This window comes from Pyrus communis, chromosome 7 (genome assembly GCF_963583255.1).
Source record: "Pyrus communis chromosome 7, drPyrComm1.1, whole genome shotgun sequence".
Classification (NCBI taxonomy): domain Eukaryota; kingdom Viridiplantae; phylum Streptophyta; class Magnoliopsida; order Rosales; family Rosaceae; genus Pyrus; species Pyrus communis.
In genome coordinates this window covers 4,219,893-4,358,494 of record NC_084809.1, presented here as the reverse complement: position 1 = coordinate 4,358,494, position 138,602 = coordinate 4,219,893, and the positions used below count along the sequence as shown (strand labels likewise).

The 138,602-nt window shown below is 37.3% G+C and overlaps 17 protein-coding genes, 1 non-coding gene and 1 pseudogene across 28 annotated transcripts; 5 read left to right on the top strand and 14 right to left on the bottom strand.

Annotated features, from left to right (window-relative positions):
• Positions 1–1,790: 1,790 nt before the first annotated feature.
• Positions 1,791–4,991, bottom strand: LOC137740077 (nuclear-pore anchor-like). Of its 5 annotated transcripts, XM_068479876.1 has the most exons (5): positions 2,982–3,474; positions 2,770–2,874; positions 2,503–2,651; positions 2,227–2,406; positions 1,791–2,101 (listed from the first exon to the last, which is right to left on the bottom strand). In XM_068479876.1, exons 1-5 carry the CDS (start codon positions 3,024–3,026, stop codon positions 1,945–1,947), a joined length of 636 nt encoding a protein of 211 aa, XP_068335977.1. In that variant the 5' UTR covers positions 3,027–3,474; the 3' UTR covers positions 1,791–1,944. The 5 variants fall into 5 exon arrangements, 2 of the variants coding, with proteins under 2 accessions (XP_068335977.1, XP_068335976.1); XM_068479875.1 differs by having other exon boundaries at positions 2,227–2,651; positions 2,982–3,449; XR_011069134.1 differs by lacking the exon at positions 2,982–3,474 and adding an exon at positions 4,385–4,991 and having other exon boundaries at positions 1,791–2,651; positions 2,748–2,874.
• A 30,928-nt stretch (positions 4,992–35,919) lies between these two features.
• Positions 35,920–37,678, top strand: LOC137738751 (transcription factor DICHOTOMA-like). Its single transcript, XM_068478227.1, has 2 exons — positions 35,920–37,359; positions 37,452–37,678. Exon 1 carries the CDS (start codon positions 36,130–36,132, stop codon positions 37,315–37,317), a length of 1,188 nt encoding a protein of 395 aa, XP_068334328.1. The 5' UTR covers positions 35,920–36,129; the 3' UTR covers positions 37,318–37,359; positions 37,452–37,678.
• Positions 37,679–44,797: 7,119 nt separating this feature from the next.
• LOC137739676 (cyclin-B1-2-like) lies at positions 44,798–47,098 on the top strand. Its single transcript, XM_068479337.1, has 4 exons — positions 44,798–44,990; positions 45,113–45,213; positions 46,084–46,181; positions 46,810–47,098. The coding sequence occupies exons 1-4, from the start codon at positions 44,865–44,867 to the stop codon at positions 46,908–46,910; spliced, it is 426 nt and encodes a 141-aa protein (XP_068335438.1). The 5' UTR covers positions 44,798–44,864; the 3' UTR covers positions 46,911–47,098.
• A 1,940-nt stretch (positions 47,099–49,038) lies between these two features.
• Positions 49,039–51,878, top strand: LOC137739098 (uncharacterized). 3 transcript variants are annotated; one of them, XM_068478587.1, is made up of 7 exons: positions 49,039–49,615; positions 49,724–49,858; positions 49,978–50,348; positions 50,472–51,216; positions 51,318–51,414; positions 51,514–51,568; positions 51,740–51,878. In XM_068478587.1, exons 1-7 carry the CDS (start codon positions 49,111–49,113, stop codon positions 51,800–51,802), a joined length of 1,971 nt encoding a protein of 656 aa, XP_068334688.1. In that variant the 5' UTR covers positions 49,039–49,110; the 3' UTR covers positions 51,803–51,878. The 3 variants fall into 3 exon arrangements, 2 of the variants coding, with proteins under 2 accessions (XP_068334688.1, XP_068334689.1); XR_011069082.1 differs by lacking the exon at positions 51,740–51,878 and having other exon boundaries at positions 51,296–51,414; positions 51,514–51,524; XM_068478588.1 differs by lacking the exons at positions 49,039–49,615; positions 49,724–49,858 and having other exon boundaries at positions 50,045–50,348; positions 50,453–51,216.
• Positions 51,879–52,170: 292 nt separating this feature from the next.
• LOC137740174 (transmembrane ascorbate ferrireductase 2-like) lies at positions 52,171–54,328 on the bottom strand. The gene is made up of 4 exons (XM_068479992.1): positions 54,020–54,328; positions 53,437–53,485; positions 52,749–52,948; positions 52,171–52,667 (listed from the first exon to the last, which is right to left on the bottom strand). The coding sequence occupies exons 1-4, from the start codon at positions 54,164–54,166 to the stop codon at positions 52,359–52,361; spliced, it is 705 nt and encodes a 234-aa protein (XP_068336093.1). The 5' UTR covers positions 54,167–54,328; the 3' UTR covers positions 52,171–52,358.
• Positions 54,329–58,932: 4,604 nt separating this feature from the next.
• Positions 58,933–64,709, top strand: LOC137740212 (protein CROWDED NUCLEI 1). Its single transcript, XM_068480048.1, has 8 exons — positions 58,933–59,613; positions 59,832–60,041; positions 60,416–60,669; positions 60,830–61,100; positions 61,181–61,264; positions 61,428–63,502; positions 63,722–63,890; positions 64,067–64,709. The coding sequence occupies exons 1-8, from the start codon at positions 59,353–59,355 to the stop codon at positions 64,316–64,318; spliced, it is 3,576 nt and encodes a 1,191-aa protein (XP_068336149.1). The 5' UTR covers positions 58,933–59,352; the 3' UTR covers positions 64,319–64,709.
• A 141-nt stretch (positions 64,710–64,850) lies between these two features.
• On the bottom strand, positions 64,851–68,426 carry LOC137739405 (histone acetyltransferase HAC1-like). The gene is made up of 6 exons (XM_068478972.1): positions 68,196–68,426; positions 67,546–67,685; positions 67,035–67,113; positions 66,275–66,640; positions 65,767–65,993; positions 64,851–65,634 (listed from the first exon to the last, which is right to left on the bottom strand). The coding sequence occupies exons 1-6, from the start codon at positions 68,424–68,426 to the stop codon at positions 65,592–65,594; spliced, it is 1,086 nt and encodes a 361-aa protein (XP_068335073.1). The 3' UTR covers positions 64,851–65,591.
• Positions 68,426–72,895, bottom strand: LOC137739404 (histone acetyltransferase HAC12-like). The gene is made up of 7 exons (XM_068478971.1): positions 72,089–72,895; positions 71,884–71,983; positions 71,386–71,578; positions 71,064–71,294; positions 69,041–70,509; positions 68,671–68,952; positions 68,426–68,587 (listed from the first exon to the last, which is right to left on the bottom strand). The coding sequence occupies exons 1-7, from the start codon at positions 72,298–72,300 to the stop codon at positions 68,426–68,428; spliced, it is 2,649 nt and encodes an 882-aa protein (XP_068335072.1). The 5' UTR covers positions 72,301–72,895.
• A 1,684-nt stretch (positions 72,896–74,579) lies between these two features.
• LOC137739707 (uncharacterized) lies at positions 74,580–79,467 on the bottom strand. The gene is made up of 9 exons (XM_068479384.1): positions 79,268–79,467; positions 78,262–78,765; positions 77,996–78,077; positions 77,785–77,860; positions 77,257–77,337; positions 76,739–76,875; positions 76,048–76,300; positions 75,785–75,848; positions 74,580–75,387 (listed from the first exon to the last, which is right to left on the bottom strand). The coding sequence occupies exons 2-9, from the start codon at positions 78,734–78,736 to the stop codon at positions 74,756–74,758; spliced, it is 1,800 nt and encodes a 599-aa protein (XP_068335485.1). The 5' UTR covers positions 78,737–78,765; positions 79,268–79,467; the 3' UTR covers positions 74,580–74,755.
• A 547-nt stretch (positions 79,468–80,014) lies between these two features.
• On the bottom strand, positions 80,015–83,158 carry LOC137739399 (protein GAMETE EXPRESSED 3). The gene is made up of 9 exons (XM_068478968.1): positions 83,080–83,158; positions 82,769–82,962; positions 82,204–82,533; positions 81,858–82,104; positions 81,468–81,752; positions 81,270–81,356; positions 80,846–80,905; positions 80,610–80,755; positions 80,015–80,527 (listed from the first exon to the last, which is right to left on the bottom strand). Exons 1-9 carry the CDS (start codon positions 83,156–83,158, stop codon positions 80,015–80,017), a joined length of 1,941 nt encoding a protein of 646 aa, XP_068335069.1.
• Positions 83,159–85,551: 2,393 nt separating this feature from the next.
• LOC137739735 (probable isoprenylcysteine alpha-carbonyl methylesterase ICMEL2) lies at positions 85,552–90,085 on the bottom strand. Its single transcript, XM_068479421.1, has 11 exons — positions 89,524–90,085; positions 89,207–89,283; positions 88,670–88,739; positions 88,502–88,582; positions 88,221–88,295; positions 87,803–87,904; positions 87,536–87,676; positions 87,067–87,132; positions 86,804–86,947; positions 86,295–86,385; positions 85,552–86,115 (listed from the first exon to the last, which is right to left on the bottom strand). The coding sequence occupies exons 1-11, from the start codon at positions 89,808–89,810 to the stop codon at positions 85,954–85,956; spliced, it is 1,296 nt and encodes a 431-aa protein (XP_068335522.1). The 5' UTR covers positions 89,811–90,085; the 3' UTR covers positions 85,552–85,953.
• Positions 90,086–90,498: 413 nt separating this feature from the next.
• Positions 90,499–94,258, bottom strand: LOC137739341 (uncharacterized). 2 transcript variants are annotated; one of them, XM_068478900.1, is made up of 10 exons: positions 93,933–94,258; positions 93,142–93,250; positions 92,888–92,982; positions 92,313–92,438; positions 92,091–92,211; positions 91,894–91,978; positions 91,486–91,599; positions 91,327–91,366; positions 90,801–90,955; positions 90,499–90,728 (listed from the first exon to the last, which is right to left on the bottom strand). In XM_068478900.1, exons 1-9 carry the CDS (start codon positions 94,107–94,109, stop codon positions 90,803–90,805), a joined length of 1,020 nt encoding a protein of 339 aa, XP_068335001.1. In that variant the 5' UTR covers positions 94,110–94,258; the 3' UTR covers positions 90,499–90,728; positions 90,801–90,802. The 2 variants fall into 2 exon arrangements, with proteins under 2 accessions (XP_068335001.1, XP_068335002.1); XM_068478901.1 differs by having other exon boundaries at positions 90,499–90,955; positions 93,933–94,257.
• A 546-nt stretch (positions 94,259–94,804) lies between these two features.
• On the bottom strand, positions 94,805–96,652 carry LOC137741002 (cinnamoyl-CoA reductase-like SNL6). Its single transcript, XM_068480811.1, has 5 exons — positions 96,415–96,652; positions 96,145–96,317; positions 95,834–96,025; positions 95,567–95,720; positions 94,805–95,386 (listed from the first exon to the last, which is right to left on the bottom strand). The coding sequence occupies exons 1-5, from the start codon at positions 96,626–96,628 to the stop codon at positions 95,079–95,081; spliced, it is 1,041 nt and encodes a 346-aa protein (XP_068336912.1). The 5' UTR covers positions 96,629–96,652; the 3' UTR covers positions 94,805–95,078.
• Positions 96,653–97,754: 1,102 nt separating this feature from the next.
• Positions 97,755–102,987, bottom strand: LOC137739568 (proline-rich receptor-like protein kinase PERK8). 2 transcript variants are annotated; one of them, XM_068479187.1, is made up of 8 exons: positions 101,447–102,987; positions 100,712–101,119; positions 100,328–100,420; positions 99,745–99,815; positions 99,404–99,480; positions 99,146–99,293; positions 98,412–98,573; positions 97,755–98,331 (listed from the first exon to the last, which is right to left on the bottom strand). In XM_068479187.1, the coding sequence occupies exons 1-8, from the start codon at positions 102,303–102,305 to the stop codon at positions 97,981–97,983; spliced, it is 2,169 nt and encodes a 722-aa protein (XP_068335288.1). In that variant the 5' UTR covers positions 102,306–102,987; the 3' UTR covers positions 97,755–97,980. The 2 variants fall into 2 exon arrangements, with proteins under 2 accessions (XP_068335288.1, XP_068335289.1); XM_068479188.1 differs by having other exon boundaries at positions 100,328–100,414.
• LOC137741192 (5S ribosomal RNA) lies at positions 98,712–98,830 on the bottom strand. Its single transcript, XR_011069226.1, has one exon. It is a non-coding gene; the product is annotated as a 5S ribosomal RNA (ribosomal RNA).
• A 10,712-nt stretch (positions 102,988–113,699) lies between the features above and the next one.
• Positions 113,700–117,869, bottom strand: LOC137739398 (glucan endo-1,3-beta-D-glucosidase-like). The gene is made up of 2 exons (XM_068478967.1): positions 117,610–117,869; positions 113,700–116,308 (listed from the first exon to the last, which is right to left on the bottom strand). The coding sequence occupies exons 1-2, from the start codon at positions 117,867–117,869 to the stop codon at positions 113,869–113,871; spliced, it is 2,700 nt and encodes an 899-aa protein (XP_068335068.1). The 3' UTR covers positions 113,700–113,868.
• Positions 117,870–118,187: 318 nt separating this feature from the next.
• Positions 118,188–120,734, bottom strand: LOC137739397 (glucan endo-1,3-beta-D-glucosidase-like; annotated as a pseudogene).
• A 19-nt stretch (positions 120,735–120,753) lies between these two features.
• LOC137740105 (glucan endo-1,3-beta-D-glucosidase-like) lies at positions 120,754–123,191 on the bottom strand. Its single transcript, XM_068479914.1, has one exon. It carries the CDS (start codon positions 123,128–123,130, stop codon positions 120,932–120,934), a length of 2,199 nt encoding a protein of 732 aa, XP_068336015.1. The 5' UTR covers positions 123,131–123,191; the 3' UTR covers positions 120,754–120,931.
• A 1,891-nt stretch (positions 123,192–125,082) lies between these two features.
• Positions 125,083–132,385, top strand: LOC137739488 (uncharacterized). 3 transcript variants are annotated; one of them, XM_068479075.1, is made up of 15 exons: positions 125,083–125,586; positions 125,695–125,821; positions 125,962–126,002; positions 126,234–126,327; positions 126,969–128,101; positions 128,379–128,510; positions 128,841–128,913; positions 129,242–129,281; positions 129,361–129,436; positions 129,606–129,671; positions 129,795–129,872; positions 129,980–130,146; positions 130,911–130,957; positions 131,146–131,365; positions 131,491–132,385. In XM_068479075.1, exons 1-15 carry the CDS (start codon positions 125,174–125,176, stop codon positions 131,925–131,927), a joined length of 3,144 nt encoding a protein of 1,047 aa, XP_068335176.1. In that variant the 5' UTR covers positions 125,083–125,173; the 3' UTR covers positions 131,928–132,385. The 3 variants fall into 3 exon arrangements, with proteins under 3 accessions (XP_068335176.1, XP_068335174.1, XP_068335175.1); XM_068479073.1 differs by having other exon boundaries at positions 131,467–132,383; XM_068479074.1 differs by having other exon boundaries at positions 125,084–125,586; positions 129,364–129,436; positions 131,467–132,383.
• Positions 132,386–138,602: the final 6,217 nt, after the last annotated feature.

The following is a 138,602-nucleotide window of genomic DNA, read 5'->3' as shown; positions in this document are numbered from 1 at the left end:
ACAAGAGTTCTCAATTTTGCCTTCTCTGATATTGATAGAATCGACCAATGTGTTTTTTTCTTCATGAAATATGAGAAGAGCGTGTGATTTTTTATATATAATATATGTAAGTTAGGATTTGAAGACACGTTTTTGACACAAGTTTTGATACACGCTTTTTTGGCCCATTCTGTAATGTATTTCAACAACCCAACTGCCTATCATTCATTTCTTACCTCAAAGATCATGTCTATTAAAAATCATCTAAATCCGAAACCATATGACCTTTGGATCAAATTTAGTGTTTTTTCATAGAACCGTATTCGTCTATTTTCTTCATTACAAATGAATGTCTTGGTGGTTTGGATTTGTCTAAGTTTTTGCAAAAATAATTTATGAATGATGTACTAAAATATAGACATTTCGAACCATGAAATACATTATGAAATAGGTACAATAAATAGGTGTCAAAATATGTATAAAAAACGTGCATTTCCAGGTTCTAAAGATAGATATGCATATCATATATTGTCGAGTGACAGTGGATATTGTCAATGGATATATATATATATATATATTCATATCATATACGTATGCAAAATCAATAGATGGATATGACAAGAGAACACTTTTTCTTAATTTTTTTTACCACAAGGTATATCTTTCGACTGCCCTATTACTACATGGAGTTATAATCTAATTAAGTTTATATCTAATATATACATTGAGAGTGGATATAGCAATACCTCTTCCGAAGTGATAAATACTTTAACCAATTGAGTTCTAATTCCTAATTGTTTATAGACCATTTGTATATGGGAGTTTTAACAAAACATTCCTGATACTGTTCACTTTTAACGAAAAACCACATTTTTACCTTTCCTGGTACTATTCACTTACACATTTATTTGTCCTTATTCATTAAAACTAAAGTTTTTGAGAACTTTTCGTTAATTTTCTTTTTATATTGATTGGGGTTCATGCATTCATGAACCTTGTTTTGGATATTGGACTTCTATCCAAACAGTCGTTCTTATATCTCCGATCTCTCATGTGAAAGATGTACCAAGTTTTATCTAAGAATCCAACCCCAAAGGTTGAACTATCAAAGTCTAAAGGATCACAAAATTGACCACCCTTGTCTTGTGTGATGTTTGCTACATACACCCATCAACTAGAAAGCACATAAGATGGGTACAAAATTGCTCATTACTGTATCCAGATTGGCAGATTCTGAGCAGAATGGTCCATCTTGTTTGGGTTTGTGGAGTGTTCTGAATAGATATTAAACATTCGAGATTCTTTACAATGTGAGTTTCTTTATTTGTCTTATAGTTATTTCACAATTATCGGTTATATATCATTCTCCTTGGTGGAGAACCAATCAATTACCATTTTTTATCATCAAACTATCCACACTCTTTATGTTTCGGAAGTGCTCTTTCGCATGGTTATTATTATTATTTTTCACAATTCTATTTGTTTCTGATTTTGTAAATTAAGTAAATAAAAAGGGAATCAAACAAAAAGAATCACTAAAAAAAATATGAGCGTTGCACACAATAAATTATATGTGCCCCTTGAGGCCAAAAAGCATCAACAATTGTGCCCATAGACCAATAACAACAGTGCAACAACTATTTCTATTTGTGCCCTCCATAGGCGTTGCCTTTGATGATAACACACAATAGGATGTTTTGTGCCCAAAGGCTAAGCACAAATAGGGGTTCTTTTGTGTCTCACTTCTGACAACACTGACTTTTTCAAGCCATGTTAGCACAGTTTTGTTTTTGTGCCCAATAGGTAAAATATTAAAATACAAAAAGAACAAATTCAAATATTACAAACAAGCTTATACAATTTAGTTCTACAAACAATCAATTCATACAAATAATAAAAACAACAATTCCTAATACATGTTTTCTTCTATGAAAGTAAAGCCAATTCCTAGTACTTAATGTTAATTCATGTTTTCTTCTTGAATAAGCAACTAAATACATGAGGTTGACAGAGCTTATAACAAACTAACCAAAAAGGAGAGCAAAACTGCCTCTGTTCTGGTCCGCTCGACGATTGTAACATGTCACAATAATAGTAGGCGCCAAGATTATGACAATAATAACTATTCAAAAAATTGACAAGAGTTTAAAAATTTGGACAAATACCAAGAGACGTGCACGTATGAAAAGCATAATTAAGGATACAACAAAAGATCTCTGAGGAAGGACAGTTAACAGCTTTGTTTACCTGGTCTTTGCCAGATCTTCCTCTAAACATTTCACTCGTTCTGCAGCCTGGTCTTGAGCCTTTCTTGTAGCTTCCCACATTAGTTCATATTTTCTATCATATTTTATAGCAGTACAAATTACCAAGTAACAACAATACCAAACATGCACTTCCTTGGACAATATCCCATGATCACAATACCTGAGAACTCTCAAGGAGAAGCTTGACGTCAGTTCTTTCTTCTGCAAAAAATAATTAAGTTGTACCACAATAATTTTTTGCATTGAAGAAAAATACTTTAATGCTACTCCATCTACTCGCGAAGAGTTTACAAAGGTGTGAAGGGATTCAATCATGCACCCTCGTTCTTCAGCTCTTTGTAACACTGCCGCAACTCTAGATGCAGCTTCATCAGTGTGTTTCTTGATCTCCATTTCAAAATTCTCCTGTAGTTCAAGATTCACAAAAACTCATCAAATAGTTTTCACAAGCAAAGCTGGTAGCACTAACTACTAAGCTAAACAAACAAGCTCCATACTTACAAACATTGAAACTCACACCAACCTTGAACTCCATTTCTCTATTTTCAAGCTGGTCAGAAAGATTCTGAACAAGGCTCCTGAGCTGCGCATTCTGATCAACTAGTCCATTTATGTCCTTGAAGGTCAACTATTTGCATTGTTATACCCAAAAGAAATTAGATACAATCAGCCACACACAAAAGAGACAAAGCATATGTTTGAAGTGATATTAAAGAAAACGAGCATCAAGCTCACGAGATGTTCAGACATGGCTCTCTCAGCATCAGATTCAGTGTTCATCTCAACAACGGCAACATTGCCATAGTTATTGTATATCACGGCATTTCAAGCTCCAAATATTTAGTGGGGAAAAAAAATCATTCACTAGGTTCACCGGGGAGACGTTGAGTTTCCTATGGGGTTCTTTAGATATAAACCCTTGAAACTCCTATTTTCCAAATAAAAACCCATCTAAATTTAAACATTCAAATAAAACCCAAATTTCAAATAGCCTACCATGTAGACAAATATATGACCAACTATTACAATACAATTACAACTTATGCCATAGAATCCTAATTTGGTCAATAAATGTTATTACTCATCCTAATTATGATGAGCAATTAATTCCATATGGATATTTTACCTTTCTTGTATCATAAATATTAGCAACATATATAAATTAATTTACCAAATTTAAAAGAGAAAGAAAATCTTGTACAGAAAAAATAATATTGTTTGAATTATGTAATTACTTACATACAAATTAATTTACCTACTTATAAAATATTATACTAATAAACCTGCATTTTGAATCATGTAATTACCTACATATAAATAATATACTAATTTACCAACATTTAAATTAATTTACCTACTTATAAAATATTATACTAATTTACCTACATTTAAATTAATTTACATACTTATTAATATTATACTAATTTACCTACATTTAAATTAATTTACCTATTCCAAAAAAATAATAATAATAATTAGTGATATTAGATAATGTTCGAATGTTGTGGGTTTGTGCTTGTAGGCAATTAAATAAACTTTTAATCTAATGCACATAAATCATGTAGGTAAATTAGACCATTTTGAAAGTAAACTAGACCCTTTAAATTTTGGTTTGATGTAATAGGTAAATTAGACTATTTTGCAGGTAAGAATTGTGCGGAACATATAGCTTTTGTTTTGTGTATTAGGGATTGGAATATTAGCCGAAGCTGTTTTAGGTTTATTGTTGTGTTAGTAGGTAAATTAACTTATATATGTAATGCACAAAATTATGAAATTAGTATTATTATTTTTCAATTAGCACGTTATAACAATTTGAAAGTTAATACATTGAATATATAATGAATGGCATGAATTATTTTGTAAAATATATAAAACTAATTAAATGGATATAACAAGTAATTGATCCAAAAACCCCATCCAAGTATTAATAGGGGTAGTTTAGGCATTCGAAAAATACATAATTTGAAAAGTCAAACTTAATTAAAGAATTTGTTTAATTGAAGGTTAGTCAATAGGCTTTATTCAAGAAAACAAAAGAAGATGAGTTTTAGTAGAGGAAAATATAGTTTCAGGGTAATATCAAATTTTCAGAAAAAAAAATTACACAAAAAAGCTAAAAAGAAAAAGACAATTACCCAGCTGGAAAAAAGATGAGGACCACGAAATCAATGAGGACAGCAGCGACGAAATCGATGAGGACGACGACGACTACTCCTCCCTCCCTCTCCTGAGTCGCACCCGCCCTTCCCTCACCACCGCCTCCCTACCCTACCCACCTCCTTCCCCTGATCCCTCCCTACCAAACCCGGATCCCAACCTGAATCCCGATTCGGACTCTCCATGCACCGATCTTCCCAACCCTTCCTTCACCAGGTTCGAGTATTGTGACGAAGGTGAGTCCAAACGCCTCCTCCGTAAACCGCCCCTCGATGACCCCGTAATTACCGAAACTGCCACTCCTTCCTCCGATTACGAGATCCTTTCTTGTGGAGATGACGTGCAGAAGGTTCCTGCCAAGGGCTTCTGGCAATGATGGAGCACAAGAGCCAGAGGTGAGATAGAATATGAGGGAGGACAAGTGGAAGAGGAAAGTAAGGGAGATAGAGAGAATGAAAAGACTGAGTGGGGTGTGGGTGAGCCTGCTTTTGAAATTGAGTGGGGCCGCGTATGGGTGTGGTAGGAAGACACGAACATCGTGTCTTCAAAACCCAATGAATTTTTTTTTTTTTGTTTTGAAAGGAAGACGATATCATTAGCTTGGGAAACTTACAAAATGTCTTGGATGAGGGGATTCTAAATAACAGTCAACCCAAACTACTCTTGTCTCAATGAAGAACGCTACCTTTGCCAAACAATGAGCAATACTGTTATTACCCCTAGACACGGAAATAAACTTAGAAGCAGTAAACAAATTTGCAATATGAAGGACATCCCCCACTAGCAAATCCATGACCGAAGCACGATCCACACAAGTATTAATGATAAAAAGGCACGAAAATATTTTTAGTGTGTTTGTAAATTAATAAAAAAATTATGATTATTGATATCCATACACAGTGACACAATTTTGTGTGCTCAAATTTTAATAGGCACAAACACGCTTTCTTGAAGACACCAATTGTGACATTCCACATCGCCCAGGGAAGTGATCCTTATATGTATATTCTCATCCCTACCTAGCCCGAGGCCTTTTGGAAGCTCACTGGCTTCGGGTTCCGTGGGAACTCCGAAGTTAAGCGAGTAGCACGCGAGAGCATTCCCAGGATGGGTGACCCATCGGGAAGTTCTCGTCTGAGTTCCCAAAAACAAAACCGTGAGGGCGTGGTCGGGGCCCAAAGCGGACAATATCGTGCTACGGTGGTGGAGCGGGCCCGAGAAGTGGTCCCCCCAGGCCGGGATGTGACACCAATTAATGTGCCCTTTTATTTAGGAGACACATTTGAGATAGTTTTTGTGTTCTATGACATTTAAAAGCACAAATACACATATGTGCTCAATGAAATTGAAAAGGGCACAAATCAACTGTGCTCTTAGACCTTTTTTTGTAGTGAATGTAAATCTGCAGAAGAAGATAATAGATGTGCAGAAATCATTCTCATTATGTTTTCTCGTTTTTGTTGTATACATCTCGTGATAGGAAGCAACGAATGCAGTAAATTGCTTCGGAAACATCAGCTTTAGGTTCTATTGCATGAAGTTCAATTTCATAGTATATATGTTTCTCCATATATTTAAATGCAGGGTTTTGTTCAACACAACACAACACAAAATAAAAAACTTGTCATTTCTAGTTTTTAAGCAATATATGAAAAATACCAAAACTTGTCACTTCTAGTTTTTGCTAACTAAGCTAACTAAGATACCGATCGAATTGCTTGCACTCCACTTTGCTCCGCGGTCTTAGAGGCATTTTATCGCACAACTTAGCCAGTTGACCGCCATGCTCGAGGCGTACATCAATGAAATGTCTGGCAACTTCAAAGATAGTAAAAATGGTGGGTAAGGAGTAAGGACGATAGCTAGCCTTCACTTGTGTGAATATAGATGTGACATTGCGTGCCCTCCCAACTTAAACCTAAACTTATGGTAAATGTTAGTAAACAAGTTGGAGTACTTTGTACAACACAAACCCTAAAGAATAATTAAACAAAAAACCGCAAATCCTTGTTGAGATTTGCACAATCTTATCCAAAACGAAATTAGGCGACTTAATACAATGAACAAAATAGTTTAGGAGAAACATAATCTTTGATTTAACCAAGAACAAACTTTGTTTATTCTTCACTCTTGCTTTTATGCCCGCATTTAAAAGAACCCTAACGAATTAGAAAATATTGAATGGACAACTCACACGGGCCGGAAGGCCTTCTCTAATGATGAAAAGTCAGAAAAATGAGGGAGCAGAATATTTTAGGTTTTATTTATTTTCGTCTTGAAAATAATTATTAACACTTATGCTTTCTTTAATTATTTATTTTTGGTCAATAACAATTATGCTTGATTTCCTTTATTGAGCATGCAGTTGACGACATGACAAGGATGATTCAGGGCCTTGGGAACACTGGCAGTTTGGCATGCCAAATTGCTCAAATATCTACGAATGTAACTCATTTCTCAGATGATTTTATTTTTTCGTTTTTGTTTTTGGTTTTTTTTTTGATGAATGGCCGACCAATTTTCTTGGTGGTTGATGCCCACATAAATGTTGGGTGAGAGGATGACGTGTCAGGCGGGCTATGGGGTGATTTGGAAAATTCAAAAAAATTGTAAATTTAAGTGCATGAAATTTTGAATCCTGCACAGAAAATTAGGTAGGGTTTTGGGTGGGGGCCGACTGCATATGTGCATTTTCTTTTGGAACGTTGGACCACACCACTCTCCTTATTTATATGAAGCCCTTCCAAGTTTCCTTTCAAAACATAACAAAGAAGTTATAAATCTCTGTGTTTCTCCAACTCTTTCCTTGTTGTGTATTAACAATATATACGTCTATATATATAGATATGAAACTTAGCAGTTCAGGCATGGAAGCTGATCAGTCTAGCAAGAAAAATAGTGTTTCATGCAAAAGGCTTGGGGGGTATCTTAGACAACAGAAAGGAAGGCTCTACATCATTAGGAGATGTGTAATCATGCTTCTCTGCTGGCACGACTAATTTCCCACCCACCAAGTCTTCAACATTCGTAGTTTGTTCAGAGTGTGAAACTCACGTCGGGAAAGTAAGAGATGATATCTGTTCTTAATCCAACTTGAAGCAAATTTGCAACCATTGCTCGCAGCTGCAGTGAAGTTTTCAGCAAACAGTTAATGATCTCCAGATCTCTTTCTGATGATTTGTGCCACCCTTCTCCTTTATGACGATGATGTGTAAATAGCAAAGAGAAATGTTAGTGATGATGAAAGTTGTTTTTTCTTTCCCGCAGAAGAAGCCTTTCTTTTGGGCATTTGTACTATAGAAATTATTTGAATTAACTAATTAGATATGCCGAACCAATTTTAGAGTATTTTGTCTCCTTTACTACTGTGTGTGCGCGTATATACTAGTTTTGGTTGTTTAATTAAATCCTGGATAATCACTTTAGTCAATTAATAAGTACTTTATTTGGTAATATAAGGGTGAGAAACGGTTATAGTAACCCAGAAATTTGGAAATTATTATATATAGTAGCTTGGTTACAAATGGAAAGGTTCTTCAGCGTCTTGTTACATATTTTCTCAAAGTAGAGAAGTGATGTTTTATTCTTTAGTCAGAAAAATATTGCAGGGTCAAAGAGGCAGCTATTCCCGGAAGAAAAGAAAAAAAAGCACCCTGTGAATCCGTGATGCAGTATCATGGCTGCTGCTACCACATTGGTGATGAGTGTTGGTTGTATTTCTGTCCTTGTGAGAGTTTGTGTCTCTCCACTTGTGCGTTTATCTCTTTCGTCAAATAAAACACATAATTATATACCACCGATAATACATCATATTTTCCCGAGTTTGTAAGGTGTGTTTTTGATTTTATGGTGTTGTCAACTCAACTTTCAAATTCATATTGAAAAAGTGTGGGTGATCACATGCGAGTCGTACCCTATGATTGGAGTAGATATTAATTCTACTTTGGATTCATCTTCATTCCAAACAAATCTACTACTGTTCCTTTTTACCACCTTCACATATAGAGTAACTGCTAAAGTGACTTTATAAGTGAGTACCAATGTATGTGCTTATTTAACACTTACCCTTATTGTTTAAGAGTACACAGTCCATCAAATGCCCCTACTTTGATGAGAAAAAAAGAAGCTATATATACGAGTTATTTTCATGCACTTTCTTCGTTATTTCAGTTTATTAATTTGTTTTACTTTGTTCAATCTAGAGACGACAACCAAAAAGAAATATGCACGTGGAGAAAAGGACAATGCAAAAATCACTTGATGTATGTATATATATCTATCTACATGGAACTAGGAGCAGTAGGACAACATGAACATGGAAAATGGAGGTTGCCAATTAATAAGAACCTTATCTTCTGATTTCAAGGTTTGCCTGGCATCAAACATGCTTAAGTTCTATAACTAAGGCAGTGGCGCATACCAAATGAAAGCAAAGGCAGGATGAAATTAGGTACGCGTAATGTACACATATATCCACCTTACCTAACTACCTAATGAAGGCTGTAGGCAAACTAGACCTAAGCCGATATAATGGGTACTGTTGAAGTTTTTAGCTAAGTGTAGCTCTGAGACTGGCAAAAACTTAGTTGCATTCAAATACGCACATGAGTGAGAGATGACACAATCGGTGTATATATGTATAGAGTTTATACTAGTTGATGTGGAGCTAAGTCAAGTAGAACAATGTGGTTTATATTATTAGAAAAGAAAAAAAACCATTATGATATTGGAAATAAATATTCTACTAAAAACTTGAAAAACTAATTTGTTTTGAAAATTTTGAGTTGTAGTTCACCAAATGTATCGTTATGAATTATATCAAAGTTGTGCCCCAGTCGAAATTGATCCAAAATTAAGGAGGAGGTGCTATATCTCAATTCTCATCTTGATCCGACAAATTTTTACATATGTTAGTTCTCCAAACATGTTGGAATGAAGAGAGTTGATTTTCTAATGAATATACATGAATGAGTTGCTTCTTTAAGGAAATCAAACCTCGTGCAGCTATATTAACTTAACTTAGTAAACGTGTTTGGCATATATCATGTATATATCATGTATCCATGCCAACTAAAGTGGAAACAAAACTGTTTTATTAAACAAGAAAAAAGTTTGGACCGCTTTTAATCTTGAGACTCATATGATATGAGTATATCAAAATTATAACGTTCCGTATCATTAATAATACAATATTATGAATATAAAAAAAAAATTCCCACGGCTACGATGGCGTTGACAGCATTAAACGTCTTCTACTCAATCTCACTGGCTTGAAGATATGAAACTGAAAACGTGGGTCTCGCTAAATTTATGAATCCTGTGACAGTATAAGCCACTTGTACGGGCAGAATGTGTGATCAACCCAGATAAGTCAGGATCCTTTATTTTCTTACCGTTTGCTGTTGGTCCCAAAACAAAGGGACAAGGAGAAAAATAAAAATAAAAAGCAACAAAATTTTTAATTAAATTTCGGAAATCAAATAATGTAATTTTTAATAATTAAATTATTAATTAACGTAGTTATTTTTTATTTGTAATACATAATTTAATTTAAAATTTTAATCTATGATCCAAAGTAGAGTTATGCGCATGCGAAATCAAGTGAGAACATGACTACAAGACTACAAGTCAAGAGCAGCACGGTAACCACTCGTTTCTAAATTCTTTTGCGGCCAATCGCAATCTGCCACCGCACGATCAGGGAAGCGATAAAGTGTTGGCTGTTCAAAGTGGCAGCCTTATCTTGCCCACGTGCACCTCCTAATCCTCAAGCCCCACGTCTGCATCCACCACAACTTCTGTCTTTCAATCCCGAACAAATGACTTGTTCAGTTGTTTTATGTTCACACATCAAAGTTTTTACTTCCGGTTTTCTTTTAACAGTTTCTGGTTATATTTGTTTAGATCAGGTGGTAAATCTCAGAGTGATCAACGTCAATATGCATGCAAAAAGTACTCAACTTAATCTAAATTATACATCAAATAGAGTGTATAATGACATGCACTAAGGCTTATAAAAACAATATTATATAGTTTTACCGAAAAACGGAATCCTGTTAACATACACTTTACAAAGCATGATCTTGCTCGTTGAACGCAACATTTGCATAATTTGTATGCTTACTACTTTACATTGTATAAAGGGGCAATTTGAATGCGGTCCTTAACAATTAATATTCTTTAATTGAAATTTTATTTGTTTTTAGTTTTTTATCAAACTTCATGACATTAATGTAATAATGTAAGTTACTATAGTTTTTAAATTAAAAATTAAAATTTGTATTTGTTTATATTAATGAGATTTTAAATAAAACCCATAATTTGTGGGATTAAAAATAATAAAATATAAATTATACTCTCTATTATATTGTGTGTATGTATATATATTTTTATATATATAGGTACATTCATCAAAATTAACAAAAAAAAATTATTGTACCAAAATATGGATACATTCTTCAAAACCACAGGAAAAAAAATATATTAGACTTAATAACATTAGTAAATTTCTTCGATTAAACTTGACATTGATACATTCTCAAATCAACGAAAAAAACTGTACCCATATAAGTTTAAAAATGGATTAGAAAATTTTGAATGGATTTTATATTGAAAAATTGGGTACATTTTATATATAAAAAAAAAGGGTACATTTTACATATAACAAATTGATATATTAAGAATGGGTACATTTAAAATTAAAAAAATTGAAAATTATATGAATGGGTACATTTAAGATTAAAAAATTGAGAATCTTTTTATAATAAAACTAATGGGTACAAACTTAGAATTTAAGATTAAAAAATTTAGAATCTTTTTATAAAAAACTAATGGTACAAACTTATTCTAATATATATATATATATATATATATATATATATATATATATATATATTTGAAATGTTTGAATTGAAAATTAATTAGGAGTTTAATAGAGGTGTGAGTATTAAAACCCTAAATCAATTACTAATTTTTATTTAAAAAAATTATGTAATAAACATGTAAAACTAGGGACCGGATACGTACTAATTATTCCTTGTATAAATTTTGCATTTTTAAGTATATTGGTGTGTAGCGGCATATTGATCGAGCTAGGGAATGTTTATTCTCGCGTGTTTGCCAAGTGTACAACTCATACCAATTACCAATTGATGCAGAGAGAGAATGAAAATACCATAATAAAAGGAACGTGAATTTGAATATCCACTATTTTTAAGCGCAATAAGGGACTAGAAAACCTTAAAGTCTCGTTTCTAATATCACTACGCAATTGTAGAGAACTTCAAAATCTGCACTAAAATATAAAGAGAAACACCGATTTATTTTATTAATCGAAACATCCAAATCTGCACTATTTCCATCAAGAAGTTGGATATATAACATAACTATTTTAAGTTTAGAAAAAAAATTGAAAAAAAAAAAACACATAAAAGTAATCAGATAATGTTAGAGATCGGATGAGCCTTGGTGTTTAAAGAATCTCTCTGTCCAGTTCACTAGAGAATTCCTAGTGCTCCTGCGTACGTATTGGGATATTGTGACCAGGGCCCAATGGCATAATCTATCATGAATGTGGCTAGAGATTTTAGATTGCAAGCCTGGAGAACATATGGATATATATGCGACCAAATATAGCTGGGTAGAGACAAGAAAGTTAAGATCCCTTATGTGTGGAATTTGTAGTTATATTTTTCAGCACATATACACACACTTACTATCAGTAGAATTAATCTTCCCACTCTACTAGTTAAAAGGTTAGAAGAAAGCACATTGATGCATAAAACATTTATCCTGCCTGCAGTAGTCTACTTACATATTCCCTACCGAAGGATCGCATTATTTTGATCACTTGGCAGAATTCAGAAATTAAGCCAATGCCTGCACAAATACTATAAAATAGATCGATGAGAAAACTATAAGAATCATTTTCTAACTAACAAGTACATGTTACTTTGATTCGAAAGCTTTTCACACATGCAATTTTTCCGTCATCCAAGCATATCCACCCTTATAGCAGAACTGTCAAGTAAGCTCAGTTTAATAAAGTTCAAGTTACAACAAATGCAGTATTTACTATATAGACTATCTGATATTGTTAGGATACTGCTAGATGGCATATTAGGATGATGACATCTGTACAAGGTTGTTAGTAGTTAGTTACTTGTTAACAGATAAATAGCAGATTGTAAAGATAGAAAGGCAATTAATGAAATATTGATTGTTTGTATGTTTTTTTTTTATTAACATCCCATATTTTGTTGACTACACCCCCACATAATGATTTAATATTAAATTGCTCATAAAATGACTATTAAAGCCCTAAAATGTTCTAAAAATTAAAAAGAAGATTCTAAATACACCCCAAGTTCTTTCTTTGAGTCATGCCTAAAATTTACTTCTACGCTCTCACATAAGCAATATGACTATTTTTCCAGAAATGAATGAATAGATTTTCCGTAAAAGTTTGAAACTCATTGTGAAACTCCATCACTTCAATATATGTACATACAACTGCAAGACTTAAACCCTTTTGCCCTCAAGTCAGTTTGGGTGAGGCTTGTATCCTTTTGTCTTTGCTTTAATGAAAACCCATTTCGACTAAAAGAAAGATTGAAGTTTGTGAAGACGAATAAGCGGGTTTGATGTGGGGTGTATGTGAGGAGTTTAGGGTTTGAGGGTAGCTTGGGAAAGAATGTGAGGTGTATTAAGATATTTTTTTAATTTAAAAAGTGGATGTGGGGTGTTTTAAGTACGTGGGGTATAATCAACAAAATATGGGGTGCCAGTAAAACAACGGGAGACTTTGGATGCGGTCCTTAGTTATGAATATTCTTTGATTGAGATCTTGTTGGTTTTTAATTTTTTATCGAGGTCCCTGAAATTAATGTGATAATTTATTTCTATGTATGTTACTATATTTTTTAAATTAAAAATTAGAAATTTTAGTTGTTTATATAAATGAGATTTTAAATAATAAAAAACCATAATTTGTGGGTTTAAAAATATTAAAATATAAATATACTATTGTGTGTGTGTGTATATATATAAACATGGATACTTTCATAAAAATTAACCAAAAAATTTATTGTATCAAAACATGGGTACATTCTTCAAAATCACAAAAAAAAAAAAAGAAGAAGAAGATATTAGGCTTAATAACATTAGTAAATTTCTTCGATTAAACTTGACATAGATACATTTTAAAATCAAAGAAAAAAGAATGTACCCATATAAGTTTAAAAATGGATTAGAAAAAAATTGAATAGATTATATATATATATATATATATATATAATATATAATATATGAAGAAAATTGGTACAAGTTAAAGAAGAATTACAAACTAAAAATGGGTACAAACTAAAACTAAAAATATATGATACAAAATTTAATCATAAATATAAATATAATAATTGTAACATTTTTAACATTAAATGAATATATTTAGAAATAAAAAAATATTTTATTATTGAAATAATTAATGATGTTATTAATACCTAAGGACCTTGATCAAAAATTGAAAAGGAATAGAATTTTAATCAATGGAGTTGCAAAAGGAAGGATGAGAACCTAATTTCTCCATAAAACAACTCTTGTTTGTACTGTTGTTCTGTTATCCCACCTCTGTGCAATTGTGGAAGATGTAAAATAGGATTCTAACAGATATATGTCCATCTGCTTAAAATATTAAACACACACACACAAAAATAAGCTGCTCCAAATTAAAGGAACGAAGTAAACATTTATCTCTATAAGCGTAGGACGAGCCTAAAAAATATGTTTGAGTGGTTCTTTGTGCTTGAAAGGGTTCCTATTTAAGCCACCTCGATCATCGTCTAGCCAGCAAAGCAGTTAATTTTCAACTTAAAAAGTATTAATCTTAATGACTAAATGCTTGGCTGAACAAGCATTTCGATGCTTCAATTAAGACCCAGAAATCGCGCACTGCCCAGCTGTTAAAATGACTGGAGATTAGTGTTTTACGGGTTCAAATTTGACCAGTATGATTTTGTTCTTGACCTTGATCTTCTCTCATTGTGCCCTCCCAACAATCTTAAGCAGTGATCACTTGATAACCAATACGTATTACCTTAAACAGAATTCGTTTCCATCCCCCTAATGTTCAAAGCAACTGACCAGCCAAAATGTTAATTCTACACAAGCACATCCAACACATTAATTTGTACCAAAAATGGCTTGAAATGTTGGAAGGGACGAATCACAACCAATTGTGAATTTCGAATTTCCAGAACTCGAGGAATTGTCAGGTTATAGGTATTAAGAGTTCCACACCATTAGTTAGATGATTAGTTAAATGATTGTACAAGTCAGCAATTAGTTAGTAAGTTTGTTAATATTGTTAGGCTTTCTTTTATAAAAATAGAGTTGTATAATCTTTATTTTTCAGCTAATACAAGTATCACTTCTCTCTCTAAACTCTCTCTAGTTCTTCATATTTCTCACCGTTATTCTTCTTCATTTTCTCTTCAGTTTTGAAATACTTCAATGTAGTTAACAATAGAATGGGGACAATAATCATGATTAATCACGATGTGAAAAGGAAAGCCTTTTATAACATGATACACTGACCAATCCAGAACATTCCACTCGCCCTAAAAAGTCACAGGCCTGAAATACAGCACCATCCATGTCTCACCCTAGATATCTCAATTTCATGTTGATAACGACTGACAACAATAAACTCTATATATATTGGAAAGAGATCATCTATGGTTATTTTTCATTAAGGTTATCAGATTAAATAATTCGAACCTTTTAAATTTCATTCAATAGTAAAAAATTATCATAGTTTTTAAGAGATCAAAACAAATGAACCGTTAAATAAAATTTGAAAAATCTGAATCACTTGATTTGGTGATTTTAGTGGAAGAGATCCAAAAAGATCTCTTTCCATATATATCATTCTGCAGTGCTCCACCAACCAAATTAATATGTAATTTAAGTTGTTCGCATTAAGTAGCGTCATAATTATCATGCTATGTAATATATATATACACACATATAGAGAGAGAGAGAGAGAGAGAGAGAGAGAGAGATGATCAATTCCCATTACAATTACCTGATCATCAGAAAGTTATTCACATTAAGTAGTGTAATAATGCATGCTGTATAGGAAATCTGCAGGCAGATTTAACAGTGAAACTTGTGGAATGATCAAAACTTCATCTTTGTGAGGACGTGAAGATAAAAAACTCTCACATTGATAAAATAAAAAATAAAAAATAAAAACTCTTGTAATGACTTATAAGAAGTTGAGCTACTCCTCATATTTGTTATTATTGGTTTTATGGTGAACCCCCAATTTATTTTTTTCATGGTATCAGAGCAGGTTGACGCACGTGTGAAGGTCAACGGCCACATGTGCTCTACATCACCTAGTTCGTGTTGTCTATGTGTTTGGGTAAAAATTTGCGCATGTGGATACCTCGCATCAGTGAAAGAAAAAAACTTTGCAAGAACTCATTAGGTTTATTAGAAACGTTTCCGTTGTACAGTACGTTATGGTAAACAATAATATGTGCGCGTGTGAGAGAAAAAAAAAGAGGGTTCAGGTTTTGTGTGGCTTATGAGTTATGCGTCCGGGAGAGGTATTCTGATTTTGTGCAGGAAAATGTTAACACTGCCGTTCTATTGCTGATGTTATTTACCCTTTTTGTTTTTTTTAATCAAATGGTGTTATTTACTTTTAACCATTATGAAAAGTTTTAGATAGCCTCTGTTTATTTAATAGGTGATTTTATATAAAATCAATAAAATGTTATAAATATTAACAATATATCAACAATATTTATACTAATAATAAATAGGTCAATCATGTATCATGATACTTAAATGCATTTAAAATAAACAAATATTCCATAATTTGCCACTACAGTTGGCATCCACTTCAACTGACACCTCATTTCTCATTGTCTTATAGTTTGGAATAAGTCAATATGGATCAGACATTGCAACGTAGTCTGTTGAAGAAAAATTTTATGCCTCAAACCAGTTCATCAATATCATCACGCAATCAGGTTCTTCCAAAACAAAGGTTTTTATCTCGATATTTTTGCAGACCTGATAGCATGAACATTCACCATAATGCATTACCCAACTTTACGTTTTTTGAATTTTAGATTCTACATAAATTGTGTATGCATTATATTCATAATTGTTGAACTATGTGAATTTGATATTGCCATGAATTGCATCAAATATATATCCATGCATTGAACTATATATTTATATACATGCAATTGAATTTAATTACAAAAAAAAAAAAAAAAGGATTCGTTTGAACCTAAACCCAAGAGCAAAGATGAGACCATGGAGCCCCACAAGTCTCCAAACCCAGAACCTGATGCAATCACCGGTGTCACAATCGATTTCTGACACAAGCACGGCCTGCAGCCATGCCCAGCCACCACGGCTGCTTTCCTGACGACTTGAAGTCGACCCCATCAAAATCGTGGATGAGATTTTTGAAATCTCGTCGGAGTTCGAAACCCTAACTTGAACCCGAGGGTTTCTTGGTTCGTAGACCTCGAGTTTTGACTCTTCATCACCTGGGAAGAGGTTTTATGGTGAACTATAGCCCCATACCACCGCTAAAAGCGACGAGTTCAACGTTCTTCTTTAGCGAACACACCCAACACATAGCTGGGTTGTTCTTCTGATCCAAAAACCAAGCCTTCTAGGCTTTAGCTCTTCTTGACCCAAATCAAAACCCAGATTTGGCTTTTGGGTTTGTTGTCGCATGCCCTATCTTTCGGCCCACTTGCGACGCCAGCCTAATTGGGCTTTTGTGTCCCTATGTCCTGCGACACACTGGATTGCATCATCTCCTGGGTTCACCTGTCTGCGCCACACACGATCCCAGCTTATGCTGGAGGATGTTACACTGTTTTGCACGACACCGAATCTGTACCCTTTTCATGGGCTCTTCCTTAGATCTGGCCCATTTTTTCCCTCTCTTACCTTGGGCCTGCAGCCCACCCAAGACAATTTCAGCCTAATCTGGGCTTGGACCTCAGTGCAGAGATTTGCTTAGCCCACCTGTGGGCTTTGCCTATGTTTTTTTAGCCTCGAGCTTAAATTTACCCTGACATATCGTATCTGCGTGTTTTTGGTTGTGCGGTCTATGTGCTAATTTCGCCGCCTTTATGTACAAAAATGGGGCCTTAGTGAATGATGAAAATCTATGTTGGATATGATTATTCTTCGATCATTCATTACTTAAAACCATTGATAGGCAATATGTTTTCCACTCGTTTCACAAATTGTCACTTCTAGGAGACAGTCTTCCCGTGGTTAGGGGAAGATAAGAACGTCAACGTTCCTAAAAAACAACACGAATAATCATGGACGACTCCCACTTTATGTCATTTAGATCACTGCACTGCTCAGTCTGAAACTAAAGTGCAACACATATTAGATATTCAAAGCATAGCTCAGAGCATGCCATATCTTTTCACCGATCTAGCATAAGTGACAAGATCACATATTTCAGCTGCAAATACGCCTGCAAAGATGGATATACCAAATATACAACGAACTTCCCTCATGGAGGCTCGTGACGCGAACTTTGGTGATCCACATACATTAGCGGCTAACCAATCTTCTACCCCTACACATAAGCGTGGCAGACCTCCTAGTTCAAAGGATTCGCACCCTTGAAAGAGGAAACCCAGGACACAAGCCCCTGAAGAGCCTACCGTGAATCCAACTGCTGCTTACTTATTCTATCCAACTTATGAGAAAATTCTAGATTATGAAAGTGTCCTTGAAGAGACGAATCCACCTCCCAAGAAATGTGATATTTCGGTCTATTATGCTAGCTCCTTGAAGAGACGAATCTACCTCCCGAGAAATGTGATATTTCGGTCTATTATGCTAGCTTAGATGATGTATGGTGTAGAAATGAGATGATCATCAACGATGCATTAACACATGCAGTAGCTACTGAGATTATGTTAAGCGATGACATTGAACACTATTTTGTTGATGAATGTCAATGTAGAACCGATTGGTCAAATTGGAAACAAGCAATCCAAGTCGAACTCGATTCACTTGCGAAACTTAAGGTGTTTGGACTCTCCCACTTGCACTAAAGTCAATCACTAGTGTATCTCATACATGCTAGTTGAGTGAGCTTATGCTCGTAGGTTAACTTGGTTATGTATTAATCCTTTTATTTAAAAAGGATTTACTTATAAAATGTTTCCAAAACATTTGATGATGTCTCTTTCTTGTGTTCGAATACTTTGATGAGACCTTGATTCCATGGCTTGAGCTATCGCCCCATTACGTCGTAGTATGCTACTAACGACCTTATGGTTTGGATTCAATCATTGGTTCTAAAAGAACACTTTCCATTCAAAACACCTTTTGAAGCAGTTTCTAAAACAATATATCATTATATATTTCGTTTGTATACTTTATACAAACTTTGCTCCAACCTTGAGACCATTGTAGTACGATACTAACAATACATTCATATGATCAGTACTTCATCCATTATGAAGTTCCATTTGTTAAAATGGGTTATTTTCACTTTGGTTCGTAACCTAAGTGAATGCACGCTTCCAGAGTCCCACTCTGATGTTCCTTTCTTAAAGGCAATAATACTCTATCAGTTGCTTTGGTTCTGATCCTGGGATATAGTAATATCTTAAAGCGATAACCCATGGTTTTTCACTTTTGGATATCTACTCACAAGTCCATACATGTGTCCCTTTTGTGATTTTATAACACTTTCATTATAAGGGATATGAAAATGATTTTCTTTCATATAGGAAAATGCTTTCTTAAATCTTCAACATTTTTGAGATTTAATTCCCATATAATATCCTTGAGATAGCCTTGCTATATCCTTGAGGTTATAACTTGTTGCTCAAAATATAACCTCACTCCCACTGGGCTTGTTGTAACTTTGCATTCATTTCAAAAACTTAACAATTAAATTTTATGATTTGAACCATGAGGTGACGAATTTGGATTGTCTTGTTGTTAAACTATATGTTGTGACTCATTTTGAAACTATTCCCTTTTGTTTCATCAACTTGTCCATATGCTTTGTTATTAGTTTGTTCTCATAAAAGAAAATGATGGACAACTCCCAACATATAACCATTTTATGCTAGGTTGACGAAACCAACATTCAAAGACTATTCTTTAGAATGTTACACAACATAGAATTTAACGTTTTGAAGAGCTTGAGTCTTTTAACAATTAAAATTACAAACTCTTAATAATAGTCAAATACTATTATTATTTAGACAACTATAAACCAATCATATTCAAGTTTATATCCATTTTTACACCTCCCACTATTTCTCATGACTTTAATGAGAAATGATTTCATACATTCATAAATGTATAAACGTGGAATATACGGGTAGAGGACATTGTGTAGTAGCTTTAAAACCTTTCAAGCTCTTTTGTTTCAACCTTCATTAAGTTGATGCCTTGTTATTAAGTGATTAAAAATCTTTAAACTTTTTTATAGATTTAGACACTTCTTTCTTGGTTTTAATCACTAACACACTTAACATTTTAAAACAATTTTAAGAATGCCCAATTAGTTGTTCAAAACTACTAATTGAATCAAGAGTGACCTTGATTATTGTGGTTTAAGTGATAACCATATAAGAAACGTTTTTCTTATTACTTATATCATTATAATGTGATATAAATCTTGTATCTCAACTAGGATACAACAAGACAATATTCAATTCATAACACTACTTTAAGGAAATAATATATTAGAAGGCATTCTTCACATTACATTAATATGATAAAACATTCATAATGTTTAATACAAAAGACATTAGCTCTATACATTTAGAGACTAATTAAAATACCTTCATACATTTAGGCAATATTAGTGATCATCCATCATATGGAGCCACATAATAAGTTCTTAACAAAATAAGAGAGTTTAAAGACAATCTTTAAATGCCTAACAAACTTCCGAAGTAGTAAGCAAAAACATGGTGATCGAACCCTTCTCCACTTTTCCTTTGCTTGTTCCTCTTCTACTTGGCTTCTCCACCTATATACAATTATACAAGTGATTAGCCTTTTATATCAAATATAAATATTTTAGAAGATCTAACATTTAGAATTGAAGATAAGAACATAAACCATACCTTTTGGTTTGTCCTTAAGAGTTGCAAGATAAAACCTGCAATTCCTCTTCCAATGCCCCTCCTTTCCACAGTGGTGGCAAGTCCCCTTGGGCTCCATTGCCTTTTTCTTTTTCTTCACTCCTCCTTTCGGCTTAGGAGTGGGAGACTTTATCTCCTTTCCCTTTCCTTTGCCATACGGCTTAGGATTGGAAGAGGATGGCTTGTTGTAGGCTACTGCAACAGTCCCTACAACGTTCTCTTTCATAGTCTTCTCAGCAGTTACTAACATATTTAGTAACTCAGAGAGAGTATGATCCATCTTATTCATGTTGTAGTTCATTACGAACTGCGAAAATGAATCAGGAAGAGAAGCCAATATAAAGTCCTGGGCCAATTCCCCGTCAAGTGGAGTACCTAGGTTCTCCAGTTGTTCTATGAATCCTATCATCTTCAGTACATGTTGATGCACTGGAGCCCCTTTGACCATCTTGGTCTTCACAAGTTCACAAACAGTGTTAAAGCGACGGTTGCGCGTCCCTTCACCATATAACTCCGTAAGATGGAGTATTATGGAAAATGCACTGTCCATGCCCTCGTGCTGTCTCTGTAGCTCCTCATTCATGGAAGCCAACAGATAGCACTTGGCTTGTGTGTCATCCTCAATGTGCTTGTCAAACTTAGCACGTTCATCCTCAGTGGCCGAAGGGCCAAGAGGTATGTGAGGTGGAGCTTTGTCTAGTACGTAAACAATCTTCTCCAATGTTAGGAGAATCTTGACATTACGATACCATGTTGGGAAATTATGCCCCTCTAGGCAATGTTTGTCGAGTATTTTCGCGAATGTGCTTCCAACCATATCTAAATACATAAACAATAAAATAAATTAGTTTGATTGTTGATTAAGTCACACGATTCGGGTCTTTGAACCGAATGACACCACCCACCATTTTTGGCAAATTCCATATCCCTCAAGATGGAATCCGGGAGATTTCAAAGAAAGCTCCTAGCAGGTTATAGGAGGCTCACTATTACCAAGCCCACCTCACGATGATACGATGTCGGCTAGCAAAAATAATAATGAGAGGGTACACTTACCCATTCACAACAACCTCTTGTGATTACCTATCTTATTGGCCTCTAGAGAATAATGCCTCACGATGATACGATGTTGGCACCATTTCTTCTTAGTTAAGTTCTTACCCACCATGCCGGTTTAGATAGGGGTCCAAGTATAACCTCACGATGATACGATGTTGGTTACACTCGTTGCCTATTTTCACCACATCAAATGTCTTTAAATAGATTCCTCCTGAGTATAAGCATGCACTTTGCACTCCCCCATGATAGGGTGAAGGCGGTGTACAAGTCATAAACGATTGGAGCCTACCATGGTGGAAGGCCACGAAAAAAGTGTTCAAAGCACTCTTACGCTTTCAACTTAATATTGTATTTGATTGAGGGATTTTAAGGTCTCATCAATTTTATTTATTTAAACATATTCAAATAAATTGTCCTATTACAACTACTAGTCCAAAGTTAATGAAATTAGTAGCATATGATATCCCCACTATTCGTTTTCATAAAACAAATCAATATCAAAACATTTTTCAAAATATTGGAGATATATATAACTACTAATTGAAATCATTATAGTTTAGTAGCGTATGATACTCCCACTATTTGTTTTGAGAAAAACAAATCAATATCAAAAACGAATTTTTCAAATATTGGAAGTAACTACTACTACTACGGTTTTTGCAATCCTTTGAAATTGGACTTTATAGTTATCTTAGGCTCTTGGATGACCATGGACTTATTGGGTTATTGCAACAACGAGCCAACATTGTTGAATAATATCTCGGGGAGGTTGTGTCATTTTAATTACATGCTTTTCAATCCAATTAAAACATTTTCATTGAGCCATTAGAAATGAAAGACAATCATTCATTGCTTATTAGGGCGTTGGACCCATTTAATCTTGAATCTCATGTCAAAACCCTCTTTTAGTTATGTCTCCTTACCAATAGTTAAAGAAACTCTAGTCTAGCACTAGAGGGAATCAACTAACTAAAAGAGATTAAGAAGTAATAAGAATTACAAACCGATTTGTACAAATTCCTACAAATTACACATACTAAGAGGGAGAGATAGATTAATGTCGAAACGTGACAAGGTCCAATTGAAACAGTAATTAAAACACATTCCCAAGGTTCAAACAATTTGATTTTAGCGCCTTATCTCATAGCTCAATTATCGTTTAAGGCATAAGTCCATAGTCACCCATTTTCTAACTACTTAATCATATTAAATAATCAAATGGAATGCAACATATTAACAATTAGATTTAGTGCATATGGGCATAATTAAATGATGAGTTTAAACATTAAACAAAATTAAAATCAAACATTTCAATTTTTAAATAGTAGGGGTCTAAATGCAAATATGAAAAAGTTAGGGGTCAAACCATAAATACTAAAAGCAATACCAAACTTTTCATGATTACAAAAGGACCCTCAAGTGGGAAAACCACTTGAGTTGGCCGGCCAAATGAAGGGGGAAATGGGTAGGTCTCACCCACCTTGCATTATTTCAACATAAAGAAGAAAAAGAATTCAAATTATGCTTGCACTTGATTTTGCTTTAAGAAAATTAGGGAAAAAGTTTTAAAATATCCTAAAGAAGTCTAGGATTGAAAAAACCTTTTGTAATAAATATTGATGATAAGAATATCATCCAAATCCATAAAACAATTTATGAACTTAAATAAAACTATTTTCAAAAAAAAAACAAAACCATGAACACCAAGAACATAATCAAGAACTTCAAGAACACATTTTTCTAGCTTCAAAGTGTGTGTGTGAGGTTCAAAACAAAACACAAACACATAGCCAAAAAATCCCCTTTTTGCCGTGCCCTCCCTATGATTCAAAACCCCAAAATTTGTTCTAAACTCACTCTTCATTCATGCATCCAAAACACCTTTTGCATACATATCTTTCTCAACTATTGATACACCTTTTTCAACATTTGAAAAGACAAAAGATAAACATATTTTGAATGAAAAACAATTTAAACTCAAACTTCATTCATGCATCAAAAACACTTTTCTTGCATATCCTTTTCAACTTTTGATTTACAATTTTTCAACACTTTGAAAAAACAAAAGATAAACATATTTTGAATGAAGCAATAATATGACATACATAAAATTAAAACCCATATGCATAAAATCTAAAAGGACACATCATACATAAACCTTTGGCTCTGATACCACTTGAAGGGAAATCTATGAGATTCATGTGGGATTTCTAGTGACTAGCATGCATATACAATTCAAAATTTATATACGAAAGCAACGGAAGCATGTCATACATTTTATCAAAGCTATAGTCATGCAAATCCCCTTCAAGATGCATAGGTTTATATAAGATGCATCAAAACAAAATTTATAAGAAGAACAAACTAGAGGTTTAGTTTTATACCTCTTGATCTAGTTCTTAGACCAAGGATGGACCACCTCCAAGATCTTTGCTCCTCAAACTCCTTGAGCCTAGCCTCCCTCCTTGCTTCCTCCACTTTGTATAGTAAGTGCTCCTAGGTTCTCTTCAAGTTTCCAAAGATATGAAAACCTCTAAAGATCCTCACCCACTTTGTAATGAGAAAAATGAAGGAATAACCAAAAGGGTGTATAGATGATTAGTTAAATCACCCCCTTGGTGGCCGGCCCTTTGTGTTCAAGAGAGAGAGCTTTTCTTTTTCTCTTTTGTTGTTTTAGAACACATCAAAACCCTAATGAACTTTGTGTTATAAAGTTCCTTTTATAGACAAAAGAAACAAGTCAACATTTTAACCTTTCTTTACCTTGGTGGCCGGCCCTTTGTGTTTGGTTTGGGCTTTGGGCTTTTAATTATTTCAAGTCATCCAATGCTTGAATAAAAGCCCAATGGGTTTTGGCCCAATGGGCCTAATTAAACCCGAACGTTTCTTTAAGCCCAAAACGATCTTTATCGCTTTTATGATTTCTTTAGACTTTCTAAATTAATCAAAACACTTAATTAATCCAATTAATTATTTCCTTCATCCATTAGTTACTCACTACAAGAGTGTATTAGTGAACAATCTTTTAGGTTCTAATTAGCAAGGCAGTGAGGTGATTGGCACCAATCCAATTGATTATCCAATCACTTAGTGAATTAAAACTTACTTTTAATTCACCTTCCTTTTGATGACTACATTTAATCATCTAGAAGAACTCACAAGCCATGAGTGACATCTAACCATATGTCATGGCTACCCAAGCTAATGTAGAAGTTATTCGGAGAACCTATTCAGTTGGAATTACAATGTAATTCGATCCTTCTCTAAAACAATACTCTCAATCACATTACTAGGGTATGGATTTATAATGTCAAACCCCTAATGTGATTAGTCCTTCTTATATGATTCATTTGAGACGTATAGGAACGCTTTCTTTTATTACGCTCGATACTTCGGCCGAAGATTCCCGAATCATATCTTAGAGTATTCATCATTTCTTATCGAGGATTAGAGATTCCTTGTTGCGCATTCACTTGCCTTCATGGCTAAGTGGCTTAACCCCAACGATGCCTTGGACACTCGCGAACGGAATGACTTTAACATAATCAAAGATTAAGTACTTAACCATAAGACAACGACGATGCCTCAGGTCAAAGGATTACTTACATTATTCCAACCATTAGAGTTACTTGCTTGACATGTGAGTAGACCTCCATGCAAGTACTCTCGTTCGATTGTGTTCAGTGAACTCATTCCCTTAATGAGCACCTACATGCTTGTCTTAGTGTCGTTACACGAATGGGATGAGACTTTCCATCCTTCCAATTGAAGCGGACATAGTATGTACCGGTCTATGGATTGTCAGTATCCCTCCGACAATCCTTATGACCAGGAACCTTTTTGGACATGATGGTTATGAGAAGAAGGTCTCTGTAATCTAACATCATTAGGTTACTTCTTCCATCGATCCTTTGTCCATGGATTCACTATTTAGGACATATTTTGTTCATTGAGATAGTCCTAATTAGTATCTTTGCCTTCCGATGTATAAGAGTCATATATACATCAATTCATTGTCCTGAAAGGTTTCTTCCAAAGATTGACTTTCAGGGCATATTTCCAACATGGACATGTAGCTCCTACTCTTCCATAAGTGAAGCCCATTGGTTACAAGTAGGTTTTCATTCAGAATCGTAATGAGAATAACGAAATTATGTGTTACAAAGCTCATCTTGTTGCGCCAGGCTTCTCACAACGCATCGGGATTGACTATGACGAAACTTATTCACCCGTTATGGATGTGATTACTTTTTGCTACCTTATCAATTTGGTAGTATTCGAAAAACTGAGTATGCAGCTGATGGACGTAGTAACTGCCTATCTCTATGAGGATCTTGATATGAAAATTTATATGAAAGTTCCTGAATGACTTATTGATTGGATCAAATGTTTCCAAATCCATGAACGCTATCAATTCGGCGGAGGCGTTCACTCTACAGTTTGAAGCAATGCGGAAAAATGTGGTATAACCGTCTGAGTGAGTATTTGACTAGTTAAAGATATGTGAACAATGAACTATGCCTTTGTGTGTTCATTAAGAAGTCACATTCCAGTTTTGCGATAATTCCAGTATATATCAATAACATGAACCTCATTGAAACTCCTGAAGAGCTCACGAGAACTGTTATGCACCCGAAGTCAGAATTTAAGATGAAAGATTTAGGAAAGACTCGATACTGTCTCAATCTCGAGATAAAGCATTATTCGAATGGAATCTTAGTACATTAATTAAACTACACCTAAAAGGTGTTGTGCCGCTTTAACAAGGATAAAAATAAACCTTCGAGTACTCCTATGGTTGTTCGATCGCTAGATGCAAAACGAGATCCCTTCCATCCGAAGGAGGATGATAAAGGGATTTTGGAGCCTGAAGTTCCTTATCTAAGTGTAACAGGCGCAGTACTTAGCTCAATGCACTAGACCTGACATCTCATTCAATGTTAATCTTTTGGCAAGATACAATAATGCATCAACACGCAGACACTGGACTGATGTTAAAGACATTTTTGGCTACCTTAAGGGCACTACGGATTTGGGCCTGTTCTATCTCTATGAATCCTCGAGTGATGCTGCAACTCCCGCTTCTCGAGTCGATTATCGCCTTGTTGGTTATGCTGACGCATGATACTTATCTAATCTGCATAAGAAGCGTTCTCAAACGGGTTATGTCTTTACCGTTGGAGGCACCACAATCTCTTAGAGGTCAACTAAACATACCTTAGTTGCCACTTCGTCTAACCATGCTAAAATTCTTGCCTTACATGAAGCAACTCGGGAATGCTTTTGGTTGAGAGTAGTTGTGGGCCATATTCGAAGCTCCTGTGATCTTTACCTCATCGTGGATGTCCCGACAACGATCTATGAAGACAACGCAGCATGCATCGAACAACTCAAGAAAGGTTACATCTAAGGAGACAACACCAAACACATTTCTCCGAAGTTATTCTTCTCACATCAACAACAAGAGCATCAAAAGATCAAATCCATTCACAAGACAATCCGGCCAACCTCTTCACCAAATCATTACTGAAGGTGACGTTTCAGAAGCTTGTTTAAGGAACTGGTATGCGTAAACTTTCTGAGTTGTAATATTGCTAGTTCTCTTTGGAATTGTGTCAAACTTAGCGGATATCCTGAATTATACTTGCTTGATCTTAATGTACTTTTTTTCCCTACGATTAGGAGCATTTTTCCCACTAGGTTTTTGTTACCTAACTAAGTTTTAACGAGGCACCCACCTTGGGTTGATCATATCCCTGATGATGTCCGTAGACGTTTCTTTTGACTTTGAATTACTCACGCATTTTCCCTTAGATTATGGATTTTGTCCCTACTCTGGTTTTTGCCATAGCCTTAGGGTTTTTTAGCGAGACTTACTTCTTTATGCAAGTTCCTACCTTATTGAGAATAGCGTTATTCCCAAAATCAGTGTCAACGAGTCGACTTCCTCAACTTCTACATGATGTCGAATCTACCTTAAGTATTTACACACTTAAGGGAGAGTGTTGTAAACTTTCCTAGTTTAAGTGTGATTGTATAAATACTAGATTTGATTTGATTCTAGTTATTCTTTCCTATATGAACTTGTATTCCTTGAGGATGAAGATTTCTTCTTCCTCTTATTACTATAAATAAAGGGAATTTTAACGAAAAGCTTCTAGTACTGTTCACTTTAACGAAAAACCACATTTTTACACTAAAAAGTCAATCATGCTACTATTCACTTTACCCTTTATTTTGTCCTTATCGTTAAAACTCAAAGTTTTCAAACATTTTTCATTAGTTTTCCTATAAATAAAAGTACTATGTATGGGATAACACATCCTCTACACACATCCCTCTACACATTCTACAAACACATCTCTACAATCCCTCCTTGTCGCCAGCCCCTTCCCCTTATCAGATAAAATAGGATACAACAATCTACACATACTTCTACCACTTTATTTTAAGTTTTGACTATATAGCTACAAGCTAAGCTATATATCCAATGGGCCCATTCCCATTTTCAACTTCTCTTCCAGGATTTGAATTCCAATTTTAATTTCTAGAACATGAGCAATTATATTTTTGGTTATAAAGAGTCAAGTTATAGATTATTTTAGCTAGAAAATAAACCAACAATTTATATCAAACAAATTATCGAAAGATTAACATATGTTAACCTATGAATCTATGAAAGATTGAAGAAAGAAACAATGACAAAAAGATGAACAAGGAAAGAAGATGAAGGAAATGCTCTCTGTATTTATCACAATAGTCGAATACAACTTAATAGAAAATGATCTCTACAACTTCCTTTTTATAGTCGTTAGGCCTATTGCAAAAGACCCAAATACCCTTACTAACAACCTCTAACTAACTCAATCGTATGGTTATTACTCATCCCTCAAACTAAACTTGGAGTATCCAAGTGGAGTTTGAACTAGCCAGGTATTTGAAACTGATCTGGAACTGTGAGAGCAGGATGTCTGCCATGCTTCAAGAATTAACTTGCTGCAAACAAGAAAGCACCTATTGACACCTTTGTAACTGCTGACCAAAACCTTTGCTTACCCCATTATCATCACACAAAATTACAACTTTAGTCGTTGGTGAAGCCATGATGAAAGCCACAAATACAATCCAGCTTTATCGTTAACATACCCAATAGATTTTTGACTTTGAACTAAGAAGCCATATTAACACACTCACTGTGTATGCAAATTACCCCTCCTAAATCTTTACAGAGACTGGCACCAAATCAACCAAGGAGAATGACACTCCAAGAAACCAAAGCAACCAAGGAGATTAACACTTCTTATAGCTTCCTAAATCTTCCCATATACTAACACCAAAATTAACCAAGGAGAATGACACTCCAAGAAATCAAATCAACCAAGATTCACAGAAAATACCCAAATAAGGAGACTAACACTCTAGATCGCATCACATACCTCATACTTCTATTTAGGAGAATGACACTCCAAGATTCACATAAAGAATGACACTTTCTTCTTTAAACCCGCAAACTTTTACTCCCAACATATTCTCAAATCCCATAGAATGATACTCCAAGGAAAGACAAACCCCAAATCAACGCATCAAGATTCTAACCAACACACCCCAAAGCTTTACTTCAATCAAATCACGAAATTAAGGCAAAACAAACACCACAGCTTCAAAGAATAGGCATCATACAAAATCAATAAACAAAATCACCTGATTCATGAAACTCACACTAACAGATCTCCGAATAACACTGTTTCAAATCGCCAAACGCCCAATCTTCGAGCAACACCCCAACCAACGGAAGACTTCACCAAAATCGAACAAATTAACACAAAATTTTCCACTGAGACAATCAAACAAACAGTTGGAGTGCAGAAAGAAATATGAAACCTGAATCTTCAGTTCTTTAGTGAAAAAGCCTAGAAATCATACCGAAAATCAGCAACCATTCAAGATAGCACATCAGAAGTAGCAATGACCAATATTCTTGAATCCAAATATCACAAATCAGAACTCCAATTTGGGAAAAAAATAAGGCATGGCCATGGATGGCAGCAACATGGAGGATTTGGCCATCAGGTGCTTCGTCTCCATCAAGACCACGCTCAGTGACCGCCTCTCCAACACTGTCATCATTTAAGAGAGTTCGAAAAAAAAAAAAAAAAACAGAAGTTGTCATACTTGGGTCAGGCGGAAGACCCGCTCGATATCAAAAAGTGTTATCTTGATGTCAATAGTCTCCGGGCCAGGGAGGAACTGGCGATTAGGCAAGTAGAGGCGGAGTCGAAGAGGATTGCCAAGAAGTTACAGGACGATCACGGAAGCACCGAAGAAAATCTAATGAAAAACGGAACCACCAGAATCTATGGCATGAGCCTAGTGGCTCTGATATCATGTTAACCTATGAATCTATGAAAGATTGAAGAAAGAAACAATGACAGAAAGATGAACAAGGAAAGAAGATGAAGGAAATGCTCTCTGTATTTATCACAATAGTCGAATACAACTCAACAGAAAATGATCTCCACAACTTCCCTTTTATAGTCATTAGGCCTATTGCAAAAGACCCAAATACCCTCACTAACAACCTCTAACTAACTCAATCATATGGTTATAAACATAAGCATGGAAAACTTATATGATTGGAATAAGTTGACTAAGTAAGGGTTCGGAACATTGGACCGATCTCTATAGCTTGAAAGGGAAGTTGACCGCTGAGGATGTGCCAATAGTGCAATTAAGCAGCAAACATCTATTGTTGGTCATGGAGGAAATAGCACCCAAGCCTGGGTTGATATGATCACAAAAACCTTTGTGTCTTTAATTGTAAGAGAAAAGGACATCAAAGCGCATGATGGACATCTGGGCATGTATGTAGGGGTGGTTCGGTATGGGATACCATACCGAAACTAGTATCCCGAATCCCAAACCAAAATTTTTTGGGACGGGAATTTGAAGACCAATCCCAAACCAAATTTTCGGGAATCTCAAATTTCGGGAATCCCGAAATATTTTCGGGATTTTGGGACAAATCGGGAATCCCAAATTGAAATATGAAATTATGAATTGTTCTTCAAATATATAATTCAAGAACACATTCATGAACTAGGAATTTCATTTCATTCACACTACCATTTAATTGAACACTGGCATGCCTGACTGTTTTTATCATAGTCAAAATTCAAATTAATTAAACCCTTTTTGCAATCTGTTGAGAGACAAAAGAATCAAGTCTTTTGAAATCATCAGCCATGGCAGCAACAATAATAAAATCCACATGAATATCAAACAGAACATGAAAAATATGCAAGGTGTAGGGCATTCCAGGTTGCAGAGCATGAATTAGAAACTACTAGCATCAATTATAAAAGAATAATATATATATGTATAAATATATATATATATATATAATAATTAACATTATATATTTTCGGTTCGGTATGGGATTCCCGAAATATTGAGAAGCCAATCCCGAATCCCATACCGAAATTTTGGGATCGGTTCGGGATAGCATCCCGAAAATTTCGGGAATTTCGGTTTGGGAAATTTTTGGTTTGGGATCGAGATTTTTTCGGTTCGGTTCGGGATTTTTGGGAATTTTTTCCACCCCTACATGTATGTACCGTTGTTGGATATATATGTGAACTCCTATTGGAATTGAAGAGGAAATGACCACATTACTATTTGACGTGAAGCCGAAGCAAATGAAGTGACCCTACTTTCATTTCATTATTAATGGATTGTGAAGAAAGTTGATATTTCTCGTGGAACTAATTGATAAAAGAAAAGTTATTTAATTACTTATAAGGATTTATAAGGATATATAAGGTTCTTTTCTTCTTTTTTTAATGGGTGAGTGATATACTACCAACACGTTTTTTTCGTGTAGTGAATTTCTAAATCTAGTACGTGGATAACACAAATTGAATGATGTAGAGCACGTATAGCTGTTTAGGTTTACACATAAGATAACTTATTCTTATCTTAATATAGCTCAATTATTTATAAATGAATAGAAAGTTTCGCATTTTTTTCGATATGAGATTCATGCTCTTATTGTACACATGAGACACTAGCTATAGCTAGCTTTCACCATCGGCACCAATCTCACCCACCCATTGTGTGAGCAGATCCTTATCTTCAATTCGTGCGAAGATAGCTAATCGTTGTCCTTGAAACAACTATATAAAAAGACCTACCCTCCCTATCACGGCTTAAATAAAGTTTTCATGCCTTTTGGCCATCTTATATGGTCGTCATGCCCGTAACGTCTTTCTAATCTAGCTGTTATTACTGGTCTGTGGGTGCCTGGGAGGGGGCAGGGTGTATAGTAGATATATACATAAGATTTTTTTTTTTTTTTTTTTTTTTGGGAAAATAAGTTGTACGATAACATGCAAGTTGATGTTTTCTACGGGTATGGGATACACTGATGTTTCAAGGCTAGATTGTGATCGTTTAAAACAACATGACTAAGTGATTGATAATTTTATACTTCTACTCGTAGAGGAAAATCATGGTAGAAGTCTCCAACATTCATCAGGAAATGACATAAAAAACAACATGACTAGAATGATCGATAACCTAGCTTTTTCTCATTATACGCGTCCGGGAAAAGTTTATGATCCTCAATCGCTATCTAATTTGAAGAAAGTGGAAATAAGTTAATACTTGGAAATTTGGAATTCTTAGTTACGTCATGTTCAACCTACTGAATTAAGATCTTAAAATTGGGTTAACACAAAAGCAAGAATTGAGAATTATAACATATCAATCTGATCAAATTAATTAATGGGGCTGGACTTTTTGATGCGTTGGAATATGCAATGGAAGGATCAACAAACGTTTAGATCAAAAAACAGAAATTGATTGGTCACTTAGTACTATGGTCTAGTAGTATTCCTCTTCACTTCTAAGTTAGAGATCATAAGTTTGATTTTCATCAAAAGCGAGTTTAAATCATATTATTGCTAACCCATTATGAGACTAAACCCATCCCTCCCCTTAGTATAGATAAAAAGGAAAACTCTAGCTAGCTTTATAAATTAATTTACATAAGTTGTACAAGTGTCAAAACTTGGATAGAGGCTGGATTGGATACAACACGTATTTGCTCCGAGTGTTTCTTTGGGTCTCAGTTTCACAGAATAGCTCGAGAGAAAGAGAGATTATCCTCTTTACACATTATCCTCACTAGGTGATCGAAGCAACCAACACTTAACACTTTTTGTTGTTCCAATGTCCATTCGATTTCGTGCATCAACAACTTTGTTCATTATTTTCTACATCACTTTGATAAGTTATTGCCACACCAACTTTTTTTTTTTTTTTTTTTTAACTGAAATATTCAATTCATTGATAAGAGAAAGAGGGAAAGTACACGGCGGCATCAACGTCTACGACCTACAATCCTTAGAGTAAGATTCAAATTTTAGATTCTAAATCTATCCCAACTTGCTCAAACCCTTGAACGAAATATAAGTTTTAACCCAAAACTCATTTTGGGGTAAATTTAGGCCAAAATTCCTCCCATGTTAGTGGGTTGGCCCACTATATATGTGTATTTTTTTAGTTTGATATTTATAAATTTATTGAATCCAACGGTTAAGATCTAATATGATTAAATTTAACGGTAAAGAAAAAGATATAATGGTCCAAATTTAAATCCAACGGCTAAAATAATTAAAAAAAAATTATTTCATGTGTTTCATATTCTTTTATAGTATTCCACGATTTTTATAGTGTAGGTTTAGTGATTTTCCAATATCTATAGGAATCTAAATATTTTGAGGTTAAAATGTTCATAAAATTAATTATGATAGTCTAAATAATTTTTTTTTTAAAGTTACTTTAAGAATTCTAAATTTATTATTTAATAACCTCGGACTAAAAATTAACCCAGAATTGGAGTAGAAAACATATTTCTAGGTTAAAACTTTTAAGTTTTAACTCAAAGATTGAAGATGGTCTCAAGTCTAAACACAATTACAGTCTTCAACTATATAGTAAATTTTTATGAAACATGCCAAAGGTTGAAACATGCCAATGTCGCTTTTAATTTAAATGAAATCCATGCCTGAGAGCATTTTCACCCATCTGATGGATTTGAGTTTAGAAATAGGCGTGGTAGTTACTATTCACTTATATAGTAAAAAAATTTTGGCTTCTCTTTATCACTTTCTACCTATTATAAACAGTGACTGTTATGACAGTTACTATTTACTAATTATTCAACGAATGAGATTAATTTTGACTAAGTTGTTGAGATTATGTTAATCTCCATTAATTGTAAATAGTAACTACCACGAACTCGGGGCTAGATTTGTCATGGCTGCTGCAAAGGCTGGCTGGCTTGGAGGAGTGGGTGGAATGGGTTTTGAAGTGGATTTTGGATTTGGCCATGGCAAAATTTCATGGGTGGAAATGCTCCGATGGTTTAGTTAGGCTAACACATTCCACTAGCCAGGGAAACACCCCAAATGAACCCTACTTGTTTTCCACCGATCCTCCTTTACTTTCCACCTTATATGATACCTAAAAAGAGGGTGAAAGCGACCCTAGATGGGATATTCAAAAAGCATACCTTCCTCGACAACACTGCTTGCTACCTCTATAGCTGGGTAAAAGACAAAAGCATGTGCAAGCTTTAGCAATTTCCATATACGAAGCCACCACATCCAGCAGCTTGGAAAACCTAAAAATTCATTAGTTTTTTCTTTTCCAAGCAAATAGAAAGCTTTGATCGTTTGCATGCTTAATATTTGTATGACAAATACAGAATATATGTTTATACAGGCTATTTATGCAAAGGGATTTTTATTTTTTTTTCAAAAAGTAGGGATTAGGTGTGGGGTCTACTCCACATAGAACTTCAACAATCTGAGCCGTGTAGTTTGTAAGTCTCGATTCATAAATCATCCTTACAAAAATTAAATTCAATCCAAAATTATTTGTCTATTTAATTATAAAGATAAAATTTCATTGTTTCTTATATAACAAAGTATTCGTTAATTTTTTTGAACCCAATTAGATGTCTTAAATATTTCTAATTTGACTAATATTTTGCAAAGATGATCTATGAGGTGCAACTTGAAAAATAAATAGTTCAGATTGTTAAAATTCGATGTCGTGTGGACCCTACAACTAATTTCCATTTTTATAATAAAAAAAATAAGAATCCTTTCCCGCTTCATCTGTTTGTAATAATCATAATGAATTAGGCTCCCTTTTAAGAAGTACGGACCTAAGAGTATATGTTAGATTAATTTATCTGTCAACAATGGAGAAACTTTTGTGTATACTCGATTTTTATGATACGTAATGAATTAGAGAGACTACGTGTTATATTAACACCAATAAAAGTTAACATATTAAAATTAAAACACCATTTCATAAAAAGCTTACGCCAAAATTGAAGTTTACTTTTTAATTTTCAAATTCTACAAGAGGCATTATCTAGTTGGGGAATGATTTATATAGTCTTTTTTTTTTCTCTTAATTTTTTTTTTTCTCTTAATTTTTTTTTATAAGAATTTTTTGTTCCTCTTACACATTCCTTTATTTTGACCTTTAAATTGAATAAATAAATAAAAATTAAGTCACAAAAATTATCTGAACCATGTAGAAAGAGAAAAAATGTGCTTGGAAATTATTATCTAGGCTGGGGTATTGCCTAACCTAACCCTAGTTAATTAAACATGGTCTTGCTCTTTTCTGGAAATTTTAACGGGTCTAAAAGTTGGGTTGTCAAATTTCCCATCAGTTTTGGCTCGGCATGGTGTTTCCACATTAAGTGGCACAAACCCACATATTTTGCGCCTTACATCTCCGGTGACACATCACCCTCAATGAAACCCAAAATTTGGAATTCGGATTCTTTTTGTGAAGATTCTGAAAATTTATAAATTGTGTTTGTTCATCGTATATTATGCAATTAATTTTTCTCATGTACTGTTTGTATTCAATTTTAAATAATAAAATTTTAAATAATTTTTTATCATACGATGTACGATCGACGGATAAAATACACAGATTCTCAGGATACTTACCAAGAAGATCCGTAGAGGATCCTTATTCCAAATACTGTACCTTCAAGACTCTGCCCAAGAAACAGTACACCGGGAAAAAAAAAAACAAAAAACAAGAGAAAAGAAGAACAACAGAAACAACCAAAAACCCATCATTCAGATGTCTCCAACACAAACAAAACAATCCCCCACTTATTAGTGCTTCCGTGTTTATATATCCGATATTATGCATCTTTCACAGCAGAGCTCACTCCCCTTGATCTTCTTTTTAAGAACACAGATGGATCTGAAGTTGCAGTGAGAAAGTGAGTCTGAAAAGAGAAGTCTTGAGAAGTTCAATGGGTATGAAGAAGCTCTCTTTACCTGTTCGAAATTAGGATAATTTCTTTCTAGTGTTCGAAAGAAGAAGAGGCTCTCTTAACAGAGGTATTATATTGTATAAGGACTGCCTGACGGCCTGAGGAAAAAGAAATCATGTTTTCATCTTCCAGTTATAATGGTAATACTGTAAGTCCATTTCAACATAACTTTCCCTTTTCTTCTTCTTCTTCTTCAAATTACCCTCCTCCTCCTCCTCCTCCTCCTCCTCCTCCTCCTCCTCCTTGTGCAAACCTAGAAACCTGCACTGGAGACACTTTCCTTCATCACATTCCTGATCCCCTCTCTGGTCAATTTTCACAGCAAAATATTGCTTTATTGGCGCCTCCTTCTCATCAAACCCTAACCCATTTGGGAGTTTCATCAAACACCGTGCCTGGTAGTATAAACTCCACCATATCATCACCTTGTGGAGATCATCATCAGTACTACCATAGTAACTATGGTAGCATTAGTAATGATAATATTATTCCTTATTTTCTTCACTCTTCTAGGGAAGATGTAGTAGTAGCACCGGCCGCGACGAAGAAAGACCGGCACAGCAAGATCTTCACCGCTCAGGGTTTGAGGGACCGTAGGGTGAGGCTGTCCCTCAACGTTGCCCGTCAGTTCTTTGACCTCCAAGACCTGCTAGGGCTTGACAGGGCAAGTAAAACCATCGAGTGGCTACTACAAAAGTCCAGAAAGGCCATCAGGGATCTCGGAACACAGAAGAAGAACTTGAGCTGCAGTTCTGAGCGGTCCAAGAGTTTGTCTTCCACTTCCGAGTGCGACGAGGTTGTTTCGGACATAAATGAGGTGGAAAACCATGTACTGAGCAAAGAAAAAGAGATGGTGATGATGATGAAGTTGAAAGAATCTAAATCTGCCGGAGCTTATGTTGCGAAAGAGTTGAGGGCAAAGGCAAGAGCAAAGGCAAGGGAAAGGACAAGAGAGAAAAAGATGTGCACTACTAGTAGGAGGCCTCATCAGATGTTGAACCAATTGAACTTAATGATTGAGCAGCTTGATGATCACGAAACAAACATCTCATCCTCGTCGAAGGTTAATTTTGGAGATCATCGTGTGAATCAAGAACTGGGATCCCTCTTGGCCAATCAAGCTCATCACCATCATCGTCACGAGGAGGATCAATCTGCTTTGATCAAAAGAAACAAAATGAAGTCATTTTCATCAGTAGTTTCCGATTATAATACTACTGATCAGAGTTCCAGCAATAGCCACCTCCAATTTCCCAATGCTTCTCAAAATTGGGACATCAATGGCGCTTTCCCCATGCCCTAGCATTAATTGTGCCATCGCCACCATCAATCTTAATTTCCACTGGTAAACATATACACATATATATTGCAGCCATGCCTCTCTTCAATTATTTATTTTTCGATTCCAGATTTAATGATTAAGATTTCAATCTGCAGGAACTGAAATCTTGGGAGGCTTAATTGTGGAATTATCTGGCGAATTTATTGATTATCTTCCAAATCATTAACTTCGATCAAAGAAGTAAGCTATATTTTTGTTCATGTATTTCTTTGAATGCTCATTAATATATCTATTGAGTCACCTGTTCCACTGTTTTACAGCTCCTCAAGAGTTACCATAATGACTAATACTGATGACATTGATGAGATCTTTGTTAATTAGTTATAACGTGTTTTTTTTGTTTTGTTTTAACTTATGATGTAAACATTTCTGTTCTAATTTAAAAAAGGTACAATTTAAGCGGGGATAGATATGCTATAAACAATCAAACTCACCATATAGGGTATATATTCATGTTCTGACAATTAGTATCTGATTTAACTAGTGATATCTTCAAGGAAAAGGATCGGTGCCAGGAGATACTTGATGAACAGGGTTTATGCTTGCTGTAATGAGATTCACCATGGTCAATATTGCATGATAGTTGTTCCCTGTTTGATAAAAAATAAATATCACCTGATAGTTGTTCCCTGTTTGATAAAAAATAAATATCACCTGATAGTTGTTCCCTGTTTGATAAATATTACACGATACTTGTTCCGTGTTTGATATTTGTCATGGATTTCACACAATTAATCTTTACTATAGCGACCATAAAATTAAAGATGGATGCCTATCGAATTATGGTTTCTTTTCCAAGGTGAAAAGGTTTATAGCAGATTTATGGGATGAGGAATGTGAAATTTCTATTCCCCTTTGTTTCTGGTTTTATTTCCTCCTTCCTAGCTTGTTATGTTAAAGGCTCCTTGGAAATTAAGCAAGACTGTTTTAATTTTACTGTTAAAAAATATAGCGATTGAAGGATTTAAGGTTATTATTTATACGAATAATAGCAATCTCATAAAAGTAAGCCAGATTTCCATAGAAATAGTTAATACTTGCTGCTAGGTTAGTTGTGCAGATTTGCATGCACGTTCTTGGCTAATTTCAATATCTTGAATTTCACAGTAATGTATAAGGCTATAGCTTCTTGTCGATCGAATTGATATGGATATATTAGTATTCAACAGCTAGCCTGATGGACTATTGCACAAGGTGTGATGAACATGTTTATGCTTTGATTTAAGAAGTTTGTGGAAGAATAATCAGACAAATCTTGGTAAACAATATAGTCAAGGTCCAAGGATAATGATGCCCTCACCGAATTTTGTTCTTTATGAATTATGTAAAAAAATTTATTCAAGATAAAGGAGAAAACTTGGCAAAAACGGTGGCCCTGGCAATAGTTTTCTTTTTCTTTGGCTGGGAAATGTTTGGTGTTGTAATAGTTCAAAACACAATTTTTAATCCACTTATAAAGCTGTAGCTTTACTTGTAGTATTTACACAAGGTAACACCTACTCTTTAATCTGCACATAAGAAAAGGAAAAAAAAAAAAAAAAACTACTTATTCGGAATAAGTTAATCCTGTGCGGAGAATTAGATACTGTTCTTCCTGATGTTTACATATATATGCATTTATTTTGAAGATCGACGATGTTTCCTGTTTTCTCTTCCTGGAGCTGGTTATGTTGTCTATATTTCTATTGTGAAATGCATTAAAATACGCACACATAAATACAACATTTATGTTTAGAAGTTATAATGTACGTACATAGTATTTCAATGGGGCAATTTCATTAAATTCATGGTCCTATATTCAATCGCTCCATAAGGAAATTGCTAAATCTCTAATTATATGTTACACACGTACATACATGGAGATATTTCCACTAGCAATATCACGTGCAGTAAGAGGTTTACCAAGATATTTTGAAGTTTGATCTCTGTATCTTGATCTGGGAACACAACCTAATTTTAGTTCGTACTAGTTTAGCTTGAAGTTAAATTGCTAGAGAAACTGAAAAGAAGTATAGATAAGAGGATCATGAAAATCGTTTAACCGTGCATGTATCTGTCTTCCCATCTACCCTAGCTTCCCCTGTCCTTCCTTCCCCTCTTTCTCAAGCTAGCTAGCCCTAGATATTTAGGAAGTATGTCATCTAATTATTTATTTTTAGATCTGACTGTCTACAGTGAGTCAATAGATAGCACTTCTAAAAAGTAAGAGAGTAGTGGTCACCAAGTTAGTGTATTTTTCTTCACTAGGAAATCAAATATCTCAGGTTTGACTGATTATAGATGGCAAGTTCAAAATATAATAATCAACTCATTGTGTGACTTTTCCTAAATCTCCATTCTCAGTATATCATTGTTCTAATGTTATGGAGATCACATTTTTGTATCACATTTGTTTACCATTTTATATGACAAGGGATCTGTACATGTCAATTAATGAGTTTATCTCTTTGGATTTTTGTTGTATACATCATTTGCCACATCATATAATATACTAATATGGTGTCTATATACAATTTCTCTAGAATTACTCTTTTATCATATATGTACTAGTATTTGCCTACACACTTTGTGTGTATGAACACATTTTTTTTAGACAATGAGAAGGTGAGAGGGAGAGAGAGAACGTGGGAGGAGTGGGAGGTTTTCTTTTTTGGTTTTTTTTTTTTTTTTAAATATTAGAGGTATTTAACCATCATCTGTAGGTGAGGCTTTAACAAAAAAAAGGGTGTGCTATCCACACACCCCTTGATAATTTCTATCCGTTGATCTTCTTCAATTCATCCGATCCGACGGCCAAAAATTAAAAAAGTATGTGAGAAGTAAAATGAGATGTGTGGATATCACGTCTGTAAAAAAAAAAAAGTAAAATTTGGACATATGAAATTACATTATTGCCCATCATTTTTTTCTTTTTGTGTGATAAATTACTAAATAGTTTTTTCATCATTTTTTGGTTGACAAAGAAGGTTTCATTAATTAATAGAGATTAAAAACTATGGTTGATCATGGTTGCTACTTCGAAAGAGAACATTATCTACTCTCTAGTTATACATGTACTACTATATGCCTACACACAAAGTGTGAAATTTTTTACTTTTGTTGTTAAAATCGAAGGAGAGGGTAAGAGAACGAGAGAGAACTTAGTGAGGAGAGAGAGGTTCTTTTATTTATTTATTTTTTAATTAGAAATGATAACACTACATGTATGTGAGGTTTAAAAAAAAAAAGCAAAATTTTACCTTGTAAAATTACATTATTGTCTTTAACATTTTTGTTGTGATAGAAGACAAAGATGTCTTTTCATCATCTTTTAGTTGACAAATAGAGTTTTATTAATGTAGTTTTAGATATGCTTATTCGAGTGTCTTGCAGTTTCGCCACAAATAAATCTTTAAGGGGTTGTTTCATAATATTTTCCCTTTTATTTTTATTTTTTTTAACTGAAAACTTGTTCAAAACTACTTTTAGTTTTTGAAAGAAAATTGTTATTACCATTCCAAAAACCTCATTGTACACTCCAAACTTTCTACATTAGGAAAGAAAAATACACTAGTGAAAAGTGTAGAATGAGATTTTTGGAGTGTCAATAATACTTCCCTTTTGAAAAACTAAAAGCTACTTTTGTCAATTTTCAAAAATCTAAAAGCTACTTTGTTTAGATTTCAAATTTTAGCTTAATTTTTGTTTCTAATTTTCATGAAAATATTTATCAAACAAGTTTTCAGAGAACTTAAAAACAAAAAATTGAAAACTGAGTGCCCGTTTTCATTTAATAACCATTTCATTTTTGTTATTGGTTTTATTGTTGTCTTAGATTAGATATACAATGGGAGAAATGGGAGATAAAAAATAAAGAAAGTATGGTGGGAGAGATGTAGAAGACATGTAGAAAAAATACACTGAAATAAGATCTAAGAACAAAAAAACTATTCTAATTTTTTTCACCTTCAAAATTTTGTTTTAATTTCTTCATTTCTCTCTCGCCACCTTTGTTCATAGTAACATTGGAAATTAAATATCGTCACCAAAGACCAGACAGATCAAAAGACATGGCCATGATTTGAGGTAACTGGGTGAAGATAGCAGAAAAAGATAGAACCAAGTTCAGTTCGAATCTTAGTAGAAAAAAAAAAGGGAACAAATTCACCCAAAAAATAACGATATACATGTGGAAATCTACCTGAAACTGAGAGAGCCTTCATATGATTCATGCAAGAACAGCCATTGGAGTTAATAAGAGACTTAGCTTCTCTGCCCTCCCAGTTCTCATACACTCCCATCCCTTCTTATTTACAATTAAATCATGTCAACATTTTATATTAATATTCTTTTTTGCTTTATGAAAAAATCAATATAAAATGTTGACGTAACTTAACCGTGATCCTACAAAATAGAAGACGATGAAATTGTATGAGAACTGAAAGGACTGAGAAGCCGGTCCGTTAATCAGAGAGTGAGGTACATGGAATAGTGGAAGTGACGGCCAGCGATGAACTGAAGTAATTCTTTCCTTTTAGTTTCTCTCTCTCTCTCTCTGTATATATGTTCGATATTTGTTCAGAGATTTGTGCAGGAGATAATCATATTATAGTTTCTGCTCTGTGTATGAATAAAAGGGTTGCGGATTGAAGCCTCTATTGAAGTAATATTAGAAAATATGAAAATAACACATGAATTTCATTAATAATAATTATAAAGAAATTCATAACATCAATTTGTGTATGAGATTAATATAAACAATTTGAGAAAAAGTTAAAAAAACTGACAAACTTAGAGATTAAGACTTATATAAATGCAATGTCTTAAAGACAAAATTTCGTCCATACTCTTCTAATTGTAGTTCGGTAGGCATCTGTCTCTCAGCATTCAACAATTTATAATCTAAAGTCAAAACACTTAAATTTTCGAACTCTGGCAAACTTCATATATTCTGTACTCTCAGGACACGACTCGAATTTTGACTAACAAAGAATAAAAGACATTGGAAAAAACTCTTTTCTTCGATCCATTGGATATGTGGGATGTTTGAGTTTATATAGAACTCAAGCCACCCTTTTTGAAATATTATGACTATTGCTTAAAGTTACAACGAACAGACGTAATTCATGAATTTGAATTCAACTATGACACATGACTCTTATTTTTCATTTATATAAAAATTAAATATTATAATATTAATTATAATATATAATTTTCAACGGCTTCAAGCCACTCATTCGATCGGTTGGGCATGGCAATACGTAATGCACACTGACAGTACTGGTAGTTCGGCAATGACCAGTTTTTTATACATAAAAAACCCTACCTACCGGGACTGGAGACAGAAAGGCTACGGGTACTGGTGCCAGAGAGCTGAGACCTAATCTCTCTCTGCATATGTCAAATGCAAGGCGATTGATTTATGTCAAAATCCAATATAATAATTGCCAACTTTTCAGCGAGTGTACAGAGAAGCACCCCATATCTAATATAATACCCAGTAGAATCTGCTTTTGGAAATACGGAAACGTGGAAATACGTTGTACCCCAAAGCTAGCGATCGATAGTAGCTGGGTAAGAGATCTGGGCAATACTATAGCCACTAAATAGCTTTCATTTTCATCATGATCACTTTTATGTTCTCTCAACATGGTATAGACATTGAAATATCGATGAAATAAATATTCTTTAATACATTAAAAGTTTTGATATGTTAGGGCATACGTGACATACGTTATGTGTCTCACAAGTTATACACATGAATATGACTCATCAAATTCAGACAAATCATCAAGAAAGATATGTATCAACACTTGACGGAAAAGAATTATTTGATTTTAATTTAATTAAATCGAATGTAATTGATGAAGTCAAATTACGAACCGGCTCACAAATCGAGTCATACTTCTTTTGTCAATTAATCAAGCCCACAATCAATGTCAAATCCATCCGTAAGCAAAGCTTTGAGAGTCTATAAATACGAGACTCCAAGACAAAGAAATAGGCCAGAAAATCATTCATGCCCAGACGCTGAAATTTTGAAACTCTGAAGCTCTCAAGCACTCGAACCCCCAAATAATTAAGAAGACTTGGAAAACCCTCTCCGTTCTTCGTCAAACCCATAAAGAATCATCAAGCACTACTACTCGTGCCAGTTCTTCCATCACCACAAGCCAAATCCTTACGGCAATTGTTCATCCGAGATCAAGTCATTGCAACCCTCGAATAAACAACACACATCTACACATCTTCGGAGAAAGAATCAGAGGAAACTTTGTAAACATAGAGTGTAACCCTACATTTACATTAATACAATACAATTATTTTGTACACATGTTCTTGTTTCATTTGCTACAGGAAATTCGTGTTTACGCATCATTTTAGGTTTAGGATTTGCGAGTTCAAGCTGAACTGAAGCAACTAATTTACTTTCCTAGAAAATCAGAAGGAAAAAAAAAACCCCCCGACAATTATGCATTTTCTACAAGAGCTCAATCGGAGAAAAAACTCCTAATCTATAGAATTCACTTTTTATGTTCTTAATTATGATATTTCTTCGATGCCCCTTGCTTCTCTGAAACTCTGAAGTGTTAACTTAGAGATTTCTTTTTCTTTTTTCTAAGTTAAGTGTTTATGTGTTCTTCACACGCAAGCTCCTCAAAACTCCATTTTCTTGCTCGAAAACACTTCAAACATAGTTTTCTTACCCACTCAGATGGACTAATGGTAACACATATCCTTCTGGAATTTAAACTTCGAACTTTTTTCACACTCATGAAAAATGATAACTCAAACAATTGAGTTTTAAAAATTAAGAAACATTTACTGTAATACCATGTATTAATCCATGTCATTGCGTAAGGAAATAGATGACACTACTTTAGATCACCAAAAACTCTTCTAACTATTTTCTGTTCACAAGTGCTTACAATTTTATTTAAAATAAATAAATCAATCAACATGCTTCAAATAAAATCTTTTCTTAGAAGAAGCATCTTTGCCAAGCAACGAGCCCAGAATCTGGACTAGTAATGGGTTAAATATTGTGCATAGGAAAAATAAAAGGAAAACTAATGAAAAGGGCTTGAAAACTTTGAGTTTTAACAATAATGACAAAATAAAGGGTAAAATGAATAGTACCGGGTTTGACTTTTTAGTGTAAAAATGTGGTTTTTCGTTAAAGTAAACAGTACTGTCAGTTTTTCGTTAAAACTCCCAAAAATCAACATAATGATCACCCAAATTACACAGAATTGACCGAAAAAGAAACTAAAGAAAAAGAATTACACAAGGACTATAGGATAACCGGCCCATATAAAGCAAACACAATCACAATCTCCTGGCCCAACACTGTAAATGAAATGGGCCTCAACTAAGCCCGCATAGGTAGTAGCTAAAGCCCAATTGACCCAACCCAAAAATTGAAGTTAAAAGCGGAAGAAAAGACTCCCTATTTGTACTTGTAGCGAAGTCACATTGCTTGCTGAAAAAGAAGAAGAAGAAGAAGAGGAAGAACCAGAGAAAGCTAAATGGAGGCACCGAAGACAATCGAGCACCAAATCGGAGGAATCCAGAACGACGCCCTTCGATTCGGACTTCACGGCGTCAAGAGCGACCTCGTCGGCACTCACCCTCTCGAATCTGCTTTGGAATCGGTATTTTCCCTCTCTCTCTCTTGCTCTCTTTCTCTCTCTTGGTTTTTGTTGTTGTTTGTTTGGAATTGAAGATATGTGATTAAATTTTGTTTATTTGGGTTTATTTTTTTGTTGGGTTTTAGGCGAAGGTAACGCAGGAGCAGATAAATAGGAAAATCTTGGGGTACACTTATGGAAGTGCGTTTCCACTGAAGATGGATCTCGAAAGGCAAATCCTTTCTCGGTATGGGATTCGTGTTTTTGTCGAATTCTGGCTTCTGTTTGTGAATTGTTGTAATGGGTTTGTCTTATTTTTTATGATTGAGTAGAAGTAAACGTGTGTTGCTATGTTGAAACGTTAGGGTTTTTTTTTTCTCTTGTTATGTTTGTCTATTGCGCTTTCTTGTTGCGAAACAAGGTCGCGTGTTTTGTTTGGAATCGTTGTGGGATTGTTGGTTTTGCATCATAAGGGTTGCGAGTGTGAAAGTTTTGCATTAGAGCTTTGTTGGTGGTTCTGTCTGTGTAGATGTTGATCTCTTGTACGGTTTTTGCTCTTAGGTTGTGCCCGGTTTGTGTCGTTATTTCTCACTCATTGACAAAAAACTGGTTCAATCAGGAATAAGATGGTGGGAATTTGCGATCTATGTTCTTTTGTGTCCTCTATATTGAGTAGATTATAACTGACTGGATTATGTCTTTACCATGCCTGATTGCGATCCAAGTTATGCCACATAGATAAGGAAACACCAGTTCCCTATCAATTTGAGGTGCTTTTATACATTTGTTGTGCTGACTTATTAGTTGTGTCAGATATCCAGACCGAGTATGAGTGAAAAAAAGAGCTTACAGAATCTTTTGTCTTTTAGTCTGAGGCTGCTCTGAAGTACTCACTCCGAAGTTCATATTATTGTTGGTTGACCGTTGATGTAATTGTATGTGCTGCTTATTATAGTGACTATGTTTTTTTTTTATCACATTCAGTAATGGACTTAAAACACTGAGCCGTTTACTTGCTGTAGTTTGTATACTTCAATGCATGCCAGTTTGTGTAGTCCATAAATATATAAAGTGGCGTTAAATCTGAGTTGTACTCTATTCTTTGAAACAACTGCAGATTTCAGAGGCCTGCTGGCCCAATTCCTTCCTCAATGCTGGGTTTGGAGGCGATGACTGGAAAATTGGATGATTTCGGCTTTGAGGATTACCTGAATGGTAAGAAAATACTCTTCATATACAAAGTAGATAATACTGATATCCTAAGCTTTAACTGTTCACGGTTTCTCTTTGAACTATTTGTTTGAACTCCTTCAATGTTTATGATACAATCGGAGCCTTCTTACGTTCCTCTTTGTAAAGAACTCACCAATCAGGGTCCTCTTGTAATTCTCTCTTTTAAACATCCATAGTAATCCTCATGAATTTCAAACACGCAGCCTTTTTTTCTTCTAATCAACTGGTTTTTAATTCGGGGTTTTTAATTCGGGTTGATGTCGTTAGGAATTTTGTATTTTGATTCTTCAAGATGCTAATATTACAATTATGGATCATTAAGTAACAAGTAATGAGTTAAAACTTCTTGAGTGGAAAATCCCCTAGATTTGGCTTATATCGATTTAATTCCATGCCGATCGTCAGAATTCAGTTGGTATGCATATATTTTAGACCTTGCATTCTTATAGAAGCTAAGTTTAAACGATCATAGTAAAACTTAGGAAGAAAGCAGTTCATATTGTTCTAATTTTCTTTAACCAAGTGAAACACATACTGTTGCTTCGTTCTTTTAACCCATTAATTGTATGATTGTGTTGGTTTCTTATATGTTTCATTGCGCTAATTGCAGACCCCCGTGAATCTGAAACATTCCGGCCTGTGGACACACATCATGCAATGGAAGTTCGCCTTGGGCTGTCAAAGGGTCCAGTCGCCCCAAGCTTTATGTGATCCTCGTACTTTCTTGCCGAAAGAAATGGATTAGTATCTTTGTGGTGGATTTATAGTTTTATGTCAATGTTGTTCTTAAACTGTGATTGTCTGTCGCGCTGAGTTGAAAGGTCCAGACATTGATATTGTGGAGTTACATTAACTTTGGAGTAGTATTGGGTATCTCCTATCCAGTTACAGTTCCCCTATTTGGTACTTCAATTTTGTTTTGAAAATTTAGCCCCACCTCTTGATCTTGCTTGTGACATGTGAATGATTCTACCAGAATCCTAATCTCAGATGATTTTGCTAATGCTTATCAGAGGATTGAGCATGCTCATCAAAACATTCTTAAACGAAGTAGTGATATTCACTCTCGTTTTTTCTTTCCGCACTCCTCCCCTTGTTTAATACGTACGATATGAACATCAGATTGCACGTGTACACTTTTTTCGCTTGATACAAACGACATTAGGGGAGAGAGGATACAAACACATAATCTTGGATGCAAAGGTAAACACTAGATCTTTAGCTTGTAGAGAGCATTTTGCAGAGAAGCACATGTCAAATGCTTCTCCAGAAAAAACTTCCAAGTGTTTTTTTACAAAAAGCACTTGGAATTTTAGTTTATGGTAAAAACATATTTTTTTTTAATAAACGTTATTATTTACACTAAGGGGTGGGAAAGTGAGTTAAGTCTCACATTGGGCTAGCAATAATGTGTTTCAAATTCACATTTAGTGAAAATCGAATCTAAAACCTCTCATTTACAAGTGAAGAGGAATACTACTACAATGTAATATTTAATAGCTATAGTAAAAAACCAAAAACGTTTATAAGCATAAATGCTTACTACACTGGTCCTAAACGGAGCCCTTAATATGAATGTCATTCGCGCTACAAAAGTCACTAAACTTTACTCTTTTATGTTATAAATGTTACGATCTAGTAGTATCAATTTAAACGTAGATTATTTTGGCAGTCACATAAGTAAAAAAAAAAATGAAAAAGAAGAATAATATTTTGAGCATCTTGTTCTGTCATCGTCAATGGTCCTGTGTGCATAATGCTTACTACTTTCAAACGGTATTGTAATATAACATCAAAGAGAAATTTTATTCGAACTCATATAACCTCTTTTTATATACAATTTAAATTTTAAATGTTAATTATCTTTTTTACTCTAGTACATAATTACCGTCAAGTACAAGATAAATTTAATAATACAATTAAAATTTATCAATAAACCCAAACAAACACCAAAACGCAAACAAATCAACAACAGTAGCAATGGGAGATGCCATAGTGCTGAGATCGTCCAGGAGAAGTGCCATAGTGCTGAGGTCCAACAAATCAAATGACATGCAGGAGAGATGCCATAGTGTTGAGATCGTCCAGGAAATATATCATAGTATATTTCCCATGATATATCGGGCGGAACAACCATGAATCGTTTAAGTTGAAAATGCCGAGGGCTTGGAAATCTTGGGGCAGTTGGAGCTTTGAAGAGAATAATTATCTATTTGATCCAACTCACCATCACAAACATATATGATATATCCTCCTACCTTTATTTTGATCCATGCATGCATGCGGTAAATCATACTAAAAGATATGAAGTTTCATCCAACATAATACATCCTAAAGATAAATATTCATCCCTAAAAATAGTTGGTTAAATCTTGTACGTAATTGATAGATAATCACAACCAGAGAAAGGACTTCAACTTAAACCAAAGCGGGAAGAAAAATCAGAATAAAGAAATAATAGCATTTAGAATTCAGATTCAGATCATTTGAAACAAACAAAAAAAAAACCCTTAAACTAGTGCGACAAGCTCTTTTGCAATATGATTGCAAGGATGATCATATTGTTTGGATTAAGAATTTGTCAACTTTTTCGTAGTCCTAACTTGAAATAGACTTGTCTTTGTAAATCTTGGGTTTTTATTTTTAAATGAGTGTACGGATAAATCTACAAATTGAATTGGATTTATAAGGGTAATTTAGGTAGTAAATATGAGTTTAAAGAGATATGGATAGTTTAATTAAAGTTGATATGGGTAAAAATAGTAAGTTAGGTGTAGAAACAAGATATATTGATTTAAACAAAATTTCCCAACATCAAACGCACAGTTACGAAGGGAAATTCCCACTTCGTTTTCACACGCTCTGCCTGCTTCCCGTCTTCTCCCCCCAAAACCCTCACTCTACGCCCCCAATGGACCCTCGCCGGCCCCCGCGCATGGTCAGCGACCCCAAGGTCCGACAAGTAGGCTTCTTCGCCTCGCCCGAGCCCATAGCCTACTCCTCCTCTCCTCCCGTCTCCGGCATCTCCCCTTCCGGTAACTCCCTCTCTCCGGTAATGATCCCCCCGCCGCGTCACTCCTCCGACACCACACGTCCGGTTCTTTTCCCAGCCTCCTCGGCCCGTCGAGAGTCCATACTCGCCGGGAGTTACAACAACTCTTCTGAGTTCTTCCCCGCCTCGCCTCCTACTGCTTCGTCGTCCTACGGAATTGTGATGGGGAATGGCGAGTTCCTAAACGACGCCGTTATGTCACCGGGTAGAGCATTCAGAGGTGTAAGAACCGCTGCCGGTTTGACGACGTCATCTTCGTTTCCTGGTGGAGGGTTTGATCTGACGGCTGCCGTGAAGGCGAGTAGCGTCCCCGCGAGTGGGTTGATGACGGTCTCCGTGGTCAAGATGCCTTCTGGGATTTCTGGTAATTGCTGATTGCTGTTCGTTTTCTTTGGTTTGATTAGGGGTTTTGGTTTAGCTCAAGCATTTTAGGATTGCAAAATTTGAAGAAACAAAGATTGAAACTTTGCAGAGAAAGATGTTGATGCGTCAGTGGAAGTGCAAACCGAGCGAGCTGCAAATTCGAAGCCACTGAAGGAGAAAACTACGAAAGCCGAAAGGCGGGCTGTTCAGGAGGCTCAACGAGCAGCTAAGCCTGCCGCAAAAGGTATGGCTTTTCTAGGCTTTTACTTATTCACAAGTGTTTTTAACAGAAATGTAATTGAATTCAAAGAATTCGAATTTCTTATATTGATTATGAATGTGTTCCTTGCATTGTGTTATTAGCTGAAGGAGGTAAAACACCTTCTGTTGCTGCTTCTGCTTCGGCAGCAGCAAATGTGAAACTGCCTAAAGCCACGAAGCTCGTGTCACAATCATCTGTGGCGGTATTTGAGAAGAAGGGCGGTGGCGGAGGTGGTGGCAGTGAACATCTGCCGGAGAAAGAGAGGAAGAAAGAAGTTCCTCATCCGCGAATGCAATATGATGATACAAGTCGTGTGGAGAAGGCGAAAAGGCGTTCAGTGGTCAAGCAAACTGAGGCCAGGAACAGGGTTGAGTTGTTCAGGCATTTGCCTCAATACGAGCATGGAACTCAGCTTCCTGATCTCGAGTCTAAGTTTTTCCAACTTGATCCTGTGCATCCTGCTGTTTATAAGGTATTTAGATGCTTATGTCAGCATGTTATGGTTTGAGTCTTTTGCTCGATTAGTCGAGAGGTTATTGTGATTATGAAAGAGATAATGGTTCTATCTAATTGTAGCTTTCTGTACGGATGTCAGGTTGGCTTACAGTATTTATCAGGAGATATATCGGGTGGCAATGCTCGTTGTATTGCCATGCTTTTGGCATTTCAGGAAGCCATTAAAGACTATTCAACACCACCAGAGAAAAACCTCAGTAGGGATTTGACAGCAAAAATAAGTAGTTACGTTTCATTTTTTAGTGAGTGCAGGCCGCTTTCAATCACCATGGGGAATGCAATTCGGTTTCTAAAGAGCCGAATTGCCAAGCTACCTTTGACTATGACCGAGTCAGAAGCAAAAGCATCTCTCCAGTCAGATGTTGAACGGTTCATATCCGAGAAGATCATACTTGCTGATAAAGTGATAGTCAAGCATGCAGTTAGCAAAATCAGGGATGGTGATGTTCTTCTAACGTACGGGTCATCCTCTGCAGTTGAAATGTTGCTTTTACATGCCCATGAGCTTGGCAAACAGTTTCGTGTTGTGGTGGTAGACTCTTGTCCAAAACTTGAAGGACAGCGTTTACTTCGTAGGTTGGTGGGTAAAGGCCTCAGCTGTACGTACACTCATATAAATGCTGCTTCATATATAATGCATGAAGTTACTCGAGTTTTTCTAGGTGCTTCTTCAGTGCTGTCTAATGGAACAGTTTACTCAAGGGTTGGCACTGCTTGTGTTGCTATGGTAGCACATGCATTCCGTGTACCGGTATTAGTATGTTGTGAGGCATATAAATTTCACGAAAGGGTACAACTTGATTCCATCTGCTGTAACGAGCTCGGTATGCATCCTAGCCATTAATTTGTGTGATCATTGTGACAGTTTATGATAACTTCATGCTCTGTTTGCTTGATTCTCAGGTAATTGTTCCACTTCTTGCAGGTGATCCCGATGTCATTTTAAAGGTTCCTGGTAGAAAGGAAGGCAATCCTTTGGATGGACACACGAATTGTGAAAATATTCAACCTCTGAATTTGATGTAAAGTGTTCATAAATTTATTGTTCTGTGCTATCACATTTCTCGGCTTTAATCTACCCGGACTGACTGTGCACTCCTGTTTTAACTTGTTATTGGCAGTTATGATGCACTCCCTTCAGATTACATTTCAATGATAATCACGGATTACGGCATGGTAAATCCTTTTCTTCTTCAAGTAACTGTTGCAATAACTTAAAGAGCAATGTTTCGCATTCCTTGTGTTCTAAGTCTGAACTTGCAGTTATTACGACTCATTGTTTATTCTCATTTTCAATCCTTTATCTCTGAAAAGAGTGATGACTCGATGTTTTCGTGCTTCTATTAGGTTCCACCCACAAGTGTGCCCGTCATTGTGCGCGAATACAGAAGAGAACACTTGTGGATGTGATCATTTAAAAGCGCCCTCTCGGAAATGGATCTTATGATTCGGCGAGGTTTCTCCGAAATTTTGTGTGGATGCTAGTATCAGTGGATTCAGAATCAGCAGCCTTCAACATACAAGAAGAGACCAGAGCCTGAAGTTCATTTTTTTAGCGCTTGAGACACAAGTTTTTCTTTTCGCCATACAGTGAAACACAACTTACACAAATCAGATGTTTTAAACTTATGTTACACAGGTTTTGGATGATTTAATCGCAGTATCACGTTGTTAGCCGTTCGGAAGTGCCATGTTTTCTCTTTTCTCGTAAAAACGCCATTTGTACTCCTCTATGTACTAAATTTCTCGCGTTTTTATGAACGTTTTTGGAGTGATAATAACGGTTTTGAAAGGATAACATCATGCCATTGAAAATAAAATCATCCGAAAGGAACAAACAAAAGGGATTTGTTACTTTAATCATACAACCATCTTTTGACAATAACAAAATCTTGTATAACCCATAGTTAGGGTAAACCTATGCCTTCTTAGTGAACTTATATAAGCACAGTTGTGCAGCTTGTGCTTACTCTTTTGATCCTTTGAGAGCATCACCCTTATTATTATTCATCGGAGTAATAACGGCAAGAATAACAAAACCTCCCAAAACGACGACCAATATTCCGAGAGAGTTTACGAGCAAAGCCTCAGTCGAATAGCGTGATATTACTTGGTTGGTTTGAAGGAAGGTGACTTTTTCTAATATACCAGTGGTTACAGTAACAACTGCAAGGGCGTAGGTATAAACACCGAAAAATACATGCCATGGCAGCAAGTTAGCTCTGCTGTGTTTCGAGCCTCCCGGGAACCAATACGTTACAAATCCAGCAGCCCACTGTGGAAAGAAAATGACCATGAATAAAAGCAGTTGTACGCTATCTTCTCAGGCAAAGAAAAATAGTAACTACAAAGGTACCTGGAGGGTGAAGAGGAATAGGCAAGCTAGACCCAGCCACGAATGTAGGCTGTAGAAGTTGTCAATGCCCTTATCGTTATGGAACTTCAAAGCAGCCCATACACCGATGATGCTTAAGCAAAAGGCAAGGAATTGTAGCATAAGATGAACTAACTTTTTCGAGTTTTTTGTTCCTGAAACAGTCTTGTATGCTAGCATGGCTGCATCATTGTAGAAACACAAGATTGTTCAAATTCATAATAATTTTCCTTAACATACAGCTAGTCAATAACTTCCCTATATAATTATTTCACATTTTAGAAGCAAACAAAACAAAAGTACCGGTAAGTGAAGCACAAGAACAAAAACTCTACTTAGCTCTCACATAAGACATAACTCTTGGCAAAGGAGGAAAAAAGAAGTATCCGAGTACATCTAAAATCCAGCAAGACCATTTATAACATACGATTATAGTTAGCGAAACTCTTGTAAGTGAATCAATTTCTCACTTAGGAACCATATGGACCTCCACAAACGCTTCAAACTCATCATTATCATCCTTAGCATGCTTCTAGGAAACTCATTGTACTAGTGCATAATCATCGAAGGCATTCACAATAACTTTAAGCCTAGATTACAGGGAAGGATGCACCATTGAGAAATCGGTAACTAGATACAGGGCCAAGTTCCCAAAGAACAGAAAATTTACCTTCTCCATTTAACAGTATCAGCCCAATCACCATCAATACTGGATGAACCTACATGCAACACAACAACCATATAAGATTTACCAAACCTAAAAGTGCTAAACGGTCTATTTATATATATATATATATATAGAGAGAGAGAGAGAGAGAGATAGAGAGAGAGAGAGAGCGCAAAGGCAATGCCCCAAATACTAATTTATAAAGAGAAATTTCTCCTAGATCAAACAACCAGGAAAATTGGCCAAAGAAGCATCATTTCCAGTTCAAGATGATACTGAACTACAAATTGATCGGGACGATATTCTAATCTGGGGATTCGAACCTAAGTGCAGCGGGGATCACACGGAACAAGCTTAAGATACAAGCAAAGAAGAGAAACATAAAATTGACAACAATTAAGCTCTAAAACAAATAACATGATAAACCCAGTACCCAGAACAAGTCAACTACGCAAACCCATCAACCTTTAAAGAAAATTCGAAATTAATTTCCCAATAGATATTATACAAAAAATTATGAAAAATAAAGATTAAAACTTTAAGGAGAATAAAGTGAGAGAAAAGGAGGATTTCGGCAGAGACGTACGTTGAAAATAAGATCTTTGTTATCGGAGATGAGAGCCAATCCGCCGCGGAAATGAACTGTCCAGGTGAGCACCAGAGCCGCCACTATCACTCCTATCACTCTCACCGCCCTCAAGATCGGGAAGCGGACGACCGGAACCGCCGCCATTTCTTCTCCTTCTCTTGCTTTAGTTCTGAAATCTTTCAGAGATGGAAAATTAGGGTTCTGACAGATAAAAAGGGGTTTAATTTTGGGGTTCGATTCTCGGATTTGTCTTGTCAGCGGACTGTTTCTTTCTTTAACATTAGGGGACGGGGGAGGTGGTGGCGGTTGAAATATTTTCAGGCTTCTTCTACTGAGATGTGACACGTCAGCTTTAGTCCACGTTGGACCATTATTGCTAAGTTAGCCATACTGCTTTCTTGGAGGGAAAAGCATCCTCGCCGAATCCTTTTTCTAGGGGTCCTAGAGATTTTGTGATCGTAATCGTTTATCGTACATCGTGTGGTTAGAATTATTTCAAAATTTAAAATTTAAAATAAAATATAAATAGTACTTAATGAAAACTAACCTTACAATATAAAATAAACGGTCACGATTACAGGATCCCTAGGAAAATGATCAGGATCCTTTTCCTCTTGGAGAAATTATAGTGGTACAGTACGAGTCCGGATCCTCTTTGTGAGAATTCTAGGGATCCGTGAATCTTATTCTTTCATCGTACATTGTGCGGTCATAAATTATTTTAAATATTTTTATTTAAAAATAAATATAAACAGTACTTGACAAAAAATAACCGCACGATATACGAGGAACAGACATAATTCATGAATCCGAAGATTCTCACCAAAAAGATTCAGAGAAGATCCTATTGGGTACAATAGTACCCCCCCGTCAGTTATAGTACTTCCACTCAAAACTTGCCATTTGTATAATTTTTTTAACAGCTGGATTAAATTCATTAAATATTTTGTTAATAAACAATAAAATAAAATTTTAAGAAACAAAATTAAAAAAATTTCCTCAGTCGTCCCTAGATTCCCAAACTGCTTTTAGGTGGACAGACCATGGACCTACTCCAACAACACTGATATTGTCCCCCTTGTTTTCCAGCACCACCACTCTTTTTATGTCAAATTCATCCGAAAAATCAAATTAAGGCAATTGTACTTGGAATTTTATCTTTCAAAATTAAGAGATTTGGATTAGTTGGGTTGTTTGATTTTTGGGGCTGTTACTTCTATGGCAGCGAAGCGAATCTTGGGAGGATCTCGTTGAACACGATAAGCGCGTAGGTCGAAGATGACGTTTGTAAAGCAATTAAGAAAAAATTGAAGGGAGGAGAGAGAAGGCACTGAACAGAAGGCCAATCGTGAATGACCATGATAAATTGATCCCTAAGTATTCGGAGAGGATCCTAGTCCATCCAAGATGGCAGCCATGGCAGGTGTGAGAGTGGTGGCTAGAGATTGGGGATTTGCCTAGGATGGTTACTGGATTTTATTATTAATTTAAGTTTTAAGTTTCTAAATTCTTTTTACTGACCAAAGAACAAAAAAAGACAATAAAAAGACATTAAATCTAGGTGTAAACAAAATTTCACGTGGCAAAATTTGAGTAGAAGTATCACCGACTGACGTGGTGATACCGTACTACTCCATAATTTCTCGCTCTCTTGCTAGTTGCTATCCGTATTCATTTTAATCTTGAGTTGTCGAGTCTCATTAATCGGAATTTTGAGGCAGGCGGGCTCACAACGTGATATGTCCAACCACTCAATATCGATATATTGATTATTAAGCCATTCATATTCATATGTCCGACCACTTAGTATCGTATCGTTTCAATATGATTATCAATTGAATTTAAGCAAAAAAATAAATAGCGACGTGATATTATTTGATTAGAAAGTTGAAGAAGCTGGTTGTGAGGCGACCTGACTCAAGATTTTCACTTTTATTTACTCTTTCGTTATATGGTTTGATTACCTATCAACTATGTAAATAACCACAAAATTAAAAAAAAAAAAAATATTATCTTTCTTAATTCATAATAGTTGTTTGGCTCATTTGGGTTTGTCCTGCAGTTTTAGTCTTTTTTTTTATTTTTAAGCAAGTTACTTCTTCTTATCATCGGTTGCTAATTGCAAATATAGTTCGGATCTCGTAGCCTCGTGATAATTTATTCTATGTAATATTTTCTTTTCTTTCGGGCTTATACCCTGATCCAAAACAAGCTTCTACAAGGTAGAAAACATATGGCTTACCTCTCAGTATTATTGTTTAATGGACTTTAACTAGCCGTTAATCCTCTATCCACTTTGGATTAAACACCAACAATTTTGAGGTTCATCCCATTTATACATACTCAAGTGTCAAGAACAATGCTTGCAGCTTACAAGGTGGCGCGGTAAGAGAAATTATGGCCTCGGCCTCGGCCTCTTCCAACATTGCCGTAACCACTTCCGTAGTAACCACCACTCCGTCGGCCACCTTGACCTGGCTACGACCTCCACCACCGCGATGCCTTGGCGAACTGCTAAATGTCTGCATAACCATCACAAAGAGGTGTTCAAAACATACATACTTGCAAACAAACAACACTACTAAGTGAAAGAAACTGAAGGCATTGGTGTCAGATTTTCGATACTTTTCGTTCAAGTTTCAAGCCGATAAGAATACATGAAAACTAATGAAAATGACAAAATAAAGGTGTAAGTGAATAGTACCATGAGTGACTTTTCAAGAGAAAAATATCATTTTCGTTAAAAAGTGACCAATACCGAGAATATTTCGTCAAAATTTCTCAAGAATACCTTGCCCTCCCATTGCAAATTCCATGATGAAGTGCATTGCACGACAGAGAATCAAAGAAGTCATCCCAACATAAACCGTCTGAAGAACAAGAAATATGAATTAACAAAAGTCAATTCCTTAATATCACCTGACATGCTCCAACATCATTTTCATCCGGTGTATCACATACGTTAAGCAAAACAATGAAATAGTAACGAAAGGATTTAACTTTGTTGAGATTACAGCTAGCTTGAGCTCGAACTTAAGTTCTCCGTAATGCAGCGAAAATTCGTCAAGATTATACTGTTGATCTTACATACCAACTTATTAAACAATCCACGTTTTACATAAACTCACAGATTATAATGCTAAGTAAAGCACCCTGCTTTTTCCAAAAGCAAAAGCATCTCAGCTTCTATTGGAAAACAAACAAAACCCCACTTCAAAAATAACTATAAAAATCCAAAAACGAATAAAAATAACAACCCAGTTGGTCAAGAAACTAAAAGGGGGAGTTTTGATGACACCATTTCTCAGACCAATTCTGGATTCTTTTTGGTTTTTCGTTCTTTCCCGGGGCCGGTTTTCTGTTCATGTAAAAGTGTTGGATGTAAAAAGGTGAATATTTTGTGTTTAACGGTAGAACTTTGATGTTACTAAATTCGTTTGGATTGTATGTGTTTTTTCTTTTCTTTTCAAAAGTACTTAAAATTGTTTCTTCAGCCAATGTATAAATCATAAACACTTTTAATTTTTCCGTAAACAAACGTTTGGAAACACCTTAATTTTAAAGGGATTTTGGACCTTACAAAACATTCTCAAGTAAGTCCGTAGATGTTATATTGTAACACATATATCATGTCAATTCATAGTTTGATGTACAACTGATTTTTCTGAAACGGTTATTTTCACTCCTCACATTTTGCTTCACAAACTCTTTCAATTTATTAATATTTTTTTATGTAATTATATAGGATGATAATTCTACACCGCATTTTATTCCACAAATACTCTAAAAAATTATTAACTAATCAAAAGAGTGTGTAAAAAAATAAAATAGAGTGAAAATCACAACATCCCTCGTTCCTCATGCTCTCGTAATTGCAATTTTTGTGGTTTTTATTTGAAGTCATTGATGAATTAATATATGAGTGGAGTATTAGGCTTGAGTTTCTCATGTCACAAATTCAACAAACAAAATTTAAATGAGTTCAAGTCCAAATTGAATAGAACCAATTGGTCAAATTAAAACCAAACCATACAAATTAATTATTTGATTTGGGTTTCCGTTTGTGGATCAAAGTGAAACGAACTAGACCATGCCAATTGTTTTAGTATCTTGAAACCATATATAAAAGACAGATTAGCTCAAATAATTAATAACGTCTTATATCGCATTTGACATCTTTGAATTCAAATTTCACCATCTTAATATCGTTTGTGTAAAAAAAAAAGGACAAGGATTGCCTGCCCTCCCACTTCCGGTACCCTCTTTTTTTGTGTGTTCACGATTAAATCACATCAACATTTTATATTAATATTCTTTTTTATCTTATTATCTTTATAAAAAATAATATAAAATATTGATGTAACTTAACCGTGATCATATAAACAGAAGAGCAAGGAAGGACACCGAAAATGAAAGGGCAGACAATTCTTATCCTAAAAGAAAAAAAAAAGCTCAAATAATATATTTTGAAAAACTAAGTGGGCAATGATGAAGAAGAAGCCACATGTGACAAAGAGACGTTTATCTTCAAGGCCTAATCCCTTTTTTCCCAACTTAACAGCTCCCGTACACCGTGGCTTTTCGGTACACTGTCACAGGTATATTCTTTGGAAAACACGAGAACATGCCCGGTTTATCAAAGTGCCCCTACCTCTACCCCAATTTACCCATTCCGCCAGTCCAAACGGGCATTTCCAACCATGGCCAACTTCGTCTTTACATACCAAACAATCGAGCCACCCACGTTGCTTTCCATAAAGCCAGCCAGTTCGAATTCCGAAACTACCCTACTACCATCGGGTTCAACTGCAAGAAAATGAAGGGTAAATTGGTAGTTCAACATGAAATTCCGCGCTGGCCCAGAAATAAAAAAAGAAGGAACGTGAGTAATCCGCACACCAGCACACCAAGGTGGCTGAGAAGAGAGAGAAACAAGAGAGAGGGAGAGAGAGGTACTGAGGAGGTTTCCGGACTTGAAATCTCCTATTCGCCGGAATTTAGGAACTCCGTTCACGTCCGGACTAGGGCTTCTTGTTAAGGGACGGAAACCAGAGAGAGAGAGTGTTACTGAAGCAAAAATTCTCAATTTTCATCCGAATTTCAAAACTTCAATTCGCTGGAATTTCGGTATTCTGATCGGGTCCTGGCTTGGGGTTTCACTCCTGAACGCCACTTCGTTTCTCAAATTACGGTTTTTCTCCGGCGGGATTTCTGTTTCTGAAATTTAGGGTTTTTTTCCCTAATCGTTGAATTGGCTTGGGCGTGCATGCGCTTATGAAGTTGAAGTTGCAATTTGTAAGCCTTCTGGGATTGTTATAGAGAGTTTCTTGATGTTTACGCCGCAACGGTGGTCGGGTTGGTCTCGAACGCCCAGAACCGGGGCGGAGAAGACCGGAACCGGGTCCGGTGCTCCGAACTCTAACTCCGGGGATGGGATCATTGCGAAGGGAAAAGGTGTAAACTTGTTTGAACCCGCGACGCCAGTTTCGGGTTCCATGCTTGAGAATGTGGGGAAGATGTTAGTGGAATCCGGCGGCGCAGCCACTGACCGCGAAGTCTTGGCTCACAGGGTTTCGGAGCTCGAAAATGAGGTTGGTCGAGTGCTTGTTGAATCCTGTGATGCTTTGTTTGCTCTACTAGTTTCAAATTTTCAGTTTTTTTTTTTCCTGTAAATTTCAGGTTTTTCGTTCGTCTTTTTTAGATGTGCCATTATAATTTAGCACATGATTCATATTTTAAGCATGGAATTTACTCTTACCAATTGTTTGATGCATGCTTTTTTTATGAATGATTGTTTTTTATTGAACAGCTTTTCGAATACCAGTACAATATGGGTCTGCTCTTGATTGAGAAGAAAGAGTGGACTTCTAAGTATGAAGACGTCAGGCAGTCATTAAACGAAGCAAAAGAGGCTGTCAGGAGAGAGCAATCAGCCCATTTGATTGCAATGACAGAAATCGAAAAGCGAGAGGAGAATCTGAGGAAGGCCTTGGGGGTTGAGAAACAATGTGTGCATGATGTAAGATTTATCTTCCTAATCTTGTTTTTGACTCTTCTACATGTAGGCGACTTATCAGTTTCTAGAAAGCCTTGGAGGGCTATGAAAACATCCATTTGATCTTGGTATATACAATCTTTGTCAATTTTTACTTTCCCTTATGATCTTTCAATTGACTAAGGAATGCTCACCATACAACGTATTTGTCGTTTTGTTTCTTAGTAAATATATGTGCTTTTTTACTTTATATGAAATGAAAACCAGCCTTTTCTGTTTTTGAGTGGGCTAAACTTTAAACTTCAGAATCGATGGTTATTATTGGAAGTCTATGTTCTCATCTAGAAAGTTAACTGATTGTGGTTGATTTTCTAACATCTGGTACATTAACTTTGCAGCTAGAGAAGGCTCTACATGAAATTCGTTCAGAAAATGCAGAAATTAAGTTTACTGCTGAATCAAAGTTGGCTGAGGCAAATGCTTTGGTTGCTAGTGTAGAAGAGAAATCATTGGAGCTAGAGGCAAAGATGCGTGCTGCTGATGCCAAGCTTGCGGAAGTGAGCCGAAAAAGTTCAGAAATTGAGAGGAAATTGAAAGACTTAGAGTCTCGAGAAAGTGCACTTCGAAGAGATCGGTTATCCTTCAGTTCCGAGTAAGATCAAGGCTCTTGAACTTTTCTTTCTGGTGTTTTCTATAATCTATCACAATATGTTTTTTTTTCTTTCTTTCTGATTTTTATTAAAGCATTGTTGACCACTTCTCAATATCAAGGTTATTTCTTGTCTTAATTTATCTAGTTTGTCTCTTCTCAGACAGGAAGCACATGAGACTTCTTTGTCCAAGCGGAGGGAGGACTTGCTAGAATGGGAAAGGAAATTGCAAGAGGGAGAAGAGAGGCTAGCCAAGGGCCAAAGAATTCTCAACCAAAGGGAGGAGAGGGCAAATGAGATTGATAAGAGTTTTAAGCAGAAAGAGAAGGATCTGGAAGATGCTCAGAGGAAGATCGATGCAACTAATGAGACACTGAAAAGGAAAGAAGATGATATAAGCAACAGGCTAGCAAATCTAACTCTGAAAGAGAAGGCAAGAATATTTTATGTATTTATGTGAGCTGTTTTGAATGTCATAATTGATTTGTTTAAGTAAGTTTCCATTATATGCAGGAATATGATGCTCTGAGAATGAACCTCGAGATGAAGGAGAAGGAGTTACTTGTATGGGAAGAAAAGCTCAATGCTAAAGAAAAAGTAAGGCCAATAACTACTTAAACCTTATGGGATGATGCTCTGTTTTTTCTATGGCATTAAAGTTGACTTACAACTAAAAGCTGAAACTTTTTTAGGTTAAAAATGGATAAATGTGAGAGTGAAATCATTATTCTAATGGTCCCCAACTCTTTTCTTTTGCCAGGTTGAGATCCAAAAGCTTATTGATGAACACAATGCCATCCTGGATGCAAAGAAATGTGAATTTGAGTTGGAAATAGATGAAAGGAGAAAATCCTTGGATGGTGAATTGAGAAACAGGGCAGTTGATGTGGAGAAAAAGGAAACTGAAATCAATCACTTGGAGGAGAAAATTGCGAAACGGGAGCAGGCTCTGGAAAAGAAAGCTGAAAAACTCAGGGAGAAAGAGAATGACTTTGAAACAAAAGTGAAATCCCTGAAGGAAAAGGAGAAGTCTATTAAGTCTGAGGAGAAGAACTTGGAAAGTGAGAAGAAGCAACTAGTTACTGATAAAGAGGATTTGGTTAGGCTCCTGGCTGAAGTTGAGAAGATCAGGGCTGATAATGAGGAACAGCTGCAGAAGATTATTGAGCAGAGGGATCTGCTCAAAGTAACTGAAGAAGAAAGGTCAGATTATCTCCGCTTGCAGTCAGAATTAAAACAGGAAATTGACAAGTACAGGCAACAGAAAGAACTGCTCCTGAAGGAAGCTGAAGACTTGAAGCAGCAAAAGGAGCTTTTTGAGAGAGAGTGGGAGGAACTGGATGACAAAAGAGTTGAGATTGAGAAAGAACTGAAGAATGTGGGTGAACAGAAGGAAGAAATAGAAAAATGGAAACATGCTGAAGAAGAAAGGTTGAAAAATGAAAGGGTGGCGGCACAACACTATATAGAAAGGGAGCAGGGGGATCTTAAACTGGCCAGGGAGTCATTTGCAGCCCATATGGAACATGAGAAGTCAGAATTAGCTGAGAAAGCTCAAAGTGAGAGAAGCCAAATGCTTCATGAATTTGAGACACGGAAAAGAGAGCTTGAAACTGATATGCAGAATCGGCTGGAGGAGATGGAAAAACCCTTGCGTGAAAGAGAAAAATCTTTTGCAGAAGAACGAGAAAGAGAACTAGACAATGTTAATTACTTGAGAGAGGTAGCTAGAAGGGAAATGGAAGAAATCAAAGTTGAAAGGCTTAAAATAGAAAAGGAAAGACAAGAAGCTGATGCAAATAAGGAACATCTTGAAAGGCAACAAGTTGAGATAAGAAAAGACATTGATGGACTTCTTGACCTTAGCCGGAAACTCAGAGATCAGCGTGAGCAGTTTATTAAGGAGAGAGAATCCTTTATTTCATTTATTGAGAAACTCAAGAGTTGCACAACTTGTGGTGAAATGATATTGGAGTTTGTGCATCTACGACCTTTAGCTGAAATTGAAAATGCAGAGGTCATTCCCCAGCCGAGATTGAGTGATGACTATGAAAATCTGGCTGCTTCTAAGAGGCAAAAAAATGAGATGTCTCCTGCTGCTGATCCAAGGTCTCCAGTTTCTGGTGGAACTATATCTTGGCTTCGTAAATGCACCACAAAGATTTTTAATCTCTCCCCGGGGAAAAAGATCGAGTTTGGTGCTCCTCAAAATTCTCCAAATGAGGCACCATTTCCGGGTGAGCAAAATGTAGAGCCATCCGAAAGAGTGCATGGCACTGAAAACGAGGCTGAGATCTCTTTAGGAGTTGCAAGTGATTCTTTTGATGTCCAGAGGATTCAATCTGACAACAGCATCAGAGAGGTCGAAGTTGTTCAATATCCTTCACATGATGAGCATAGCAACATGAACAGTGAGGCACCACCTGATGTCCCAGAAGATTCTCAGCCTTCTGATTTGAAGGGTGGTCGTCGAAAGCCAAGTAGGAGTCGCAGGCCTGCAGTAAACAGAGCTCGCACTATGAAAGCAGTTGTCAAAGATGCTAAGGCTATACTTGGGGAGGCTGACAGTGAATATGCAAACGGTACTGCAGAGGATTCCATCGACGTGCAAAGTGAAAGCCTTGGTGGTTCCAGTCCTGCTGACAAAAGAACAACAAGAAATGGACGGAAGCGCGGCCGCGCTCAGACATCTCAGATTGCTGTGAGTGATGGTGGTGATAGCGAAAGACTTTCTGACATTGTCATGGGTTCCCAGCGCAAGAAGAAGCGAGAAAAAGTTCTTCCAGCCGAACAAGTTCCAGGGGAAAGTCGGTACAATCTCCGGCGACCGAAAACGTAAGTCTTTAAATTGTTATATCTTAAGTATACGTAGTGTAGTACCATGTAAAAAACATAGCAATCTGTCGTAGTTTCTTGAATAGAATTGTTGTTTGCCGCATGGTTCTAGAGTATTGTGTATTGGAAACTGGATGTTGAAGTCATTGTCTAGCTTAACGAAAATCTGGTGTTTTTTGCCATGCAACCAAGTTTTTATTTTTCTCATTATTTGCTCAGTGGAGTCAGAGGTGCTGCTGCAACTGCCTCACGCGACCTTGTCAAAGAAAATGAGGAGGTTGATGGAGCTAGAGGTACGAAGGCAGTGATTCATTACTCCAAAGCTGCTCCTGCTACTTCTTCAATGGGAGTTGCTAGCGAGAATGGTGGAAGCTCACACTTTGTCCGGGTGAGTTCCAATGAGTTTCTTCACTGGCCCATTAGATTTTCACTAGATGGCACATGTGTGTTTATGCATGACCCTTCTATTTGTTTTATGGAAACTCTTCTTCAAAAGATGGTTTGTCAGTAAAAGCATCATGACTGATCTATCTAATGCGGTGTTTCTTTTTATTTTGTGCTCAGTGCGAGACTCTTGCAAACACGCAAGATGGTAATGCAGATGCAGAGAAAATTCAGGAAGAGAATCCAGCAGCGAGTGAAGAGGTGAATGGTTCAACAGCAGGGGGTCAGGAGTATGTCGACGGAGATGAGTATAGGAGTGAATCTGGGGAAGCTACTCCCATTGAAGAAGACGACGACGATGAAGAAGAATCATCTGAACATCCTGGGCAAGCCTCAATAGGAAAGAAGCTCTGGACCTTCCTCACAACATAATGAGTTTAGACTTGTTTCCGCCACGTGGATTTTGGACGATGGGAACTTGACTGCATCAACTTTAGGTTTGCTGTTGGCTTTTATAATGTGGTAGTATTTGTGCATGACCAATTAAAGTGTAGTTAGAACCATGGAAGTAATTCAGTGGGAGGGATTAGGCTTTATTTGCCCTCTTTTCGTTTAGGACTCAGGAAGACATTGGAGCTGTTTCTTATTATTTTTGTTTTTTTTCCCCAAAGACAAAGCTAGATTTGTTCTCTTGTAGCAGCAGAAGCAGCAGCAGCAGCAGCAGCGGTAGGCAGTGCATATTATACTGCTGGACTGAAAGCTCCTCCACGTCCACATTGTTTGTAATCTTTATTTACTTCTGGTAGTGATTGTTTGAACTGCATGCAAGCTCTCTCTCTCTCTCTCTCATGGTTGGCATTTTGCAACAGTAGTTAACAGGATAGATGACTTCAGTGACCCAGATTATATAACATGGCAGAGGCTGCCGAGATGGCTTACCCAAGACGCGGGTTAGACCCACGATGATGCGGGTCTTTAATTTGTTCGGGAGCTTCTGGTCGCAACGAACGTTTATGTTTTGACGCTCAACAGCTTAGTGAAAAATCGTATTTCGGTTACGTCTCTGTTGAATCGACATTTATGCCCTTTTTATGTTCATAAAAACTGTTTTCGTGTCATTGTCGCAGAACCATTATCTCACGAAAATCCATCAAATTGTGTACATATCATTTTTGTTGGTACATCATATTAGACGATTGAAATATATGGAAAGAGATTCCCTTCGAATCTCTCCCATCAAAACCACCTAATCAAGTAATCTAGGTTCTTAAAATTTGATCTAACGGCTAAAAACAGGAGGTCCGTTTAAAAGTCACTTGATTATGTGGCAAAAGCATGTGTTCATCTGCCGACGTACAAGAAAACTACGCTGTTCAGGGAAGGGGTAAGTACTACGGAAAGAGCCTTAACCAGGTACCAAAAGCATACCTTTGTAAGCCTATTGTTTTGGAACCACACCAACGCCTCGAATCACAAGCCGTCTGAAGGAACGCTACTAAGTCTGTACACAAGGGGTCGGTATTAGACCGATATTTCACTGTGTTTTTATTTGACAAAATCGTTGAGCCCTGCAATACTTAATGCTGCAAGCTATCCTGCTTCTCAACTTTCTATAAACTCGGCTGCCGGTGTTGACAATCCTCTCCTATCCTGTACACTTTAGACTATCAACGGTTAGCAACCTTCACTGCTCACTGCTACCTGACTAATTCTTCAACCGACACTCTTCTGCATGCTTCTTCAGATCCCTTCAAAATCATCACCAATCAATCCGATAAATGAGCGAAAAATTAGAGCAATTATGATAATGCTATAAGAACTAGCAAGCCCCTTTTTGGTGTGGAAGGGGGTGGTGGCTAAATGCAATGAATATAACTCACATGCATCGTGGTGTGGTACAATTTAGTTTTCTACAGTTTATCGAATGCAGAATCAATCCGCTCCATGCCTTCTTACAGAAGTGACAACCTCCAGTAGCCCGAACAGTGCACTTATCTGCATGGTATAATAGCTTCTTCATCTGGAGGCAGTTCGGGTAAAAGCAAGGTTGAATCTTGGTTGGCTTACATGTAGTTGCATGCTGTAAAACGTCCAGCAGTTCCCTTATCTGCACGACATATTTACACTATAAGTCTAATCAAACATAATGACAGGACAAAGTAACTGAACATCGCAAAAACACGTGCACACACGCACACTCCATCTTTTTCAATTAGGTAATTAAAATTATTTTTTGCAAAGAGGAAGGAATGATGAATATTATCTTTATTGTAGTTAATAATATTATTATCAGGAAAAAAGATGAAAACTACTACTACATGAAAAGAGGAAGGAATGATGAAATATTTAAACTTAATACTTTTATATCAGAAATCCTTTTTTTGGCACCTTTCGATTCTCTGTCCCACGGTTAGCTGAGGGAGAACTTTGAGTCAGCTTATGAATGTGACAAGCACTTCCTTTCTCTCGATAGCATGTTGCACAAACGTCAAACTCTGGACATATTTCACACACCCATCTCTGATCAACCACAGCATGCTTATGGCAAATACTGCATGTGCTCCCACCAGTTAGCACAGTAGCATTATGGAGATGATGCAGAATCATTTTTGAGGAATACTTGGCCCGGCGAAGTGTGCCGAACTGATAATGCTTCTTCTCACAAAAGCTCAAGAAAGTATGCCTATTTTCAAGTAAATTGTTGTTCGAAATAACATCATCCTTGGTATCAGAAAGCACATCCTCAACCACAACCTGAAAAAGAGCAAAAGTCATACGAATTAATCAAATTTGATTGTAATATGCACAAACATGCCACTCTAACATTAACGACAGCATTTATTTGAATCTACAACTTCATTTGGTAAAACTAGTAACTAGGCTGGTTCATATTATTTTAAGCTAGGTAGATGCTAACACTAATTGACTGGTAAAAAATTTTATTGTAAATGAGCTCCTATCATGAATTAACAAAAACAGGTTTACGTGTAGTACAGTTACTGATTGTTGATATCTCCTTTTAGTGGATAGATCTATACGGTGTACAGTTATGTTTCCTTCACCACTTGATTAGTTATCTACTGAGCAGGCTAATCCTGCATGCAGAAGGGCAGAAATATCATATCAGCTCATAAGGTTTGAAATTCACCTGAGAAAGCACATGTCGTTCCATGTTGGCTGAGATGTGAACGTCCTGTCCACAATTTTTGCGCTCAGCATCATGGCATCTACAACATATGCAATAAGAGTGAAAAGAAATAGTAGTTACACATAAATTAAGTTCTTAAGCATAAATACCAAAGAGAAGGTCAACAGATTCTGGGCATTAAAGACGAACAATGTCCCATGAATATTTTCACACACAAAGAGAAGATTGAGTTATTGATAGAGAAAAAAAATAAGATAATCAATTCAACCTAAATGGAATTTTACTTCTTAAAAACAAAAAAAAAAAAAAAAAAAAAAAAATTTTGCTTAAGCTCAATCTAATGATTTTTTTTGTTTTGTTCATCCACTCCCTCCTTGTTTGGAAATAAGATATCAGGTAACTAAGAATGATAAAAAATACTGCATTTCAATGATAGGAACCATGAATATTCTTATTAAAGGGCAGCATAAAAAGTTCGAAGAGAAGGAGAGACTTCAGAGTGATTGGTTACCTTTCACAGAGGTGAAAATTTTTGCACTGACCGCAGGACCAGCGTCGTCCAGATAATATTGCTTCATGACAGTGAGTGCAAACATACTGCATGTCGACAATCATAAAGTCCTCCTTGGTCTGTAAAATGCTTTGCCCCATCTAAAAAGGAAGATACAACAAAATAAGATCGAGAGTAAATAGATATAAAGGGAGAAAAAGAGGGTAAATCTATTAATAGTATTAACGCAATTGACAACACTGGTGTAAATGTTTTATTCTTTCCCAAGACCTATTGACTATTACCATTGTAAAATTTAAGGCAAACACTCACTCAATCACTCCAATATTGATCTTGTGATCAAGGAATTGAGATATTTCCCAGGAAACCACAGAATCTGGATAAAGTATTGCCCTCGTTACTCCCTAGAGAAGTACCAGATCAAAGTGAAGGCGATCGATCATATTGATCAAGCATTAGTTTGTGCTCTGTTTTTACCCATATCTATCAGAGTTTCAATACTTGTCTCATTTGACTAGATAGGGTATATTTTAAGCCACCAAGGTTGCTTCACTAGAGTATGCAAAGTGAAGAGTTAGATGATTAGAAGATAGCTTTTAAGCCACCAATTTAGTAGGAAAAATTAGAAGGGAAAGGTTTAGTATATTTACTCTCTGCATCAGTAGAATATCCTTGGTAGAGCCATCAGAAGGATCTGTATGGCCCATGGCTTTTAAAGTTCTCTTTGTTCTTGTTATCTTCGATTTCTTTTGTGTGTCTGCCATTCTTTCTTGTTCAATTTTCCTGATTGCCTCCTCAGTTGCACCAGACCAATAGTCACCATCAAAATATAGCAAACGAGCTGCCGTTACCTTGGAGTTACATTCCCCAATAGTCACCATCAAATATAACTCTTTGGTAAGTTCATGAGCTCCCCACATTCTGTTTCTTTTAACAAGCATTTGAGACATGTGTTCTCAACTTTGCCTTCCAAAGCACTATTATCATTCAAGACAGCACATATCTGATGTTGCCAGCCCTTGCATTTATCACATTGAACCCACTGCAAGCACATAAAAAGCCTCCAGAATTGAATAATTACTTTCAAAATCTCAGAAAATAAGAAGACAGTATGACTTGATTTACCCTTTCTTCAGTTTCCTCATCGTTCTTCTTTCTACCAAGTGTTGCCTTTGAAATACGGATACTATGAAATGAGATATTTCCTCTTCGAGACCCCTTATAGCACGAGTTACAAAAACAATATCGTGTACTATGCTCATCCAGCGTGCAGTAATAGTTAACACCGCGCTTGAGACGAGCATTACAGCATGAGCAAAACACTGGTGCAGGGGCAAAAAAAAGCTTTCCTGACGCACACAATTGACACACTTTCTCACTGTTTTCTCGTTCTTCCATCAAGATACTCTGTTTTAAACAACATGCATAAGAATAATAATTAGAAAACAATTGAAACTCTTGGAGAATATAGTAATGATGAACGGAAAATTATTACCTGATCAATGCTCTGCCCAAGACTCGATAAATGTTCCTTGATTGGCTCTTCTTTTAATAGTTCCGTCAAAAGGACACTATTTGTTTCTTGATTCTGAGGCTTTATTACTTCCTTCAAATCAGAGTCTGGTTTTGGATCTGTCTGGGTGAAGTCCGTCCTCACTGTTTCCTCTGTAAGCCCTTCTGAGAAAAAATGGGAACTCTTGGACCCCATTCTTTCAGAAACTTCTTTCACATTGTCAATAATCTCACTACTGCTAGTAAGGTCTATTTGCTCCATATGATGACAAGAAAATATTTCCCCAGAAGGAATCAGCACACTCTCAGAGTTCAGTTTAAGGACAATGTCAGAATCACATTTTGTAACATCATTGATCTTCATGGAATCTTGTATGGAATTATTTGCTGGTTCCATCTCCACATGCGTTACTTCAGAATTAATAGATACAGGAGATTCAGATTGTTGCTGCAGATATGAAAGCCCTTCAGGAGCACAAGGTTGAACAACTGAAGGGGCCAATAGATGGTAATTTTCATTTTTATTCTCCATTTTCAACTTTTTTGACGAAGGCAGGATATCTTCAATATTTCCTGAACTGGATCCATCTGAAGCATACTGTTGAGCACCACGTGACTGTTCAGGAGGAAACTGAGGCTGCAAATATGGATGAACTGGCCATTTTCGGTTATGTTTAGACTTTATCATCTGGGAGCAAGATTGCACTATATCCTCAGAACTAATAAATGCAGGAGATTTAGGTTGTTGCTGCAGATATGAAAGTCCTTCAGGAACACAATTTTGAACAACTGAAGGCGGAATATCTTTGATGTTTCCTGAACTGGGTCCATCTGAAGCATACAGTTGAGCACCATGTGACCGTTCTGGAGGAACCTGAGGCTGCTTCAATGGATGAGGGCATCGTTTTTTGTTATTTTGACAATTTATCATCTGACAACAAGACTGCACTATATCCTCAAAATTAAGGGATATAGGAGATTCAGACTGTTGCTGTTGATATGAAAGTCCTCCAGGAACACAATGTTGAACAATTGAAGGAACCAATAGATGATTATTTCCATTTATGTTACCCATCTTCAACCTTTTTGACGAATGCGGCATACCTTCAATGATTCCCGCACTGGGATCATCTGAAGCATAATGTTGAGCACCATGTGACTGTACTGGAGGAACCTGAGGCCGCATTAATGGATGAAGGGATTGTTTCCGGTTATGTTGAGACTTTATCATCTGGGAACAAGATTGCACTATGTCCTCAAGAGTTGCGATCTCTTGGCTGCAGATTGTGCCAGGAAGAATATTGGAGACTTCAGGAACATCCATTGGAAAATGTTGAGGGATCAGCAAGTTAGAGGAGGAAAACACTGAAAAGTTTCCCTCTGTAGATGGACAAACCAACGATTGAGCATTCTGGTTACTCCCCAAACGACCTTCGAATTTAGAGCATCCAACTTCACCAGAAGAAAAAAAAAAACCTTGTTAGAAACAGGCAAACAGCATAAAGGGTTTAGTGAAGATGTATGAGTGGATGGACTTCTTAAACTCAAGTATGTTTTCCACTTTTCCTATACAAAATTATTACTTCTAGAAATATAGATTCTCTAATAACATAATTTACAACTCTAATTAATTGCACGCCTATGATACTAGATTGCAAATAGTCTGCTTGAGAGCATATTGGATCAGTGAACATACAATATAACAAGTAGGTTTATCAAATGTAAAATGGGAGAACATGAGGAGTATGAGCAATATGGCCTTGGATCTAACTACGTTGTTTCATAATAATAACACAACAATGCTACTTCTACAGCAGTCCAGTGAGAACCAAGAAATCTGATTCAAGCTATCGAAAATCTGAAAAGAGTATGTCATTTAGATAATAGATTGTAGTCTGTAGCTAAATATGCAATAAAAAATTACCTCACCAGGAATAGCAAAAACTAGAAAGTAAATTCATACCAAGAAACGACCCATGAATTGGGGACCTAAAACAAACCCATACCATGGCCAAGATGTTGCTGTTGAACCTGACAATCAGATGATATGTCAGAAATGTAATTCCGATTCTCTTGATTGGCACTGGAATATGCAGCGAATGATGTTGAAGTGTCCTCAAGAGGAAGAACAGTGTCAGAAGAAGCCTGCCTTAGGCCTAATGAGAAAGGCATGTCCAACTCATCGGAAGTAGTGAATCTTTTAGTATCTCCCCGCCTATCACCATTAAAAGGGAGCCCTACAAGAGAAATTGATTACGCCACGAGATAAATATGCCTAAACTAACCAATGGTTAATTATGTTTATGATGGAAGGGTCAAATGGCTCACCTTTTGTGAGGTTAACATCATCAGCATTGTTAGCTACGAATGCATTATTACAAATGGAGTCAAATCTAATAGCACCACCCAAGCAATTAGAAGGTGTTTCTGCAGAACCTGCTGGTTGACTGGATTTTGGATCATATAGGTTGAGTAATCTTTGCAGCCGAAGAGATAATGTTTCCACATTCACATACTCCTCCTAGAACATATCCAAATTTAAAAGTTCAGGATATTTTAACACATGCATTCATAAAGTTTCAACCAGACAAGATATAAGAGGAATATATCCAACAAGATTTAAGTAACAGGTTTTTTTTCCTTTAAAGAATTTGAATTACTCAAAAACATGTTACAAAGACTAATAATTAAGCCTCAGAATACAAAAGGTATTTCCAATAGCACGGCCACCATTGGCTGTCAAGTTTTTCCCATTTAGTAGCAGAAACATAAAGATAAAACAACAAACTTATCAAGCTAAGTATTGAATTTAATATGAATGCAGACCTCAGAAGTAGCCTCCATAAATAGCTGGTTCTCCACGACAGCCGCATAATCAGATGCCAGCTTTCCGAACCCATAATTGGTACGTATTAAGTAGTCATTACTGTGGAAGAAATTCAAACGTCAGAACGAATAAAAGCAATGCTTAAGACTACGCAAGCATAGTTTAATACATGCTCATGTTGAAATGCAAACTTAAGAGACTTACAGTAGTTTCCTAACGAAATTACGAAAGCGGATAACTTTAGGACCTTTGCGCCAATCCCTCAAGTAGACTACCGGGCATTTTAACGCTTGACGACGTAAACCATCCCCTCCTGGTAAAAAAGGATTCAGCTCCGGGTAGTTAGATATATGGCCAAGGGTTTGCCCTGAATTGTATCTCTGTACATCCATCTTGCTGATTTTATAAGACTTCATTTATGCTGAAACTGTAAATTACCAAACATTTAGTATCAAAGGTACCAAATTATAAACAGAATGCTTGAGTTTGCATGAACACCGATAATCTCGATAACAATGCAGCTGCTGTTTAGTAATAGTTACCAATTACCACGTTTAAATCACGATTATCCACGTGAAACCATCAAATTAATCTAAATTAAATTTCAAAATCAAAAGAAAATCAAATCCATCAATTCGCTCAAATCCCCAATTTCCGAGCACAATTATCAAACCCCGCATTGTTCCAATAAATTACAAATCTTTACCTCGCCGAGAGCTAACAACCCTAATCCCCCAAATCCCAAATCCAAAATTCAGCAATTGGCTGCACAAATTATCCCACTTAAAAAAGCCCTTGAATTAAATTTCTAAAAAAAAATTAAAAAATTGTCAATTACGCAACAACATTGCAATCAACGGCGAGTCAGAAGCAAGAATTGGGATTTAACGCCGCCGGCCACAGCCGAATTGCAATCAACAACGAAGTCAGTCTAAAAACCCTAATTGAACAAAAGAGGGATTAGGGTTTAAGGAAAAAAGACCTGGTCTTTTCATTTTTTACTTTATTGGCTTGAAGCTGAAGTTTGCGTCCTCGACGTTACCATCGGTGGTGGCCCACTGAAGCTGGAGTAGCAGGAGCAGTCGGTCTAAAAACTTATATAATGTCTAAAAAAAAGATGTGTTATCCACACATTCATTTTTACTTCTCACACATCTCTTATTAATTTATGTTCTTTGATTATATTTAGTTCATCCGATCCAACGATTAAAAATTAAAAAAGTGTGTAAGAAGTAAAAAGAGATGTGTGAATATCACATCTCACAAAAAACCTTAGGTTTTACTCCACACAGGAGGAGAATGGTGTCTGTATTACCAAATCACCCTTGCACTGCCTTTTTTCACCTCCGACCGTCTAGATGCGACACACAAGTAGAGAGATGCGTGATAACCGGATAGATATTTGGCTCCGTCTAGATGCAATAAAGAGATGAGGAATGCATACTAAGAAGATAATGTCCGGCTTCGATGGTTAAAAAACTAATATTTTACTTCTCGTAATAGAAGAATGGTGATATGTGTAACAGTCTTATCCAGTTTCTTTTTTTTAACCTCCGTTCGTCTAAATGTGCCACGTAAGTAAATAGACCAGAGATGCATACTAAGCAGATAATGTCTGGCTTCGGCTGCGAAAAACGTAGATTTTACTTCTCATAACAAGAGCGATGATACGTGTAACAATATTACCCAATTTCCTTTTTTACTTCCCTCCGTCTAGATTCGCCACGCAAATAAAAATAATAATAATAATAAGCAAATAAATAATTTTTTTTTCTGATTGTGCTTAACTCCCTCTCCTAACCCAAACATGAAATTGCTATTCTCTTTCCTATTTTCAAGAAACAAAGACAAAGCTTTATTAGCTTGATCCCCAAGCATTAAATTGTAAAAAATAATAAATAAAAAATTCTTATAAATACCTACACCATTCCTACAATATTAAAAAAAAATTTAGATTTTTTTTAATTCATCCAAAAAAAAAATTTCAAATTTCAATGGTAACCTGACGGTAACATGACGTTAGCTAGTTGGCGTCATGCTCATATCAAGTAGTCGTTGGCATTCAAATGGGCTAAGCTGGAGGGCTGGGCTAGAGGGCTAGCTGGCTAGTTGGAAATGGCCAGCCTGTTGGCTTGATTTGGGGGTTCGGGCCCAGTGGGGCCCACAAGCCTTTTGGTCTAACTCTCGGTTGGAGATGATTTTCATGTCATTCTTAGTTATTTTTAACCCTATGACCCTTTAGCCAGGTCAGTTGGAGATGGCCTTAGTTTCCCGACCTAAGCACGGCCCGACCCTTTGCCACATGATTTCATGATTGTATAACGTTAAAATTAAAATAGAACATAGAAATTTTGTAGTTAACAAAAATATAAAAGATGCAAAGAAAAAAAAAATCCTTCAACCACCCAGTTGCATGAAACCAATCCAACATCTCTTGATGCACATCCAACTCCTGTAAACGTTGATGAGGGCCTAAACAAGTTCTGGCCACATAAATTGACGGTTTGACTAACTGATGTATGAAATTGCAATGAAATAATAAATAAATAAATAGAATCAAAATGTTTTAAAATTGTTATATGAGGTTGAAATTGCACCCAAACTTGAGGAAATAAAATGTAATTTACTATAAATTCTTATATGAAACAAAGCGAGTAAAAGTTTTCAAACTTCGAATCTTCAATTACAGAAAAATAAAAGAATGAAGAAGGGTAGATTAAATTAGAGAATAACATACAACAACAACAACAGAAGCTGATCACAGAGCCATCTAAACTCATCACATCTAGTTCTTTGTACAACTCCCTCCTTGATCAAATTATCCCTATATCCCTCACAGTAAGCATCTCTACTAGCTACATGTCATTGTCATTACCTCCAACGGTGATGGCGATACCTGTCTAGCCTATCCCTACTATAACTTGAATTATCAAGGTCGTAGTCATTCCTGCTTTCATCATTCCAACTTTCAGTATTCCCCGCGCCATAATCCTTTGGTGAATGACGAGAATTGGAGTAAGGAAAAGAACCTTCATTGAACGAAGAGATTCTTCGACCTCTCTCTGACTGGGACCTTCCGAAGGTAGGACTTCTTGGTGCTGAAGCACTTGAACTGTGAGAGTTGTAACCGTAATCATAACTACCATATCTTGGAGGGTAGTTAGATGGCGCAAAACCTGGGTCAACACCAGGAGGCCCATCGTCTCCATAATCCCTGGACCACCTTTGCTCGCGGTGATGCCCTCTGCTGACAGGTTCCGAATGATGGCTTATTCTGCTGTGTGAACGGTTCCTAGAGAGATCTCCAATTGAATGTCCAGGTGCCCAAAGCCTCTCATCAGCATTTTCTGGGATTGGTGCGTTTACTCCTGGAAATTCGACTGTCTTTTTCCTCTCCGGGTCAGCATAGTCTGTCTGAACAATTTCACCGTCCTCCTGTTCTTCCTTAATTTCCCCATCAGCATAAATTATTATGCCTGATGGCTGATCCTCATCATCTACATCTACAAATAACAAGACAAAGTGTTATGGCTTGAAAACAGAATTTTTAAATCTAAAAGAAAAAGACGGTCAGGGGTGCTCTCCAGGATTTTAGCACATCACTCTCCACAAAGTCTAAGCATATGAAAACCCCATACATCACAAAGCAAAAAACACTCAAATATTCGGCGAATACTGGATAATCTCTCCAAGAATGCACATTGCACACCCCCGCACCACACAATGCACTACCAAAAACAATTATTAAATTGCAATAATAAATTCTGAACTATTCAACCTGAACTTTTTGAATATGTTCCGAAAACTTCTTTTTAAGTACTTCTGTGATGGGACTACAACAATTATTATAATCAGTTGTTTTAAGTGACAAGGCCAATTCAGTAAAATACATTCAAATACCTAGATATCCCGGTGGGTAACCAATTTCTCGCATTCTGTTAAGCCAAGGCGGTGGATCAAACTCCTGCACACAACCAAATAATAAATAAATAAATTGGTGCTTAATATTCTAGACCAATGTGAACACAAGCACGCCATTAAACTTCTATACTAGTACAATCTGGAATAGAAGCTATGTTCAATTAACAGCATTTGCATCATACTTCTAAGGAACACCACTTGACATTAACAAGTCTTCTGTAACACAATGAGTGATCACTTACCCCAAGCCCCAAAAGCTTCCGTGTCTCAGAATCGAGAGCACCAGGCCTTAAACCATCATACTTTCCAGCTGGAGAATCCTGATAATATCGTGTTGGATTACGGGAATTAGCATTTTGATTACGTTTGGACTTTAGCTGTTTACGAGCACTGTTGACAGCAGCATGGTTACGAGGCTTTGGGCAATTTTTCAACGAATGACTATAAGAGCCACAATTGAAACAACGACTTGCATCATCTATAATCTCCAAGCCTCTGAAACATTATATAAGAATAAAGAATATATCAAAGATCAGTAAGGCAAGCAAAAGCAATGTTTTGCTTATATATAGAAATCTTGCTCAAGACAACCATGAAATGGATTCAAACATTTCACCACCAGATTACCATACAAAGTATCCTGAATGCCAAGTCATGCTGAGATTAAGGATTAAATGATCTCTACTTAGATACCTAACAATGTTCATGAGTCCAGTCACCCTTCACTCTTGCCACTCATTATTAATTCTTAATTTTCTGGTGGTTTCTCCATCAAGAAGATCAAGGAAATAAACTTGGCTATCAGAAGGACCAAAACATGGAAAATAAGGAACCAACTACAAAACCTTCAGCAAATATAGTAATACCATCATCATAAAACATAAAACCAATAGCATGATGTTAACATATTTAAAATACTGATAAGATATTTACCCCTCTGCATTAATTGAGCTACCAGCCAAAGTCAAACCTAAGGCATAACCACGATCATACAGGGGCACGTCTTTGTTATCCAAAAGGTTGGATTCGTTGTTATCTGCTTTCTGTGTTTGGTTGTCCATCCAAAAAGACTGCACGTCAAAGAATGCTTCAGAAAAAACTAACAAATAGTACTAAGCAATGAAACTCATAAACAACATTCCCTTTTTCTAGTTTTTCTGACAAATAGAAAAATTAACAATTTTGAAGAAACCATTGAACACATATTGGGTATCACTATTTCATCCTTGTTGTAGTACAAGTGCACAACAGAGGTAGGATTTTGGACACGTCCTGTCCCCAAAAGGGAGGTGAGGAGAGTTAAATTAGGAGATGTTGCCACAAGTAGTGGCTGCATAACTTTAGCAGCTAAGCATAGTACGAGATTTTTGATACGTAATCAGAAAAGCACCTAAACTCAAGTACACAAAAACACATATAGAGAAAAGTAGAGACAATAGCAGGACCCTCACCACCGCAGATGTCTTCTCTATGCCAACATGAAGAGCTGGAAAGAAGGTCTCTTCACCTGATTCCACTACTTCAATAGAATCCTGAACGATCACAAGACTCAAGTAATGATACACCCATTACATTCAAAAGAAAAAAAATGATAATGCATAAAACACATCACCATAATTTAGTCAACAAATGAAACAAGGTAGTAGCCATGTTATCGATTTGACTCTATCAATTGAAGATCTCTCATTCTCTAAGATACTCTTGCTTTTATGCCGTATAACCAGAATTATAACAAAACAAAAAAATCACTTCAAAGTTTAGTGCATTTCACAAACCACCTCTCCATGTCAAATGTTCAAAAGTACTTCCAAAACCAGAACTTAAAGTCAACCCACCCCAATTTTTGAGTGAAGACTTGATTAAAAGAGAAAATGTATCTTAAACTTAAAACTTAATACTTTGGATGATTCATCCCATGGAAAGTCATGTCACAAAATGAAGTATTCAAGATGATTGGCCAACTAAATAAGGAGTCTTACTTGAGATGAAGAAACATGCTTTGCATGCCACTCTGACCACTGCTGTAATAGTTCCTCAAGCTTTTGTTTACTAGCTCTAGAAAAATTAACATAAATCATTAAGAAATTGACAAATGGAAAACTAACAGCAAATAGAAATTCTCTATATACTTTGTATTTTTTGGCTTAAGTTCATATCAAAACATTATGCAACAATTTACTCCAACCCCACCTTGTCAATGAATCAAATGTCACACGAACTGAAGCTTTCTGTTCATCAACTGTCATTCTAGCTCTCTTAACACCTGATATTGCTGGCAATGTTGAATTACGGATAACAAAAATTCGAAGATCATCAGCATTCTTAATTTTAGCGTACAGCATTGTATGGTTGAAGAAGTAAACATATTTGCACATGTCACAAAGTTTCACAGTTGGAAAGAGATAAAAAATAAACAAGAAGAAAACCTTAAGAAAACAAATGTGGAAGAAGGATACAAGTGCCACCCTTTTTGTGGACTTCAAAGGTCCTTGAATCTTGGACTGGAAGGCAACCATTCTCATGCACCTTTGGGAACAAAACATTTGACTCCCCTGCAACTGTAACAGTTTCAGACTGTATAAAATGAGCATCCCCGTTCTTGTTACCCACTAATTTGATTTCTTCATTTGCCGAACGAGAACTGTTCAAGGCAGGAAGGTTGTTTATGTCCTCGATTTCCATATCTGAATCACCATCGACCAATTCTTTTTCAAGGTTTGATTCCAGCATGCAATGGCTAACTTCATATTGAACACCACTTTCATGCCTCAGTTTCTCACTGTTAGCTTGAACTTCACATTGAACATCACTTTCATGCCCCAGAATCTCCCCGTTTTCTTTAACTTCATGTTGAACATCGCTTTCATGCCCCGCATTCTCGATGACAGAATCACCAGAATCAGGGAGGCTGATAAAATTCTCGGATTCCATATTTATAAAGAGACCACCCGGAAAGTATTCTGCACAATATCAAAAATCATAGGTAGATCAGAAACCAATCAAACACGATATCGGACTCAAATACCGATATAAAGTGCATTAATTTAAACAGTTAAACAGACTTATGTATATTTATGCGTACAAATATGTTTTAAAAATTTGATCTTGGAGTTGAAATGTCCAGACTATGAAATAAAAATGGAAATTCAAGAGTAGGAACACCACAGACATACAGTAATTATACCCCAAAAAAAATTTAAATTTAACCAGCTATCCAGACCCACCACTATCTCAACTCAAAAAATCCAATCTTGAAGCATAAATCACAAAAATTATTACTAATTTCACAAACAAAAAATAATAATAACTGAAAAGGAAACAAGTAGGCAATGACACAAGATTAGGGATTTGAAGCTAATTTACTTTCTGACCTAAAATTCCAGGGTTTCTCGGCAACCAAACGGAAAAGAGAAAATTGATAGAAAGGGGGTCGAAATTAGGGATTTGAAGAGTGCAATTTACCTTGAATTGAGTGAGATTAGGGTTTATGTATAGAAGCACCGCAGCTTCAATCGAAGTCCTGAGACGGTTTGGTTTCCGAGTGTGAGATGGGGGGAGAGAGGCGCAATGATTGGGTGTGCTGCGGCGTACGGAACAGCGCGGCCGCAGATATTTTTTGCTGTATTTATGGTGTAGAGAAATCATTGACTTTTTTATTCTTTGATCATTTTCGTTTTTCTTTTTCTTTTGGGTACATTTTCTCTCTCAAGTTTTCGTTTAATGTCAAATTCGTACGTCACTTTTTCAATTTCATATCACGATTTCGTATCAATTTTATACTATCATTTTAAATTGACAGTGAAATAATAATGTGATAATTGTAGAACGCACATTTTGCTGACTTAAAGTTCAAATTTGAGCCACATAGTTAAGACAAATTAAAAGAAAATTTTAAATTGACTAACGGTTACATAATATTGGTACAAAATCGTGAGTTGTATAAATTGAAAAAACTATAATACGTTGTATGAAATTAAAATTGAACGAAAACCTGACGAGACAAAATGTAACTTTTTTACCCTTTTCTTTCCTTACCTTTTTTAGACGAGACTAATAACGTACAATGCTCTTGCTTTATCACAAAACAATTTCTAGAGAAGGCGACACACATAAGATACTTTGTCATCAAATGTAAAATTACGGATAACGCTTTTTTATGGGATGAACTCACCGTAAAACTTGAGTTGTGATCCAATTCCTACCTAGTTTCTAATTAGTTGACGACAAAGCCCTTCTCCTCTTCAGCGACAAGCTCCTACTGGTACCAATCATTATATTTGGTTCAGATTCTATAGGGCTTGATGCAGCTGCCTTTGATGCACTTGTCTTTGCCAGAAACCCTAACCCATCACTTGAACTACTCTCTTCTTCCATTGCAGCTGCCTTCCCCTTGCTTTCGTAGCAACTCCACTCACTCTCTCCTCCTCCGCCGCTGCTGCCGCTTTCTCTGGAGGACGATGATGCATCACTCAATGTGTGGATTACACTCCTTGTTTTCTTCCCGTCGTATGATGGAAGAAGAGATTTCGACGGCGAGCTGCTGCCGCCATCTCTGCCCAAACTATATGTTGTTGAGAGCTTCCTCTCTATGAATTGCCTTTTCTGTAACAGATTTGACAGTTTCTCAAGCACTTGTGCGTTGGTCACTGCTTCGACCGCGGCTTTTTGCTCGAGCTCTGTGATCGTCCTGTCGAACGTCTTCTTTTTGAGTCGGAGAGAGCGCTGAGAGCAATGGCAGAAACATATTTGAGAAGGTGAAGGAGCATGCATTGTTGAAAGCGCATGATGAGGACTATGATCTTACTCTCTTTTCAAGAAAACTTCCGAGGTTTTTTTCGCCTTGAAGCTTCTTTTTACTCCAGAATATGCAGCAGAATCGCACTGGTCCAGCTAGTAGTACCAAGATTGCAGATTCGAAAAGCAGGAACAAAAGTATTGCCCTTCCATTACCTGATGGGGACAAAAACAGGAAGGACTGGCAGCTGAAATCCTTCGAGTTCAATATTTGCAACTATAGCATTCGCGTGATTCGCTACTTACCAGTGTACATGCCGTCCAGCTTCGGCCTTACTTGGGAGCAGCTAGACATAAGCTTTTGACCTGATCAGTACAAGTAGAAGGTTACAAGAACTACAATATAAACGAGTGTCGAAGAAGTTGCCAAGCTAGGTCTTACGCGTGGAACGGCATGCCAATGGATTTCCAGTTTCTGCATCCATTTAATGAAAACAAATGGATCAATAAGTAAGCTGAATTACTGCTAGCTGTACGAAACATATACATAAAAATATCAAGTGAGCATATAGATCTGATGATCTTGCCGACCACTTTTCTTGTAGTGAAAGAAAGAGAGGTACTAAAGAGTACACTAACGTTTCTCAATTAGGATACAAAGGCATATTTTCATACATATTTCAGGACACTGCAAAAAGGTTGTACAACAAATCCAAGAAGGGTCTCTCACTTGAAGCAGCGACAAATGCAAGAAGAATCCTCTCGTCTAGCATAAAATGGCGAAGATCATTCTGAGTCATTAAGGATGACAACGGACCTAGAAGAACCAACCGCTGTAAGGATTAGCGCATGCGAAGCAATATAAATGGTGAAAATAGACGACTCTAATTAAATTTGGTCGCTAAAAGCACCACATAAACAAAATTACCAGGATAGCTATCGGACCAGTAGATGGATCCGGTGGCTGGAACATACAAGGTAATATGAACACTTTTCGGTTTCATTGCTGACACATAAGTATATTCACCTACGGCATGGCTGATCTTCCCCTCCATCTTCGTCTGAGAGATATAAATTGCATAACCAGTGCAGTCGAGTACAGGACTGACTTGGATCACCGAGTCCACTGCAGTTGTTATCGAGAATTTCTTGAGAATCCCGGTTGGTGAAAATGAGTATAGGAACCCATCCAAGGAACCAATAGATATCCAACCTGTTATATGTGATGAAGCAGCAAAAAAAACAGCTAATCAATTCATTGGGAGTTATGACAAGCGAAATTTGGGAAAGTTCGTATACAGAAACATAGAGCTACTACCATTAGAATCAACAATCGGCGTGTAGTCTGAGTTACTTAATGGACCAATAATTCCCTCCCACAACACATTTCCTGAAGAAACATCTAGCGCCAACAATAGAGCCTTAACTGGTACAGTAACATACAATCTACCGTTGTTTCCAGCGGTTATCGTGAAAACTTTATCGTAACAACTTAAATCCTGGATCCATTTGAAGTGAGGACTACGAATTGATAGCGAGTAGATCTCACCTTCAGTATTCGAGATCTGCAAATTAATAACTTTGTCTTAAGAACTTAATGCTGTCACATGGTAAACTGTTGATTCAACCAAAAATTTGAAAAATATACATAAACATGTCCTCACATATATACTAGCCTCGCATTCATCAATCACAGGGACGGAGTTGAAATAACAATCTGCATTGTTCTTCCTACAACCTTGGCGATAACCAAATAGATCGATGACAGGTCCCGCACTCCAGACCAACTGCCCCCGTGTCATGTACGCGAAGAGTCCCCGATTTTTGACATTTACAAAGATCGATGAACTCAATGTGCTAACTGCAATCCCAACAACCCCACCTTGTTCGTCTTTAGTTGGCTCAGTACTTAGCAAAACTTGTGCAGACGGTTCAGAAGTTTCATTGTTCAACAAATTGATTTTAATCACCTTGTTACCTGCAACCAGATAAATCTGCCAAAGCAGTTTCACATATAAACAACTTTTTCAAAAAGTGCTTTCAAAACTTGAACCACACTCCAGACGTCATATTCGTGCAGCCTTTATACATGACGAGAAGCGCTTTCAAATAACCAAAAGCGTTTCCATAAAAAAAAACAAGTTGAAAATGTTGGTCTTGCCCATGAAAACCGCCTTGTCACTGCTTTCTACAGATGCCGGAGCAGACATTTTCAAGAAACGCACGTACCTGTCCTCTACCACCGTGGACCGGAGCCATATCGGAGTTGCAGGTATGGTTCAAATGCATGGTCCAAGCAATGGACCCATTGGATTCAAATGCAAGTAAATCTTTGTCAGAGCAAGCATAAACCTTCCCATCACGTCCGATTAGCGGTCTCGAAAGCCGGCTACGAGAACTTGTTCTTCTACTCGGATCATTAACTGAACAAAACAGAGAACACAGTAAGTAATAAAAATATGCAGCAAATAGTTTCAAAGGCATAACTTATAGATTAGAACACGAAAAATAAAAAAGCAAAAAAAACAGAATTCCAGCACCTGGTTTATCCTGGAATTGTGTGGTTTGAGAATGGGTAGGTATCAAAAGGATCATCATCAACAAGAACACAACTTCCATTGCAGAAATTGCAGACGAAAGATGTTAGTGTGAGAAAATGTGAGAGAGAGAGAGAGAGAGAGAGAGAGAGAGGGAGAGAGCTTTTGCTATGGTTGGTTTGAAAGGCCAAACCGCTCAGGACGTGGGGAACCAAAACTCATGCCGTTTTTGCTCTGTTTTGGTCATGCCATTAATCTGGGCCAGGTTTTTTATAGTAGGGTGGCGGATCCTTGGTTTTTTTGGAAATAGAGGTGGAACTTCTGGATGTTTTTCAGGAAGTGGCGAGACAGTGTTTTTGGCACACTAACAATTTTTTTGAAAGTTTTTTTAAAATAATTAAAAGTGCTTTTAGAAAAAATATTTTTTGAGTTTTAAAAACAATTGAAGTGTTTTTTGCAAGCAGCATGCACTTTAAGTGTTTTTTCAAGGTTTACTTGCAATTTTAATAAAAATTTAAAATTAGTTTAAAAAATATTTTTACCAAAAACATTTTCAATCATTTTGAAAATAGTTTTAAACGAGATCTAAAAGATTTCAGCAAGAAGTGATGGTGGCGTACCCCATAATTATATATATATATATATATATATATATATAACTAATGAAAATGACTTGAAAACTTTGAGTTTTAATCAAAATGATAAAAATGTATTGTAAGTAAATAGTATCAGAAGTGACTTTTTAGAATAAAAATGTTATTTTTTTGTTAAAAGGAACATGAACTAAAACACCTAAAAAAAAATGGACAGGCTTTGCAGGCAACAACGGCCGAAGCCCATATTGTTTTCTTTGGGGTCTTAAACCCTTTTTTTTACTCTGTTCAGGTCTGCCTTCCTCCTCCCCCTTCTTGTCTGCAAGTCTCTCAAGATTCTCAGCGTTCCCTTCCCACCATTGATTGGTAAGCTCTTAATTCTAACTTATAATTTCACTTTCTGAACTCGATTTCCATTTTTCATTCGATTTCTTCATCTGGGTATATCTAGAAACTTCGGTTTTTCGATTCTTCGAAGCTAATTTGTGGGTTGTTCAATCTGGATGGCTGTGTTCTCTGCTGCGATCTGATAATATTTTGAAAATTGCAATGTCTTGATTTGCAGTATTTGAAATTGTCGTTCATGTCTGTAATCCGAAAGAAAAAAATAATATATTTTCATTTCTTAGCTTGATCTGATTGCGTGATGTTCAACACTCGATTTTGTAATTTTGTTAATTTTGTGAATTCCAAAATGTTATCTTTTGCTTTGGTTGTGGACTTGTTGTTTAGAAATGTAATGGGAAACTCGCACTGATGGAACCCGCAACGAATGTTGAATGAAAAATAGAACTCGAGGGACACTAAGTAGTGAATCAAGGGGTACTAAATCGTGGTTTGTATACGGCTTATTGTTGGTTTGGTGTTTTGTTTCGGAGTTTGTAACCGGTTGTATTTGTTCGTATTTCTCAAAGATAATCGGTGCTGATTGACATGCTCAGATTATACGTCTGATGTGTAACATGTATTGTAATGTAGATGGCTTTTCAGGGTGCTCCAATTTCGAATCCAATATATCTAATCTCTGTTCTATGTACATTGTTGCAGGGATTTCGATTGGGAAATTGTGTGTGAACATTGAGGAATGGCAACCGAGGAAAAGGGAGAAGAATTGCAGCAAACCACAAGTCCCCAAGCTGCAGCTGGTTTGAGAGGAGCGGTGGAAGCAAAGTACCGGCAAATCAAAGAGCATGCGGAGACCTACCCTTATGTTTGGGCCTCCTACATTGTTGTATATGGTGGTTTTGCCCTCTGGGGTACCTACAGATGGAGAAAGCTTCGCAAGACTGAGGACCGTGTACGTGCACTTCAGGAGAGATTACGCAAGCATTATGCAGCGGAAGAGGCTTCTGCTAGCTCTTCCACCCCAGCTGTTAAGGTTCCACCATCTGCTGATAAAATCTCCAAGTAGTTAGAGCATTGATCAATGTTTTTCAGGTTTACTTTCCCCCGATAAAGAAAATTTTGCTTCGAGTATGAGCGCAGATTGCTTGTGCCTTTGTATGGATGAGAATTGAATCCAAATGCGTCGTACTCAGTAGGTTAGGGTTAAATGTTAGAAGTTAATACTTATGTAAACAGGTTCTTATATAATTTTGTAACACTCCACTGTCATTTTATCCGATGGTGAGTTTCCATTTTCCCGAAAGTCATTAGGTGATTGTATTGACGTTGAAACAGAAACGCGAAGAATAATGTATGATGCACTGAACTTGGCGGCAGTTTGTTGCAGAGGAGCTCACGGTTCTTAAACTCGTTTTTCTTTCCTGTCGGAGTACGTTCGCTTTCAATTTGAATTATTTCCCTGTTTCTCTTGGAGCTGTTTCAGCTGGAATAGGTAATGAAAGGCAACCAAGATGTTATGCCAAAGCACAATTCTGCCTGAAACAATGTAGAAACTGATTTATTTGCACCTTAAAAAATCACCACGAATGGCAACAATGTGTTCTGTGAATAACAAAAGGAAACTGTTTAATACAGAAACCAAGTAAAGACCGCCCGCTAATCTACGAGTTTTGGCGTTTTAAGTCTACATTAAGGGACAACAAAAACAAATTCTTCCAATCATGTAAAACAATTGGATTACAAGGAGAGAGACATCTCTAGATATCTGAGGCTACCGATCTCTGTCTTCGATATATTCAACTCGTGGATTATGATGGAGCAACCTCATCAAAGTAAATATGTTGTAATGTCTTCTGAATAATCTAGATCTCCACGGGCCGATTGAAGCCTCTCCTTTGCATGGACCTAATTGGTCTTCAATAGTGACAGTGTACAAGGCCTAAAAGGGGCTGATGCAGCGTGCCAACTTCAACAAGAGCTCCGGAACAAGGCGCCTTCTCGGAGGTGCAATAGCATCTTTCTCAAGAGCTTCAGTATCACCAGCATGTATCACGGAAACTAGTTGGTCAAACAATTCATCTTTGCCGCCTCGTAGAGGATCCTATAAAGTGCAGCCAAGAGTCAGATGCCTATAAATGAATTCCTGATATCCTATTTCAGATTGCTCTCAAAGAGTCTGAACTGTAAATATTGTAAGTTCATAAAAAGCGAATAGCAATGGAGGCCGTAAGTTTGCAATAACGACAATTGTAAAATTCTCACATCTGAAAAATCACTTACTTGAAGAAACAAATCTGTATGAGTCTTTCCGTCATATAGTATTAAGTCAGCTTTAGCTCCTGCCTTTTGAAGCGTGTCTGCAAAAACTTTACTGCACATAAAGACACATTATTTACTGATACTATCACGCCATGATATTCTCTAGAAAAGTTTAAGTTGGATTCAGGCGTCTGTATCAAGACGGACCAAATTGAAGCTTTCTACAAAAGGCAAAATGTTTCGTTCAAGGTATGAATGTATACCGTGCAGATAGAATCGAAAGAAAGAGCAAATGTCATGGATGACAGGCATTAGATCCAATTTACTTTAAGAAACATTTTCGGACTCGATTTGTAGGAGGCACAATATGCTAATGTAATAGACATCTACGTAATGGTTTCCTATGTTCCTTCAGAAGAATATGAACGTAGCATTAAATTAAAGGGAATTTATATACTGTGTTCACAGGAGGCATCAAAATTCCATATAATCCCATATAAAGGTACAATTTATATCTGGGGCATTCTAACCTGGCGTCTGATGGTATCGAATAATCTGCAGTTCCATGGAAAAGAGTGATAGGAGGCAAGAGAGAAACGGCATTCCTATTGCTTGGGTCGTTTACTTTAACTTCAGGAGAAAACTGATGTAAGGATTCTTCACCTTCCATAATGCTGCATGAGTCATGACACATCAAAACAAAAGCATCAGTAAGTAACAAGCAAGAAAAGTTACAATATAATTGATATGAGTATGCCAAAGAATGGCTAGCAACACATCATATGGTAAGTACCTCAAAAAGATGGAACGATATAGTCCACGATTATCGAAATGATCAACTAAATTAAACAAATTGTACCTGTGAGGAGAATAAAAGAAGATTAGTATACCCATCCAAACCCGTCAACAGATCCATCTACATAGTACTAAGGCAACTACTGGTCATCAGTCTCTGATGGAGCTTGATACAACAATGACCCATGCATGTAGTGTTTATACGGACAATTACTGGTCATCAGATTCTAGTGTTTATACGGACAATTACATGACCAGATGGGATGATTTCTTTCCACTATCAGATAACATGTGTACCAGTATTTATGTTTCTAGACGTTTTGAAATTTTCTAGCCTATTTTAAGACATACTTGGACCTTTTTGTGAAGCCACATTCTCGCAATTGGTGCATCCAATTCATTTTTTTCCCTTTCAAATTCAGTAAAATTTCAATTGATTCACAATGATGAAGCAAATAGATCTTTACCCGCCAGATAAACCAAAATAAGCCTTTATCTGGGAGACGCTCCAAGAAATGCTCTCTTCCTTCTTAGCTTCTTTGATTGCTTGATCCAAGAGAGCACAAGCAGAAATATGTGCACCAGCAGATTGTCCCATTAGATAGATCCTACTCAAAACAATCACAAAACGACTATAATAAATGAATATATATATATATATATATATATATATATATACATACAATCAGTTTCGAGATGCACAAGAAAGGAAAGAACGAATATTAGTATGTCACCTATTAGGGTCACCTCCATAATCTGCTATATTGTTGCAGACATATGAGATCCCCTGAGAAGCATCTTTCACCATATCACTGATGGTACCCTGCGGAAAGTTTCTGCATGAACCATATAATTCATATCAACAACACTTGTAAAGGACATACCGGAAGTGTATAATTGTTCATTTGAGTGACATGACACAGCCTTCATTGCGCAAAACAACAAACTTTACATAGGTTCCCCTTAACTTTTACAAAGCCAAAGCTTGGTGAACCAAAACGAATACTTTAATGTTTGAATGTATCACTCTAATAATAGACACAGTGGACATGGTGTCTACTATTTTTTTCCAAATACTTCATCTAAAGCACCATATATAAGTTAAAGTAATCACACATTATAACTTGCACTGCTTAAACTAAAACCAATTACCTGTAATCAATGCATGCCACAATGATGTTTCTTTCAGCCAACTGCAGACCTAAAAGGGAACCCCAAGCTTTATACCTACATCAGCACGAAACTATGGAAACTTAATGTCAAATAACTAAATAAATGGCCACATATATATAACCAGAAACTTCACCTAAAGATGTTTTGCATGATCCCCAAAAAACAAAGAGCATATCATCTCCAGGCCGTTGCACCAATTCATGAAAGAAACTTATAAGAATTGCTGAAGTAACAGCTCTCATCTATTTAAAATCACTCACCCAATAATCCAGGCTCCACCTGTTACAAATACCACTACCGGCCTTTTTCCATCACTATTTGCAGGTAAATATAGATCCAACCTGTAAATGATACATGAAATAAATGGGGTCACAGAATTTGAAAAATCTAAATCAACTGTTTAATTTCCTTCGACAAAATCCACCTACCTATTTCTTGGTTGATCTCCATACACAATACTACGCTGGACCTGGCTTGAAAAGAAATAACATATTGCAACTGAAGAAAAGTAAACAATCAAGTTATGTTCTGGTTAAATGCACAAGAGAGTATTCACTACATTAACTGATTAATATAATAAAACAAAGAAAATTAGAAACTCTCATCATATGTCAAACAAACAAATCTACGTTCAAGAAGTGGGTCACGTCAAAGAACATCATGGAACGGTAGTGTGAAATCTACGGACATAACACTACTGAAGTCTTAACAACGGGAATACTGAAGTACATCAACAACAATAATCAAACTAGGAGCCTTTTCCGAAAGACTATGATGGTGCAAAACCCTATCCAGGCGGCAAGTTCTTTCTTCGATTAGCGACAAATCAAACAAATCGCATCTTTCTTATAATTCGAGCAGCAGGTACTATGATTTGACGAAATATAAAACAAATAACGAAAAGGGAAACAAATTTATATTGGCAATGAATGTGTAAGAGCAAGTAGTTACATAAACACACAAACCTTGAAGAAATCCTGGCATTAGTAACATAGCATAGCAACCAAGAGCAAGCAATCTCGTCATCCACCGGTAGCCTACCCTGAATCAAAATATATGATTAGAAATAACAAAAACTTGCATTTTTCAGCAAAAATTAACGATAATTGAACACAAAAATTCCATACAACTTAGAAAATTGATAGACTCTGGTTTTTGTTCTATAAATCCATTTTCTTTCGGTTTCCCACAATTTTCTCGGCAACCAAACAGAGGTTAAATTTAAACCCAATCCTTGACCAAGTAAAGCTAGGAGGATCTAAAGAAGAAGAAGAATGGATACCCGAGGTATCGAAGGAGCGTGAAGCTGAGGCTAGTAATCAGGTAAGTCTCCTTGGCAGCGTGGCCGATGTCGCGGCTGAACGACTGCTGCCGACGAGGGCGGGGCGCGGCGGAGGCGAATTTCTCGGCGAGCCTGCGACGCCTCTTGTGGCTCGATGTATTGGTATTAGCAACAGGATAGCTCAAAAACCTACAAAGGAAAGGCTTCGATGCGTCGGCATTTTCCGCCATGTCTTCCGCCGCGGAAGAGGAAGATTGCCGGAGAAGACGATCGGTTTCCGACGCCATAGCTGCCGGGTAGTGGGTATACAGCTGGACGATGAAAGCTCCAATCTTTTCAAACAATCAATCAATCAATCAATCAATCAAACAATTGTTTAACTTTTTTAGTAAAAGAAATGGATCCGAAATTGCTTTCTAAGCTTTTTTTGGTGATTTGCTAATTTCGGTGGACATTACTTTTACTATTTACCGTTAAACCGTTAATTTTGAAGCTCCCGGAAGATAACTCCAGAACCGTTGGAACCTGAAGCTACCAGAAATTAAAAAATAAAATTGTATATTTTGAAGCTCCCGGAAAGTAAAATTGCAACTTTTACTTAATTCTGAAATATAAGATAGGAAAGAAATCCGAAGAAAATATCTTTCATATAAAATAAGATAATATTTAAAAAAAAGAAGACGTTCACGTGTAAACTTCACTGGAAATATTCTCTCAATAGATCAAGATTCGATTTTTTTTATGTAGACGCAATATTAAAAGGGAGAAGGCACTTCCACTTTAGCCTATGTTACTCCACATCTACAATTAGAGATTTTTTACAGTGCTTCAAAATATTAGATACTTCGAGTAATTTAACTGGTAAATTTTTTCATAAAAAAAAAAACATAATTAGTATTTAACTGTTAAAATTTTTTACATATCGTCGTATACTCTGAAACATCATAGATATCGTACTTGGGCGAATCTATATGGTATTTGGTAAAAAGAGTTTGTAGTCCATCAGAATCGGCATTTGGATGAATAAAATCCACAAGAGAAAACTAACTCGATATACTTTTTATCCACCCGCAATCCAAATGAGTTCCGACAAATTCAGTACATCAGACGGCAGTTTTTTCTTTTAGCTTACAAGAATTCAAGCGAATTTCCATTGACGTCCTTCTCCAATCTCATCTTCTTCTTCCGAGTCTCTGATTCTCTACCTCTACCGCAACCACCATCTCTGGACAGCAGAGAGGGGAGTTCCCAAGAACGCTGAGTCTCTGATTCTCTGCCTCTACCGCAACCACCATCTCTGGACAGCAGAGAGGGGAGTTCCCAAGAACGGGGTGTAGCGGTGGATAAGAGGGTGAACTGTCCTTCCGATCTTGGTCCACACGCTCAGATGGTAGTTAGCAGTCGCTGGGGCATGATACATGAGCTTCAACAGCTGTAAAATGTATTACAGACGAAACTCATTAGGCTCTGCTATGAGTTCGAGATATTCGCGAAAAATGAACGTATTGAAATCAACTTTTTACATCACTAATGCACTTCTCGACTCCATAAATTACCAAGATCTTGACCTAAACTGACAAAAAATTACTTGTCGAGTGAGCCTACGCTTGCAGAAAATGATATCTCCATCTCTATAATCAATAAGAAGAATAATGTTTGCAAGGGGCACCGACTCAGTGCATATTTTCAAGTGCTTTTATCCATTTGTGTGTTTGTGGCTAGCGTGTTCAACATGATTGAAACAATTTAGCTTCAGGAACACAGATGCCACTCCATAATGATAAGAAAAGAACGGAAACGCACCTGCCAGTACATGAATGCCTGTACAATGTTGCGCTGCCACCTACCAAAAATACATCACAAATTAAGAAATGTTGGAAGTGAAAAGCATAATGACAATGGAATAAGAATGTGTCCATGACTAGAAAAATGCAGCGCAGAAAATGGTTCAAAGCAACTCACGAGAACAATGAAATAATCAGAAGGAAGCCAAGTCCGATCTCAGCATGTGAAGAAAGTATGCTGAGGGTAGTTGTATTTGACTCCACCCAAACACAAGGCATTTCCAGGTACTTCCTGCTCACCATGGCAGAAGAAAAGATATCGCTCAGTAAAGAAAACAGGTAGATTTAAACTCAATCTGGTAAGGTACTATTCATTTAGATTGGACTGAACATCAAACCAAAAGTAAATGCGCTCGAAAAATCTTGAAAACTATCCTGATGCCCAGCATCAGAATTAGCAATCCACAGCGTAACAAAATTGGATGCAAATAACAGTGCTTAAAATTGAAATACTACTATCCCCACGGGAGCAGGTATCTAACACAAGTAAATATAAAGCAACATTATTGAACATCAACTCTTCTACCTGTACAAGGAGGATTGACTAAAATTGCGCCTAAGGAACTTGGCAACGTGCTCAAGAGCCCGACACAGAATGGGAATCAGCGCGACTGCAATAAACATCACATCATTAAACTAGACATGCCAAGAACACGAGTCCGACTTAGATTGAAAACATATAAGAAAAGAGAAGACAAAACTTGAGGATTATGGAATGCTTACATTTTAGGCAAAGGTGTGATGTGACAAAGGTAAGGCAGTACATCAAGTAGATAAAATCCTTAGTCATGATAATTGACTGAAAGTACACTTGAAAAGCCTGCAAGTTCCAAGCCCTTGGTTTCTGAAAAGTAAAGGGTGCGTTAATCAAATATGAACAAGGACAGCACATCCAAGTTAATGAAATAAGAGAGCAAGTGATTGAATCTGAGAAAGTAGATTTACCCCGTAGAGCGAGTACAAGGAATACAGAGATGAACATGCAGTGCCCATAAAGGAAAGCCGATATGCCCTATGTGAAAGGTTTCTAGGCACCAGTGGGAAAATTGCAAACACAGCCACAAGAAACACCTGCAGGGAAGAAAGACATACAAAAGGAATCAATAACAACAGACATATTAAAATGTAAGCAGCACTTAGCAAGACGTCATTGTTAACAGCAAGTTTTGGATTCAAAAGAAGAACACATATTTGTCATAGAGAAGGACCCTTGCCCAACTGCACAAGAATAACATTACAGCAGTTCAGTTGCATTGAAAAACCATAGAGTCAAAAGTAAAACATAAACTCTAACCTACATAAAAGTGTTTATTGAGACTGTCCATAGAGAACATGGTTGAAGGGAACAAGATAAACTGTGAAGGTCAATTAGAAAGAAAAACTACAAGAAGTCCCAACATTTCTTCAAAATCAGGCTGATTTATAAACATCATTCGCCTTGCAAGGATAGAATTTGACAGATAGATACGAAAATAAAAATAAATCTGATTCTATCAATGCATGAGTAGACTTGACAGTACCCAAGCGTTTACAGAAAACTGAATGGTTTTTCGATCCCAACGCAGAGAAGTTGGAGGAGCTGCTGCTGGTGTCCCTGGAGTTCTGGGAGTTGAACCTACAAACACCAATTCAAGGTCAATTAACTATTATCGACAAATTCCAGACTACTGAAAGAAACTACAGTTTTATTTTGAGATAAATTTCATTTCTTTTAAAGGAAACAGCAATTTTGGCATATCCAAATTTTTGTACAGAAAAATTAAAGCATCCCAACCTGCGCTACGGGGCTGAGTTTGGTCATTTGTCGTCCGGGACGAGGCAGATGGTCTGTTTGGCTGGGCAGAACTGCTAGATGACATCACGTCTACCATAAGTTCAGGATCCTATTCACAAAATCCAGGTACAAACTTTGTCAAGGTGCACAGAATTAAAAGAAAAATCTAACAAAATCCATGCATCTCCGACCAAATTACATTCCCCGAAGCATTTACCAAGAAGGCACTCTTAAACAATGATAAAACCACAAACTGAAACCCCTAAAGCATAATTCTTCAACCAAATGTTGACCTTAAAGTTGTACTCATGTATCAAAACTGTTCCTTTTGAAAACAAAAATAGCAAGATCTCACTGTTACTCAGAAATCTAAAAAGAAAAGAACTGAACTGAATGAACTTTCCATAATCGAAACCCAACATTGAAAAAGCTACTGAATCAATTCATCATCAAACAAAGAAACAGAGTTCTGCATAAAGTTTCCATAATCGAAACCCAACATTGAAAATGCTACTGAATTCTGCCTAAAATTTTCAAAATCGAAACCCAGAAGCAAAATCAGGAATCCAAATTATCAATTCATCATCAAACAAAGAAACAGAGGACAAAACCCAAAATTACCCAATTGGAAAAACGACCCCAATTTCACAAAACAGAAGAAACCCAATTGAGATTCAAGTGTTCAGAGTCCAAATTCGAAGAAACAAACGCTAATCAGCAACCAATTAATAGTGAGTAATCACTCAGATTAAAGAAACTGCACAAGGAAGAGAGAAAGACAGAGTACGGACGATAAAGCGTTGGTAGAACTTGCGCTTGAAATGGTCGACGACGTCGCTGCGGGAGGACATGTGATGAGGGATGAGGATGTTGGACCAGTAGTCGGCCCACCTGGGGTCGTTCTCGTAGTCGTAGGCCGCCGCCGTCGCTCTCTTGAGCTGCTGTGGGTCCTCTCTCTCTCCCCCCATTTCTTCACTTCTTGATTTCTCGATCGCTTGATTGATTGATTTGATTCCTCTCGTTCGTCCTTTCGAATTTCGATCACACACACACAAACACACTAACTTGGGTACTGGTTTGTTTTCTTGCTGCGCAACCGAACTCTCTCTCTCCTGTTCCTTTCTTTCTCTTTATCTTTGCCTACGGATGACCCGACTGTCAACGACGTCGTTTGGAGGACGTTTTCTTAAATGTTAGGTGAGTTGGGCTTTTTGGATTTACCGCAGTTCTATTAGGTCCAATTATTTTTGGACAGGTGGCACCAAATTTTACCCGTTTGTTTTGAATATTTCCTTTCACTTTGTCAAGTAGTATTGAGTTTAAATGTTGAAATTTAATATTATTAAAGAATTTTAAAATAATGAACATAGTATCTCTCCTCATAACGAGCTATTAATGATGTGGTTCAAATTTACCTTTGCGCGAGAATCGAACCTAATATCTCTCACTTACAAATAAAGAGAGATATTATTAGACTGCATCAAAAAGTGACAAGAAAACATTTGTAAAGTGTCGATAATGATTCTCTAAATTAAATGTTATTTGCTTATAGTAAAAAGACTTGTACATTGAGACCTATTTTAAGAAGAATGGTGCTATCTACGCACTTAATTTTACTTTTCTACACGCTTCTTGTTAATTCGTATCATTTGATCATCTTCAATTCACTCAATCTGATGGTCGAAAATTGAAAATTTTGTGTAAAAATTAAAAAAAAAAGTGTGGATAGCACTACCTTTTCAAGTACTTGCAACAAATGGGATGGCTAGTCTTGCACAAAGTATCCCATCCATCCAATCAAAAATAAGAAAGAAAGAAAAAAAAACAAAAATGCTTTCACAGTATAACGAAGGGTACTCAATTATCAAGGACCAAGGAGCAATAATTTTGTTTTAGCTCTCTCTCTCTCTCTCTCATGATGCAGCCATGTGCCTCCACTACTTGCAAGACAACTTTTGTGAAGCTCCAATCAATCTGGCAAGCTTTGCATTACTAAGCATGCTTTGTAGTTCTTCATCTGTTTCTTCACCCAAGTCCTCAAGTCCTTCTCCTGATAACAACCCATGAATCTTCAATCCATTCTCTAACTCAATGGCTTCAGCCATTTTTGTTACAACCTTCCCAAAGCTGAGGTATCGCCCGCTGGCGCCATGGTCCATCGCTTCGTAAACGCAGACATGCGCCTTAGCCGCCTTCTTCACGTCATCCACAGCCAGGCGACCGTGTTTGAGCATTGTCTTGCCACCTGCAGAAAGAGTGTAAAAACATGCAAAAATAAGTATTAGATGAGACGTTCTCTTATCACACAATCTGACATATTAAGTTGTTACTGCTAGTGTGGTCTCATATTAAACTATCGAGACTGTTTGGCAAGAGAATATGTCTCGTTTTTAAGATCTTTGATATGCAGAACGAGAGGATTTGCCTTTAAGATATGGTATGGAAGTGGATATGTGAGCATTTGGATGAGATGCATCCATTAGGAGGCCAGGGCACACAGTAACAAGATTGACTTTCATTTCCTTGGACTTCCTCCAACAAGCCATCTCTGCTGTGGTCTTCCCTAGGGCTAACCAAAGCTATCAGTCAAAGTAAAATGATGAATTTGTTAAAAATATTATTTGGTGCGACCAATTAGCAAAAAAAAATTCATTCAAAGGCCCTCAAAGTTTTTATATTTGTATTTGCATACCTTGTTTTCTCTGCAGAATTCCACATTGGTCCAGCTATACTCATCGATGATCTTCTTTTCTTCGTAGTTTTCACCTGTCCAGATCGCAGCAAGGAGAGAGGAAGTGAAGATGCATCTCTTTGCATATGCTGCCCTCCCACAAGCTTCAATTACATTTCTTGCCCCTTCAGTTTCAAGAAATGCCATTTTTTCCTGATCAATAGTATAATATTGCGCAATACCTCAGAAAAGTATTATAAACTAGTCTAATCTACGAGGAGGTGAATCACACTATGTTCAAAGAAACGAGCACACTGCTTTGACAAACTTACTGAATAACCGGAGATACCATGTGGATCAATAAAAGAGGAGGTGTGAAAAATTGCATGGCAACCTCTAAAGGCATCGCAGAGATTATCCAAATCACCCATCTTTGCCGCAACCACGCACTCCAACTGGCTTATCTCTTCACCTCTCATTAGCTTCTTCATGTCCTCAAAATCCACTGCTCACAACACATAGTTTGAGAAAACAAAACCGAACATGGTAAGCCAAAAACGAAATTTCGAGGGTCATGCGCGAAATATAAACGGGGTACGTACCTTCATTTTGAATGGTAACTCGGACCAAATAACCCCGGGCCAATAGTGCCCTAACTATGTGAGAACCCAAGTGAGAATTCCCACTGGTCACACAAACCAGCCTCCTATCTCTTGCATCTAAACTGCAGCTGAATGCATTTTTGACACAAATTTTATGTTCCTCCCCCGAAGAGGACATCAAATGTTTTGGGACTTCCATTTCTTCCATTGCCATCTCTCTCTCTCTCTCTCTCTCTCTCTGTCTTATTTTCTCTCTCTAAAGTCTCATGCAACACTAGATATAAACAACAACGGCAGCTCGAAAGTGATGCAGCTTTCTATTTTTTGCGATGGTAGTTGGAGAAGATTAGATGAAAGCACGAGGGTAGTAAGTAAAGTGTGACGCTTCTCCGTTCGTCAAAATCCAACTTGGTTGTTGGTACACTTGGCAAACTTTGATTGGCCAAGAATCATATTCTTTGGAAAGTTGCAACTGCGTCCAGAATTTTTTATATTTTAAAAATAATACGGTTAAGCAAACAACTATATTTTATTCTAGATTTGTGTTTGAAGTGTCGCCCTGAATATAATGTTATTCCGTTTTTGCTTTTGACACAAGAAATGGATCCTTGCATTCGGGGGATTATCAAATCAGATCTGTTCATCGTACATTATACGGTTAAAAATTAGTATAAATTTTTTTATTTAAAATTGAATATAAACAGTTGCTGACAAAAACTGACCACACAATACACGATGAACGGATGTGATTGGAGGATTATGGGATCCACACAAAGAGGATCCGGCGAGGATCTCTGTTCTAGAAATGAATGTTAGATGGTAGGAGAATCGAACATAAAATATTGATTAGATTAAGACTAACCAATTGAGATTGGTACTATAAATAGAATTTTCACCGTTAATGCATGTGGAGCCCACACCGTCCCACTTTATTTTGATCTTACGTATTAACTAAATGGCAAAAACAAAATATATACAAGTGTCGGTCATCAATAACTAGGATATAGGATATAGATTTCAACGTTAATGCATGCATCAGTTTTCACCATTAATACATGTGGAGCCCACACTGTCTCATTTTATTTTGATCTTACGGCTTAACTAAACGGCAAAAAAAAAACATATACAAGTGTCAGTCATCTATAACTCGGAGATAGAATATAGATTTCAATGAATGCAAGCAGGGCCCGCATTTTATCTTATCTTAATCTTAGCCACATGGTCGAGGAGAAATAAAATTTCAACAAAAAAAAAAAAAAAAAAAAAAAAAAAAAAAAACTACTTGTATTATAACATTTGATGTATCGGTACATTGAAAAACTATAATGCATGTATTTGGAGAGAAGGATAATTCAGATAAAATTATACATTTCAAATAAGATACATACAATATACTGTATCAATGAATCAAAATCACAAAAAGAATACAGAAATTGGGATCCTGTCAACAAAATCATGTCAGCAGAGAACACAAAAATAAATGGAAAATGATATGATTTGTGTAAGATTTACAAGAAATGAGCAACACAACACAGCCTACCCTGGCTCAAACAGTTGGTTGAACTCTCAGTTGTTCCATATCCCAGATCTATCTATGGATATCGCGGCACTGGGGTTTCTCGGTTCTCTCTGGTCTCGACTCCAGCTGCTCTGAGTTTGATCCCCATGCTCCCGAGAGTCTCTACTCGCCCAGCTTCTCTGATTTTGGTACCCCTGCTCTCGGGAGTCTCTACTTTTCCAGCTGCTCTGACTTTGATTGAAAAAACTCGTACTGTTGTCTTCACTGCCGAATGCCATCCTCTGAAACATTCTAATCTGTGCAGAGTGTTCTGCAGAATTAAAGATTTCGCTCTCGCCAGGTTTCATTCCATTACTGAGATCTGAGAATTCATCCAAGGAGTCGAAAGCCCTTACCACCTAGCATAGGGACAGAGATTATTAGTTCTCTGCAGTCGAAATAAAATGTGGGTAAGTGTCATGCAATATTCTGTAAATACCTGTCTCATTCGTGGCCTTTTCGTAGCTGAATGACGCACACAAGCTGAAGCCGCCTCAATCATTCTAAACATTTCATTCTCGACGTAATTCTTTTCCAGCCTTGGATCTGCCAACCCTTCTAAGTCTTCACTTTCAAGTGCTTGACTAAGCAAAGGTCGAGCCTGCAGGAAAATTTAGATGTTATAATCTAGGACTTAACTGTGCTAGATAGAACCACAACAATCCATCAGAGTGTTAGCATACAACAACACAACACAACACAACAAAGCCTTTTCCCACCAGGTGGGGTTGGCCGTGGGGGGATGCAACACGAAGACTTCCCATGAGGTCACCCATCCTAGTACTACTCTCGCCCAAACTCGCTTAACTTCGGAGTTCTGATGGGATCCGGTGCATGTGATTTGGTATGATCGCATCCCAAGGATTCGACGTAAGATAGGAGTGCCGGCTATCTGACTATCAAAGTGTTAGCATCAAACAGGTAAAATCTCCACCTTAAACATGCCCAACGGAAAGCCACTTTTTGACTTCAGCCGTCTGAGAATTCTCAGTTATTAGACTTGAACCCTTTGAGATTCTAAGCACAACTCCGTAATTGATGGAAAAAGAAAAAAAAATCAGGAATTTAGCGAAAAGCGAAAAATAGTCTCATAATGATTGGCATAGATGCACTTTTGAAAAGAAATAACTTCCAATACCTAGAGGGAGATATCAACAATGTTTATGAATTTACCCATTCAACTAGGCTCTCATCACCCAATGGCTGAGAAGAATCCACAGGTTTGCGACCTGTAATTAGCTCCAATAGCACAACACCATAAGAGTAAACATCAGACTTGTCCGTCAACTTTCCACTTGTTGCATATTCTGGCGCCATGTATCTGGAAAATCACACAATATCATTCATCAGAATATATAAAAAGCAAATGATGCCAACGGAAAGATTGAAGAAATGGAAAGGTTCCTGATCCAAAAAAGTGAAGGAAACTACCCAAATGTTCCCATTACTCTTGTGGTCACATGAGTATTTGAATCCAATGCTAGCTTTGCAAGCCCAAAATCTGCAACCTGTTAACAAGTAAAATTCATCGTTAGAAGATTAATTGCTGTCAAATGATTAACAATCTGAGACAGGGAAAACATGTTCTGGCTGCCAATTATTGTAAGAGGAAATTGTAGTCATTCCATGAATATATGATTATTAGGCTGCCAAAAAGGCTCTTACTTAAAAGGAGATGGAAATGCGCTTGTGTTGCAAGCACTAGAAGCAATCACTATAACTGCATAGAAGTGTTTTTATTTTTAAATTAAGGTTGTAACCGACTAACATACTTGAGCTTCAAAGTTGCTATCCAAAAGGATGTTTGACGACTTAATATCTCTGTGAATAATGCGGGGATGACCTGATCAACACATTTAAGACAGAATACTGTGAGAGGGAGAATTAGATCCTCAAAGGCATGCTGATAAATACAGTACTGGAGAAACAAACTTTGTATGGAAACAGCTAATCTTTATATATATAATATTTATTTCATTTATGCAAAGCACCAAACACTATTAAATTCCAAAAATAAGCTAGCTTGTTTTAAATACATCAATTGTCTTGACAACAAAGCATTCTTCCACAATTGTTAACGTCATTCAGAGAGTTAAAAGCCTTGGAAACTAATATAAACTTTTATGTAGAGGACCCTCGTTTACACTATAATCTCTGTATGATTATTGACTAATGGCTGTTTCACATAGGATAAATAAAAAACTGTAACTTTGTATTTGATGGAAATTCTACTGTTCATTTAATTAAAAAATTAAGGAAAAACTGTCATTTCTGATTGTGTTTGCACTCGATCAAACCAAGGTCGAGAAAAGTTGAATCCAAATTGAGAGTTCCAGAACAAAAGAAGAAACTCACAATCTTCATGTAAGTAAGCTATTCCACGAGCTGCACCAGCAGCAACCTTGACTCTGGTTGCCCAATCCAGGACTGGCATGCCCTCACCTACAGCTTTCAATAGAGGAAAGTTAGAAGAGGTACAATTTTGACAAGATACCTGCATGCAGAAGAGAATTACGCTTCAAATTTACTAATGCCCAAAATATTGCTTGATACATTATGCCGTGACTTTAAAAAATAAATTACCAAGCACCATGTGCAGCATTAGCAAGTTTATTGGCACAGGTTAATGTAATTTAACTAAAAGACATCAATATTGGACACAACAGGATATAACACAAGCCCCCTATTTGGTTCCAGAACATTTTAGATTGGTCTTGCTTTCAAAATTAGAAGGCTTACAATGAAGATGGAAATGAAGAGTATCATTTGGAACGAAATCGTAGACAAGCAACCTTTGATGCTCGGATATACAGTAACCAACCAGGGAAACCAAATGGCGATGGTGTACTCGACTAATAATTTCAACTTCAGCTTTAAACTCACGCTCCCCTTGTCCCCCACCAATTTTGAGCTGTTTTACAGCAACTTCTCTTTCATCTTCCAAAACACCTTTGTATACACAACCAAATCCACCTTCGCCCAAAAGATTCTGTTTTGAAAACCCATTTGTGGCTTTGATCAGTTCTTCATATGTGAACCATGACTTTGAATTGTTAACGCCACCATCTGATTGTGCATACATGTAATCGCTGCCAGAACCATTTCCTACAAGGGGAGCTGGAGAATAGGGCTTAAGAAATGCCGAATCTGGAGAGCAGAAAAAGTTCCATTAATTCGAATCCATTTACCTTATCTGCACATTCAGCTAAAGCTTGCTAGCTAACTCAAAAGCTTACTTCTAATATGATTTTATACAATGTTAGAGCCTAAAGGCCGTATAAGAACTGACGGCCCTAAAAGAAAGTAGAATGGCAGAAATGAACAAGAAAATAAAGCAAGTTTTGAATAAGCAAGCTCATCCAGTTCGTATGGAACAGCTGCTAGAATTCCTTGTCAATGAAGCAAGTTTGAATAAGTGTCAGCAAGCAAACAACAAAGTGACATAATTCAAGTAACGCATGCTCAATGTGTTACCTGAATTCTGGGATGAAGCAAATGGGGAGGGCATGTTGTAGGCAAGATGTGCTCCAGCTCTTCTTCTCTTCTGCTTCTTTGCGAACCACACCGCCATTACAACAAGACTGAGCACCAGGAATCCAACTACAATTCCAATTGTCACAGCTCCTCCAGTGTCTAACCCTCCTTTATTTCCGGATGTGGCATTTGATGTTACATTGGCATCAGTGGTTGACCTTGCAGTTGGCTTCTGTGGTATGCTAGTGGGACTTGATGAATTACTGGGAGGAGGTGGTGATTGCACCGTGGATGCAGGGGGAGATTTATCAGCTGGTGCAGGGGCAGATTTGGAAGCAGATGGAGGAGGTGTACCAGTGGGGGATGAAGGAGATTTCTTTGGTGCTTCTCCTTGTGGTGGTGGTGGAGAATTGGACGAAGGTGGCGGGGACTCTGCGGATTTAGGTGGAGGTGAGGCTTCTACAGGAGGTGTAGGGGAAGATTTGGGAGGGGGAGAACCTTCTGATGGAGGTGAAGATGCAGCTGGAGGAGAGGCAGCTGGTGGAGAAGGTGGTGGTGATGCTGGAGGAGGTGATGATGGGGGTGGTGCCGCGGTTGGAGAAGCAGTAGATGATGGGGGTGGAGCTGCAGGCGGTGGTGAAGTTGGTGGCGGAGTTGACGGAGGTGGTGATGATTTTGGAGAGGGGGCAGCTGGTGATGCTGGAGGAGGAGATTGGGCAGGGGGAGGTGAAGCGTCAGAAGGGGTTGCAGTAGTTGTTGGGGTAGTTGAAGAATTTGATGGGGGTGGTGTTGTGGTATCAGATGAAGTCGGTGAGACCGCAGAAGGGGAAGAATTTGGAGAAGGTGAAGTTGAAGACATGTTTATGTGAAATTGAATGCTAAATTTTGCTTATTTTTACTGGTATTTATACATCAGAGACCGTTGCATTACAAATATACAAATCCCATATGTCAGAAAACCCTAATTCAAATTTTCCAGGCAAAATCCATTGCCTTCTTCAACTTCCTGACTTTTTCCCAAAACTCCTGGAAAGTTTCAGATTAACCAAAATTCACAGAATCTAAGCACTACCCAGTTCACAAATCCCTCGAAAGAACAAATTTAACAACCAAAACCCCAAAACTTGAGCACAAACCAGATCAAAAAAGCCCACCATCTGCAAGCTTCAAGCTTTAAAACCCAGATTTATTACTACTACAACTACAAGCTCATAACTTTACAGGGAAAATGCAGCAATCCAAATTGCCAAAACTGTTCAAAAACAAAACCCAGAAGCTAAAAGCTCGAGCAAGTTCGCACCTATCTCGGAAATGGTGGAATCTTCGAATGCGGCAATGTTTTCCCCAGAAAGCTTTGATATTTTATTGGGAAATGGTAAAGAGTTCAAGAAAAAAAAGGTGTAAACCCCAAAACACGCTTAGTAAACGTGGGGGCGACTTCGGAAGTAGAGCGACTAGCGAGAGAGACTTCACATGCAGAGCGGCAGTTGGCAGCCAAAAACAATGATTGTAAAATTACTTGAGAGGAGAAGCACGGTCACAAATTTTATGCTTAGAATATGTAAACGCCTTCATTAGCTGTTCCTTCCTGTTTATATTTCTTGTTTTTGAATTTTAATTTTTTGCTCATTATTTCTTTCTGCTAATTGAATTTTAGTAATGTTCACGTAGATATTTCAAACTTTTACTTGATGTTCAAGTTTACTTCCGCAACTAATGTGTACAGAAAACTTATATTTGATTATATTTTTCTTTTTCTTTTAAATTCAATTATATTGAAGAAATTGGCCAAAAAAAAAATTATAATGAAGAACAACCCTTTCAAGCTTTAAGTACTTGATTTTTAAGCAAAACTTTTTTTTAGGAACCTTAGCGGTGCGAGAAAATTTTATTAAAATGAAAAAAAGTTACACCTAATCAACGGATATAAATATTACTTCTCATAAAATAAGAAAAATAAAATACATAAAAAGATAGGACATAAACCTTACTCTTTTTGTAAAGCGGCATACCAAAATGTGAAGACCAAAGAAACCCTCAATTGGCTAATTTGTCAACAATTGCATTCCTTTCTTGATACGTATGAGAGGAAAACCATGTACTGCAACTGGGAAATGCGGTTTTTCCAACGAGTCCAAAGCGACCGAGGAGAAGAATAGAAGAGTCACTTTCAAGCTATAAATTTGTCAACACCACGCATAAGACCTCAACAATAATAACAACACGAAACTCCACATAATAAAAAGTACGACAACTCAAGTTCAAAGAAAAACCACCAAAAATTTAACCTGTAGAATTTCGAAAAACCCCACCACAAGCTCAATTTTTAAGCAAAACGTATTGTGGGTGCTTCCATCCTAAATAGTAGAGCACAAGTTTTTACATTTAGTCGTTCTTGCTTTTCCCTCCTTTTTTAAGCTATTCAAATTTGCACTTGTTGAGGACTTGTCCAACACCTTATGACACGAGTTGATAACAATTATACATGTACCATAGCTTTTTTTAAAGGAGCCACTTTTTTTAAGAGGATTCTCAGCATGTCAAGTTCTAATAAATTTCTTTATTTTGCATCGAATTAAATTACTTAGTCCACCATTTATACGTGTTCCCGTCAATTCTTTTGAGTTTCACTTTTGCTAACCTACTTCCCATAAAAAACAATAACTGAAAACGATTCTTAAAACCCAATAAGCTGATGAGCAAAATGAGGAATATGGAGGGGCTCGCACAGTCGCATATAAGATGTAAACAAGTGGATACACTGCTTGATTAATAAGGTTTTCAATTTGTTACTTAGGTTAAAAACTTTTACAGTAAAAATACTACGTGACTGTGGTAATATTTCACCAACGGAGGTGAATATACAAAGTTTTTTTTATGAAAAATACAGAATAGTCAAATAACGAGGCCGCGTAGGACTTGAAACAATTAGTCAGCGCCAAAGCTTAAAATAAAGGATTAACAATAATTAGATAGATGAGGTGATTTAAATAAACAAATACTACGAGATCTCATTCCCTCATCACTCCCCTGATGTCCGAATGTGCGAATGTTGATCAACGCCAATAAACAATTCTGCAAAACCCAGCTTTTAACTTGTTTTATTTGTTTCATTTGCTATTGAGGTGAGAAGCATCTATATGGATTGGATTCACACATGTGGCATTACGTATTAATACAGCGTTGTTATGTGTAAGTTTTTGTATTAAGAGCAAGGATATCCTAGTAAAATAGGAGTGACTGTAATTGAAGATAAAATGAGAGAAAATCAGTTAAGATGGTTTGGACACGTGAACTGAAGGCCTACAGATACTCCGTTTAGAAGATGCGACTATGAAACGAAGACTCGTAACAAAAGAGGTAGAGAAAACCTAGGAAGACTTTGAAAAAGACTATAGGAAAAGATATGAAATACTTGGAGCTAGCGGAAGACTTGGCACAAAACCGAACACAATGACGATATATGATTCATAGCCGACCCCACTTAGTGGCGTAGTGGGGTAAGACTTAGTTGTTGGTTGTGTGTAAGTTTTTCTTCTTAAATTAATAGGTTATAAATCGAGACAAAATAATAACAGTGAACCTATTACATATAAGTTATTCTCGAAATTAAAAAGGAAGGCTTTTGTCTCTTGAGTTGTTTTATAAAGTGGTTTCACTAATTAAATAATGTAAAGCCATCTCATAATCTTGAAATCTTCAACTCAAAGGCTTTGAAAGAGAGGTTTGTTGGTTGAGCTAATGACAGAATATGGCATGCAATGCAGGCATTCTCATGGAGACGGGCTAACTGCAATGGTTCCTTCCTTACTCTCTAATTTTGTTTTATGTTGGTGGACAACTTAATGTGGCTTTTGATTTGTCCTATAGCATAACAACACTATTCCAACAAGGGCATTGACCTAAAAATATTGCAACAAGGCCTTTTATATGAAAATGACATAATATTTGAAAAACATAGATACACTAGGATTTGAATATGCAACTTGAGTTTTGAGATATAATTTTGACTTTTAGGATCTATAAATTAATTTTCTTTACTTATGGTTATGACTACGACATTTGATTATGAATTTTGTCAGTGTAAAATATACAATGATGATGATAAGTGGTGATAGTTAGAATGAATAATGATGGTTGTGAAGCTCACGTTAACTCTAAAGATGAGTGGTGGCAATGACAATAACAACATAACAAGTTTTGTAAATGTGTTCAAGAAAAATTCAATATTCTAAACTACCAAAGTCTATATGCAGGAGGGTGCGGACTCAATTGCAAGAGACTAACATAGTGCCCTGATTAACTAGCCTAATTCACATATGTGACTTAAGATTAAATCTCACACGCATTAGTGTACTTAAAAAAAATATCAATATACTCAAACGAAGAAGAAAAAAAAGTTTTAGCTAGTAGCACTTCAAAACTAGTGATATTTCTCTCAATTTATAAGTGAAATGTCTCAACTTCGAATTTTATAAATGACGAATTCGATACCTAATTGTGGTTAACGTATTTAGCCCAAGTCCACCTTGATGTCATTGTATTAAATAAATAATGAATTTATTATTCAACTTAAAATGGGGAAATTCTTATGGGCTATGGACAAATGGGTTTTATCAATGTTGAACTCCTCCAAGCCTCAACAACTTCGTAACCCAATTATCGTTTTGGGCCATATAAACCGGCGACTAATGACCCAAATGACCGCGGAATCCCATTCCCAACGGCACAAACCGCGTACTTAAACGCGCGCACTTTCAAATTTCTCCGTCTCCCTCTATCTCCAACTCCAACTCCAACTCCAACTCCGATTTCTCAGCTGAGGTACGCCCTTCTTCTTCCTCCGTATCTAATTCACTAATTTCGACCTCATTTTCTGTAATCTGCTTTCGCATCCGATATATGGCTTCTGTTTTGTTTTCGTCGAATATCGAATTCATGTTCGCCGCGTTTTGTTTGCTTGGTTGCTGAGAAAATGTCCCAAGGAAAAAAATGAACGCATATATGTATGTGTGTGTGAGATGGATGAGCGATTCAACGGAATGCCTCCTCTTCGACATCATTGCGCGTCAAATCTACAGTTTCAAGTACTTGCGTTTGAAACCTGCACGCACCGTTGAGTTTGTGTGTGTTGTGTGAGAAGGTGAAATGTGACCAGAGAGTGACTTCCATACTGCGAAAGACAAGCTAACCCACATCTGGTATTGGTGTCTTTCTGGAAAGATTTTTGAATGTGTAAGATTTGTTTCGCTGTTCTATCAAATACTAGACAGCAGCGCACAATGCTTTTGTTTTTCGCTTCTAAGATGGATGGTGATCGGGGGAAACGGAGGAAAGCAAATACTTAGCCCCTGCGGTCTGCGCTGTCTGGTTTCTAATAAACATTCTATATCATGCCAGGATCCACCAGCAACAATCAAAATGTGTCAAGCTTCGGAAGATGACTTACCATTGAGCCTCGAAGTGTGCAGAGTACTGACTGCTCTCATTCGCCAAGTTGAAGAACAAATAGCCCAACTTCACGAACGAAGGAATGAAGCTGTAGCAGTGTTAGGAAGCATGGAGGATGACCAAGATGTTAGGTTTTGAACTTCCGTATCATGATAAGGATACCTAAAAACGTGGATTGAATCAATTAGAAGTCATGACCATGTCAACAACATGTCTCCTGGATTTAAGGGATTGTGGGAGACTAATCTCCTGGATTTAAGGGATTATGGGAGACTAAAATCCTGAAATTGAGGGATTGTGGGACCGTTAAACCTTGTCTCATTTGATGTAAAAGATAATAGGTATTAACAGATCCCATGATAGCTGGGATCATGTTAGGAATATAGCCTATAAATATGAACGTCCCTGCTCACCAGAAAACACGTTCACTCGATCACTAGACTATCGCTAGTATTGGACATAAGGGCTGTGTGAGTAGAAGACTTTCTGTTAACTTCTTTTAGGTGTGTTCGCATTACCTAAATGGCTTATGCAGGTATGTATATATATATACACTGATTCATTCATTTAAATTATCTTATTGTTTATCGTAATCTTAGTTTGGGACTAAATGCTTATTCTAACAATTGGTATCAGAGCCTTTTTAGTCTCACTGAGATTCAAGTTTTTGTATATATGTATCTATACTTCATAGTGTTCTGCAGTGACAGCAGAATAAAGGAGGATCGTGTGTGGATTTGTTTTCTTAGTATAATTGATCGTATGAACTACATCAAAATGGGTTCATATTGAAATGTTAAACTAAGAAATCAGAAGTATGGGAATTCGTAGTTCATTTAATCATAACATGCATATAAGATCTTCTAAAGAAGGCAACGTATGAATGGTTCGATTAATGGAATAGGGCATAGTTTGGTGAATGGTTAACTGTGTTTCGGATTCTTGTCTAAAGACTTGAGTTTTGAAATATTTTTAACAAATAACTAAATGGCTATGCATGGATTAAGTTCTTGCAGTAAATGTTCCTCACCCAAAGGTGTTGTATCTTACTGTGTTTTTCCCTACTTCATTGTTTTCATAAGCATGGCTTCTGCAGCTTCTGCAGTGAATCCCACTTCAATGAATTTTTCCTCTATTGAGCCTTTAAGTGGAGGAAATTACAAAAAATGGAGACAGGATGTGGAGATTATTCTTGGACTAATGGACTACGATCTGGCACTGAGGGAAGATGAACCACAAGCACTGGATAACAATAGCACCGTTGAACAAAGGCTGAAACTTGAAAAATGGGAGAAAGCGAATCGCATGGCACTATTGGTGATCAAACGATCCATTAGTGAAGCTGTTAGAGGAGGCATTCCTGCAACTGACAAAGCGAAGGATTTCCTGGAGGCAATTGAGGCAAAATTTAAGGTTTCAGAGAAGGGAGAGATGGGAAACCTCATGACTACCTTGACAACTCTGAAATATGATGGGAAAGGCACTGTCAGAGAACACATTCTGAAGCTAGTGGAGGCTGCTGCGAAGCTCACAGACCTGGAGGTTCCCATTGATGATGCTTTTGTTGTTCATATGGCCCTTAATTCCCTCCCAGATGCATATAAACAACTGAAGACGTCATACAACACACAAAAGGAGAAGTGGAGTCTGAATGATCTCATTTCCATATGTGTTCAAGAAGAAAGCAGGATCAAAAGGGTGTCAAATGAAACAGTGAATTTCATAAAGGCAGAAACTACGAGGAAAACTATCTCGACATCTGGTAAGCCATATAAACCTTTTTCCTATTCTCATGCTGCTGGAAATGATACTCCATCATCCTCCAAGGGATCTCAAGGTTTTAAAGGCAACATTGAAAATATTAAATGTTATTTCTGCAAAGAATTTGGTCACTTGAAGAGGGACTGTGATAAACGAAAGAAATGGGCACCTAAGAAAGGTAATAAAATTGAAAATGTTTTTGTCTGTGTTAATGTAAATCTTGTTGAAATCCCTCCAAATTCTTGGTGGTTTGACACTGGTTGTTCGGTGCATATTACCAATTCCTTGCAGGGGTTCACAAGAAAAGAATTTTCAAGAAATGAGGTCTATGATGTTCACGTTGGGGATGGGAATAAAGTAGCTGTGGAGGCAATAGGCACCCTAAAGCTCAAATTGTCAAGTGGTTTCGTTTTACAGTTGCTAGATGTTCTTTATGTTCCTAGGTTAACTAGAAGTTTAATTTCTGCTTCAAAGCTTGTAAAAGACGGTTATGTTTTTGTTGGGGATGATGAAAGTGTACGGATTTATAAGAAAAGTAATATGAATCTTTTGCTTGGTATTTGTTTTTTAAACAATGATCTTTGGAGGTTGAATTGTCAAGTAATGTTAAATTCAAAATGTTTGACAGTGGAATCAAATTTATCTTTGAAAAGGTCTCTGACTAATGAAGGGTCTTCAATGCTTTGGCATAGAAGGCTTGGACATATTAACAAGCAAAGATTAGAAATTCTAGTTAAAGAACAAATGCTTCCAACGTTGGATTTTAATGATATGCAAAATTGTATTGACTGTTGGAAAGGGAAATTAACAAACACAAGGAAAATTGGTTCCACAAGAAGTCTTAACCTCTTAGAAGTCGTCCATTCAGATGTTTGTGGACCTTTCTCCACGCAAACAATATGCAAAAATGCCTATTTTGTGTCTTTCATTGATGATTTTTCTCGATATGCATATGTATATCTAATATCCGAGAAAAATCAAGTGTTTGATTGTTTTAAAAATTTCAAAAATGAAGTGGAAAGACAACTAGAAAAGAAAATTAAAATCTTGAGATCGGACCGTGGAGGGGAGTATTATGGCAGGTACACAGAGAAAGGTCAACAAAAGGGTCCAATGGCCATGTTCTTGGAAGAAAACGGGATTCAAGCTCAGTATACTACTCCCGGAACACCACAGCAAAATGGTGTAGCCGAGAGAAAGAATAGGACCTTGATCGAAATGGTGAGATGCATGATGAGTAGGACTGATCTTCCTATGTTTCTATGGGGTGAGGCTCTTAAAATGGCAAATTATATATCGAATAGAGTCCCAAGTAAATCCGTGCACAAGACTCCATTTGAACTTTGGACTTCAAGAAAACCTAGTTTGAATCACCTTCATGTATGGGGATGTAAGGCAGAAGCAAAAATGTACAATCCAGAGGCAAAGAAACTTGACTCTAAGACTGTAAGCTGCAGTTTTATTGGTTTTCCCGAGAGATCAAAGGGGTACAGGTTTTATGCTCCAACCTTACATACGAGAATATTCGAAACAAATAGTGCAAGGTTTATTGAAGCGGAAGAATCAAATGGAGATAAGGCTCGTGATTTTATTTTTGAAGAAGAAGAAGAGGCTGTGACAACAATTTCCCCAATGTCATCAACCAAAATTGATTTTGCAACTCTTGACACGCAAAACCAAGTCCATGAAGATTTTTATCAAAGTGATTTTGGTAGGGCTACTGGTTTCCAGCATGCATCAAGCAGCAGCAATACACAAGTCTGCAACATGCAATATAATGGAGATGAAAATCATGGTACAACTACCATGCAATCAGTAATGGTTCCTGCAACAAGGAGGCAGCCTCAACGTACAAGAAAGTCTCCAATTTCAGGAGATTTTCTTGTTTATGTGGGAGAAGCTGAGAAACTAGAGAAGACTGTCGATGACTCACTTGATTTTCAGCAAGCAAATGGAGATAGAACTGAACATGAGGAAGGCATAGAGATTGATCCAGTCACCTTCAAGCAAGCGATGACAAGTGAAAAGGCTGAGCAATGGAAGATAGCCATGCAAGAAGAACTGGACTCCATGTATTCGAATGGAGTGTGGGTCTTGACAGAAGCAAATGAGTCCATAAAACCCATTGGATGCAAATGGGTATACAAAACAAAGAAAGACTTAAAAGGAAAGGTTCAGAGGCATAAAGCAAGACTAGTTGCAAAGGGGTATACTCAAAGGGAAGGATTGGATTACTCTGAGACATTCTCACCTGTTTCTTCAAAGGATTCTCTCAGAATCATCCTTGCTATAGTTGCTCACTACAATCTAGAACTCCACCAAATGGGCGTGAAAACTGCGTTCCTAAATGGAGTGTTAGATGAGGAGATTTACATGGTCCAGCCACCTGGTTTTGTTGAAATGGGGCAAGAACAAATGGTGTGCAAACTGAGAAAGTCGATTTATGGGCTGAAACAAGCTTCCAGGCAGTGGTTCTTAAAGTTTGATGAGAAAATAACCAGTTTTGGTTTTGTTGAAAACAAAATTGATGATTGTTTGTATCTCAAGGTATGTGGCTCGAGGTTTATCTTTCTAATTCTATATGTTGACGACATTTTATTAGCAAGTAATGATCTTAATCTCTTGCTGGAAACAAAGAAACTACTGTCACGAACGTTTGAAATGAAAGATATGGGTGAGGCTTCCTTCGTTTTGGGTATAGAAATTATTCGTGATAGAAGCAGATGCCTTTTGGGTCTTTCACAGAAGACCTATATTGAGAAAATGCTCAAGAGGTACAACATGCAAGATTGTTCAAAGGGTGAAGCACCAGTGAGCAAAGGAGATAAATTAAACAAGTCTCAATGCCCTAGTAATGAGATTGAAATGCGAGGGATGGCTAACAGGCCATATGCGTCTATCGTTGGCAGTCTATTGTATGCTCAAGTGTGCACTAGACCGGATTTAGCCTTTGCCATAAGTATGCTTGGAAGATTTCAAGCAAATCCAGGAGAAAAGCATTGGACAACATCTAAAAAGGTTATGAGATACCTGCAAAGGACAAAAGATTACATGTTGGTGTATGGGAAATCTGAGAAATTAGAATTGGTTGACTATTGTGATTCTGATTTCGCAGGTTGTGAGGATGACAGGAGGTCCACGAGTGGGTTTATTTTCCTGTTGGCTGGCGGTGCAATATCTTGGAGAAGTGCAAAACAAAAAACCTTGGCCACTTCAACAATGCAAGCTGAGTATATTTCATGTTTTGAAGCCTCACAACAAGCTAGCTTCTTGAGGAATCTCATCACTGGAATGCAGGTTGTTGAATGCATAAGAAGACCAATTGTCATTTTCTGTGACAATAAGGCAGCCGTGTTCTTCTCCAAAAACAATAAAAAATCTTATGCAGCGAGGTTGATGGACGTGAAATATCAGTCAATGAAAGAAAAGGTGAAGGCTGGGATAGTTTCCATTGAGCACATTAATACATCAGAAATGCTGGCAGATTCTCTCACAAAACCTCTTGGAGTTGGAGTGTTTAAAGATCATGTTACGTGCATGGGTGTTGTGGAATCTTTTGATGCTTATGTGATGCGTGAATGAAGGTTAACTTCTCTCATCATTTTCTGTTTTCATGAAAGCTTAATAAGCATGAGTTATTGTATTCATATGTTGGTTTATTTATGACAATGAATTCAATATGATTGTTTCGACTACTGTGTATATGTACAAATATATATGTGCAGTTTTATGAAATGATGAATTACTGATCAAACCAAGGTTTAATGAGCTGGTCGTTATAAAAGGCTTATCGTTGGAGCTAAATAAAAGCTTGACAATGATGTTTGGTTTGATCAGTGGGAGTGTGAATGAATGACATGTTGAATATGTCTGCTTGCTCTGTGTATATCATGCATGAGCAGTTTTGGGGGATGTGATCTCAGAGTGTTAGTACAAATTATAACGTACGAATTTTCTGGGGTTCAACTCTTTGAAACTCTTCATGGCAGATATGAATTGTTGTATGGTTGAAATGATTCAAGTGATCACTGAAGGGATTGGTTTAATGCGTTGGACAAGGAACATGATAAGCGGAAGTTCAAAAGTGGGAGAATGTTAGGTTTTGAACTTCCGTATCATGATAAGGATACCTAAAAACGTGGATTAAATCAATTAGAAGTCATGACCATGTCAACAACATGTCTCCTGGATTTAAGGGATTGTGGGAGACTAATCTCCTGGATTTAAGGGATTATGGGAGACTAAAATCCTGAAATTGAGGGATTGTGGGACCGTTAAACCTTGTCTCATTTGATGTAAAAGATAATAGGTATTAACAGATCCCATGATAGCTAGGATCATGTTAGGAATATAGCCTATAAATATGAACGTCCCTGCTCACCAGAAAACACGTTCACTCGATCACTAGACTATCGCTAGTATTGGACATAAGGGCTGTGTGAGTAGAAGACTTTCTGTTAACTTCTTTTAGGTGTGTTCGCATTACCTAGATGGGTTCTGCAGGTATGTATACATATATACACTGATTCATTTATTTAAATTATCTTATTGTTTATCGTAATCTTAGTTTGGGACTAAATGCTTATTCTAACACAAGATTCGGAAGATGGCTCGGATTCAGAAGATGACCCAGATTGGGAATATGACCTAGATTCGGAAGATGATCAAGATTCGGAAGATGGCCAAGATTCGGAAGATGACTTATTGCAGAGTCAAGAGTTCTGGTTCTTTTTTATTATTATGTTCTTATTCTGGTCTGCATTTCTTCTCTTAATTAGGTCTTGATTCTTGTCAGGCATTTGTTTGACCTTACTGCTCAACTATGTATCAAGTAGGTAATGGCGAAGAAAGGGTTAGGGTGGCTTTTGTAGGGCGATTCTCATCGGAGACCTTGTTCAGGTTCAGTGAGTTTGTAATGGCGTTTGTGTTCGGTTCTGTTCAGGCTGTGAAAGAAAAAACCTTGTAGTTCTGGATGTTTAAAATTTTAGAATTCGACTCCCCTTGTTGTGTCAATGTTTCTTGACATGAAAGTCGTGTAAAATGATATATTTCAGAAAAGCAGTTGGTTTCAACAATAACAGGTAAATACAACAGATCGAAATAGATAGAAGTTCTCAATTCGGAGGAAAGAACAAATGTATGTCAATCAAAACATGATAGTAAATATAACGGAGAACGAAATCACTATCACAAATTATAATGCAACCAGTTTAATGATAAAGCCCGGACCAGGAAACGTTATGTCCAAGTCCGACTTCCTGTCCTTCCTTTCCTCTGCTGTGGATCCACCACAAAAGATTTGTAAGCGAGTTACCATCATCGTGACCACTCAAGTTCTTTATCTTCCCCAAAGCGCCTTCTTTGTCATAAATCCCTTCCAAGGCATAGACAAATCCTTTCCATCCTTCCCCTACTCCCTCCCTACTCAAAGACGGTAGTGTCCACGTCACAAGATCCCTAATAAAGCCAGCATCTGAAAACAAGGCCTCAGTGATCGGCAATAGAGGTAGCAACTGAATTCCAAGCCTGCACTCTTTCCACTCTGAAGGAGCGAAACAAACTGCGCTGTCCCTCTTGTTACTCCATAAAACTCCAACCAAGCGATTTTCCCTTGTGAAATCCTGCTCATACATGTTACTTCCCTCTTTTACGTGCCACCAGATTTGGGCTGCCCGAATCTCCAAAGCCGCAAGCATTGATCCTGTGGCTACAAGATGGGTGTCTCCATAAACTAAGCCCAACAATGCAGCTGAATAGTATGCATTCACTGCCTCACTCGTGCTCTCCTGATTACGACCATCTGCAGACTCATTTAACCCGCTTCTCCACGAGTGTAATTTGTAAAAATCAAAGCACCTTATGCGTGGATAATGCGAATCTGAATGCCTGCCTACCGTCAAATAATCAGCAGTGAGCGAATAAGCTTGAGCCCGATACTTCCTCCCCCAAGCAGGATCAATTTTTGCAAGCACTGAAATCCCATAAACAAAGTACCCCAGATGATAATGGTGACCACTATAAAGTCCAAACCCAAAATCTGCACCAGAATCGGTTGCTCCTTGTTTCGTGACAATGCCACCCCATTTCTTGTCATACAAGAAACCATTTCCCCCAAAAGTTCCAGCCAGCCACGGCTCAATCGTTTCCTTCAAGAACTTCCTAATCGTCGGAATCACTTCGAGATGAGCCACCTCCTCTGCAATCAAAGCCAGCCTCGCCGCCCTCGCGATCAATTTTCCATAAAAGTACGAAGATTTTGTAGCTATCCCACTGGAATTCAGCTCCCCAACATCCTTAACAAGTGCAGAAACAATTTCAGCATACGACTCTTCTCCAACACCTCGATTCGAATGCCAGGTGATCAAAATAGGGTCGAGTTTCAGCGACCATGAATCGCCAACAACGCCAACAAGATCCCCATCAATGCTCTTGACCTTGAAATCCTCCAAAACAGTGACGTCAGAATCCTCGTGGGAGAGAAGCTGGAGGTGCAGAGGATGAGCAAGCATGAGCAAATCGCCCGATCCTTTCTTCTCCCATTTGTACTCCAAAGCAAACGGCTTCGTGAAAATCGCTTTGCCGGAAACCGGGTAGCAAGGACTGACCGGGTCAAGGGTCGCCTCGAATTTCGGATCCGAATCCGGTAATATCGCAATCCGAACAATCCCAGAAAACTCATTGGAGGTGATCGGTGAAAGGCAGTTGGTTGCCAAATCGATCGGGGAAGAAGTGTATACAAGCCATGTCTGATTGTTACTGAGCTTGATGGTGTATTTTGTCTTTGAGTCGTTTGGTGAACACGAGACGATTGAGTGGATGGTGGAGATTGAAAGAGAGGTGGCGTTGGAAACAGAGCACGTGATGAATGGGCTGCCGCGGACGAGGTAGAAGCTGAGGTTGGAGGAGGGGAAGTCCAATGTGACACTGAGGTCGTTGAAGGAGGAGATTTTGTGGGGTTGTGGAGAATCGGGTTTTTGGGTGGCGGAAATGGCGAGATCGGCGGTGAAGATTTGGTGTATGAAGGCGGAGGTGGAGGAGTGAGATGGGTAGGAGATGGTTAGGGTGGCGGAGGAGGATTTGACCGCGTAGGGGTGGATGTATACGGGTTGGTCGCCGTTTTTGAGAGCGAAGTTTTGGAAGAAGGACTCGGTGGGGAGAGGGGATGAGAGGAGGTCTTGGGAGAAGAAGTTTGATGGGTCGGGTAGGACGGTGGATTGGGTTTCGGGGAAGAGGAATGAGGCGGCGGCGGCGGGTGGTCTGAGAGTTTGTTGCGGCGGTGGTGACTTGGTTTGGGATTCTTCTTCCGGAGGTGGTGACGACAGGGTTTGGGATTCTTCTTCTGGAGGTGGTGATCCCATGGTTTCGGATTCATCTTCCGCATGTGGTGATGATGGATCGGCTGTTGGCGACACGGTTTCGGATTCTTCTTCCGGAGGTGGTGATGATGGATCGGCTGTTGGCGACATGGTTTCGCATTCATCTTCTGCAGGTGGTGATGATGGAGCGGGTGGCGACGTGGTTTCGGATTCTTCTTCCGGAGGTGGTGACGACATGGTTTGGGATTCTTCTTCCGGAGGTGGTGACGACATGGTTTGGGATGGATATGAAGATGGAGGGGGTGGTGGTTTATAGGGATTTTTCTTGGCGAAGCTAAGTCAACTGAAGCACATGGGTTTGTTTTATGCACGAAGCTCGGATCACCATCCCGATAACATAGATTGGACTGAAACATCATTCGAACTTTGGAGGATGGTGGGAAATTGGGCAGGAGCCAGGAGCCATGGGGAGGGAAGCTAGGAGAAAATGGTGGGGGTTTTTTTAGCGGTTAGTTACCAACACAAGGAGGAAGAAGACCTTTAGTTTCTGTGCATGGGATGGGACGTGGGAGTATTGCAAGATATCCATAAGTAGTTTGATTCGAAGAAAGGGATACCAATGACAAATGTGGGAATTAAGGAGAAGGATTCTCTCCCCTCTTTTTTTTCCTTCCTCTTCCCTTCCCTTCTATTTGAACGGTCAATGTTAAGTCACGTCAACATCATCTATTAATTTTTTATAGTAAGATAAAGACAAAATAAGAGAATGTGAGAGGAGGGGATGGAAGGGGATGGAAAGAGGAGGGGAGATAATCTAAGTCCAATTAAGAATGCTTCGTACGCAAGCAACTATATGACTTATAGGTAGCTAGTATAACTCACCTTTTAAACATGTAACAAACATTTATTTGAGGGAGTTTTAATGAAACACTTCTGATACTGTTCACTTTTAACGAAAAACCATATTTTTACTTTTTCCTGACACTATTTACTATACCTTTATTTGTCATTTTTTTTTATTAAAACTAGTTTTTTTTAGACTTTTCGTTAGTTTTCCTTTCATTTTTAACGAGTTACGTCACTAAGATTATGTATTGGATGCAAAAAAAACAAGCTCCCTTCATACATACGTGACATTAGAAAGCTACAGAGCTTTTTTACAATTGGCATTTATGTTCAATTCCTTTCTTGATATCAGAAAGAAAAAAGATGTAAATGCAATATAAATTTGTGTATAATAACACGTTATCGATGATATAAAAAAAAAGAAAAAAAAGAAGAAGAAGAAATATTTCATAACCAGATTAATTAAATATTAGATGCGATGTCCTAGTATTTATGAGAAACATGCAAATAGATTTCACATAGAGAAACTAATCAAAGGCACACAATCGTTTAGTAGAACAAAATAAAATTCAACATCACATAGCATGCCCAAGGGAAACCTCTGAAGTGCTCAACCAAAATAAAGAAAAAACATCCAATATTGTCTCCTCTCTTCCTTCCTTCCCTCTCTTAATCGCTTCTATGTACAATAGTTAAGGTTGAGCTAGGGTTGAGAATTCGGGTTCTATCACACACTATTATTCCTCGAAAAATCTCCCTCGTACATTCTCTCTCTCTTTTACGTGCCACCAAACCTTCGTTGCATGCATTTCCAATGCCGCAAGCATTGATCCTGTGGCAACAAGATCGTCATCTCCATACGTTAACCCCATCAATGCGGCTGAGTAGTACGCATTCAGTGCCTCGGTTGTGCTCCCTTGATTACGCCCGTCCCGGAATTCAGTTAACCCTCCTGCCCACGAGTGTAACATAAACATATCAAGGCATCTCAAACGTGGATAATTTGAGCTTGATTGCTTGCTTCCCAAGTTAATAAAATCCATCGCCATTGAATAAGCTTGAGGTCTATACTTACTCCCCCATGCTGGATCAATCTTCGCAAGCACCGAAATGGCATAAACAAAGTACCCTAGATTAATTGAGAGAGCTAATTGATGAGTCTATTTCATATTATATATTTTAACCCGTTCTTAATATGTTTTGGTAGAATTTTGATACTTTGCTTTATATTTTCAACGTAGAACATTCGACTTCTTCTTGAGCAAAAAGTGGCCAAATGAACAAATTTTGGAGTGATTCCAATTGAAGGATGTTCGTGTGTCCCTTGGCTTGTTCGTGCCAAAATTTGGGATTTTTCTCTAACATCTTTACATAGATAGTGCAGAAATGATTTTGGTATACGAATCCTCATCGACACCTCTGATTGAATGCCAACTGATCGAAATAGGGCTTGGATTCAAAACCCACGAATTGCCAACAACGCCTACAAGATCACCATCAACGCTTTTGTACTTCAAATCATTCAAAACAGTTGCATTACTTTCATCAACAGAGAGAAGCTGCAGGTGGAGGGTATGAGCAAGCATATTATCAAATCCCCACACCCCTTCTTTTCCCACTTATACTCCAAACAAGACTGTTTTTTGAAAGCTCCATTGCCGGAAACCGGGTAGCAAGAACTGAACTTGTCCAGAAACGACTCGGATTTTGGATTAGAACCCGGCAACATAGCAATCCGGATGATCCCAGTGTTGTGATTGGCTCATATTATGAGTTGGCAACAATTTCATCTCAACCATGTGGAGTGCTAGCTACTTTCGGCTAAAGAAAGGGACAAAGAAAAAGGGGGACATCATTATGATGTCTAGCCCTTGATTTGTGGCTTTTACAAAGGCAAAGATTTGGCCTTGTGTGATGAGCCGAAAGAGAGAAGAGGAGAGAGAGAAGGCGGGGCCTTTTGTTTATATTAAGGCATTTGGTTATGCCTTTGTAAAGTGTGAAAGAGAGCATCCAAGGGGGAGAGCATTCGGCTCTCCCATGGAAAAGGTTGAACATGGGTTGAGAGAAAATCAAGAGAGCTAGAGTGAAAAGTATTATAGTGAAAGAACTCTTGGGGTAGAGTGAGGTTCTTGGGAAAATTCTGTGAGTGGGTGTACAAGGGATATGGGATTGGGTTATGTCGATTTAACTCATGTATACTTGTACTGTTATTCTCATAGTGAAGATCAATATCTCTCCGGGGACGTAGGTAGTTTTTTGCCGAACCTCGTAAATTTCTCTGTGTCTTTATTTCTTGTATTTTATTTTGTTCAACTGTGTGTGATTTTGATGAGGTTGTAATCTGAATCTCGGTTCCGCACTAATGAACGGGCCAAGGCACAACACCCAGAAAACCCACCAGAAGTTACGAGTTTGTGTCGCTGGTAAGTTTCAACTTGATTGCTGAGGAGGCATATAGAAGCCACGTTTCGTTGTTGATCTCGATTTTGTATTTGGTACGTGAGTTGTTGGAACAAGAACACGAGAGAAAAGCACGGACGGTTGGGATTGAAAGTTGAGTTATAGGGTTAGAGACAGAGCAGGTGACGTAAGGGCTCCCGCGGACGAGGAAGCAGCGGAGATTGGAGGGGATGTCCAATGTGGCCCCGAGATCGCTGAAGGAAGAGATGACATGGTTTTTGGGAGTGTTTTGTTTGGTCTTGTGTGTGACGGACATGGTGACGCCAGCAAAGCTGACGTGGTATGTGAGAGAGAAGTTGGAGAAGCGAAGAGATCGTGAAATTTTTCGGGACCGGCTTCCCAGAAAGGTTAATGCCCTAGGATTGGATTCATCCCCATATGGAACTGGGTGAGGGATTCCCTGAAACTAGAGCAAGAACCTAAAAAGCGATAACAAGCTAAAAGGCGCATCTCTCTAAGCCAAGATCGTCCGCTCCTCAGCAATTGATCCAAAAAGTCCCACAGCTCCTTCTTAGGCGAGCGAAGTGACCTCCGTTGGACGTTGGAAGAAAGAAGCTAATAGAGTCATAGAAGATCCCAAAAGAGGCGAATTGCCAGAAAGTTTATCAAATCCGATCCTTGCATCATCTGATCTTGATTGGGTTAACTTCTAAATTCAGGACCGGAACACGAAGATACACCACGTGTTTTTATATAAGTGATGGAAAATTTTATTTTTTATGTTATTAATTTTTTTAGCATACATATACTACAATTTGTATAATGACACGTAATATACCACCCTATGTTCCCGTCACAATGAAAAATTTCTCCTCGAAGAGATCGACAGCCAAATTCACTGACCGTTTTGATTTGCAAGGGACTGTTCAGTTCATATGCATTCTAGAGTTCCTTGGCGTTTCTTTTCATGTGGTGTCTATACAGCTTCTTCCAGAGCTTTTCCAATTGCCGGCAATTTTTGTTTCAATTCTTTTCATGTTCAACTTTGATTCTACCATAAAACCGATTGAAAATATAAGAAATAATTCAACAATTCTTTATTAGCACATATGAGTCCCTTATTTCTCCGATGTGGGATCCACTCACAAACACCGTGAATTTCGGTGAAGATTTGTTTAGGTTTTCAACGAGAGATTGAAAGGAAGATGAAGCTAGGGTTTCAGAGAATGCACAAGGATGAAAATGGAGTTCGTTGCTCCTTGGATCTCATTGGCGGTGTTAAACCAGAACACTACACTAGGATTCTTTAAACTTCTCTGGGATTAGGACCTGCAGCAATGGTTATACTTCAACAATAGCAGTGTTAGGGTGGCGTTTGTAGGGCGATTCTCATCCGAGACCTTGCTCAGGTTCTGTGAGTTTCTAATGGCTTTTGTGTTCGGTTCTGTTCATGCTGTGAAAGAAAAAACCTTGTAGTTCTCGATCTTCAAAATTTTTAGAATTCGACTCCCCATGTCGCGTCAATGTTTCTTGACATTAAAGCCATCTAAAATATGATGTATGGTTTCAACAATAACAGGTAAATACAATGGGATCGAAATAGATAGAAAGCTCACAATTCAGTAGAAAGAACAAATGTAGGTCAATCGAAACACGACAGTAAATACAAAAGAGAAGGAAATCACTATCACAAATTGTAATGCAACCAAATTTAATGATAGTGCCTAGACCAGCAAATGTTATGTCCAAGTCCGAATTCCGCTTCCTCCTCTCCTCTGCTGTGGATCCACCACAAAAGATTTGTAAGCGAGTTACCATCATCGTAACCATTCAAGTTCCTTACCTTCCCCAAAGCGCCTTCTTTGTCATAAATCCCTTCCAAGGAATAGACAAATCCTTTCCATCCTTCTCCTACTCCTTCCCTACTCAAAGCCGGTAGTGTCCACTTCACAAGATCCCTAACAAAGCCAACATCTGAAAACAAGGCCTCAGTGATCGGCAATAGCGGTAGCAACTGAATTCCAAGCCTGCACTCTTTCCACTCCGGAGGAGCGAACCAAAGTCCGCTGTCCCTCTTGTTATTCCATAAAACTCCAACCAAGCGATTTTCCCTTGTGAAATCCTCCTCATACATGTTACCCCTCTCTTTTACATGCCACCACATTTGCGCTGCCCGTATCTCTAAAGCTGCAAGCATTGATCCTGTGGCCACAAGATGGGTGTCTCCATAAGCTAATCCCAATAATGCAGCTGAATAGTAGGCATTCACTGCCTCACTCGTGCTCTCCTGATTACGACCATCTGCAAACTCAGTTAACCCGCCTGCCCACGAGTGTAATTTGTAAAAATCAAAGCACCGTAAGCGTGGATAATGCGAATGTGATCGCCTGCCTACCGTCAAATAATCAGCAGCAAGCGAATAAGCTTGAGCCCGATACTTCCTCCCCCAAGCAGGATCAATTTTCGCAAGCACTGAAATCCCATAAACAAAGTACCCCAGATGATAATGGTGATCATTATAAATTCCAAACCCAAAATCTGCACCAGAATCGGTTGCTCCTTGTTTCGTGACAATGCCACCCCATTTCTTGTCATACAAGAAACCATTCCCCCCGAAAGTTCCAACCAGCCACGGCTCAATCGTTTCCTTCAGGAACTTCCTAATCGTCGGAATCACATCGAGATAAGCCACCTCCTCTGCGATCAAAGCCAGCCTTGCCGCCCTCGCGATCAATTTTCCATAAAAGTACGAAGATGTTGTAGCTATCCCACTGGAATTCAGCTCCCCTACATCCTTAACAAGTGCAGAAACAACTTCAGCATACGAACCTTCTCCAACACCTCGACTCGAATGCCAGGTGATCGAAACAGGGTCGGGTTTCAGCGCCCACGAATCGCCAACAACGCCAACAAGATCCCCATCAATGCTCTTGAACTTGAAATCCTCCAAAACGGCGACGTCACAATCCTCGCCGGAGAGAAGCTGGAGGTGCAGTGGATGAGCAAGCATGAGCAAATCACCCCATCCTTTCTTCTCCCATTTGTACTCCAAAGCAAACGGCTTTGTGAAAACCGCTTCGCCGGAAACTGGGTAGCAAGAGCTGAACCGGTCGAGAATCGCCTCAAATTTCGGATCCGAATCCGGCAATATCGCAATCCGAACAATCCCAGAAAACCCATTGGAGGTGATCAGTGACAGCCCGCTGGTTGTCAAATCCATCGGGCAAGAAGTGTATACAAGCCATGTCTGATTGCTATTGAGCTTGATGGTGTATTTGGTCTTTGAGCCGTTTGATGAACACGAGAGGATTGCGTGGATGGTGGAGATTGAAAGAGAGGTGGAGTTGGAAACAGAGCAGGTGATGAATGGGCTGCCGCGGACGAGGAAGAAGCGGAGGTTGGAGGAGGGGAAATCCAATGTGACGCTGAGGTCGTTGAAGGAGGAGATTTTGTGGGGTTGTGGGGAACCGGGGTTTTGAGCGGCGGAGACGGTGAGATCGGCGATGAAGATTTGGTATATGAAGGCGGAGGTGGAGAAGCGAGATGGGTAGGAGATGGTTAGGGCGGCGGAGGAGGATTTGACGGCGTAGGGGTGGAAGTATTCGGGTTGGTCGCCGTTTTTAAGGACGAAATTTTGGAAGAAAGAGTTGGTGGGGAGAGGGGATGAGAGGAGGTTTGGGGAGAAGAAGTTTGACGGGTCGGGGAGGACGGTGGATTGGGTTTGGGGGAAGAGGAATGGGTCGGCGGTGGCGGGTGGCCTGAAAGTTTGTTGCGGCGGTGGCGATATGGTTTGGGATTCTTCTTCCGGAGGTGGTAATGATGGAAATGAAGATGGAGGGGGTGGTGGTTTATAGGGATTTTTTTTGGGTTTTACCAAGGTTTTGACCTTCCTTTTCACTTTTTTCAACATTGTATGGTATGATAGTAAGTTCAAGATTTAAATGCTGAACGCGTAAGAAATAAATTTTAAATTAAAGACGTCGATAGTAATGCAAACCTGAGCGAAATTAAGTTGACTGTAGCATACCGATAAAAGGATTTTGGATGATTTGGTGGGAATTGGGTAGGAGCCAAGAGGAGGAAGCTAGGAGTAACTGGTGGGGTTTTTCTAGCAGTTAGTTACCAAACAAGAAGGAAGAAGAACTTTAAATATATTGGGAAATTTGGAATCCGGATGGGACTTGGGAGGATTGCAAGATATCCAAAAGTACTTTGATTCGAAGGAAGGGATACCAAAAACAAATGCGGGATCTCAGAATACTTCATAGGCAAGCAAATATATGACTTATTGGGTGGTCTTGAGCCTCGATTTTTGTTTGTTGTAGACTTTGCATAACTTCAGAAATTGTAATTCAAAAGTGAAAAGAATGTTCTCTTTTTTATTTTCTTGGGTAACAATACTAAATGTATCATCGTGTTAATTCGCAAAAAAACAATCAAGTGTCTAGCCGCCTTGCACGAGAGTGGCAAATAAGAACACGACAATCTTACGTGGTTTAGTTACATTAAGAATGTTTGAAAAATAATTTCAGCACACGTTCTCTCACTTTTTGCAAAATCTTATCATTTTTCTAGCCATTGACTCAAAGACTAAAATTAACGGATTGATAAAAGGTGAAAGAAAAAATGTATGCAAAAATCATTCACTTTTCTCTGTCAATCAAATTATCAAAGAGTAGAAATTCGGATAAAAGAAATACAACTAAACTAAAGTAATATGGTCTAATCAAAATGAGATTTCAGCTCGTTAAAGACGAATTCAAACAAACTTATTATGATTAACTCATTCCGAACTCATTTCCGTTCAAGAAAAAAATAAAAATAGCATAGTGAATAGTCTCATAATTTCAACTTTCAAGTCCGACGGCCTAGAAAGGAAAGATAACAAAACACATAATTAGATTCTAGATAATGAAAGCAAAGGTGTGACTGATGACTTGATATATTCCTCATTAAATTATTAAAAATCAGAAATATGAGTCAAACAGTGACTTGAAAACCCAAATTTGAAGCTATCCAGAAATTGGCAAAATACTTTTATTTTTATTTTTATTATTTTTTTCAACTTTATATTTTTGTTAGATTAAATATTAGATTAATCACGCATGAGATTGAAATCACGTTATCATGCAAAGATTCAACACATTTCTACTATTATGGTAAATGACGACTTGCAATTGGCAAACTACTCCCAACCCGTTTCGTTTCCGGTTCAATTCTCAAAACACGCAAAGGTCAAGAAACCTTTCTTACAAGACATACTCCCATGAGATGGTCTTGGTTTAATTGTATTTTTCAAATTTTTATTGTGTTAGTGGAGGGACTCATCTGTGATTTTGTGGAATTAATTTGAAAGAGGATCTTTTTCGGATTTATTTTGTGAGAATCATAGAAATCTCCACATTCTAATCATTTATCATACATTATGTGGTCAGTTTTCATGAGATACTATTTGTGTTTAATTTAATTTAAAAAAAGTTAAATGATTTATGACCGCACGATATATTATGAATGATTAAGATGTGAGGATCATGATTTAATTGTATTTAAATTTTTTTTATTGTGTCAGTGGTGGGACTCATCTGTGGAATTAATTTGAAAGAGGATTTTATTTGGATTCACTTTGTGTGAATCCTAAGAATCTTCACATCTTAGCTGTTTATCGTACATCGTGCGGTCAAATACTATTTGTGTTTAATTTTAAATAAAAACGTCAAATGATTTTTTACTACAATATACGATAAATGATTAAAATATGGAGATCAATCCCGCAAAGTAGATTCGGATGGAATCCAATTCCAATTAATTTTTAAAAGAAGAGGCATACGTGGATGGAGAGTCCGGCGTCGCGTTAACAATCGACGACTACCAGTGCGAGGGTTCGAAGCCTACACTCCAAACCAAGAGAAAAGAAAAAGCAGAATATTCGAATTCGTAAACTCGGCGGCGAGGCATGAATAATGCGGTGGAGGAGGAAGTGGAAGTCGAACCTCCACTCGCGGTCCTATTGGCTCCAAAACGCGGGAAAACAACCAAGACCAAGCGAAAATCCCAACCAGCAACAACATCCAATCAGCAGAACCCAGAGCCGGAGCCAGTTCCAATCGAGCCGGAGTCTGTTCGGATTGAGCCAGAGCCTGTTGGAGTTGAGCCGGAGGGAGTTCGAATTGAGGCGGAGCCAGTTCGAATTGGGGAAGAAGGCTCGAGGAATGGGCCTAGGGTTAGCGTTTCGATGTTCGACGACTCGGTGGAGAATCACTTCGGAGTTATGGACACCATTGCCAAGCTCTGCGGCGAGGCGGAGGAGGATCGCGGCGTCGAAGACGGCGACATTCAACGCTTATCGTCCTCAATTACTTTTCTAAGGTAGTAACAAATTAAATCCCTATCTATTCGTAGTGTTTTTGTTGCTTAATTTTGTAAAGAAACGTTTTTTTCTCGTTTGTTCATTGTAAAGAAACGTTTTTGTTGAAGGGAATGGGCAGATTTTAAGTATGAACCTCGAGATGTTCGATTTGCTTGTGGAGTTGGAAGTCCTGAGGGGGAGGATGTCGTCGGCGGTATAAACTTGCGGCAATTTTCTTCTGCAACAGTTCCTAAGGTTATATATTCGAATTCGAATTTATGGTCGGTTTGCCTGTAATAGTTTTGCAAAGGATCAGCTGTAGTGATGTCTCTCATTCTCATATGAGGAAACAAAGTTGGCATTTGATCTAATTTGCGGTTTACATGTTAATGCAGAACGAGGCACTTTCTGGGGTCGCACAATCTCCGGAGTTGAGGTACATGAATTGGCATTAGCAATGAAGCATTTTGTGATGATTTAGTTGTTTCGTGCTTGTGTTTTTGCGTTTCATTCGCTATTCTACTTTTCAAATTTCTCGGAGATTGTTGCTTTTGTTGACCAAAAAATTCAAATGTAAACTTGATGTTAGTCTTGTATATTGGATTTTCGCTGCCACCTAAACAAGCACTGATATACATCTCCAAATGTCCTTTATACATTTTTGCAGCCAAGACTTTGTGATGTATGTTGGAGGGCCTGTTTGGGCGTTAGATTGGTGTCCTAGAGTTCATCAAAGTAGCGATGGTCATCCAAAATGCGAGGTACATGATCTTTTTGAGGCCCTTCCTTCTTTCATTCTTGTCAAAGGCTATTAATTTAAGGGTCTACAACTTTCGCTACTTCTCATAGAAGGAAATGTGATATGATAACTTTTGCTATTTACGAAGTTATTTTTGTAATATTTGACGTTAACATTCTTGATCATTAGTGGTTAGCTACTTCAACAGATTCCTTGATAATGTTAAGGGCCTTAAATGGTGAACTCTGAAATATTAGTTTTGAGCAAAGTAAGAAACTTCCCTTGGCTAGTTTTCTCTCAAATGGACGAGAAGTCTCCTTTTAGGTGATTCTTAGTATGGTTTTCCATCTTCTTCTTGCTTTCTTGGGTTCAGTTTCTTATGTTTACGTCATTAAATTAACATTATTTTATTAATCATGCTAGTAAATTTGCACATACACATACATTTGGCAATAGTTGTCTAACTTTGATGTTGGACCATAGTGATAATTCGTTTTCCTTTTTGTGAAAAGATACAACTAGATTTCAAATATTTATGCTACTCCTTGTGTTATTGTCAGCATCATCTGTAAAATTGGTGAGGTTTATACAAGTTAGTGAACTTTTATCATGTTATTCTCGTCTTCTATTTTATGACAACGTTATCATCGCCGTACTTTGCAGTTTATTGCCGTAGCTGCTCATCCTCCTGGATCTTCTTATCACAAATTAGGCGAGCCACTGACTGGGAGAGGTGCCATTCAGATATGGTGTCTTTTAAATTCTGGTGTAAATAAGGAAGACGAACATTCAATAGCAGAAAAGCAAAAGCAGGGCCGTAAGAACAGTGGAGCCAGACAAGAAAATTCAACTGAACCAAAGAAGCCTTTAGGGAGGCCTAGAAAGAAGCCAATAGAAGAAAAATCAACTGAACCAAAGAGGCCTAGAGGAAGACCTAGAAAGAAGCCAATTGAAGAAACTGCTGACAAAGAGGCCACAGAAGAAAAATCAACTCGACCAAAGAGGCCTAGAGGAAGACCTAAAAAGTATGCAGTAGAAGATTATGTTGACAACTTGGATGAGAGCAATGATTATGTTGAGGTTCTTGCCATCGAATATCCAGAGGGATCACTAGAGTTGCCTTCTATGGATTGTGTTCCTGCAAATACTCATGTGCATGTTGTACCAGAAGATCATGGTAAAAAACGAAAGAGTTACAAACATGCAGCATCTGCATCTGATCCAGCTTGCAAATCACATGTTCAGAGGAGAAAATTGGATAATATGGAAAGTGCAGGGAGTAGAAACAGTTATGCATGTCCACCGTTGTCAAATCAAGATGGGGAGAAAGGATCATTTGTTTCAGATCATCATACACAGCAGAATTATGGACAGGATCCTCATAACAGTTATACATGTCCACGGTTGTTGAATCAAGATGGGGAGAAAGGACCACTTGTTGATCATCATACACATCAGAATTCTGGACAGGATCCTCTTAATAGTTGTACATCCCCACCGCCGTTGAATCAAGATGGGGAGAAGGGACCACCTGTTTCAGATCATCACACACAGCAGAATTCTGGACATGATCCTCAAACAAGCAAAAATGTTCAAAATAATGGTTACTCTGAAACTGGCTTGACCAGGTGTTCAGTTCCGACAGATGTAGCATTGCCACGAATTGTATTATGCCTGGCTCACCATGGAAAGGTTGCCTGGGATGTGAAATGGCGTCCTCTTAATGAACGTGATTCCAAAAGCAAGCATCGGATGGGCTATCTTGCTGTGCTGTCAGGAAATGGGTCTCTGGAAGTGTAAGGCATCAACCTACTTGTTTATAAATGGTTCCTTTTCGTTTCTTACACTTTAGGTCCTTTAACATTATTCTTTTTTTTCGACCTACTTGATATCTATATCTATTAGATCTCTTCTCAAAAGATTTGCAGTTTCTTTCGTTGCAGTCAAGATAATATTTGAGTGCACTGCAACATGCAATTTGCAGTTTCTTCCTTTTACATTAGTCCTCGACTAGCTAAATGACTTTGTGTTCCGCTATCTCATCATACTTATCCTGGACCTTTTTAAATGCAGGTGGGATGTTCCTCTTCCTCATGCAATTGAAGTTATTTATTCTTCTTCATGCGGTGAGGGCACTGATCCTCGCTTTGTAAAATTAGCACCAGTTTTCAGATGTTCAATGTTGAAGTGTGGTGGTGAAAATAGGTACCCTGGAAGTATATTCCTCATTTTTTATAATAATTTGGAAGTTTTCTTAGATTGCCATGTAATTTAGAGCATCATTTCCAAGTTTTTGACAACAATAAAATCATATCAGAATTTCCCCGGCTTATTTTGATTGGTGTATGAGATTCCCATATGCATGATATCATCAGTGAAGAACTATTTCATTTGGTTTGTGCACTGATTTCATTTGCTGCATAATCTTGTAGAATACGCATGGGCTTCTCACTGCATTCAGATGTCTCACTTGACCATGTTATGTGACGTTATATGATTAACTGGAAATTTGAAATCCATTGCTTTGTTGAACAGCATCCCTCTTACTGTGGAATGGTCACCTTCACCACCTTATGATTACCTACTTGTTGGATGCCATGATGGAACGGTGATTTTCTTGCACCTCATTCTTTAATGTTTCTTTAATATATTTTCCTTGTAGACTTTTATCATGCGTTTGCATGGTTTAAAAAAAAAAATTCATGTTAACTGATGAAGGGTTTCCATAAAAGGATAAGTACTCAATGGGCAACCTTGTGGTTATTCTGCATTCTGATAGAAGGATACATGTTAAACATTTCGTGTATTTGTTTTTGAATTTGCTAGTTCCATCTCCTCCATCCCACTCAGCGTCCAGCTGGAAGGAGTCTCTTTCTTTAGTTACTTGTTCTTTTTTTCTTGATATTATAACTACAAGAAGTTTTTGATGTGTTCAGGTTGCTTTATGGAAGTTTTCAGCAAGTAATGCATCTCAAGGTATGGCTATCATGTGACTTTTAACTTTACTAATAAGTAAACTAAGAATGTTAGCTTCAATTCTCCACTTGTTGCTCAGCAGATACAAGGCCTTTACTTTGCTTCAGTGCAGATACAAATCCAATAAGGGCACTTGCTTGGGCCCCGGCTGAAAGGTTAGCTATGTTGGAAATCAATTTGTAGTTACTTCTTTATGTGGTACTTTACGGTCTTCTTTTGAAGTTCCGTGGGGCTATGTGTGTTGTAAGGCTCTTATTTATTTATTTTATCAATTTTATATTTATTCGTTCAGATATGTGAAATGCAACTGTTTGTGAATTTCAGCAATTCAGAGGGTGCCCATCTTATAGCTACTGGTGGACATGGAGGCCTAAAATTTTGGGACCTGCGGTAAGTATCATGGCTTGTTTTTTATTACGCTCATGTGTAGTTTCTCCTCTACTGTTAGTTAAATGCTTGTGGTTTTTAGTGTAAATTGCATTTCATAGTAATGCACAACTTTTGGTTTTGCAGTGATCCATTCCGTCCATTGTGGGACCTCGATCATTTACCAAGGTTCATATATAGTCTGAATTGGCTTCCAGATCCAAGGTACTCACAGTCTCGGTGTGAAACATAAGTGTAACTATCTGGTTGGTGTGCATATGTACACATGTATTATATACTTTTCAGTTTTAGTGGGTGTTGTGTTTTTTTAGGTGTGTTCTTTTATCCTTTGATGATGGAACAATGAAAGCTATCAGCTTGGTGAAGGCTGCATCCGATGACCCTGTAACAGGAAGGGTTGGAACAAAACAACCGGGCCTGCATAATCTCAGCTGTTTGCCTTTTGCTATCTGGAGTGTTCATGCCTCGCGATTAACAGGTCTTCCTTGTGCTTTTCTATCTGGAATGGTATTTCAGTTGATTACAAATGTGTGCATATATGTATATCGATTATATCAGAGTTGACCATATGGGTACATATCAGTATGGCCTAATGGCAAATGGCTGGTAACAGGGTAAGTGGTCAACTCTATCTCATTGGAATCCCCCTAAAAGGTGCAACCTGGTGCTAAGTTCAGTGCACTGAGAGAAGCATACTCAAAATGAAAAATGGCCTTATTTTTCTTTTTAAGGAAAAGAAAAGGAAATTTATATATGGTACCTGGATCTCTGAGGTTCAATAGTCTCATTGACTGCTGAATTTACATAAGCATACTGTACATAAGATTAGATAGATACTATGTATTATCCACTCATTTCTTCTAATTTTCCTTGTTTGGACTTATTCCTCACGCAATTGAACTGCGTAAGCATTGGCTATCGAATTCTTAATTTTTTTGGGGAAGTGTTGCTGTGTCTCAAATTCCTATTCTCCCTTGATGCTTAGCCTCCTGCTTGCCAAAATTTTTAAATCATTGCCATTGACCATAAATTTCACACAGCGAGCATGCTACTCATATGTCTGTGGCTGTGCCTTGGCTATTTTTTTTAAATAAACTTTGTGAACGGGAAGAGTTGTCTGGATTGACATTGACGGCGGTGGGATTTCATGATTGATCTACATTGTCATATACTTCTGTGGAACTTCTGATTCCAGCTTTTTTTAATATCCTCTAATTGGAGAACTCCCCTTTCAAATCTCAGGTATGGTTGCATATTGTGGTGCAGACGGAACTGTTCTTCGCTTCCAGGTGAGTTTCAACTTCTTCCATTGATATCACTATATCAGACGTATTTATCTTTCTTGTTGACATGCTTAACATCACTTTTCAGTCGTGGAGGTAAATTCTTTATTTATAGACGCTATACGACCGTGTCTAAATTTTTTAGTAACATCAGACCTGCGGTAAATTTTTTGTTTTTATTTTCATATCATCAGCTTACAACTAAATCTCTGGAGAAAGATCCTCGACGAAACCGAGCCCCACATTTTCTGTGTGTGTCATTGACAATGGAGGAATCTGCTGTAACCATCAATACTCCAGTATCAAATTCCCCTTTCCCACTGAAGGTAGCTCGTAACAATGCCGAGTCAAACAAAGTGAAAACTACTAATGATAAGATGGCAAAAGATAACACATCTGAAGATCAAAGTTTAGGTAAAGCTTTGTCAATTACGTAACCCTCGATATTCTCTTTAATTCCCTATGTTCTTAGTTCCATCTTTTGGAATGTTCGTCAAGTTGTCTCTTTGTCGCAGCTCTTTGTTATGGTGATGATCCAGGTATTGAATTGGAAGCTGGGGGAGAAATGGCACCTCTCAAAAGCAAAAAAACACAGAAATCCAAGTCCAGTATGAAAAAACCAGATGATGACCGGGCATTGGTATGCATAGATGAAGAGCCGACTACTACGCAGGAAGAAGAAACTGGGGCGGCTTCTCTCGAAAGCAAAAAACCAAAGAAATCAACGTCCAGCAAGAAAAATGCGGATGATGACCAAGCATTGGTATGCATGGATGAAGAGCCGACTAATCGAGAAGAAGAAACCGTGAAAGAGCCAGAAGTTTTTCCTGACAAAACAGTAGCAATGCATAGAGTGAGATGGAACATGAACAACGGTAGTGAGAGATGGCTGTGTTATGGAGGGGCAGCCGGAATTATTCGGTGTCAAGAGATTGTTTTGTCCGACGTCGATAGGGCGTGGGCTGCAAAGAGATGAGAAGCCATGTTTCTTGTATATAGTTTTGTCTGTAAAATGGAAAAGAGATAACGAAATTAATCTATGAATTTTTGAGTTAGTTAATGCCATTTCTTTGAATGGTGTTTTACCATCGATTCCCAAATGTTCACAGCAAAGCAGATTTCTCGGTGGAATAAGAAATTCAAACTTAGGGAGCTCTTTCAACATCGAAAAGAAAAGTATCATTAGGCTAAGTGTTGGTACATGCAATTTTAATTAGTTAGAGTTTTCGTTAAGAAACTAATATTTTAGTTCCGTGCATGATAACTAATAGTTGACATTCTAGTCTTGATTTTGGATCTATTTCGCGTAGAAGTTTATTTTTATTTGGGAGAAAAACATGAAAGAGAAAATGGTATCAAATTAGCGACTATGTTTTAGTTAACCTGCCATGGCGAGATCTCTTTGCCCTAATTCTTCGGCATTATCGACTTCTTGGTATTGTCGATAGCACAAAACCTTGTCTTGCGCCTCTTCTACCCGATCGATCTCTGAATCCGACGTTTGAATCTTGGTATGAGAAAGATCAAAACCTCCTGATTTGGTTTAATTCTACACTGTCTGAGGAAGTAATTCCATTTACTGTTGGAGTTTTGTCTTCTCGCGATCTCTAGCTCAAACTCGAACAACGATTTGGGGGCGTTTCTAATGCACACATTCATCAGCTTCGATCGTGACTTCAGAGCATTCAAAAAGGTTCACAATCAATGTCTGATTACCTGCAAGAACTTAAAGAGATCTCTGACTCTCTCACTGCCGCTGGAGCTTCAATTTCTGATCGTGATCTAATTACTATCACTCTTGCTAGTATTCTTGATGATTTTAATTCTTTCACCGATTAGATCATGCTCCGGTTATCTTCTACCTCTTTGGATGAATTGCATGGGTTGTTACTCACCAATGAGCTTTCTATGACTCGTTGAAAGAAAGCTGTCTTATCTAGCAATGTTGAACCTTTTCATGCTTTATCTGTACAAGGTCAACCATCTCTTCTTCCCACACCGCCTCATGCGTATGCAATATAGAATCAACCACTTCAGAACTCTTTTTGCTACAATTCGAATCGAGGATGAAACAGTTGTTACAATAGTAATCGTGGAACTAGAGGTATCTCTCGAGGAAATCAATATACCAGTGGCTTCACTTGCAACAACAACAATTTCAACTCTCGTGGTTCATCTTTTGGTCCTTGGGCATATTGTCAAATTTGTGGCAATCCCAGTCATGAAGCTATTGACTGTTTTGATCGCATGAATCCAGAGATATTTGGTCGAATCCCTCTGCTAAACTTCAAGCAATGAGTGCACGCTACACTGCAAAGCCCTCTCCCTCTTGGTTGATCGACTCTGGTGCCACCTCGCACATTACCAATGACATTTCAACCATCAATTTTCCTATTACCTACACTGGTGAAGAAAAAGTTTACATCGGTGATGGTAAAGGTCTGTCAATTATCCATCTCAAAGCTTGGCACTCTTTCACTATGATGTTTGGGCTCCTGTGCTTTATGTTAGTGGTTTTTGCTATTACTTGTTAGTAGTCGATGATCATACTAGATATAGCTGGTTTTTTCCTTTGAAAGAAAAGTCTGAGGTGTACTCTACACTTGTAAACTTCAAAATTTATGTAGAAAATGTTGTTGGAAATAAAATAAAGGTTATCCGTTCAGATTCAGGGTGAATTTGTTAGTTCTTCATTTCTAGCTCATTTCCGTTTGCATGGCGTTTCTCATCAGCTTAGTTGTCCACATACTCCTGAGCAAAATGGCTGTGTAGAAAGAAAACACATACATTTAATAGAGACAGCTTGAAATCTTTTGGTAGCATCTCATGTTCCTAAAAAATATTGGGTTGAAGCTATATCTACTACTCTCTATTTGATTAATCGATTGCCTATTTCTGGTCTTCTCAATTATCCGCGAAAGTTGTTGTTTCATACCTTACCAGATTATACAAGGCTTAAGGTCTTTGGTTGTAGTTGCTTCCCTTGGTTAAAACCTTATGTTTCCTCTAAGTTGGATGGTAAAAGTAAGGAATGTGTTTTTCTTGGATATAGCATGCAACACAAGGGATATAGATGCTTAGATCTTCTCACAGATAGAGTATATATCTCTAGGCATGTTGTGTTTAATGAGAGCTATTTTCCTTTTCACCAAGTTCATCTTCCACAGCCTTTTCCTGCCTTTGCCCTTGTTCCCTCTCTCATTGATCTTCACTTTCCTATTTCTTAACCATCATCTTTAATCATTGACTCATCTCTACCAACTGTTACTCAACTTGTTACCTCAACCTCATCATTTCAACCTTTTAATCAATTACCTTATACTACTTATGTTGACCATCATTCTTCTGCACCAGCCACCAATATTCATCCAATGATTACAAGGTCCAAAAATGGTATTTTCCAACATAAAGCTTTCTCTGCCACTAAGCATCCTTTGCCATCTAGTGTTGATTATATTCCCACTACTCATACTTAAGCTTCCAAGTATAGTGAATGGAGAGTAGCTATGCAAAATGAGTTTAATGCTATGCGCATCCTGCATTTTCTCAATCTTATTGAAGCAGCGATGTTGGATAATACTTTGGTGAAAGAAGCGGGAGTTCGAATAGCCCGTTTGCAGCCATTTGATACGGGATCGTTGATGCTAGAACTTCTCGTCTATTTCCTCCAATTTATCTAGCCGAACAGTGACACCTTTAATCTCCTCTTCATTATCTTCCTATCTACACTGTAACTGTTCCAGATGGCGGCTAAGAGTCCCAATCTCCTGTTGGCTTCCCTTGAAACGAGATATACTTCAGTTTAGAAGATTCCCTTTGCAAGAATTAATGCCCCTTAGCCAACGGTCCACCTCACCTAGACCACCCTTGATACTCCAACTTTTCTTAATCGCCTCCTTGCACCTATCCTCCTGAGGCCAGAAGGCCTCGAATCTGAAAAGCTTATTTCCTCTGGGAATAGTTATCTATGTGCTCATGATTAACAGACAATGGTCTGAGCCACACACAATGCCATAAACAACAGAGGTGTTAGGCCAACAGAACTGCCAACTTCCATTAACTAGGTCCCTATCGAGATGTTCCTGTACCAGGCTATTATTTCTTGTGCCTCGCCAAGTGAAGTTTGGGCTGTTAAAACCCAAGTCAAACAGTCCCATAATAGACATAAACTCGTGAAGATATCTTGGTCTTGTGTGGAAATCCTCCCTATCGCCCGATTTCTCAAATTCCCATTAGAACTCATTAAGGTCCCCCCTACAAAATCAAGGGTCAGCAGTGGGCTCCAACATCCCACTAAGCCAATCCTAGAACTCCCTATTCTTTGCCCTATAAGAAGTGCCATATATCCATGAGGCTTAAAACCAATCACAATGATCATTATCTCGTATCATGGTATGAATCAAATTCTTAGTCGTAATTTCCACAGGATTGTTTCACCAGAGGCTCAACCCACCAGTCGTCCCCACCGGTGGAACATCCGATCTATGGGTATACCCCATTCTTCTTCTTACCCCTTGTAATCTATGGTTTTTCATCTTGGTTTCAGATAAAAAACACCACAGAGGGTCTATGTTTCCGTATGAACCTGTGAAGGGCTCGAACCACTGTGTCGAACCCTAGACCACGGTAGTTCCATACGAGTACATCATATCAATTTTGCAGCCGTTTGAGGCTAACCGCCACCACCCCAAGGTTATTTCCCTACCATTCGCTCCCTGAGCTCTTGACTTTCATCCTCAGCAATACCGTCAAGGTAGTCCCAGATATTGCTTTCTTCTGTCACCAGGACATCTTGCAGGTCCTCCTTTGCAAGGATTGCCTTCTCAATTGCAGACCACTGTTATCGTTCTTCCATGTATTGTGCTGCCTTCCCCAACTTTGGCTTTCTTCTTGGGAGATTGCACTCCCTTATAAGACTTCTTGTTAGTGCTTCGCTTCAAGCCCATCGTTTCAAAGATATTGGGCTTTCCTTGGGTAATCTCTAACTCACATGGAATAGCCATATTAAAGATTACAAGATTCGGGGATGGGTCTCTAGAGATCCCCTGCACTATTGGGTTACTTTGTAGGTCACCAGATGGAGATGACACCACATTCGGGCCTGTCAAGTGCAGCGGGCCCCTCCTTGACACATGGTTCCACCATGTCTTGAATGCTTACACCCCCCGTGGGCTTGAGTATCCGGCCCAATAAAATTAGGGTAGCCAAGTCCAAACCCATTACCCCTCAAAATTATATTCTGAGCCTCACGTGGCAACACTATTTTCATGCGTTTGTAACACTATTTTTCATTGTGAGCTATCTACCTCAATTGCATGTTCTATCCCCCTTAAAACCTATTCATCTCTTAGCGCCTTTTCAGGAACGTACTTTGTCAATATAACGTTAGCAGTAAAAAAGACAATTAACGTTCCACATGCATTGGGAAGTATCCTCGGAATATACATCCCATGATTCCTTTATAATAGATTTAGCATGGGAAAATATATTTTGAAGAACATGAATATGATAGTTTGTAGTTATGGTAAGATAAATAAAAAGATAAATAAAAAAATAAAAAAATTTGAAAAGAGGGGGATCGGTATGAAATTAGCGACTTTATTTCAGTACAATTGCTAGTTAACTAGCGATTATTGCTAGCTCACAAGCAACTCCCTTCAAGGACCATAGGAATAAAAGTACCGATCATAACATTTTTACCCCTCCTTTTTTATTTTTCTTTTTCCATTGAATTTCTTTTCCTAAAACTATTTTTTATTGATTTTTAAAGTTGAAAATATGAGAATATCTTTAAATTTAGGTTTTAAATCGTTAATTTCAATTGTTTAAATATTAATTATAATAGATTTAGCATGGGAAAATATATTTTGAAGAACATGAATATGATAGTTTGTAGTTATGGTAAGATAAATAAAAAAATAAAAAAATTTGAAAAGAGGGGGATTGGTATGAAATTAGCGACTTTATTTCAGTACAATTGCTAGTTAACTAGCAATTATCGCTAGCTCACAAGCAACTCCCTTCAAGGACCATAGGAATAAAAGTACCGATCATAACATTTTTACCCCTCTTTTTTTCTTTTTCTTTTTCCATTGAATTTCTTTTCCTAAAACTATTTTTTATTGATTTTTAAAGTTGAAAATATGAGAATATCTTTAAATTTAGGTTTTAAATCGTTACTTTCAATTGTTTAAATATTAATTATAATAGATTTAGCATGGGAAAATATATTTTGAAGAACATGAATATGATAGTCTGTAGTTATGGTAAGAGAAATAAAAAAATTGAAAAGAGGGGGATCGGTATGGAAATAGCGACTTCTTTCGAATTAAATTGCTAGTTAGGTAGCGATCATGTTATTGTATGATCGCTAGAATACTAGCAACTCCCGTCAAGGACAATACGAAGAAAATTACCGATCGTAACATTTTTACCCCTCCTTTTTTTCTTTTTCTTTTTCCACATAATTTCTTTTCCATTGAATTTTTTTTCCTAACACTATTTTTTATTGATTTTTAAAGTTGAAAAAGGGAGAATATCTTTAAATTTAGGTTTTAAATCATTAATTTCAATTGTTTAAATATTAATTATAATAGATTTAGCATGGGAAAATATATTTTGAAGAACAAGAATATGATAGTTTGTAGTTATGGTAAGAGAAATAAAAAAATTGAAAAGAGGGGGATCGGAATGGAAATAGCGACTACTTTCGTGTTAATTTGCTAGTTAAGTAGCGATCGTGTTATTGTATGATCGGTAGAATACTAGCAACTCCCTTCAGGGACAATACGAAGAAAATTACCGATCGTAACATTTTTACCCCTCCTTTTTTTCTTTTTCTTTTTCTAGTGAATTTCTTTTCCATTGAATTTTTTTATTGATTTTTAAAGTTGATAATACGAGAATATCTTTAAATTTAGGTTTTAACTCATTAATTTCAATTGTTTAAATATTAATTATAATAGATTTAGCATGGGAAAATATATTTTGAAGAACAAGAATATGATAGTTTGTAGTTATGGTAAGAGAAATAAAAAAATTGAAAAGAGGGGGATCGGTATGGAAATAGCGATTTCTTTCGAGTTAAATTGCTATTTAGGTAGCGATCGTATTATTGGATGATCGCTAGAATGCTAGCAACTCCTTTCACCGACAATACGAAGAAAATTACCGATCGTAACATTTTTACCCCTCCTTTTTTTCTTTTTCTTTTTCCACATAATTTCTTTTCCATTGAATTTTTTTTCCTAACACTATTTTTTATAGATTTTTAAAGTTGAAAATACGAGAATATCTTTAAATTTAGGTTTTAACTCATTAATTTCAATTGTTTAAATATTAATTATAATAGATTTAGCATGGGAAAATATATTTTGAAGAACAAGAATATGATAGTTTGTAGTTATGTTAAGAGAAATAAAAAAATTGAAAAGAGGGGGATCGGTATGGAAATAGCGACTTCTTTCGAGTTAAATTGCTATTTAGGTAGCGATCGTATTATTGGATGATCGCTAGAATGCTAGCAACTTCTTTCACTGACAATACGAAGAAAATTACCGATCGTAACATTTTTACCCCTCCTTTTTTTCTTTTTCTTTTTCCACATAATTTCTTTTCCATTGAATTTTTTTTCCTTAAACTATTTTTTATT

Bases quoted from the DNA above. Each gene is read 5' to 3' on its own strand.
- LOC137739341 (XM_068478900.1), bottom strand. From the start codon at position 94,109: ATGGGGGGAGAGAGAGAGGACCCACAGCAGCTCAAGAGAGCGACGGCG. The intron at 93,251-93,932 runs GTCCGTACTCTG...TTTTGTGAATAG, and splicing joins AGTTCTACCAACGCTTTATC to GATCCTGAACTTATGGTAGA. The intron at 92,439-92,887 runs GTACTGTCAAGT...TCTTCCCTGCAG, and splicing joins AGTTTTCTGTAAACGCTTGG to GTGTTTCTTGTGGCTGTGTT.
- LOC137739568 (XM_068479187.1), bottom strand. From the start codon at position 102,305: ATGTCTTCAACTTCACCTTCTCCAAATTCTTCCCCTTCTGCGGTCTCA. The intron at 100,421-100,711 runs GTAAGCCTTCTA...CTCTATTGAAAG, and splicing joins TCTTCATTTCCATCTTCATT to CTGTAGGTGAGGGCATGCCA. The intron at 98,574-99,145 runs GTAAATTCATAA...ATTTTCCTGCAG, and splicing joins ATGAGAGCCTAGTTGAATGG to GCTCGACCTTTGCTTAGTCA.
- LOC137739735 (XM_068479421.1), bottom strand. From the start codon at position 89,810: ATGGCGTCGGAAACCGATCGTCTTCTCCGGCAATCTTCCTCTTCCGCG. The intron at 88,296-88,501 runs GTGAGTGATTTT...GTGCTGATGTAG, and splicing joins GGTGGAGCCTGGATTATTGG to GTATAAAGCTTGGGGTTCCC. The intron at 86,948-87,066 runs GTACTTACCATA...TGACTCATGCAG, and splicing joins TATCGTTCCATCTTTTTGAG to CATTATGGAAGGTGAAGAAT.
- LOC137740105 (XM_068479914.1), bottom strand. From the start codon at position 123,130: ATGTTGAAAAAAGTGAAAAGGAAGGTCAAAACCTTGGTAAAACCCAAA.
- LOC137741002 (XM_068480811.1), bottom strand. From the start codon at position 96,628: ATGGCAATGGAAGAAATGGAAGTCCCAAAACATTTGATGTCCTCTTCG. The intron at 95,721-95,833 runs GTATGCAAATAC...TTTGACTGATAG, and splicing joins AATTCTGCAGAGAAAACAAG to CTTTGGTTAGCCCTAGGGAA. The intron at 95,387-95,566 runs GCAAATCCTCTC...CTCTTTCTGCAG, and splicing joins TTCCATACCATATCTTAAAG to GTGGCAAGACAATGCTCAAA.
- LOC137740212 (XM_068480048.1), top strand. From the start codon at position 59,353: ATGTTTACGCCGCAACGGTGGTCGGGTTGGTCTCGAACGCCCAGAACC. The intron at 59,614-59,831 runs GTTGGTCGAGTG...TTTATTGAACAG, and splicing joins TTTCGGAGCTCGAAAATGAG to CTTTTCGAATACCAGTACAA. The intron at 61,101-61,180 runs GCAAGAATATTT...CATTATATGCAG, and splicing joins ATCTAACTCTGAAAGAGAAG to GAATATGATGCTCTGAGAAT.
- LOC137739707 (XM_068479384.1), bottom strand. From the start codon at position 78,736: ATGGAATCCGAGAATTTTATCAGCCTCCCTGATTCTGGTGATTCTGTC. The intron at 77,861-77,995 runs GTGGGGTTGGAG...TAATTTTTCTAG, and splicing joins ACATTTGATTCATTGACAAG to AGCTAGTAAACAAAAGCTTG. The intron at 75,849-76,047 runs GTAAGTGATCAC...GGTTGTGTGCAG, and splicing joins GGAAGCTTTTGGGGCTTGGG to GAGTTTGATCCACCGCCTTG.
- LOC137739676 (XM_068479337.1), top strand. From the start codon at position 44,865: ATGGAGGCACCGAAGACAATCGAGCACCAAATCGGAGGAATCCAGAAC. The intron at 45,214-46,083 runs GTATGGGATTCG...AAACAACTGCAG, and splicing joins GAAAGGCAAATCCTTTCTCG to ATTTCAGAGGCCTGCTGGCC. The intron at 46,182-46,809 runs GTAAGAAAATAC...CGCTAATTGCAG, and splicing joins CTTTGAGGATTACCTGAATG to ACCCCCGTGAATCTGAAACA.
- LOC137739404 (XM_068478971.1), bottom strand. From the start codon at position 72,300: ATGAAGTCTTATAAAATCAGCAAGATGGATGTACAGAGATACAATTCA. The intron at 71,295-71,385 runs GTGAGCCATTTG...TTTCTCTTGTAG, and splicing joins TGATGTTAACCTCACAAAAG to GGCTCCCTTTTAATGGTGAT. The intron at 68,953-69,040 runs GTAATAATTTTC...TGTTTAAAACAG, and splicing joins TTGGGCAGAGCATTGATCAG to AGTATCTTGATGGAAGAACG.
- LOC137739399 (XM_068478968.1), bottom strand. From the start codon at position 83,158: ATGGAAGTTGTGTTCTTGTTGATGATGATCCTTTTGATACCTACCCAT. The intron at 82,963-83,079 runs GTGCTGGAATTC...TGTTTTGTTCAG, and splicing joins ACAATTCCAGGATAAACCAG to TTAATGATCCGAGTAGAAGA. The intron at 80,756-80,845 runs GTAAGTAGCGAA...TGTCCCCATCAG, and splicing joins GCTGGACGGCATGTACACTG to GTAATGGAAGGGCAATACTT.
- LOC137739405 (XM_068478972.1), bottom strand. From the start codon at position 68,426: ATGGTGACTATTGGGGAATGTAACTCCAAGGTAACGGCAGCTCGTTTG. The intron at 66,641-67,034 runs GTGAATTTCAAA...GCTCTTTTTCAG, and splicing joins AACGACATGTGCTTTCTCAG to GTTGTGGTTGAGGATGTGCT. The intron at 65,994-66,274 runs GTGCCAAAAAAA...TATGTCGTGCAG, and splicing joins GTGGGACAGAGAATCGAAAG to ATAAGGGAACTGCTGGACGT.
- LOC137739398 (XM_068478967.1), bottom strand. From the start codon at position 117,869: ATGGCGATGGATTTTATTAACTTGGGAAGCAAGCAATCAAGCTCAAAT. The intron at 116,309-117,609 runs GTGGCACGTAAA...CAGTTGACTTAG, and splicing joins ATGCATGCAACGAAGGTTTG to CTTCGCCAAGAAAAATCCCT.
- LOC137739488 (XM_068479073.1), top strand. From the start codon at position 125,174: ATGAATAATGCGGTGGAGGAGGAAGTGGAAGTCGAACCTCCACTCGCG. The intron at 128,914-129,241 runs GTGATTTTCTTG...TGATGTGTTCAG, and splicing joins TTGGATGCCATGATGGAACG to GTTGCTTTATGGAAGTTTTC. The intron at 131,366-131,466 runs GTAAAGCTTTGT...TCTTTGTCGCAG, and splicing joins ATCTGAAGATCAAAGTTTAG to CTCTTTGTTATGGTGATGAT.
- LOC137740174 (XM_068479992.1), bottom strand. From the start codon at position 54,166: ATGGCGGCGGTTCCGGTCGTCCGCTTCCCGATCTTGAGGGCGGTGAGA. The intron at 53,486-54,019 runs GTACGTCTCTGC...TGTTGCATGTAG, and splicing joins ACAAAGATCTTATTTTCAAC to GTTCATCCAGTATTGATGGT. The intron at 52,949-53,436 runs GTAAATTTTCTG...ACAATGATGCAG, and splicing joins GATACTGTTAAATGGAGAAG to CCATGCTAGCATACAAGACT.
- LOC137740077 (XM_068479875.1), bottom strand. From the start codon at position 3,026: ATGAACACTGAATCTGATGCTGAGAGAGCCATGTCTGAACATCTC. The intron at 2,652-2,769 runs GTTGGTGTGAGT...CTTGAACTACAG, and splicing joins ATAGAGAAATGGAGTTCAAG to GAGAATTTTGAAATGGAGAT. The intron at 2,102-2,226 runs GTAAACAAAGCT...TTTTTTGAATAG, and splicing joins GAAGATCTGGCAAAGACCAG to TTATTATTGTCATAATCTTG.
- LOC137739098 (XM_068478587.1), top strand. From the start codon at position 49,111: ATGGACCCTCGCCGGCCCCCGCGCATGGTCAGCGACCCCAAGGTCCGA. The intron at 51,415-51,513 runs GTAAAGTGTTCA...TGTTATTGGCAG, and splicing joins ATTCAACCTCTGAATTTGAT to TTATGATGCACTCCCTTCAG. The intron at 51,569-51,739 runs GTAAATCCTTTT...TGCTTCTATTAG, and splicing joins TAATCACGGATTACGGCATG to GTTCCACCCACAAGTGTGCC.
- LOC137738751 (XM_068478227.1), top strand. From the start codon at position 36,130: ATGTTTTCATCTTCCAGTTATAATGGTAATACTGTAAGTCCATTTCAA.